Source organism: Aptenodytes patagonicus, chromosome 8 (assembly GCF_965638725.1).
Source record: "Aptenodytes patagonicus chromosome 8, bAptPat1.pri.cur, whole genome shotgun sequence".
In the NCBI taxonomy this organism is placed as follows: Eukaryota; Metazoa; Chordata; class Aves; order Sphenisciformes; family Spheniscidae; genus Aptenodytes; species Aptenodytes patagonicus.
The window spans coordinates 8128998-8238441 of NC_134956.1; the positions used below are offsets into that span (position 1 = coordinate 8128998).

The window sequence follows — 109444 nt, forward strand, 5'->3', positions numbered from 1 at the left end:
AGGGAACAGATCAAACAGCTCTTACCAGACATTGAGCAAGACACGTGGGAGTTTGACTTCTTGGATATGTAAAGCCTGGATTTACTGAGAAATTGTAATTATAGTTTTGCCACAATGACACACAGACGCTGTAGCTAATGTTGTGTCAGCAGTGCCATTAGACTATGCTCTCATTTTGAATAGTTCAATTTAGCGTAGTACAATGTACCTGGTATATCTAGGAAACGTGCTTTTCAGGTGTGAGGGAGCATGACTGAACTGCTGGAAAGATAGGCGTTTCAGCAGTCGTGAAAAGATTTTCAAAGCTTATTATAGCTAAAGCTGGGATGGCTTGATGCCAGGCAGATGTTTGCTGTTGAAGAGCGGGGAGGTGCTCCCAGATGCGCAGGGGCGGCGGGGAGTGAAGGGTTATTGAGGTGGACAGAGGATCTGCTTTCAGGATCTGCTTGTGATGAGCTGAACTCTTTCCCCCCTCCCCCCGCCTTTGAACCTCTCCTTGTTGAAGGGGAGCTCCAGCCCTGAGGAAAGTGCTCCGAGTAGGAAGGGATTGGAAGGCTGAGAACATGGCATGCAGCCGGCCTCCTGCCCACAGCCGCAGCAGCCAGAGTGTGACACTAACAGCGCTCTGGGCAGGTTCGCTGCTTTTCTTCAGGATTCCTCGGGCAACCAAGAAATCCTCGAGCGCGAGCTATTTCACACCGTCAGCAGTTGCTCTAGCAGAGCTGCCTCAAATCTCAGGCTGCCATTGCGTGCTCGCTGCAAGATGGAAGGTGTTCCCTTCCCTGAGCAGCGACAGCCTCGACAATCCAGGCCAAGCTCTGCTGCCCAGGAATGAGGGTCCAGTGTCACTCTTGGATGGGAGGGTGGGGAGGACAGCCCTGGAGTCTGCATGCTGTTTGTCATTTTGGGGGGAGTGGGAGGGTAGATGGTGCCATTGGCAGAGTTGGAGGCTGGGGAAGAGTGAACTGCTCTGCAATAAACCCCTTGGCTCAGCAGCTAGGCTGAATAAAAGAGAGAGGATCTCTCTTCTCGTCTTTTAAACCAACCTGGAGACCATTCCTGAGAGCTGGGTAGGAGCACAAAGCCACCTGCTAGCTGGAGGCTGGCACCGGAGTGAGCTTGCGACCGTGCTCTGGGAAACCTCCTTGCTGGAAACCCTGGCCACATCCCAGCAGCTGGGATGGCAGAAGAGTAGGATTCCCTTTATGCTTAGCAGTTCTCCCATCTCTATATCAGCTTTAGCACGCTCAGACAAGCTGTTTTACTCATCTGTCTGGGGAATTGCCAGGAAAACTGTGGAGGCCTGGTTTTGTTCTTTATGTTGGGTGGCGTGTGTCAGGGTTTTTGCAGTTAGAAACACCAGACCCTCCCTCTGTGCAGCTGCGAGAGCGTGACAGATGGATGGTTTTGATCTGGATACTGAGTAGAGGTTTGTTTTATTTTGGGATAAGTGCTCAGGAAGGACTTTACGGAGGTGTGAGTGAGTACACAGGCAGCAAAGCAGTGAAGAGTTAGGCCTGCTGTGGGCAGGCTTGGTACACACTTCCCCCCCATCACGGGAACTCAGCCGTCATCGGTGGCAGCCACGTTATTTTGGTTCTAGGCAGAGATTGCCAGTCCTGCTAAATTGGGAGTGGGTTCAATTGCTCACCCTACTAAAGGTTCAGATGAACCTTGCGTCCTGGAGTTAGCTTTTTTGAATTGGACGGATTTAGGATTCTGGTCCTAAGAGGTAAAAGTACAGCAAGTCACGTCGCCACCTCTGCCCCTGCGCCCAGGAAGAGGATGCTCAGGTGACATATCAGGAGAGTCATTCCGCCTTGCTGCTCTTCTCTGTGCCAGCGCAGCACGCACGAAAGAGTCCAGCAGTGATTCATCAAGAATCCTTGGATCTTGGCTGATACCAATCAATCCTGCTGAGCTGCTAAAATAGATATGGCCAGAGCATAAAATAGCTAATAAAAACAAAATCCTCCATGGAAAATTCATTCTTCAGGGTATGAGGTTCCAGTTGCCGCGCCAAAGAGAAGCCGAGAGGGGAAAGATTTGAGATTTTCTAGCTTGAAGGAGCGGAGGGGGTATTATTGATCTCGTGTCCCAAGTCTCTCCAATCTGTTCGTTTACTCCATTTCACTGAAAGGATTTGCATCATGGTAACCTTGATTTATTATCTGATTTCTTTTTTGAATCAACCTCTCAAAATTGTGCACTGGCTTGAACCTGCAGTAATAAACAAGCACAGTTATTCCCTCTTGTCCCCGGCATGCATGTAATGCTTTCTCTGCTGTATGTACCTGATTCATTCTTGCAGACAGACAGCAAGGTGAAATTTAGAAAAAATTGCCCTCTCTGATCAAGAGTATAGGACGGGCAGAGTTTTCACCCCATTCAAGAGCAGAGCAGAGAGGGCATGGCAGGAAGGGACGTTGTGTTGTCGTCTCCACGTCAGGATGAGACTCCAGACAGGTACTACACCAGCTGTGGCCTACAAGACCAGCCAAGGTCTTTCTAACGCTTAGCTATGGCAAGCTGGAAGACTCCCGTGTAGCAGCCTGTCGCAGAGGCCTGGCCTCCAGAAGTAAGCAAGGCAGACGTGTGGGTCCTAGCAAGGGTGCGGGACACAAACCGTTAGTCAGGTAGGGCTGGATGAGGAGTCTGGGTCTAGCCCTGAGCAGGAATTGATGAGTAAGCCATATTGCACTCGGAGTAGCCTTGAGAGACACCGTGGAGAGCTTTGACTCATAATTTAAAGGAATAAGCTGTGTGGGTATGTGTACATCATTACATTGGCGCATGTGTGTGCAGGCTGGAGGGGCTTGTGTCGCTTCAGCTGTACTAATTAGTTACAGTAGTCATCTCTGTGTTTAGACAAGCCTAAAATCAAGGGTTGCATTATCATCGTGCCAGAAGTCCAAGGGCTTGCTCTTAATTAGTATCTCTCAGTGCTTGAAGGTTTTTATAAAATAAAGCCATACAGCTGTGATATTTGCCTGGACTTGCGTCTCCCAAGGTAGAAGAGTAGAAATTATTTGTGAGCTGAGATCACCAGCAAAAATATCCCTGCAGGAGGAGAGAGAGGGGAGCTTCTGGCTATATTTTAATATTTGTTAGGCGATGCTTAAACATCTCTCCTGCATTATTTAAATGAAAGAGTCAGACATTACACCTGGGAGTAGCTGTGTTGGTATCTAGGCTGTAGCCTACTCCCACTGGAGTCAAGTGTGACAAGGTTTTTAAGGGATTTGGGTACAGCAAAAGTAGCACTTCTGTTGTAGTCCCAATTTACTCAAATTCTCCTGACAGCCTTTTGAATGCTGCCACAGATCCGGGAAGCCCCTGCTGCTTCAGGAAAGCAGCTTTTCATGCGTATACTGCTGGTTTTCCCCCTCCAAAACCCATTTGGAATATTAAAGCGCACTCTTTCCCCGGGGCTAGTGAGCCATCGAGTCAGCCACATGAGCCCAATGGCCCCCAGGTCACGAAGGCAGCACTTGGTACTGAAGCAGAGGGTCAAACCTACCTTGTTACCCACTCATCTTCTTAGCAAGCCAACGATATCCAGCATGGTGGGAGGATGCGGAGGAGCACCAAAGATAGTGTGTTTAACAGGCTTAATGTCTTTCCACTCTAGCAAGCCCAGGGTTGCATCACAGCATTGTTCTCCTAAGAAGATGGATAAAGCAAAGAAGGATTTGACGAATTCTCTGGGTAGAAGCCCCAGCCCTCCCAATACCAACAATGAGGCTTCATGCTGGGACTGCAGTCCAGGAACGAGTTTGTTGCTTCCCGATAACTGCAACCAGGAGCCAAAAAAATACTCGGTCTTTAGACAAAAGACGTTTTATGCTGATGTCCTCATTCCAGGAGCCTCCAGCATCTCGGGGGTAAGTGCAAAGAGCAGTTCTTTTTCTACCACTGTCCTAAAATGGAAGGACCTATAGTACACCTGGTATGGAGAAATACAGCTTTCCCCCCAGGTCCTAGCCCTTCATTTTGGTCAGAGGCCTTTGTGCAAGACCTTCACCCTTACAAAGTGAAGCCATAAGGCTCTTCCTGATCGTAGTTGTGCTGCCTTCCTCAATGGCCAGTGCTATCACTGTCATCATGATGTTGCCTGGGTTTAGGCCGCCAGCGTGGCAGGGCAGGCACGTGGTTGTGACTGCAGATGATACTTGGAAGTAAAACCTTAATGACTGCCCACCTCATCAGCCCCCAATCTACATTTTGAGCTGACATCACGCTGCACTCTGCTGACAAATCCCATGCCTCTCTGTGCATTGGCCTGAAGTTTCCAGGTATTTGTGCCTCTTTGAGCCTTTTCTGACCATTACTCACAGTCTCAATTGTCTCTAAAGCCCTGGTAAAGTCAGTCTTACAGTCTCACTTTCTCTCTGGACCTCTATAACCCACCCTCCCACTGTGCTACAACTGTGCTTTGTTATCTCTGACACTTTCCTCATATGATGCATTTCAGGATGTTTGTGCTGGCCCCCATATTTACCACGCTTTGCTAAGACAGGCGGACCTCGAGCAGCACACCCCTAAAGGTAAATACACTGAGAGGAAACATGACGTGGCAGGAAATGGGGCCATAACTCTTACGGTTGCTTATAGCGAGCGTGCTGGGAACTAGGCTGATGACTCTAGGTTAGTGCTGTGCTTTCATTCTCCTCTCAGTGCCAGGAATGGTGCTGAGCTGCTTGAATGTCCCATGAAAAGTGAATTTCATTTAGAGGTGGAGCAAAGTAATCTGACTGGGTGGTAAAACCATGCTCCCTTTTCTCCTGGATATATCCCCCTCCAGGGTTCAGGGTAGACTGCATTGCTGCCTATGGGAGTTTGGTCCCGTGGGCCATATGCCAGGAGAGCACTGAATTTGCACGCGTTATCATTGCGTATGGAGCCAGCAATGCCCCTTTCCTGTGAAAATGGGACCTGCCCGTGAGAGCTGTCTTCAGGATCTAGGTACCCATAGCCAATATCATGGTCCTGTCTCATTTATTCATTCTGTATCCAGCTGTGCCCCAGAGCGGCTTGTTCTCCCTAGATGCAAGGGGTCTTTGTGTATACAGAGCTGCTGGTCCCACCTGCTTACAAGAGCTTGTATCATGGATGCTCAAATATAGGAACAGAGCATGGCTGAAAGGTTTGCCAGCACTCTCCTGGCCCCTAGAGCACTCTTGGGGATATGGATCATAGGCTGGCAGCGGGTGGGGAGAAAGTGTGCATGTGAGAGGATTTTAGTCTTAGAGAAAGATGGTAACTATATATACCACCTTTCTGTGCTTAGAAGTGACATTTATTTTCATGAGTGAGGACAAATGACTGCATCCTGAAGTGAATCTTGACAAGCTAGACTCATCCCTAACAAGTGGAGACAGATCTCTGTTTATGATCTGCTGCTTCTTCAAGGGGGAAGAAGCTATCAAGCTGGAAATGTAAATGCAAATGAAACGCTAAGTATTGACATAAATAGTTGATAGTGCACAAAGTGCCATAATGGATGGTGCCATGGATTTTGCAACAATGAAGTGACAAAATTGGAACAGCTGTGCTCCCTGACAAAAAATATAAATCAGGGCCATTCTGTAAAGACCCCAAGCAAGAGGTATGCACGAGGCTAAAAGAGCTGTAGTAAGCCCTCTGCATTTTAGGGATTCCTCGAGATTATTGTAAGCATGCATGTTGGTATGGACAATGGAAATGTTTAGGATCATATTTATTCCAAGCTAGGAGTCCTTCCTGAGAGAGGAGAGTAGAGAGGGAGGGGCCAGTTCAGTGGCTATTTCCTTTAGTCCCTAAGCAGACAATGTATAGCTATTGGGGTTGTGTCAGGGGCCACTTAAGAAGGGCAAGGGAATGACCTCTTAGAGGACCCTTTCTGTACCTGATCATCCTGAAACGTGTCTGGCTTCAGCATTATTGGCTGCTCTGCACAATTGCTTTGAAATCAAGGGGTCACATCCATGACGCAAACAGAAGAACGTGGAGCAAGGTGAAGGATTGGGTCCAAAGCTTGACATCCGAAATACCCACCTATGAGCCAGAACCTTAAGTTTCTCTTTGGTAAAGTGTGAAAGTTCATCAAATGAAAAGCTCTCACTCCACTAAAATCTATTTTTAGCTCAATGCTTAGCTCTGTCTAGGGAATAGTGCTTTTTAAAGCTTGCATGCAATTACTTAATTTAGGTTAAGCTTCAAATTCCCAGTTTGCTGCTGTTCTATTATTTGCAGCTTGTTTAGCAATATAAACAGTTTAGTTTATTTATGGGGTAAATGACATGGTTTAATTTCAGCCAGTTCTTGGAAATGTATACTTTTTGCTTAGTCCAAATTTCCATTGAAAACATTTGGCCAAATCATGAGATTGTTAGCTGTTTAACTCAATTTTTTTCTCACACCACTGCTGATGTGAGTGGGAGGTTCGCTTGAGCAAAAACTGAGGAGAGGTTTATCCCAAGTAAGGTGTGAATAGGGACCTCAGCACATAAAGATGACCTGAGTGGCTTGTTCTCTCCTGCAATATTCATAAGTCCTTTATCACCATCTTGACCGAGTTCCTCCCAGCTACGACTGACTCTTGGCCTCAGGGCACCCCAGGGAGGCAGGGGAGTCCCACCCCTTTCTGAGAGTGAGGGAAGCCATGCACTAGAGACAGTAACTTGCCCACGATCACGTAGAGAGTCTGTAGCAAAGCTGGGAACAGAACAGAGCTCCTTAGAGCCAGGTCAGTGCCCTACCTCCTAATAAGGTGCATGACAGTAATTTCTCAGTGGAGGCTTCTTCTATGCCATCATTTTGATACTGGAAAACCATAATGACATGCTGCAGCAGGAAAAAAGGTCTTCCTTTCTGTTTCCCGTTTGATGTCTGCTTGATTTCTCTCACAAATCTAGTGAAGTGACTTCTGCAGGCAACCCAGGAGACAGCACAGTCCTCCTGTGTGTGTGAATGTAAAGCAGAGTGATGTCTGGTGGTTTCAGACGTGTGTTTCTCTTTGTCTCTTAGTCACAACCTTCAAGATGCCTGAGGAATTTGGAAGTGTCCTGGATAAGCAAGTGATTGGACCAACCACTGAGAACCTCATCAAGTCAGATTTCCCAGTACAATCATTTAAGCCCAAGGTGCAGATTGCCTTCCAAGCACTTCCAGGGCAATGCCCTCAAAAGATTGAGGTAGAGAGGTAAGTAACCAGAAGGTGGCTAGAGACATCATTACGGAATGGACACAGCAGATTAGGGTGTTGATTTTTGCTTTCAAGACATGACATGTCAAAAATCTTTAGCGAAATACTATCCTGTAAGGCAGTGGTCTCCAAAGTGGGGTGTGCGCATCTCAGGGAGTGCACGAGACAATTCACTGGGGTGCGGGAAGAAAATATTTTTTTAAAATAGTATTTATTTCATCTTTTTCTCGTCCTTTTTTAATTTCTATTTTTGTGTATGCTCTATGATGTACATCATGTATTAGTACAGTAGTACATGTATATGATTTATAAATTGGACTAGATGGTCATTGTAGGTCCCTTCCAACTGAACTATTCTATTCTATAGATGAAGAAATATACATGTATGCGGTGTGTGCTCAAAAACTTTTACTGATAGGGGTGCACGATCAAAAAGTGGAGTTACAGGCATGGGAGCCTTTCTAGACGCATTAGGTGGTTATTTCCCTCTCTGATTCAAAACAGGAGAAGACGGCTATATCTCACCTTTGATATTGCTCAGCTCTTAGCCAGCAAAGGGATAGACTCCAATCAGCTGATGCCAAGGCACCACGATCCTGACAATATGCCAACTATTGAGGAGAAGAAAGATCCTGTCTTTCCCATCTACCTCCCATTAAAGGTAAGAGAGCGTGTTTGGCACTTGTGATCTATCTCATTGCTTATACCACAGGATGTTTCTGAGAATTGCAGGACACTTAGCCATCATTGATACAACAAGTGATAAAACAAGGAAATGCTTTAGAGCAGGTTTGGGCCCTGAAGGATCTCTACAAGATGCTGAGCATCTTCTGCAGGGTGCCCACCACTTCCATCAGAACTAATAGTCCTTGAGGGTGCTCCTCACTGTCATTTGTGTGTCCAAAGAAAAGGTGGTGTCTCATGTTTCCTTCCGGATGCAGTAGTCAGCAGTATTACTGCGTGAGACCTCTCCAGCTGGTGTCTCTGCTCCCTGGGAAAGGGCTAGAGGTACAGATATTGCTGTTTGGGAGAAACTGGTTGATCAAAGATTGGCACAGCTTTTGCACTTGGGCTGTTTTCTGGTTTTGTAGCCCATTTAGGAACTGCATGTTAATTTTCCTCCCATGAAATTTTGTATCAGATGTTTTCTTCTCTCTGAAGTAAGACTTCATTTCACTCATGTCCTGGCTTTTTAGATATTTGACAATGACGGGTATGACTGTCGAACTCCAGAAGAGTGGATCTCGCTAGGACTGGAGCCAGGATCTCACGATAGAAAGCCAGTGCCTGGAAAAGCACTTTTACCTACAGATGATGTACTGGGACACGGTAAAGATTGAATGAGTTACTGCTCAAGCGAGGCAATGCTAACAATTACAGGCCCATTCAGCAGAAGGGAGCATGTAGATTCTGACAAATGCAGCTCTGAATAGCAGGAAAGCAATAACTCATTCTGACCAGGCTCAGGCAGACACAGCAAGAGACCAGGGATCTTGTCAACTGTCAGTACTGCCCTGGACTGACTGTTTCCACTTTTTTAGAAGTAGCCTCTACCTTTTGCCCTCCTTTCTGTGCCTGGAAGTCAGTACAGTCAAAATTTCACTTTATTGATACCTAGGTATCATCATGAAGTTAGTTAATTAGCTTGAACACAATATGTTCTGCCTGAATTTCACTGCAAGTGCAGGATCAGAAGTCAAGTTCAGACTGCAGTGAAAATCCAAGTAGTAAATCTGGGGCAAATTAAGTGACATGGACGTTTATTGTTTTCCTGTCACTCAGCCTTCCCAATGAGAAGGCATCACTAGGTACAGCTGTACTGGTGTCCAGTTGTGGCTGCAGCTCATATCAACACATCTGCACTAGCTTTAAAGCGTAGGAACGGCATGCATATTGACTGCAGCTTTGGGGCAACCTCCAGAGGCTTGGCTGTCTGCAAAACCTAAGCATAAAACGTAAGCTGTGTGGATCCTCGGGCAGCCAGCACGTGATGGCTGAGTTCTGCTTGCAGCTGACTTGGGGAATGCTACACCTGATCACTCCCCAAGTTGAATGGACTGTTCTGCACACAAGTAGTCAGACCCTTTAGGCCCTGGGGGCGGTGAGACCACTGGCATCCGTATAATGCCAGCACTGTTGCGAATTCCTATAGCTCAGACCCATGGTTAACAGCATCCGTTCTCAACTTCAGTATAACGCTGTCCTGACCTGTATCTATACTGATAGTGATATAAATATCTATCTGTCTGGATAGCACTTCCCAGCGTTTAAGAGGATCCAAACATTTAAGAGTTAGATGCCCTGGGAATGACCCAGAGAAATAATAGACTCGGGGAGAAGGCACAGGGTTTTACGCCCATTTCCCAATTACAAGAATGAGGACTCATGGAGGGCAACACAGAGCTAGAGCCTCACATGGGAAAGGAGAATGGGATCCTCACAGAGCCCATGTGGGTAATGAAGGGTCCTGGATCAAGGGGTGAAGGAATTGGGAGGCAGAGGGGTCCCCAGGTATGGGCTGAAAGAGAGGATGTAGGGGCATACGGGACCCAAATATGAGACTATGGCTGCAAAGAGTGAGTGGGAGTGCCTGAAGCAGGAGGTGGCAGGATGGTCCACAGGGAACCCACAGAGGTAAGAGGAGGAAAATGGAGAGCTCTGGTGTGTGCAAACAGCTGGAAATGCTAAGCTGTAAGACCTGAGTTCATTATTTAGTTGATCACAGCAGAAATTATGAGAGATCGACCGAGATTCAAACTAGTAAATGGATTTGACTGTAGCGTCACCATTCTGATCAGGAAAGTCCATTTGCTGTAGCCTCCGGGAGAACAGACTAACCCTGTTCTAACCCTTGATTCTCTCAGAGGACCCCAAAAGCCAGAAGTTAATCTACAAGTGGATTGATGTTGGTGTTCTGGATTACGACAAGGAGACAGAGCTCTACTTGGTCCATAAAACAGATAAGAATGGGCTGGTGCGGGATGAAGAAGGGAGACCCATCCTCAACGGAGGAATAACTCCACAAGGTGTGTTTCAAGTAAGGCCTTTTGGGACCTGGCATATACTCTGAGAGCCAGTCCATTACCCACGCTGGTCCTAGGTAGAGATGGGAGGGACATCAAGAAGTAATGTAATTTCTCTCCCTGTTGTCACTCTTGACACATGTCTGTTTTACCTGTCCTGAAAAACCTCCAGGGGAGAGAACTCCACACCTTAATTTGACAACCTATTTGAGGCCTTCCCTTTGGAGATACTTTTTTTTTTCCTCTGTCTCCCATCTTTCCTGCGTTCAAGAAAAGTTAAATGATGGTCTTTCTGGGCCAATGCCATTTTGAGGGGGAATGTGAACAGATTAAGATGAAGTACCCCCCTTTTGAAAGGTTTGGAGATGTTGCTAATTCCATGCTCCTTGTCCCTTGCTGTCCTCAGCTTTGGTCCCTCATTTTGATCTCCAGTAAGTCAGCCCAATTATATTGTCCATGAAAAAGCTGCTGTCAGTATTGCAAGCCATTCTGAGTTTTGTTTTCCCTGTACGCTTTTGTAAGCTTTACTTTCATTTCCCAGGAAGAGCCCCATTGTTGTCATGTCAGTACTGGGTGCCACGAGTTTGCCTACTGTTTCTGGCCGAAGATCCCCAGGTGTTTGCAGAGCGGGTAGTTTCTGCCAACAGCTTGCGTAAGAAGACACAGGCGCTGCTACTGTATCACCTGTATGTGGACTGCATGCCCACAGATGGACTAAATAGCATCAGTGAGAAGAGCCTGCAGAGAATGAAGCTGTTGGCTCTGCATACTCCCAAACTGAAGAGAGAGAAGAGGTAAAGCATCGAGTACATGTCTGGGGTCTCAGCCTTCAGTCCATTAACATTGTAGGATTTCATAGGGCCACAAAACAAGTGGCAGTGGAGGTAGATCTTGAGCATCCAACTCATGGACCGTGGATCTCATCTGCCTTCCAGCCTGTGCACATGCACACCACCCTCTTGGCCAGACTGTCATCAGAAGTAGGTAGCACAAGAGCCCCAGGGACACATGTACAGGATGGGTGATCTGTCAGTGTTCCAAGACGAAGTAGATGTACTTCATATGCCAATCCACTGAGCCATGCTTACACCTGCAGTTAAGTGGCCTTCAACAGCAGGAAGGTTGGACAGAAATGGCATGGTTGACCTTGCTGTTTCCCTGTGCTTTCAGGGAACAGATCAGTCATTGCTGAATTGATCTGCAGACCAGCAGCTGTCTCCAAAGAGTTGGCTGTTGTCTGCTGGTGACTCTTCTACTTATTAACAGCTGCTAAAATCAAAAGAAGGTCTGCACAGCATGAAGCAGACAGAACAGGAGATCTCCACCTGGATATAACTGAGTGTCTTTTTGTGATGCAGTTCATATCAGGAAGGTGTTTTAAGAGTCCCTGGGCTGATGAATCATGAGCCATTGGTGGTGTCGCTGGGAATCAGCCGTGACTGATTGCCCTGCTCAGAGACAGGAGGGTGTGAAGGGCTGCATGGTCTGCCAGCCTAAATGAGAGAGTAGGAGAGTAATTAGTCTCTGTGAGCAGAAATATAGGTATAAAGAAAAGTACTCTGCCTGCTTGAAGTGAAAGATGATGATTTCCTAGGGCAAACAGAGCAGGGTTTCAGCACTTACACACATGTTTTGGCTGAGGAGACTGATTTCAAGAGATGCTCAGCAGGAGGCAGTTGGGAGGACAGCTCGGATAGCCCAACTTTTCCAGAACTGCCAGCTAGCTTCCTCAGTTCTTGGTTTTTTTCCCCTTCCCTCTGTAACGCTTCTCCCCCTGCACACCCCCCAGTGGAGATTTTGCTTTGATCTGAAAAGACACTTGAGAAGGCTGCAGTCCTAGTCCCAGGTCCCCACTTGCCTCTGTCGTTCAATGTCCAGCTGATAGCTTTGCTGGCTGCATCGTCTGCACAGTTCTCCTAATGCATTCGGTAGTAGGTGAGCTTCTGGGTTAGCAAATCCAGGAGGGAGGGAGTGAAGGGTGGGTTTTGCAGTAAAGCTACAGACATACTTCTGCTCAGACACCATGGGTTATCATTGTTTCCATGTCTTGTAACAGGGTGTTAGACCATATGTGCTGTCTGGAGAAAGAAGTGAGATTAGACTATGAACGCACCATGAACAGGATCAGCTTTGACAGAGTCGTCACTTCCAAACCTCAGACGTTTTCTTATGTCACCCTGCCAGACAAAGAGGAGAAGAAAGTACCAGAGAAAGGTATGGGACACAGTGAAGCAGTTTGAACTCGGCATGGTTATAGGACCTCTTGTCTTTGATAGGATTCATGCTTTGTTGTAGAAACTCTCAGGTTCGTGTTAATGATTAGGGCTCATAAGGGGCAGCAGCAGGAGATTATATGAGACTTTTGAGTATGCCTGCTCTTTTTAGGGTATATTTGCATGTTCATGTTACCTCAGTATTACACATTACCATCCATCAGCTAAGCTGCAGTAACTCTGGAAGTGTGCCCTTAATGGCACCAAATGCAAGGCAGTGTAATTAGCTTAACTGCCTTCCACCCTGCACTGTACTGGGGCTGGCCGCCTTCCATTTGCTGTGCTCAGCTGTAGCGTACTTCAGGTGTGAAAGAGGGCTTAGGCTCTTTTCGAGTCCTGAACTGGAGGAAAATGACCACAGTAAAAGATGGGGAGGCGTATTTTGTGCACTTGAATCTTCCAAAGATTGGAACACCTTGAGGTGGTTCACAAGTGGCCTCTCACAGATGAGATGACTCAGCTGTACCTTGAAGCCTCAGTGGGAAGTTTCTTCAAGTCCAATGTTCTTTCTCATGCAAACTTCATGAGCCAAAGCCTCAGGAAGGTCAGGCACCAAGACAGTCCCTCAGCCTCTAATGGGAGGCTGCAGAAAGTCTCTGCTGCAGAGCAGAGACTCTCTTTTCATCCAGGCATTGTTGAACTGCTGAAACTGCTACATGATAAGGCCTGTGCATCAGAGGAGAGTCCCTTTCACAAGCGCTGTCCCAAAGGGAGCTGTACTCTTCCTCTAAAAAAGAAGCTGGGATGGCCATTGCAGGCAATAACATGTTCTTTTTTTCGATGCCAGGGCTCATCTGGATCCCAGACTATCCTTTTGATGAACGACAAGCAGATTTCAACTTTGTCTCACACCTGACCAGGCCAGAAGTCATCATTCTCCTTACACAGGTGCAAGATGAGTGCAACAAGGCAGCCACCATGTCTCTCTTTAATTCAACCTTAGCCAAGCATGTCTGCTTGGAGGAGTTTGAACAGATCCAGACCCAGACCTTCACTCAGGTGAGCGGAGGAAGCGTGGGGGGTGAACACATGAAGCAGCCAGCAGGGCTGTCAGCGTGTTTTAGACAGATGCGGCAGCTGCAGATCGATTCCCTGGAAACGGATGAGCTTTCAAAGGAGACATAGTGTCTGGGGCAGGGAGGAATTTGCATGTGCATGTCAAATTTATTGGGATGTGGGGAGAATGGGCTGAAAGAGCCATAGCCCCCTAGTTAGCATCAGCCAATGCTGACCATGCACTTACGCATGTGTTGAACAAGTGGCCACATAGGGCTATAGCCCCTCTTTCCTCCTCCTGATCTCCATGCAGATAACAGTACTGGTTTGCACTCAAAAGTTTCCAGGTTTTTTGGTTTTATTTCCCCATCCCTCCAGCTGCAAGGCACAAGAGCTTTAATTCCTCCTGAAGCATTCATGGGGGTAACGCTTTTCTACACTCTGTTCTTTATGTACTTAATTAGATTACTCTGCTTGCAATGCCAGTAGACAGACTAGGACAAAAATCTGCAACTCTGTGGTAACTCGCCAGAAGATGTTCGTGCCCTCTAAATAAGGGTGGTACATTGCATGCTGGATGTGGCCACACGGAGTAGCTTGCACAGGGTTACACAGTAAATCAGTGGCAGAGGGCATGTGCTGGTCCTTCCCAGTCCCATGCTGTTTCAGCTAGGCAGTGCTGTCATTCACTCAGTGACTGAGGTTGCTTTATTACACACAAACAGCAGCTGCCTGTGGAGCAAAAGTGACACTTGGTGGTATTTTAATAAATTAAAACACTGCAGACTGCTGCTGCCCTTGGCTTCTTCCTCTCTTTCTCCTCACTTGTCAAGAGAAGACAACATTTTGTCCTTTGCTTGCTCATCATACTGTCTACACAACTTTTTATGAGGGACCCTGACACAGGCAGCTCCAGGGATACTGCTCTATAGAAAAGAGAACAAAAAGGAAACACTGTGTATAAAAAGAAAGAATAGAGCACTCCCACTTTTTAATACCAGGCTTTCTTTTTGTAGGTCTTTTGTCAGTGAAGGAGATGTATGGCCAGGTTCAGATGCCACGTGTGTGTGCATGAATTTGAGAGCTACTGTTTAGCTGCCACAGGTCTGAGCGAACAGTTACCTTTCACAGCAGAGAAAGGTCCAGCAGTCCCTTTAGTCCAGTTAGCCAGCAGCTAACCTTGCCATACTGCTTTCCCATCAGCTCTTGGAGGATTACACAGCTTGCTTTGTTTCTTTGCCCTAGGTTCAGGTGTTTCTCAAGGATACTTGGATCAGTACTCTAAAGACTGCAGTAAAGAGCAACCTGAGAGATGCAGGCAAAGACTGGTACAACCTGGAACTGAGCCACTGGGATGTCTACCAGATGTCCAAACTGTGTAAGCTGATGAAGCGCATCAAATTCATCCTTCAGGACTCTGTGCGCTATCTGGTCCAGAACTCGCTGATCGGCTTCACCCAGCTTTTGCTGGATGCTTGCCATGGTATCCTGAATTGCTCAGAGGACATGGAATGGGGAGATGACCTCATCAATAGTCCCTACAGGTAAGGAAGAGAGAGGAAAAAGAAAGAGTGGAAAGAGCAGAAAAGTGTAGTGCCATTGTCTTTCTAACTACTGTTTTTGCAAGCAAGCTTTGCACTGTATGGGGGCTTTAGGCTGGGCTGTTCCCCCCAGTCCTCCACCTGACACATTTGCTTGAGTCTGGAAGAATGATACAGAGCTGGCTGCTCTGTTAGTACAGATTTCAAGTTCCTGTTAGTGATATGAGGCAGACCATCAGAACCAAGGTCTGCTATTTTGACATACTGTTCTAAACAGTAGCCACTTCCAGCATTCTTGGGGGAACAAATAACTACTACTAGCTTTTTTCTGGAGACCAGGAAGAAGAATACCAGGAGGCATGGCTGCTTAATTCCATTCTTGGATTAAACCTCAGGGGTAGGATCTGGCCTGGGATCTCTAAAGAATAGCAAATTCAGGTTGTCACAGTGCCTAGAATTTTCTTCCGTTGGGTATTGATTTAAGGATTTCTGTCCTTCATGGTATTAAAAAAGGAAGGTTTAGAAATTGAAAACAGGAAGAAAAGAAAAAAAAACCTGCCTCTCTTATGAGGCCTTTTGCCTTGAAATCAGTGAAAGTCTTGACACTGACTTCAGCTGATCCTGAGCCACACCAGTAACATACAAGATTGAGAGATATTGAATATAACTTCCGGAAGGTACATTTTAAGAGTATATTGGGGATGCTGAATGCCTGGTTTGAAGAGCATCTGCAATTTTGCTGTAAAGCAGCTCCAATTCTCAACATAAGGTTATGACTTTTGGGGATCCTGCTATGTCATGATTGACACTTCCTTCGCCTTTGGTAGACAAGAGTTCTCAATGTCTTTGCTGGTAAATTCAGAACGTGGTGTTTCATACCTTCATCTGCATGAGACAGTCCTCCTCTCCTCTGCTTTCCTTTCCTGTCCAGTAGGCATTTTAGTATCAGCACCACAGCAATATATTTGTGTGCCATTGTCTCAAAAAGCATCCCTGTTCTTCCTTATCTCTTCCCACTGCAGGCCTCAAAGGAATCCACTCTTTGTAACAGACCTTGTGCTAGACAGCAGTGGTGTTCACTTCAGCCCCCCAGTGCAGAGCTTTGAGAAGTCCCTCATTTCTCTGTTTGACAAGGGAATCCTGGTGACTCACACTGTCCCACAGCTGGAGAAGGTGAACTCTTCTGCATCAACAGTGATATAGCTGTGCAAGTCTTCTCGGTGCATTGTAGCTTGGCATAGGCACCCCTGAGCTTGTACTGAGGGAGAGAGTTGCAGAAGTAGGTAGTTGGGAATCCGGTTTAATTAATTTGAGCACAGCACTGTACTAATGCAGTCTATTCTGACAGGATTTCTTTAAGCTCCCCAAACCTGTAGCTATTTTATGTGGTTGCTATCTCTGCTTTGATGCTGCAGGTTCTGTGGAGACATGTCCTAAGTAGCCTAGTTGCTCTAAGTGCATGGCAGCTGGTAAAAGCAGACTCATAAAGGAAATAGCACCTTTTCCAGTGCTGTCAGTCTGGTGCAGATCTCTTCTGCATATGCATCCTTCTGCCTGTTACTGTGAAAGACCTATCTCCCTAGATCCTCCTTCTTTGAGCGGGGGGGCAACGTAAAACTGACAAAACAATTCCTGACACAATGTAGAAGGATGGACTGCATGACTTCCCAACGGTGCCACTAGTGATTGTATCACCCCTCTCCTGAGGAGGCATGGTTAGCTCTGCTAGTCCTGAAAGACCTCTCTCCTTCCTCTTCCAGTATGTGTTGGAGAACATACTTATCACGGGCACACCCTTGCTGGACTCGGTGGGCTTGCACGAGCCAGAAGTGGAAGAACTACGTGAGGCTATGCGGTCTGCCATTCAAAAGGCACTGATCCCTCTCCAAGCCTACGCCAAGAGATATGAGAAGTTCTTAGAGCTCAACAACAATGACATCCAGTACTTCCTAAGGTAAGTGGCTTCTGACAGAGGCACCTCTAACCCAAACAGCAAGCCTTTTCAGAAGCTGTTGTGTGGATGTGCGTGAGAATGTGGGACCTGTGAGACCACGAATATGCGTGACGTGCCTCAGATGTGAGATCAGGCATCCATCAGAGGCAGCCTTCAGCCATGGGCAATGGTCCATGCTTTTAGAGGACACTGGTGGTGGCAGTGAGAATTTCTTCCTGCCTCTGACAGCAGTCACATTCCTGTCATGTTTGTAAGTGTAATTGCAGATATTAATGGCCCTAAAAATGACTCATCCTGTTTGAAAATCCAGTTAGCATACTTGACTCTGACCTCCTTCAAATAGCGACTGTTCAGGCTGATAACATTCTGTAGAAAATAATGTTTTCTTTTGTTTCAGCCTCATTGTTTTCACTGCCAAAACTCTTTGCACCTACGCTGTCCGTTAGCCACTGTTACTTTAATGGTCTTCTTTTTAGGCCTCATGTTTTCTCCAAACAGTGGGAATGAAACTCTTTTGTTATTCCAGCTTAATCAATTTACAAATCCCATCTGACAAATTCCTGTCTCTTCCCAGAACACACTAAGTGCCTGCCCTCCCCCAAGGTGCCTCCTGATCTTGGCCTGTTTACACCAGTGCTTTCCTTTTGTCTCTCCCTCTCCTCTTGCCTTATTACCTCTTTCATCTCTTTCTTCACTCCTTTTCTGCAGCTAAAATATTCATGCTCTTATTCCACTCCACACCTATTGTGCTCTAAAACCCATTGTAGATTGGAGTCTGTCCCTTCCCTTGCTCCCCAATAATGTTCTTCAGCTACATACCAGTTCCATGTCTTCTCATATACAGATCTTCTGAAACTGGGGGCCTGTCTACACCGCTACGTGGGTGTAGCTGCAGTGCAGGTAGGCATAGGCAGCCTGGCTTCCTCTGCTTGGCGTTGGTAACCATAGCAGTGAAGATGCTGAAGCAGAGCCTTCAGTGCAGGCTGGTCACCCAAATAGATGAACTTTACATGGGATGCCTTTGCTACTGTAGCTTCCCACGCTCAGTTAAAGCTAGCACTTATGTTCTTGACTGTGATACAAACACTCCTCACTTCTTGTGTAGGCATATCTTTGGTTGTAAGGTCTAGAAGGCATTGGTACCCTCTCAGTCTGTGCTTGCAGAAAGTTGTATACATTCGAATAGATGCATGTTTTAATAAGAGTAAACATACTGATTATTAATTTAATGTCTTGATCCCTTGGGTGGACACATCTGGACATCCTATGAACAGCCTGGATGTTCAACTAAGCTTACGGTCTACGTTACCTTTTTTTTCTTGGTGTTTTTATTTACAGAGACTACGAAGAGCAATGTCCATCTGCCCAGGAGGTGATGAGTATAGTAAACATGCACTTGTCTGAAAAGGAGAACCTGGACAACACTCTACCTAGTTCTATTGTCATTGGTCCCTTCTGTGTCAGCATAGAAGGTGTTAAGCAAAATCTGTCTGAAAAATACAAAGCGCTTGCCACTTCCACGTTGGACATACTGGCTAAAAACCTCCATTTGCAGGTGGAGAATGTAAGTTACTTGATTCAATAGATTATCTGTCAGTGTCTTGTCTTGTCCTTCTGCTTTTGAAGTCGCTGTGTTTGTGAAATGGCCAAAAGACAGCAACTGAGGCCACATTAATGAGGACATTTTAAAGACTGCATCGGAGTGACTATTTAAAAAAACAACTAGAGGGGAGATATGCAGACTCAACCAAATCAAGTATTAAATATACTTAATAAATTATGTGCCTGAAAGCTGTATCTCTTGAGACAAAATTCTTCAAGACCCTGCTATCTTGTAAAAATGTGTTGGTGGATTGAAAAGATCTGCCTAGTAGACAACTGGAAGGTCCTTCTGCTTGCTCTGAGGATAACTGGAATATAGATAATTGCATCTGCCAGAGTGCTGTCTAAATCTGTTATTGTCATCATTTCAACTACATACCTGCAGTTCCTCTTCCTCTTTTTTTGGCAGTCTCATTCCATTTGAGCTCAAATGAGATGGATGGAGAAAGACTGTGGAAAGAAAAAGACAGAACAGGACTGTGTACTCATCACTTTAGACCACCTTCAGAATGGGAAGTGGGTGGATCATGGCAGGTTTTCCAGTTTGCCCTTTAGCAATTAATGACTTTTTGATGGTCTTTTCTCTGCTGTGTCCTCCTGCAGATCTGTGATGCATATAAAGCCGTCAGCTGCAAAATGCATGAGAAACCAAACAGCATCGAGGAGCTGGCTGAGCTGCGGGAGTGGATGAAGGGAGTCCCTGAGCAGCTGGCTGTGCAGGAGGTAGGGCATGCTCTCCTTATGGACAGGGGACACCAAGGGAAGGGAGGAGGAGGTTTGTCAATGCAATGTGTGGTGTCTCAGAAGCAGAACACCATTTTCTTTTTTTTTGCTTGGATGTGTTTGCATGCAATGCCATAAGATTCCTGGCTTTGTATTTTTGTAATTCCTAAGATTTGTATTTTTAAATACACATATCATGAATTTAAATATCTATGCAAAACAAAATAGCAGTTAAAAATCTTGCCTGAAAGACTTACGTATGCTTTTTGCTACATTCATGATCCATTCTGCATTTGTGTACTAAATAGCTGTCTTCTAAAAGTGAATGTTGTTTTCAAGAAAATACTTCTGCTACCAAATGCTCATATTGCTGTTAACATATTTCTTCGAATAGGATGTTCTAGGGCCAAGTTATTTCAAAGTTATTTGAAGTGTAGGTCTCCTCCCAGCTGAACAAATGGGGAACAAAGGAATCATGCTGTAAGCTGACTTGTCCATGCCAAGGAAAGAACCTGGAGGACAACCCAAAATGCTCAATTTCTGTCCAGCACTTTATCCACTAGGTCACACTTCTTTTCATTCATATAGAACAGAGGGTGATGATGGCGTGATCATTCGCAGAACAAGGGGTTGTAAATCCATTCCCGCTGTTCACACAGCAGAGAAGCAGCCTACATCACATTAAGCTTGTGTGACTAACGCCCTTCAAAGGCACCTCATGAAAATGAGGTATACACCAGAGACTTGGAATCAGTATGGTCTAAAGGTGTCTATTTTTTGTCTCTTTCTCTCACCCTGTGCAGGAACTGATTCGTGAAGTCATGGAAGATTACAAGGTCATGGAGGAATTCCTTTACAATCTTACTGAAGAAGATTTCAGTGACAAGTGAGCACAAGGCATTTCTCCCACTGTCAAAGTGGGACACTTTGCAGCAATTACCATTCTCAGTGCTTCAGGGGCTATGTGTCTATCAAGGGCTCCAGCAGAACTTTTAAGTGCCTCTCAGGCTATATGAGCACTGAATTCTTGAAATGAAGTTTATAGAGAAGAAGCGTGGGTTCAGGCTGCCTTCTGGCCTGGGGCAAGGCAAACTGGTAGCTGTTAACCTGTTTAACGTATTAAAGCTCTTTTCTCTTGGTTTTTTTGAGACATTTGCAAGGTCTCAAAGTGCACAGTTTAGTCTGTGTCTGAAACTGAATGAACACTTCCAAGGTAGGAACACTCCCAGGGTTTTCTTAGGACTAGGAAGGAACATGAACCCTATATTATTACTGCATTTCTTTTCCATGCAGTCTCCTCTTAGTTTTATCCTTGGCTATGTTATTCAGATTGGGGCCTGACTATGCCCCAGTAGCAGTCAGCTCACAAACACAGCTACACAGCTTCTAAAGTCAGCTCAGCCCTGGAAGCACTCTCATATGACAGGGACTTGGTCCAGCATGTCTGCAATCTGCGTGAGTCTCTGCAGAGTGCTCCTGAAACTAGAAACATGGGATGCGCAGTGCAAAAACCCCACAGAAGCTGCAGGAAAGCAGCTCAGCTCTAGGACAGCTTAGCACAGATGTAGCTGTATGCCCACTGACCAGACCCGGCACATGCAGAACTAGTAGGAGACTGCTGCATCCCCAGGCGCTGGGAGGGCTGTGACCTCGAGTGCAATGCTGCAAAGCTTGCATCTGGCATTGCACACAGGCTAACAAGTCCAAATGGAGTAATGGGTGGGCTACGGCTGAGCAAGAACCAAGAAACCTGCCTTGGCGTGAGCAGCCACTTTGTGCAGCCTTTCCTGTATCTGCATTGCGCTCCCCAGGGCACTCGGCAGAAGCCTTGCTATCCAGGGCTTCACTGTATCTGGGTTACCCTGGCCCCTCACTGCCCTGCTTAATAGGAGACTGGCTTTTTCAGTAGCCCTGAAAAGCCACAAGCCAAGACTCTGACCCCATTTTTTTCAGTTCCTTGTGAATACGTTCAAAGGCAGACATTCCCTCTAGATGCCAACTGTTATTTTGCTGTCTCCTAGCTTTAGAGCAACATACTGGATTTGTTCCTTTTAAAAAGGCCCTCCACTTCTCCCCAGCCCTCTCCAATTGAATAGCCTAGTCACGAGGACTGCATATCAACAAGACAAGCTGGAAAAAAATGTTTTGTTGAAACCACATGTGTTTCTGTTGTTGTAAAGCTTCCTTGTTTGGTGGGAGTTGGCTTTCTCATTCTGTTATTTTCAGCATTTCAAACATATGCCCAAAAAGCTTCTCCCTCTCTCTCTCAGCTTTTTTTTTTTTTGGGTTGTTTTGTTATATCATGTGAGTGCAGGTGGGCTGCAAGTTACTGGCCGCTGAAAATAACTGTGCAAGCTGAGTCCATTCGGCTCCAGCACCTGGAGGAAGAAGACAAATTTCGCAAAATCCAGGTCATAGATCAGAATGGCTTTCAGGACAAACTGGAAGAGATGCAGGTATTACGCCCCTGACAATAAACTGTCCAGAGAAGGGGACCTTGAAGCTCTTGTGGTCAGCCAGGTGGGAAACTTTCAGATGAGATTTTAGTCAGATGAGTTTTTAGGTCAATGTATTGTTGGACCAAAAATTATCAACACCCCCCCCCCCTGTTTTTTTATTGGAAGTTGGGCTTTTGATTAAGAGTTTCGTTTTTGTGTGAAAGACAATACTCTTTGCAGAAACACTGATTTTTCACTGGGAAGGTGTTCATCGAGGAATATTCCGATTCTTGGTGCTCGGGCAACACATGCACCTCCTTTTTCTTTCTTGTGTACTCAGTTCCCTGCAGAGCATCTCCCATGATGCACTGCCATCAAGGGGGAAAAAATACAGCATTCAGTCAGGGAACTCATCTTGTGTGAAAGACCCTGAAACAATAGCAGAGTTTTGGAGCTGAGATACCTCTGGTTTCTGCTGAAACAGTTTGAATTTTATTTTTCACCAGAAACTTAAATACAGAAAAAAAATGCCGTATTGGAAAGGCTGTAATCAGTGACCTAGATTATCTTGGAAATAACCTCCCAAAATGATCATACCCCAACACTGGATTAAAAAAAACAACACCAACAAACAAAAAACCCAAAACAATCAAACAAAACCAAACCACCAAAACAAAACAGAAAAGTTATTAGAGAAGCTCTGGACATGTGTTGTTAAACAATTCTTGGAAATGAACTGAGTGACCTAGTAGAGCTATCATTTTCACTTCACTGATTCCGTAACTAATGACAGTATAAATTCAGTAGCAAGAAATTTGGGCACAGACTCATTGCTCCTACTCCTCAGGGATTAACTATTGTCACAAAGATGAAAAGCAGGAGTCATCACATTTGCACTTTCAACCACCTGACCAGTGGTTATTGCTTCTCCTCACCACTTTCATTGCGGTCTAAACAGAAGTGGAATTGGAGTAGGGGAGGTGAAACTGTGAGCATAAAAATCTTGCCTTTGAATGTAACAAAGAGCACACCAGGAAGCTGAGATCTCCAGAGGCAGCACTCAGCTTCAGAGCCACACCTCATGCCTGCCTTTTCTCTTCCAGCTGACTGTAGGTGGATTTTCCATCCAGGCAGACGTTAACCAAGCTCATGAGTTGGTTAACAAAGCAAGGGAGGTCAGGAAGCAGCTGAAGGAGCTTCAGAATTTGGCAATTCTCTACAACAACAGGGAAAGAATCTTTGGGATGAAAGTTACTAATGTAAGTGTCAGGTCCTGTACCTACAGGACCCTAACCTTTGTCGGGCCTTCTAGGTAGTAGGTAGAGCAAACAGTGAGACACAGTTCCTCAGGAAGGAATCCTTTACGTTCTTTCGGTTTATCTGATGAACTGCTCCGCGGTCCTGTAGAGTCACCACACTGCTCTGTCACTCCACTGTGCTGCAGAAGAGCTGATCCCAGGCGACTGTGGAAGGCTGTTCATGGGCCCGATATTGCCACTTCTGTGAGAGACTTTGGGTGCCCACACTCAGATCTGAGTGATGTTAATGAGGAGGAATTGGATGGGGAAGGTCTTGAAGCAGCAGTTAAGATGCATCAATTTCTGTAAGGCTGTTACTGCAGTTATATAGGTGTGAATGAGAGTGGTTGCATAGTGGTATGCAGGCAGCTGGCTGGGCTCGGAGCGTAGCATGTTCTCCTAAGGCAACAGTTTATATAGTTGCAAACACTCATTTTGCCTGTAGCTGTTCAGCTGCCAATGAATCATTGTCATCCACGTCCAGCCTAGTCTGGCTGCAGAGTAGAAGTGGAGTTCACGTGATCCTTTCCTACCTCTCAGTCTATGGTTACTTCTCCTTCACTGTAAGGAGCCAAGTTTCGACATGATGTGCAGTGTGTGCTTTCACTGATTGTGTATGGACTGCCCATCAAAATCTCCTCATTCTGCAGCAGAGCATTTGTAGAGGCAAGTGGAGAGAGTGCTTTCCATGCCAGACACATGGTGCAGGCACAGCTCCACTGGATGCATTTTGGCCTGAATGTGTAAAGCCCAGCTCTGCTAGTTGCTCTCCCTTGGAATCTATATTGTGGTCCTAGGAGAAGGTAGTCTGATACATCTCGTGAAGTACACGAGGGATCTCATTGCTTGCTTGAGATTCCAAAAAGAATTGTGCCTTTTTTGGCCTTTTGACATGGAAGCTGTCGTCCAGAGGAGAATACACTTGTTGCTTATGCTTGCTTTTTCTCTCTTTCCAAAGTACAGTAAGCTATCCAGGATGGTTAAGGACTTCCAGCCATACTATGATCTCTGGACTACAGTGTCAGACTGGATGCAGTGGTACGAGAGCTGGATGAATGATCCTCTCATGGAAATTGAGGCTGAGCAGCTAGAAAAGAATGTCAGTGACTCTTTTAAGACGATGCAGAGATGCGTGAAGCAGTTCAAGGATTCACCAGGTAGATAAGCAATCTGGGGAAGGGAAGTTGGTGCATATCAGCATTTTGATGTGAGGAATGTCACAGAGTGCTCTGAACAAGGATTGTCAGGATGTCACATGGATGTGTTGTGTGTATTAGAGCCAGCTGAGAAAATGCTAGCAAAATTATTTTCCACTTTTTTCTGGAACTATGGTGATTCACATCTAGATGCTAGTTTCCTGCTTGAAGTACCAATTCGGCATGGAAACAACCAGGCCGCAAATCCCTTTTATACCTAATTCCCACGACAGTACTGAAATAAAAGCCACCCTCTTACATTGCAGTTAATATTTACTCATTTATATAAAGTAAAATAATCCAGACTAGTCATAGAGAATTACTGTATAGCCCAGTGGCTAGACATGTGGGTTTAAGCCCTTGTGCAAGTCAGACAGCAAAGGAACTTGAATCTGGGTCTTCCAGATGCTGTTTTCTTGGCCAATCTCATTTTCTCTCTTGGCCAGTGAATATAATGGAAAGCCAGAAGAGATCTTGATTTTGTAATGAATAAAATGAAATTGCAAAATCTGGAAATGATCTGTGGAATGTAATAACCGTTTTCCTTCCTGCCTGAATGTGTATGAAGCTTAGATGATCGCATCCAGCCTTTGCAATTCACGTGAAGGTCTTTTAATCATGGCTCCTAGTAAAGCTGGAATTGAGACTTCAGTTGTAGCTTAACTTCCCATTCCATGATTCTCAGAGGTGCATTGGTCATTCTTTAGAGCTAATTCTAAAATCCCCTGCCAGATGGCTTAGATTGAAATATATTTTGTAGTGGGAGATTTTTGATTCATCCTTTTTAACTTGAACTCACTCTTAAACAATGCCATGAATCAGCCCCAATGGAGGAGGTGATGAGTGGATGCGTGAGTAACTATGAATCATTATGGTAAACAGAAATACTAAGAATACCTGCTCATATTCATTGCAATATTCCCTGGCACCTGGTAAAATATATGCTTCGTCCTTGAGTCTGCCTTGTCTCTGCATACCACCCAGCAGGGAGTGTGAGGTGGTCACATCCTTGCTGTGAGTGTGCAGCGCAACCACGCAGGGTGCAATAAAAGGAGGCACATGCTGTAGCCGGATTTTGGAAGGGAAGCAAGTCCTATGTTCTTTGCCTGTCCATTGCTTTACTCGCAACAGCACAAGCTGAAAAAGGGCAGGATGGGAACAGCGCAGAGATGTGGGCTTCCAGGATGCCCCCAGAGAGCAAAGCCCTTTCCTTGCCTTTGTCCTTCCTATGAGGCAGAAGTACCTTTGGCTCTAGTGTGGCCGTAGGCTGGCAGCACCTCTCCTGCATGCTTTCCGTTTCTGTAGTTGGCTGTGGTCCTAGCCTACTTCTAGCTCCTATCTATAGTGTCCATCTTCTATTTAGAATGGCCTGAGCTGGAGTGTGAGATAACTTGCAACCCAATCTTGTTAAGGAAGTGAAGATCTTGGAACGATGACCAGGGCTTCTAAAGTACCTATTGGCAGATGGGGCTTCATCATGCTTGGGCCCTTATTAAGGAATTAAATTTGTTTGCTTCCGTCTTCCGGTGAGCTCTAGGCTAAGGCACACTTCTGCTTAGCATGGACTTGCCTGTAACAGGCTCTTGGCTAGTAGGCAGGTCTGCTTCTGGGAGTGGGCTTGAATCCTTGCTTAGTAGCCATGTAGAGAGAGCTTTTGTCCTCATTACTTCAACCTGCATTTTCCAGTGCGCTCTCCTGCTGCTTACCTACCCCATACCATGTGTCTACAAGCACATCAGGCTTTAGACAACTTCTAGGAAGTTCCTTAAGGCAACTTCCTCACACACTGTTGTTGCTGATGTTCTTCTGTTTTTCTCCCTGAAAGCCTGCCAGGGTGTGGCAATGGAGTTTCGAGACAAGATTGAAGAATTCAGACTATACGTCCCCTTAATTCAAGGGCTGCACAATCCTGGTATGAGAAACCGGCACTGGGAGATGCTGTCGGAAGATATTAACATTGATGTCAAGCTGGAACCCAATCTGACAGTTGGTCGCTGCTTGGACATGAACCTGCTGGACCATATCGAGAGCATTACCAAAGTAGCTGAGATAGCTGGCAAGGAATACGCCATTGAGAATGTGAGGAGAGAGGGACTTGCTGTGTCTTTGGTTGCTTCTCAAATATGTTTCTGTTGAGCAGGCAGTCATTGCCTTGGGTGATGTCGCTGTTGTCCCAGAGCATTAGAGACATTCTGCAGCACAAGTAAAAAGGCTGCTGCTCTTACAGAGGGGAGCAATGGCCACGCAACTCAGTTCACACACCAGAAGTCGTCATTTTGCCTTGTGTAGAATTTCAGTTGTAGCATAACAGCACTGCCTGATGGTTATGCTGATCCGCTGGTTGGGTCTCACACCTCACTGTGGGATTAGTGACTGTTTAAGTTAAAATAAATCGAGTGTCTGCATTCTGCCATTCAAACATTATGTCAGGGAGATGAACTGTGACTGGAAACAGAGGTGGCAAATCCTTTAACGCAGTAAACGCGCAGGGAAGACTTGCTGGCTCTGGAGATTCATAGGTTAGATAGTCTTTCAGGTTCAGTTCACCAGTTCGGATGTGACCTAAGATGGTCTTGATTGAAAGTCATTACCTTCTGGCAGCTTTTGTTCTCTGAAATCTCAGGCAAGTTCCCAATGGATAGCTACCCCTTTCACAAAGCCATCATTAACCATAATCATTAATAGGCACTTTGCTGGCAGCCTCTGTGCATCTAGTAGCATAAATGGGCCTGGAGATGAAATTGCCCTTTTTTCCCCTCAAGGTGTTCCTTTCAGGACAACGTTGAGGTGTTGAGTCCACGGGCAGTGCAGAGGAAACGTGCTGTTGCTGAGTGTGTCATGCATTAAATACACAGCTACAGTTTCCAGTGGAATCCAAGAGCAAAAATCTGTCACTTGCTAGAGAGGGGCATTAAGAGAGTTGTGGAAGCTGGGATAACCATTGCACAGGTTGTATCTGAAAATTAAATTGCTTGTCCCTCTGTTCCAGGCACTCAACAAGATGGAGAGTGAATGGAACTCCATTTTATTTACTGTGATGCTTTACAAAGACACAGATACCTTTATTCTGAAAAACACCGATGAAGCTTCTCAGCTCCTAGATGATCACATTGTCATGATTCAGAGCATGTCCTTCTCACCATTCAAGAAACCTTTTGAGGAAAGGATGAACACATGGGAAAATAAGCTGAAGATGACACAGGTATTGGTTTCTTACCTGCACACATGTAGTGAAGGCGGGCAGCTGGGCTGTGCTGCCATGCTTGAACATGGACACTGTGCAGTTGCTGCTGGGGAACTGGGAGGACAACTATCAAGAGAATATGTCTTTAGGGAGGAAGAGGGCCTGTCAAAGCCTTCTGACTCTAGTAAAAGAGGGGATAAACTCAGAGCCTTATTCTGCAAAGAAGCAGTGGTGAAATTCCAGCTCTTTTGCTGCCTATTGCAGCACTTTTTGGTGGGGCCAGGACTCTCCCATTGCTGAGAATAGTCCTACTGGCATCTCTAATCATATTATACTAAGTGGACCTTACAGATTCTTACAGGCCCTGTGAAATCCATGCTAATCATTCACATCTCAGTGTAGGAAAGCACATGGAAGACTGCTGTTTAGAGCAGGATTTGTTAGACTGTGCCAGCACTTCTTCATCAGACCAGAGCCTGAATGCTCAGCACCCAGCAGGACTTAGCCAGCAGAATAGCATTTTGCTGCAGGAGAAAAATTCCAATACAAGTATCTGGCTGGAGAACTCTCTGTAAATGCTGGTGTTTGATGCACGGCAGCATTGTTATCTGTTATTCATAACTACCTTATTCTGTTTATTGGTGCTTACCATCTGGGTGTGCTTAGGCCATGGGCTGCCAAAGTGCTAGCCTTGTCTCATGAGGATACAGAAATGCTACTCAAAGCCCTAAGGCAGTAGGTGACATGGGGAAATTCAGTTATTTACTGTGTGGTTTTGGCTGTGATGTTGTCCATGTTTTCACCCTGCCCTTCCTACCCCTTCTTTTGATTGCATTCATTCCTGTCACTAAAGGCCCGTGAATCCGCTTCTGGGAAGTGGCTTATCAGGGTTAGCTGATGGAGTATGGCAAACACTGTCTGTATTACTGGAAAACCTAACCTCTTGCTAGGTCAAGTGGCTGCCTGTGCTCAGGGAACGGTAGATAGCGCTGTGTGGGTAAGGCAGTCTGAAAAGGAGTCAAACACTTGAGCTGCTTTGCAATGTTGGGCAGGTTCCCCATACCTTCCAATCTCCCATGCCTGAAAATGGAGGAGGAGGATGTTCTTCCAACCTAATTCTCTTACTTTTTTGAATGCCTGACAAACAGGTTTTCCTGTCTGGTGTCTAACTTAAATGTTTAGCTTTTCATTCATTCTCTTAATTCAGAGAGTTGTTCGAAGATCATAGATTTCATGGATTATTCTGTAAGCAAGGCTAGGGCTGAGGTTCATCAGGCAGGAGAGAGGATATGACAGAATTGCAGAGTCTGGCATATTTTATTTGTCGTTCTTCTTCCCCAAAAAAGCTCTTTTCACAAAATAAAATCCCCGTCTTACTGTGTGCTCACATTGTGCCATCTTCTGTAAAATACAGAAACACTAGCCACAGAAATTTGACCTAGCACCACAAAGTCCCTTTGAGCTTTAGTATTGGCTTACACATATTTCTAAACTACCCCCATTAAACTAGTGGGTGTTGATTCTGATGCCTGCTGACAACAGTTAGCAAAGGGGATTGCTAGGAAATTGTTAATTATTTGAGAAGGAAATTCCAACCCCTGACACTGCAGGTAGATATTAGAATTGTGAAAGGTCTAAGTGCAGCATCACCTCTTTTTTCTTTTTCTTTTCCTTTTTCTTTTTTTTCTTTTTTTTTCTTTTTCTTTTGTTTTTAAACCCATTCTGGTGCACAGTTTGAATGGTTTTGTCAAACAGGTTCATAGCATGGTGTCCTGATATGCTCTTCTTGCTTCCCACTAGGATGTCCTAGAGGAGTGGCTGAACTGCCAGCGCTCTTGGCTCTACTTGGAGCCCATCTTTAGGTCAGGGGACATCAAAAGACAGCTCCCATTGGAAAGCCAGCGCTACCAGACCATGGATAGGGACTGGAGGAACATCATGAAGAATGCCAACGAAAACCCTGAGGTGCGTGCCTTGATGAAAGCCAGTGCAGGTATCCCAAACTCCTTGGAGCTGTGCTCACACAAGGACTGCCTTTGAGTCGTAGTTTTTGTAATGGTGTGGGCATGAGCAGCACTGTATAAACCATGCAGCCTTGCCCAGGGCGATGTGCTAGGTTTCTTCTCTTGGAACTTGGCCTTTTGTTCTGGTGTCCAAACAGACAGAGTCATACCCTGTGATGCCTTGCACCACGCTGTCCACTCCACCAGACACCTTCTCCTCAACACACAGACTCCCTACCTCCTACGACTCTTAACCAGCCCTGCCATAATCCTAATCCGTAAGATAACTCCTTTGATTCCTCCTCAAGACTGACTCTTTAAATTGTTTAGAGCCATTGTTTTTGCCTGTTTCTGTGTCCTGGTAGCACTGCTCTGCGCTCTTCTGTTCTCCAGTCTCCACTTCCCAGGACTCCATCACCACTTGTATTCCATATTACAAATGTTGGTATTTACGGGAACCCAGAAATGGGCTTGTCACATCCGTAAGCGCTGTTTCCCCTCCTTGCCCACAAAGCTCACACCTCTCCAGATCCCTGTGAAAGTACTCCTGTGAATGAGTCATTTAAATCCTATCAGTAACATCACTGGGCAACCCAATTATCTCCACTGCCTTATCTCCCACATGCTCAGAATACTGATGCTTCCTCTGTTCTCCATTCTGTTTATAGGTGATTTCTTTGTGCCCTGATCCTATGCTACTAGAGAACCTGCGAAAATGTAACAAACTACTCGAACTTGTGCAGAAAGGGCTGAGTGAATATCTGGAGACGAAGCGAGGCACTTTTCCCAGGTAACCCCAAATTTCAGTGGGCTGGATCACACTCCCTGGTTCAGAAAATATGAAAGGAGAGGCTCGCTCCAGTTCATTCTGCCAAGAAAGAGCAAAACAATCTAAGCTTAGGATATTGTCGTGAGACTGCAAACATAAGAAAGGCTGCGCCTTTCAATGCTGCCATCTGATGGGGAGAAAACAAGCAGACACAAATGTGAGTTACGGGCAGTCTGGTAGCATTGTTGCATATCTGTGCCTCATGATTTGTCTAGAAAGGATGGTGTGAAACGAAAACCTCCATGTAACTCCGTCCCTTATTCCTGAAGGAATACTTCTATTCTTTGATACTCGTTTAAACCCACTTTGCGTAGGAATAACTGACTTCTGCAGATGGAGATGTCTGTCTCTACAGGAAGGTAGATGGCTGGATCGTGGCTGCTACTCTCCTACACAAACACAAAGAGATCAGTGAGCAGTCAGAAACAGTGTCTCTAGCAATAGGCTTGTTCTTCATCTTGCCGGGACTTAGCCCATGATGCTACAGTAAAAGAGAGCCTCCCCTCATCCCTCGCTCTGTGTTTCTAGGTTCTACTTCCTTTCAGACGATGAGCTGCTGGAAATACTGTCTCAGACAAAAGACCCCGCTGCTGTACAACCTCACCTCCGCAAATGCTTTGAGAACATTGCACAGGTAGGTGCAAGCACCCTAGTGGCTTGGCCCACCTTTGAGAAGCTGGTGTCAATGGAGGCATTCTGAGATCTGGAGGAGCGTTCACATTCTGCTGTGTGGAAATGTATCTCCTGGGAACCTGTAACTGTACGTAGGCATTACAAGGTGCTGCCTTGACCTGGAGTGGGATTCAAGCAGCCTCACGTTAGACGTTTCAAAGCCAGATGTCTGCCTATGAACTGGGCACCCTCAATTGCCTTTTAGACAATGAGGGGAAGATAGGCATCTGCAAAGGGCAACTTACAGAAAGTCACTTAGATACCCATCTTAGGAGGAGAGGACACTCCCTCTGGAGATTTCTGTCCATCCCACCGAGGAGGCCAAGAGAAATAGCTCAGACTTAGCTGTCTACTCGCAGGCATCTTGTTAGGATGGAATCCCACTCAGGAGGGACAAGGAGTGAACAAGCCTGAACTGAATTAAGTTTCTGCCTTCATCCCTACTTAGGAGCTGGGGTTAGCCTGGCTATTTTTCCTCTTTATTTTTCCTAATAGACTTCAGACTCCATGGCTAGTCACACCTCGTACCACCACAATACTCAGACACTAAAACCAATCTCTTAGTCATTAGCTTGGGAAAATAGAAAGGAAATTGAACTGGAAACCTGGTGCAAAGCCATTGGAATAAATAAGGGGGCTTTCAGTGATATGCTGGGGCACTGGAGAAGCTGTTAAAATTTTACTGTTAAAACTGGGCACTGTGACCTCAAGGGAAATTATTTGAATCTACAGAATTGAACAGGAATCGAAGGTTTGAATCCTAGACAGGCAATGAGAAACGTTCATCCTACCTATAACTTGATTTGCTTCACTCAAGTTAAACCAGTGATGTGAATCTTTTGTTTTCATACAGCCATCCTCCATTTTTTGGGGAGGTCATTTTGCACATCTGTCACACACTTTATTATCACTATTGACAACCAAGTTTGGCACCAGATTTGTAATGAGCATAGACCACTGCAGCCTGGCTGTCCCCCAGTGGCAGGAAGGCAGGAATAGAAAGGAAATCCCCCATTCACATCTCCTGTTGTGCTTCCTCCATTAGCTACTGTTCCAGGAGGACCTACAGATCACACACATGTACTCTGCTGAAGGAGAAGAGGTGAAGCTGTTTGTTCCCATCTATCCCACTGACAATGTGGAGGACTGGCTGCTGGAAGTTGAGAAATCCATGAAGGCCAGTGTACGGGACAACATAGAAAGATCAATTGATGTTTATCCAGAGGTAAGGGTTTTATCACAGACTGGCAGGTCTGATGTCTTGGTTCCAGGCTTTCCATAGAGGTCACCAGTGATGGGACTGATAAATTTGTGGTATTCCGCTAGTTTTAAAATACAACTTTTAATCCAGCTGTGTGTGGATCAAGTGCAGAATGCGCACCTGAGCAAGCAGCTAATGGTCCAGAAGAATGCAAACCCTGCATACTCACTTAACAGCCACAGAACATTTCCCAATATCATAGAACAACCCTGTATGAATCTATTTCTATCCCACTTTCCAGGCAACTACCTCTTTATAAGGATCTATCCTCTTTTGTCGTCTTCAGCTCTCATGTCTCACACAGTATGCTAGGGGCTGGTAAAGGCAACCAAGGCACTGTGAAGTGTTGGTTTCAGTCAATGCATCAGGGGATGCATCTTGGCTCTGGTTTCTGTGTAAAAGCTATGCTGGTAGAAAATGTAAATTTTGATTTGCTTGGGTCTCGGGAGGGAGAAAGGCTGAAAAAAGAAAAGGCCTCAGATATTTCTGTTACTGTTTTCTACTCAGTCTGCAAATTTGCAAGGAGGAGAGTTAGAACAAGCTAGAGGAGGGGAAACATTCTTTTGGGTCTCACAGATTCATCTCAGAGCAGGGAGATGTAGAAATAAAAAAAAAAAAATCATTGTCTTACCACCTTCCCCCCCCCCTTCTTTTTTTAAGACTCCACGTACTACATGGGTCTTGCAATGGCCTGGACAAGTGGTCATTGCTGGCTGCCAGATTTTCTGGACAAAGGAAGTGTCTGAAGCTCTGGAAGCTGGAGATTTGTCCAGCAGGCTTTTCCCACAGCTGAGTACTCAGGTACAAAAATGAATGTAAGGGTGAGATTTTGCCAGATGGAGACTTTTCAATCATCAGGCCTTACATAACTTATAAGTACAGCCAGGACAATACTGTAGGAGAAACAGAGACGCAGTCCTGCATAGCACAGCTCAAAAACAGGTAAAAAAGCAGGTTCTTATCATCTTAATCATTAGGATATTTGTCATCATAAACCTCAAATAATGTACAGGACTGATAATATGATCATTACCTGAAGACAGAAAGAAGGTGAAAGATAACTTCTCCAGGGTCACCCAAGAAGTCAAAGGTGGGGGAGGACTGAAGTGATGGACAGTAGAAATCAAAGTGAAACTGCATCCTTTGTATCTGTTCCATGCATCTAATCACACCTAATACCTGGGAGATATGGTGTCCTCAGCTCTGGCCCTCATGGTGGCTCTAACTCTTTCTTTTCACCTGAACATGGTAATGGTGTAGGCAAAAGTCAGCTCTGAGCCAGCCCTGAGCACTATTTGCTTTCTGAGCGGTCATTTGTATCTCTGACAAGAGAAGAGGCAGAAGTTGCCTGGACACAGCCTATGATCTGGACTTAGGATGCCATAAGTTTGACTGCATTGTGTTAGTACAGCCTGGGGTTTTGGGATATGGATTGCTTCAGAGTACTTTCTTTTCCTTACCCAGCTGGGCAATTTGGTTGCCCTGGTCCGTGGAAAATTGTCTAAGATGCAGCGAGCAGTGTTGTCAGCTCTTATTGTGATTGAGGTCCATGCCAAGGATGTTGCAGCAAAGCTGATTGAGGAGAATGTGACAAGCATGAATGATTTCGAGTGGATCTCCCAGCTCAGGTAGAGACCACAGCTGTTGAACTTCACCCGGCCTCCCTGGCCAATCTTCATTCTCCCTACCCATCAGCCATGTCCATGACAAATGGAAATAAGAGTTTGCATAGTCTGTAAGCAGTATTCCTTAGTCACCTCTAACATCCCTACGAGGAGTGGGATTGAAGTCTGCTAAGGATGCCAGTTCTAAGGCATCTGAGACAGACCTAGTTTTGATGGTATCCTATTTGGCAATATAGACTAAGCCATACCACGGTGTTTCACAGCCTCACTGTGAAAGGGCATGCTCCTGCCTAACAAGGAGTGCGACGCTTGATACAACACCTAATTCCAGGTCCTGTGAGAACTCCTGTCCACCCTGTTGTGTTACCTTATCCTTTCTTCTCTTGAAAGAGAAATCCCATGACATGTATGTCTCCAAACCTGCAGGCTGCAGTCTTATGAGCTGCTGTATTGTCTGCCAGCCAGTGTTTATCTTTCTGATGTCATGTTCACTCATCATTAGATACTACTGGATGAGGGGGGACCTGTACATCAGAGCTGTCAATGCTGAATTTGTCTATGGCTATGAATATCTGGGGAACAGTGGCCGTCTGGTTATCACGCCCCTCACTGACAGGTAAGGAAATTGTTTTCTGGGTAATAAGTGTATTTTATTTTTTTTCTGGATGAACAAGCCTCATTGGGGATTAAACGAAGGATCTGACCACGATGGTCTTACTGCTTAATGTATGTAAATAGAAACCATTTGTAGAGTAAAGAACTACCTGAGACGAGGGCATAGGAACACCCTGGCATTGGTTCTACTGTATTCCTAGTGATCAGTGCTCAGACTGATTGCTTTCACTCTCCTAATTCTTAATGTAGTGTTCTGACTCATATAAAATGCCCACCTGATAGCTAAGGAGCTCTTCTACAAACCAGTAGAGAGGGGCATCTAATACTCTGGAATATACAGCAGCAATAAAAGTTTTACCCTTTTGTAACTGTCCTTTTTCTGGAGAGTGAATTTGTAGCCAGTGGCAGAAGGATTTATCCATGCAGGGCCCCATGAATACTAATAAAGGCCACGTAGCTAACTCCCTTGCAGAGTGCTGCATATCTAAGCAGTTCTGTAGAATAATAAAGGATGGATTCCTACCTGTCTCCAGCTGGATAGATCGTATGTCTCCCTTACTGAAATCAGTAGTAGAAATGCTTTTCATCATCTGGTCTCTCCTTGGTTGTAGGTGTTATCTGACGCTTACAGGAGCTCTGCACCTGAAATTTGGAGGAGCACCTGCAGGACCAGCAGGAACAGGCAAAACAGAAACAACAAAAGACCTGGGCAAAGTACTAGCAATCCAAACTGTAGTGTTCAACTGCTCCGACCAGCTTGACTTTATGGCAATGGGAAAGTTTTTCAAGGGACTAGCCAGGTACAATGAAATGCTGCATGTCATTAGCAAAGAGTGGGTAGGATGCTGGCTGTTGGGAATTGGTGGGTATTTTTCATAGCAGCCCAGAAGAACAAGCAAAGCCTTAGTAAGGGGGTTACTGTGTTCCAGAATGAGCAAAATTACAAAATTCCTGTCAGAAGGGAGGGACAGTTAAGCCAATTAAAAAAAAAAAAAAAGATAAAAAGAGAACCTGTTCATTTAAGGCAAAATTAAAATGCTTTGCACCAATCCACTGTTAGACACCTGTGCAAGTGTTTCCAGCTCTGGCCTTTGTTTTAATATCATACACGTTGGACTGAGATTCAGCCCACAAGATGCTTAATCTTAAGAAGGAGAGAATTTGCTGAGTGTATCCAAAATTGAGCAGCCAAGAGAGACTGCTCTAAGCCCTGAGGGATCCTCTCAAAGAAGCTTCTCTCTTCTCTACATTTCAAACAGAGCTGGTCCAATTAGTCTGTTGCACACTGGTGAATCTGAATTAGTTACTCCAACAAAAGCTGATACTCTTTTCTCAGATGTTTTCTTTGTAAGTAATTTAACTTCCTTCTTAAATCATGCCTTGTGGGAAGATCACCTTCCTCATATACATGCTTCCAGCTTTATACATAGTCTTCCAAGCTCTGAAAAATGGACTCAAGAGACGTCTAAATTGTATCTGCTACTCTTATAGCTCAGGTACAAAACAGGAATTCAATGTGACACCTCTTTCAAGCCCAAATCTGTAACATGCAGAATTTGTCCCAGGCTGTAGGATCAGACATTGCTATGGTCTTGCAGGGACCATGCACCTTCTCACTCATCACATGGCCTGAGATGCATAGTCGGGGTGAGGGGCTACAGCCCCTTCCACTGTACCAGTACACTGTGGCTGTGTCACTACCTGCTGTGGGACGTTAAGGGCCTTTTAGGTTCACTTCTTGTCTCTGTGCTGCCTCCCCAGTATGTGGATTTATAATTTCTAGATCTAGTTGAACTTTTGACTGCAAGTTTGCTCCTGACTTCTCTTATCTTTCCTTCCTTGCCCAGCTCTGGCGCGTGGGCTTGCTTTGATGAGTTCAACCGCATTGATATCGAGGTGCTGTCTGTGGTGGCCCAGCAGATCACAACTATTCAGAAAGCACAGCAGCAGAGGGTACGTAATGAACATGTGGATGCAAAGGCAGACAAAAAAATCTCCACTTGAGCTACTCTAGGCAAGTCCTTGTCTTTGCATGCATCTTCATAGAGGACCAGCTTCACTGCTCAGGGGCAACTCAGACAGACATACTTGAGCTAGAGGCATGCGCCCTAGCTGTGGCGCATCATATCAGGCCATTACATAGTCAGCATCCTGGGTGGGTTTTGTAATTTCACCCTAGTCTGTGCTGCCACAGTTGCCCACACGCTCACAGGCTGAAGTATGTCTCAGCTTGAGCTGCAGTGCCAGCAGACTTTGGTGTGGGAGACACTCCGATACAGATCCACTGAGCTGATACAAATTGGAGCTGTGATAAAGGCAGCCAGTGTTCTGCCATGAGTTGCTCAGCACCACATTTGTCTAAATGTGTTATCCAAGCTTTAGTGGATTCACAAAAAGCAATATGTGCAGAAAAATGCATACTCATGCACACACAGAGTTGCAATGTAAAATGAATCGTTGGCTTTACATGGAGGCTCAGCTGTCAGCCAGTCTAGCAGCCCGCCTCTGCTTTGTTCTCTGGAGACTCAGAGGGGTTAAGACCTGAATCTCCTTGACTTTGGCTTGGAATTAGAAACTTGCTCTCCGTGAATTCTTCTGCATTACTTTATCCCCCATCTGAAATTACTACCTACACAGCTTTACAAAGGATTTAGGTTTCTCTTTGCCCTCTCTGCCACGAATTAATTCAGGTCCAAACTCTACTGCAGAATAAATGGAAAGATGTTTGTTTACAGCTGGAGGGATAGAAGTCTGTTCAAGAGCAAAAAAAAAAAAATTGTATCCTATCAGTAAATCTTCCATGAGCCCAGTTTCTTAAACAGGGAAAAATATTGCTGGTAATACTGGATTCCTGCGGTGGGACCAGATTGAGTCACTACAGTTGTGGGCAGCTGTGTGTGTCCGTGCTTGATAATTTAACTACTGAAAGCCATTGTTTTCCTCTTGGAAGATTTTGCTACATTATTTAATTTCCAGGTCAGGTTTTGTTCTTTGAGGATGATCGTATTTTTAATTTTCTAGGTGGATCACTTCATGTTTGAAGGCACGGAGATCCCACTGGTCCCATCCTGTGCAGTCTTCATCACAATGAACCCAGGGTATGCTGGGCGTACTGAACTGCCCGATAACCTGAAGGTAAGGAGGGCAGACTACATAGACAGAAAGAAGAGCGGCCACCAATGTGTTCATGACAAGGATTAGGATGTGATGCTTTTGGAAAGTTTCTGGGATTATTTTGAGATTTGAATCACATCTGTAAGCAAATGGCCCTCCTCAGATTGCAGTCTGCAGGGATGCTACCATGACAAGGTGCCAGGCACACTCACTCTGTGTCCTCTAAACAGTCTGGGATAGATAGTCAGCCTTTTCAGTTTGCTGGAAAAAGCAAGAAACAACAGTGATTTGATCTTGTGTTGGAACTGTATGTTTCAGGCTCTCTTTCGTCCTGTGGCTATGATGGTCCCAGATTACTCCATGATTGCTGAGATCTCACTCTACTCCTTTGGGTTTAATGAAGCCAAAGTCCTTGCAAAGAAGATCACCACAACATTCAAACTATTGTCAGAGCAGCTCAGCACCCAGGTAGATGCCTTAATGTCCATGAATGTTTTTTAAATATGAGGCTTTCTCAGCCTAGGCACAAAGTACCTGGATGGTTCTATTGTTGCCTTGTGATAGCATATCACAAAAAGGTCACAATACCCATTCCTCATCTACCTCCCTCCTTTCTAACTCTCATTTCTCCTCCTGTGGCTGGACTTGCATTCACCTTCAGTCCTAGTTAGGATTACAATGGCAGGACAGTTGAGCCAAGCAGCCCTGCCTACTTCATCTAGGATTTTTCATCATCCAGTTATTCTCGTCTTCCTCACCCGTAGTCTGTACAGCTGAGGACTAGTTAGTTGTTTGAAGGATCCTGAGAGCGGACTTGGATGAAGGAGCAGTTGTTCTGAAGGCGTAACTCTCGTTTTTCTTTTCTTGCTTGCTAATTGAGTACATGCATAGGTTCTCTCTTTTTAGGTGATGCTCCTGTATCTGATGACATCGTTTCCTCTCTGTCTTTTCCAGGACCACTATGACTTTGGGATGAGAGCTGTGAAGACTGTCATCTCAACAGCTGGCAATCTCAAAAGAGAGAATCCTACTATGAATGAGGTAAATGTGCTTACACTTCACGCTGTCATAGACTTACGTGGCCTTTTCTGCAGCCACATAAGGATGCAGGCAGGATCTTTGAAGTTCTGAGTTCTTAAATCTTTGCAGGAGCTGATCTGCCTGCGGGCTATCAGGGATGCCAACGTACCCAAATTCCTGCAGGATGACCTCAAGCTCTTCAATGGCATTGTCTCAGATTTATTTCCCAAGATCAGAGAAAAGCCTGTCGATTATGGCATCCTGGAAGAAGCCATTCGCAAATCCTGTATCAAAGAGAATCTGAAGGATGTTGATGGTGAGGGGAAGGGCTCTCCACCAGCTCCCTCTGGGCCTGGGCTTTTAGTCCAGTGCTCTGCCCTAGGAAAGAGACAGCTGGTCCCAGACCCACTCCACATCATCTTCCTCTACAGGTTTTGTGACTAAGTGCATCCAGCTCTATGAAACCACTGTGGTTCGTCATGGCCTTATGCTAGTGGGGCCAACAGGCTCTGGGAAGACAAAGGTATGATTGAGACACTGCGTTGGCCCCAGCAAACCATCGCCTACCTAGTGATGCAGAGGGTTAAGCTTCACAGAATACTCGCGCTCCAGCATTTCCAGCTTCTCTCAGATAGAAGTCAGGGGACCAAGATGTTGCCTTTTGGTATTGATTTATAGCCATGGGAAAGTATATTAGTAGCTCGCTCTTTCAAGTTGGGAGATTAGGCTGAAGACTATTAGCTCTGCTGCACATTTCTAAGGCTGAGACATACTTTGACATCTCGAGATGCTTCAGGCCTCTTGCACGGGAGATCTAGCTTCCTCCCCCTGCATCTGGAATGCTTTATTTCTGTGAATACAGCCAGGCATCTCCTTACTGTGATATTATCCTTCACTATGTCTCCTTTCTCACTGCCTTTTGAATGCAGTTGCTGTGAGAGCAAGTGGCTTTGTCATTATGGAGCCATGGCAGTTAACTCTCTTGCTCTCCTGCTTTGCAGAGTTATGAAGTCCTGGCAGCTGCAATGACATCACTGAAAGGTCAGCCTGCAGCCAGTGGTGGGAATTACGAAGCAGTCAGCTACTTTGTACTTAATCCCAAATCCATCACAATGGGCCAGCTTTATGGAGAGTTCAACTTGCTAACACATGAGTGGTAAAGTACAAAACCTGCTTTCCTTCCTTCCAGATGGGAAGCGTTTTTCTTCTGTTCTTGAGCGTCTTCTCTTTAAGGCTGAGAACTATTTAGGGTAGTGGCATAAAACCAGAAGCGATCAAGTCCTTATCCTCACCAAGCTACAATAGCCAGTCACGGCAATTTAAGCTGACATCTCTTATTGTGTGCTTGGCCTGGCTGCCAGCACATGCCCAGACAGTTACTGCAGCTCAGCTGGCAGCATTAACTGCGTAACAAGGAATAATTCAATTGCTTTGGAGCACATGCCCCTGATCTAAGATACAGCAGCTTAAAAACACTCGCTTTGCTTCTGAAGAAAAGTGACCTCTGTGCTGTGCACTTGAATTGTTCTCTGTAAATACACTGGTGGCCTTGAATGATGAGGGGTGACTTTCAGGCATAAAGCGGCATTTCATTCCCGTTACCAGGGCTCCTGCTTGCTTACATGGTTTGGAAGCAAGAACTAATAGCCCTTTTGCCTTCTTGACAGCCGGGTCCTACTGCTTATGTTGCCATATGTGACCTGAGGTTGACTTTGCAGCTCACTTTATCCAGAAGCTAAGGTGTGAGAAGCAGTGTGAATCTCCCTTTGGCCCTGTCAACCACCACTTGCTTAGGGGCAAAGCTAAAGACTGTGTTCTGTAAAACCAGGGAAACTAAATAAATATGAAACTAACTGCCTCTAGGAAAAGTGCAAGCAAGTAAACATTACTGATGCTGAGACCCAGAGCTTCCCAACCTGGGCTCTGGTGCATCTTTACTGAAGGACATTTTATAGGATAGTCCAGTTAGGCTCGACAGTTTATTTATGATGTGACTCTACCCAAGGGCAGCACACAGGCACGTCAACATGACAAAAAGAAAAATACAGCAGCCATGTAAAATGTATTTACAGACAAATCCATCTATTTTAATCAGCTGAGCTTTAGAGCAGACTGTTTTCCCTTGATCTCGGTAACAACACCGTGGAATTCACTAGCACTATAAAAATAACAAATAATTATTTAATAATGAGAGTAGAGTCCAGGGCCTGAACGGAAACTGCACTTCAGGTTTCCATGTACAAATTAAGTTCTTGCTGTCAACAGCCAGCATTCCTTGTATGTCTGCTCTCCTGTTCACCAGCTCCAGCACCACAGGCATCTGAGGATGGGAAACTTCAGTTATAAAGAGGGTAGAGTTGTGCTCTTTAGCCTGGATTCATCCTTCTAACCTATAGTTACCCCACTGAAGCATCTGAGTTAGCAGAATAGCTGTCCTGAGTCTCCCTTTACACTTGGCGGAGAAAAAGAGGCATCTCCAGAGAGCAGATAACCTGCCTATGACCTGAACTGGATGCTAGCAAGGTTTCTTTGCTTTTCACTGAGGATAGAGATGTTAAAGGGAAGCTTGGCATTTTATAGTTAGATGACATGAAGTCCAGATCCTAATGCTCAAAGAAATTGTTTCATGGTGCCACTCAGGCTGAGATGTATGTCTCAGTAAAAGAAAGAATGAGATGGACCTTCATGCAGCTCATCAACAGGTGAGGCACAGGTATCCTTGGGCACGTGAACGAGGGTAAGATTCTGGCTCTGTTGGTTTATATTGTGGAAGCTTTGCCATTGATTTCAGCAAAACCAGACTGGGCCAAGCCCTGCCTTTCTCCTACCTTTCAGGACAGATGGGATCCTTTCCTCACTCATCCGGTGGGGAGCTGCGGCCACTGACACTGGCAAGAAGTGGTATGTGTTTGATGGGCCAGTTGATGCTTTGTGGATTGAGAACATGAACACGGTGCTAGATGACAATAAGAAGCTGTGTCTCAGCTCAGGGGAAATCATCAAGCTGACAGAGGTAACTCATCCCTCCTGCTTTTGCTGCCTGTTGTCTTTCCTCCCTCTTGGAACAGACTTGCCTTTTACCTCCCACTTGATATCTGTGATGGACTTGTATGGAAATTGGTGTCTCAGTAGCAGCCCTGTGCTGGCCAGACCTCTGCTGTGCTGCACAAATGCAACAAAACGGGGCTTATGCAACAAAAGGAAAGATTTCAGCTTCACCAAATTATGCTGAAAGATCCTTGCTTTCTCTCCTTTTGCAATTTCCAGAGCATGACCATGATGTTTGAAGTCCAAGATCTGGCTGTTGCTTCCCCTGCCACAGTCTCCCGCTGTGGCATGGTTTACCTGGAACCCAGCATCTTGGGGCTGGAGCCCTTCATCGAGTGCTGGCTGAAAAAAATCCCAGGGATCATGCAGCCCTTCTCACAGCAGCTAGCATCTCTCTTCAGAAGATTCCTCAAGGTGAGCTACCGTGCTGTTCCAGCCCTTCCATGGCTTGGAGCTTGTCAGCTCAGATATCAACTAGCCCAGACTTGCCAAGGCCTGGATTTAAATGCCATTATGGGAACACTTCAGACTACTAGTATACAAACTGCTCTCTGAATTTCCTGGGTTTAATAGAAGTTATTCACTGATCCCTACAGATGCTACTTAGTGTTATTGGTCATTATAGTTTGGTTTATTTAATTTTAAAATTATCTTCTGGACAAAATCATCCCTGGTGCAGCTCCATTGCTTACAGTGGAGCTACTCCAGGGAGAAAGTTGTAAGAACAAGTCTTGTCATTTCTACTCTGCTCTTAAGCCACTATTTTAATGAGTAACCCAGAGCTGCAAAGGAAAGCTCTGAAGGGAGCAAACCGTTTCAGAGCAGTGATGGCACAAGATGCATGTCACTGTGGCACAGAACCAAAAGGCAGGCCCAGAGGTTTCTTGTGGTTAAGACTAAACCAAAGGGTTTGACTTGCTTCTCTCCTGTCAAAATGGTGGTACTCGGGACGCAGTGGGAGATGGCAGCTTTCTCAGTCATACCCTCCCTGCTAAACATAGCCTGCAGGGAGGCGAGGAGAAACCAGAACGCTAGAAGGTAAAAGCAAAGTCAAATGTGTTGGGTAGTGACACTGAGCTGTTCCTGCCTCTCCTTACAGGAGGCCATCGGCTTTGTCCGGAGGTTTGTGAAGGAGATAATTGCCTCAACAGACAGTAACCTCACAAGGAGCTTCCTCATGCTCTTGGAATGTTTGTTTCAACCTTTCATTCCCATCGAGGTAGGATTTTGCTACCTCTATCACAATCACTTGTATGTGCCTGTAACTCTTAATGGCACTAAGTCATACAGAGGGTTAGTCACCAGAGAACAAGGTGTTGGTGCAGAAAGGTCATGCTGTAGCTCATCTACGTGGCAGAAGGTAATACAACATCCTGCAAAGCACAGGTAAACCTGGAAGGATTATGCTTTGCCCACTGAAAGAGCAAAAGATAAGCTCCACGCCTACCAGGCTGGAGGGAAGAGGTTCACTTTTATTTATAGCAGAGGGAATTGGAGAATGAGTGAAAGCAGAGGTCAGAGCTAAGCAGCAATGCACTTCAGATTGCAGGTCCTTTGAGAATTAGTATTGAATAAGGCTGGACAACTTTCAAATTAAAAACCAAAGACTAAATTCTTCTCCCAGCTCCTGTTGAGTGACATTAGTTCAGCGAGGGGAGTCTCTCAAGTACACCAATGAAACAGCAAGTTTTAATCCACAGAATACATTAACAAGGCCTGTGAAAAACTGGCTAGAAGAAGCTATATAGAAGCTGAATAGAATTACAAGCACATTAAGAAGAGTCTGTTTTTTGTGTATCTTAACCATGCCTGAGAATTTTACTTCTGCTCTTCTCTGGTTCTCAGGGAATTAGGATGATTCCCCAGGAGAAGGCAGCTCGTATCGGAGAGCTGATTGAACCCTGGTTTATATTTGCCTTGATCTGGAGTGTGGGTGCTACTGGAGATTCCCAAGGCCGCATGGCCTTCAGCTTGTGGCTGAGAGAGAAGATGGCAAAGGAAAAGGTGAGTAAAGGCAAAGCAGATCCTCTCTCATTACAGAGGAACTGGTAGTGAGGAATGGGGGTCAGAGCTTCTTGAATGCCTGGAGGCTTTGGGTGGGCTTCCTCTTGGGATCTGATATACCAGATCTGCTTCAAACTTCAAGGGACCCCTAGAGCTGGAAGATCTGGGAGACACCTGACCTCCCTGGCCTGGGGAGCATGCCATTACTAAAGTCTTTCTTGCAGTAGCGCAGATCCTCGTGTGAATTCAGCTGAGTGGCAGCCAGGTTCACCACAGCTTTATTCCCACAGATCCAGTTGCTTTTTCCAGAAGAAGGACTGGTTTATGACTATAAACTGTATGATGCTGGGCTTAGCAGTGCTGAAGATGATCTGGATGAGGAGGTCATTAGGGAGGTAAAACACTTCCAATTCCAAGCTGGGAAATCTGGGGGGATGGACCAGGAAGCAACACAGTCCTGCAGGATTTGGTAGGATCTTCTCATCAAGGGCAAATAAGAAAAGCCTATAGGAACCAAGTGAGAATGTTTAAAGTGAAATCAAGCTTTTCGTTAAAGAAAGAAGGCAGTTTCTTGTCCTCAGGGTTGTGAAGCAGATCGTTCAAATCTGAGCCAAGGGCTGATCAATTCAGACCTGAGTGCCTCTGCCAGTGCTCAGGAAAGTGAGAGGGCTCTACAAGTGTGGCTGCTGCAGGAGGACAGGGAGAAGCTCAGATGGAAAGGTCTGTCTGTGTTAGAAAGCAGTGCACAACAGCAGAAGAGCTGTGTGCAGCAGAGTCTGGAGGAGGAGCAAGGCAGATAAATATGCCATCTTTTTCACAGGAGACAGCAGAGCAGTAGGGCATGCAAGGTCCATCTGACTGACAGTCACCAGCCCCTGGGCTGAAAGAAAAAAAAAAAAAAAAAAGAGGAAAAACGCTTCCCCTTCTTACAGAGCAAAGTAAGGAGCCCTACATGAGCATCAGATGCTTAGCAGAAGCTGCTAGCATCATCTCTGTGGGAAGGCCACATGGGGTGGTTAGAAATGCACATTTTCTCAGTGTTCTCCAGCACATCCCTGACAAAACCTCTGCTCACTTGTGTAGTAGCTTCTGGGAGGTTAGCCTGTGACTTGATTGTAGCACAAGTCGTCCATGTCTTGTACAAGTACAAAACCTCCATGTGCCTCTGAGTGCAACACAGATGATGGCGCCAAACATGAAGACAGGATCCCAGCTAAGCCCTCTTTGGCCCTCTACCATGGGGGCATTTACAGGGTAGGTCAGCTTAGGACAGAATTCCCGTTCTTGCAAATATCACAAGTGCTCCATCGCCCTTTGATCCCAGTTTTCAGAACGGAGGGCAAGTCTGTTGCTGCTGGGGCAATGATCTCTAACTCTTGGGCTACCTCCCTCCCGAAGGAAACGAGTCAGGCACTCGCAGCGTTGCCATACAGAAAGGTATAGGTGGCAAGACTAGACTGAGGGGCTGGAAACCTGAATTCCTCGTCAGAATCTGAGCTACTACAGAAGGAGCTGTGATGGGGAAAACACAGCAGAAATACTGTTTTCCTATTCCTGTAGGGGATAGATGCAACCCCCCCCCTAAACACACCCATACCTTTCAGGTGTGCTGGGAGAAGTGGCTGGACTCTACGGCAAAGTTCACCATGGTTCCTGATACCAACTTCTGTGACATTATTGTGCCCACAGTGAACACAGTCCAAATGGCCCATCTGCTGGAGCTGTTGCTCACCAACCGTAAGCCAGTACGTGCCCAGCCTTGTCTTTGATTTCTTTGATTCAACCTTGCTCTCTTCAACAGGGGCACCTTTTCCTCTCCCAGTGCAATCAGAACCTAACAGCTACCTGATACCTTTAGATTATTTCTCACTCTCGTGGATTTGTATTTCTCAGCTCAAAAGCTGTGCCTAAGGAACAAGAGTTCTCCATTCAGTCCCCAGGCACCATGCTGGTGCCCAAAAGGAATATCAACTCTCAGTTGTTCAATCAAAATGCAGCAATTGCTAGATCCCCTCCACACCACAATGATAGCCCATCACCATCCCTCTTTACCCATTTCCTGTGGTTCCATTTCATACTTCTTTGGTTAGATTCCTTCCACGTGAAGAGATCTGTTACCTTGAACAGCTGTCCTTATTGCAGAAGCAAGCCTTCTGTCCTCTCCCAGCCTTAGAATGCCTACGTGAGTGGTAACCTGCATTTCCTCCAGCAAATGTCAGAGAGCTGGGAAACACAGACTGTCTGCTTGTGGTTATGCTGCATTGCTGATTGTAATTCTAGGTTCTCTGCATCGGTCCCACTGGCACAGGGAAGACTCTCACAATTACAGACAAGCTTTTGAAGAACTTGCCTCTCAGATACATCACCCACTTCCTGATGTTTTCGGCACGCACCTCTGCCAACCAAACCCAGGATCTCATTGACAGCAAACTGGATAAGAGGCAGGTTTCCTTTCTGTGTTTGCAAAGGCAGTATCCCTGAGCTCAGTGTTTCTATCAGTCAGCTTCACCATTTAGTTTCATCCCAAGACCTGAAGGGGCCCCAAGCACATACAGCAGTGGATAACAAATAGGGCAAACAGTAAATCTCAGCTGGGATGGAGAGAGCCAGTAATAACTTGATACAATGGCAAGAAAGTGAGAAGGATTAGTGAGGGTCTGTAAAAGTTGCGCCAATTCTAGTTATTCCAGAAATACTACATTTCACAGCACAGGTGTTTGCAAACCCTGGTGTGGGGTCGTTATAGAAACTGATGAGGGGAGAAAACATGGCTGCTGACTCCCAATCCAACTCCCCACAGTTAACAGCTTCTCTTTTTCCTCCCTGGTCAGCCACTGGTTTGAAGTTTCCAACAGATTCACAGGCTCAAGCTTTACTTTTATTTGCGTCCATTTATTCATTGACATTGTGCATAAGTAGACAAAATTTCACTCGTGTTTGGAAAGAAGCCAATACCTCAAACATTGCTCCGGATCTTTTCCGTGCAAAGGTCCGTAAAAAGGGGTGTACGGAGTGTAAGTGTAAGCATAGCTGAAACTACTGGGCCAGGAAGCCTCTAGAGAAAAAACTGCTTTTGGATCAAGTTAGGAGTACCTTTGCAATAGGAGTTGTCCTGTGTCCTTACGCGGCTTCTGTCCTTACAGGCGGAAGGGTGTGTTCGGGCCTCCGGTTGGGAGGTACTTCATATTTTTTATTGATGACTTGAACATGCCCATGCTGGAGAAATATGGTGCTCAGCCACCCATCGAGCTGCTGCGGCAGTGGATGGACCACCAGGGCTGGTACGACAGGAAACAGATCGGTATGACCCAGATCCTTTGCCCAGTACTCTTGGCAAAAGTTGGCGTGTTGATAGATATGCATACCTGCTGTGGAGATTTGTGGTGAGGGTTTTTAGCTACGCCTTAGCATTCATTCCTGATTTTGCACTCTTCAAGGTACTTTTAAGAAGCTGGTAGATATTAATTTTGTCTGTGCCATGGGACCTCCTGGAGGGGGAAGGAATGCTGTCACTCCACGTTTCACCCGCCACTTCAACTACCTCTCCTTCACAGAGATGGAGGAGAGCAGCAAGAAGACTATCTTCTCCACCATCCTTGGCAGCTGGATGGGTAAGTTCTGCAGACAACTGCCACCTTCTCCTCATGTTGCAAGTCAGCCCAATGATAATGGAGGTTGAAAGGGGAGGAATTAATATCGATGATCTGATCAAAGTGTTGGAAGCTGGAACTTGTGTTAGTTTCTTGGAGATGCTTTTGGGAAAGTGTTGTTTGAATCTTAGCAAACAGAGAGCTCATACACTGTTTAGTCTCAGGGCCAAACTGCTGGTGCAAGTCAGCAAACTTCAACTTTGGCTCTCACAGTTTCATAAGGTATACCATAGCCTAGGCCTTTCAAAGAGAATTTTGTTTGTGATGGATGATGCAGATATCCTTCACCTCAGCAAGTAAAGCAGTAACTGAGGGTTTTTTGTCTTTTTTCTAGCTGGACTCCTAGGAGAAAGAAGTTACAGAGATCCAGTGCGTACGTAAGAGCAGAAAGATGAGAGAGAGAGAGAGGGAGACTGTGAACAGAACAAGCTAATGGGCACAGCATGGCGTAGCTTACCTGTGCTTTCAGCAGACAGACACTTGCCCAGACAACAGCCGTCTGTGGAAGCAGAGCCTTCTGTTACTCTCCATCTGCTGCAGCCTGTGGACAGCTGAGCAGGGAGGATCTAAGCATGGTGCTACAGCCACCCAGAAAAAACGGTTCATTTGGAGCGAAATGAGTCCTCTTATATTTGACAGGGTGGGAATTCAGGATCATCTTTGTAAATGTGCCCTCCTCTGTAAATCTACCAGTAGGAAGGAGTGAGAATAGTGGGCTACGAGAGAAGCAAAGCAGAGCTTTCTGAGTGCTTGCAGTACTCACAAGCGTCAGTACCTGACTATGAGCTCAGGGGCACACTGAAGCATCTAGCTGTGATTTGAAAAGAAACTAAAGAATTTTGGAAATAATGCAAAAAAGTGCAAAATGCTAGGGTGTCACAGGGCTCTGCTTCCCTAGCAGTGTTTGTAATGAACTTGATTGGGAGTTTAAAAAAAAAAGTATTTTATGCTCTGAAACTGGCAGCTGTGTTTAAATCTTGCCAGACTATTGCATAAGAAATTATTCCTCAGTAGCTTTGCATTTGCTGAGCTCAATGAATTGCAAGGCGGTTTAGCTAAGAGGGCACTCACACCTTCTAGCTTAAAAGTAGCTGAGACTCCACTAAGGGAGTACAAGAAGGGATGAGGAAAACCTGCCTGCAAGTATTTCAGGTAGGCACCAGTTACCTGTCTGGCAGTGTCTCCTCTCTCCCTGGGGTCTTAACACCACAGAATTGTTGTGATGCATTCTTCCCTCCCTAGATCTGATTCCCTTTGGTTGGGAAACTCATTGGCAAACTGTCCACTGCGGTGAGCAGGTGCTTGGTCAGGTCCCCACACAGTCTCTGCATAAGAAATCAGAAGACAAGTGTGTTCCTGGCCAAGTCCTAGCAACACCTCTGCCACTCAGTGCCACCTGTCTGCATTGCTAGGACCTTCTCATCCCAGAGTCACCACCGTGGCATCCTCTCCACCTTCCTCTGTCTCTGCAGCAGGAGCACTTGCAGTCAAAGACTTGAACGAGCCCTTGGTTGATGCCACTGTCTGCATGTATTTGACCATCACATCCCAGCTGCTGCCCACACCAGCAAAGTCACATTACACCTTCAACCTGAGAGACCTCTCCAAGGTGTTCCAGGGCATGCTCATGGCTGAGCCCAGCAAGATCAAGGTGAGTCCTCCCATCAGCATAACCATGCCACCCAGGGGAAGACCAGAAATGTTCCAGTTCAAGCTTCATTGATAGGCTTGCAAACAGGCCTCAATTTCTTGTTGAAGATGCATTTTGGTACTGTTCAATGAATGTGGTGACCTTCCCTTTGATTATATTGCCTAGTACCAGTAGTAAACAGCCTCCCCCGGCCACCCCAGCCCTTCCTTGGCACGGAAGCAGGCGAGTAGCCACAGGGAGTTAGTGCGACACAGCCCGGCCATTTAGGGCTGGATGGGGCCATAGGGGACCAGACAGGGGACCGCACAGAGGCAGAGGTGTTGTCCTGTTACCAGCTTGTAGCAGTAGAGGCTTCTGTCCCTTCATCTCTCCTGAGGATCTTGCTTTGGCTCCAGCCTAGCCAGTAGAGATTGACTTATCACAGGAAGTACTTGGGACCCTGGTTCTGTGCTACACCCGAATAAAAGGATCTTTCAAAAAAACATAAGAACTTCTGAAAACAGTAAAAATTATATCAAACTGGGAGAAAGATAAGGACAAACAACATGAATTTTAAATCTCTCAAAGAAAGCCTGACATATGGACAAATAAAGGGGGGATTAGCTGAAGCTGTAATGAGCACTCTGCAAAGCAGCTGTTTTGACAAGAGTTGTTTTTGAGAGGAGAAGGGAATGCAGCTTCCTCCGCCCAGTTCTTTCTCCACTCCAGCTGCCTTCTAGCAGGAGTGGAGCTGGCCACATGCCGGGCAGGAACCAGCTTTCCTGACAGTGAGGCTCTTAATACTTCTCTGCTTCTCTCATGGTGGTGTTTTGCTGGGATTTCCTACCAGGACAAACTGCACCTGCTGAGACTGTGGTACCACGAGAGCTGCCGGGTCTTCTGTGATCGCCTGGTCAGCAAGGAGGACCGGACCTGGTTTGACAACCTGATGAAGAGTATGATGGAGGAGTTAGGCACCACTTTTGAGGAGGTTGTCCCCTCCCAGCCAGTTCTGTTTGGAGACTTCATGGAGCCAAGTGCCAATATCAAACTGTACAAAGCAATCGACAGCCAGGAAAAGGTAAGGACCCTGGGAATCAGGATGATGTGAGCTATGTTCACGTCTTCCAAGTCTTCTGCAAACAAAAGAAAACAGTTAATAGTAACCATGGGGCTGCTTGAATTGAAGGTGTCTGGAATCACAAACCCTCCCAGGGCTCACCTGTGAAATCCTACCCCAGATATGGATCGTGGCTGCATTCGGTGCGATGGGAAGTTGAGGTGGAACAAGCTGTCTCTGCGTTGCCATCCTGGGGGCAGCCTGCTATGCCAAATCTCCCAAGTGAGCTGCACTTGGGACTGAAAAGTGAAATTTGCTGGAAAGAAATGGCACATTACCCCCAAACAATACAACTTTTGCCATTAAAGACTTCACAATTGACCTTTACAAGTAATTAACGTTACTGCCAGATTCCCTGTTGGAGAAGATACTGCGAGTACTTTGGCAGTGATAATTAAGCAAAGGCAATGAGCAGTACGTTTTGCACTCATTATCAGAAACAGATTATTATCCTGTCGTCTCTCCTCTTGTGATAGCTGTGTGACAAGGACTGGTAATTAACTGAGCTTTCCAATCTCTTTCATAAAGTAGGTAGGCCAGTCCCCCACTGAGGTGGGCGCAGCTGAGACAGCCAGACTTACCAAGCTGCTGTACAGTCTGTTGATGCTCATGGGACTTTGGCACCTAGACAGGGATCTCAGCACTGTATGAATTCCAGCTGATGTTGCTTGTCCAGGTTCAGAGTGAAATTGCTGAGGGGGTAGGACCAAATCCCACGTCCTCATGCTTCATCTCCTGCTCTGGCCTGAGGGTGCTGTTGAAGAGAGCCCTAGAAAGGGCAGGAGACTGCTCCTGCAGCTGTTCTGTGCGATGGCTAGACCAGGAGAGGAGTGTGCTTCTCTACTCATCTACAGCCAGCGGGGTTCTCTTCCAGCACCTGCCCTTTCCAGCCAGGATCCTGACCACAGGATGCAGCAACAGGCAGTGGTCAGCTGTAGAGCGAGGAAGTTCTCTCAGAGGGAGGCCCTGGGAACAGCATGGGTGAGGCAGCCATAAGCTATTTTATTTTGAACTATGCCTTGCTGTTTCTCCAGGCAAACAGCACCATTGAGAACAGCAGACCTTGGTCACTTGCCTGGGTTAGTTTAAGGTCACCATTCAGCAGCTGCTGCCACTACCACTAGCTAAATTCAGCCCAGTCCAATGGTAGTTCCTATAGGAACATGGAGCAAAGAGAGCCATTACCACCCCACAGGCAGCTCCTAGGGAGCAACTGAGAGAGGCAGCTGCTCCCAGTCCCCACTAAGCACCAGATTCTGCCCTCCCAGAGGCCTGGCTGTTGCTTACACACAGCTACCCACCCACAATTGCTTTTATCTGGTAGCCACAATTAACTGTTTTTGCCCACAGCTGAAGGTTGTGATTGAGGATTACTTGGAGGAGTACAATCAAATCAACACCCCAGAGCTGAAGCTTGTGCTTTTCATGGATGCGATACAGCACGTCTGCCGAATCAGCCGGATCCTGCGGCAGGCTCCAGGGAATGCGCTTCTCCTGGGTGTTGGGGGAAGTGGGAGACAGTCTCTCACCAGACTGGCATCTCACATGTAAGTAATGCACTCCTATGCACATAATGTGGAGCAGCTCCATTGGGGCTGCCTCTAGAGAATCTCTTTTCCTGCCCTTCCTGCTACTGGTTACACGTTTTTCTGGTTGCTGACTCTTCAGATTTAACACTCACCAGCTATAGCTCAGTTAACATGCACGTCTACACTAGAAAAATCCTTCCTGGGAGCTGGGCAGCAGGAAGACAAAGGCAGGAGTTACTAGTGACAAGTCATCAAGTGACACTGGCAGCCTGGCAAGTAGGACTTGTGAGTCTTGGGAGCCAAGGGCCCTCAAGGGGGAAACATGGAGAGCCAGGGAACTAGGCTGGGGAAGCAAATTCTTCCAGCTCTGAATACAAGGTGTGATCCTAGAGAAACACAATTGCGGTTCCCAGGTGCACCAGCCTCCGAGGGCAGCGTCACAAAAAAAATCCGTGTTGAATTGCTCCCTCAGCACTCTGAGGCACTGGGCCCAAGAAGCAGTGTGACTCAGCTTATGGAGTTGTACTTCTCCTGGTTTCTAGCTAGCTCAGGTATCTCTGCTTTGAGTAAAACATGCTCTTGGCTTGGTGGCTGAACATGCACAAAGACAGGTGTGTGCCTAGGACTCATTGCAGGAAAACAACTTGCTTGAGTCCTCTCCCCCTGAGTCCATGACACATACTCAGGATTGACAAAAGAGGAGATTTTAGTTGGATGTAACTCCACGGGCTTCTCTTTCCTTTAGGGCAGATTATGAGTGTTTCCAGATCGAACTGTCCAAAAATTATGGCATGACCGAATGGCGAGATGACGTGAGGAAGATCATGATGAAGGCAGGCCTTCAAAGTCTACCCAAGACATTCCTGTTCGTAGACACACAGGTACGGGAATATTAACATGGTGGACTCCATCTCAAAAGGAGTCAGAAACACATCTCTAAGCTCAATAAATCCCCCTAAAGAGGATTGAGGAGGTTGATACAAACCAGGCACAACTTGTATTTCTTAAGTAACCCATCTTCATCATCTTATAAAAAAGCCCCAGGGATACAAGAGGTGGTGCATTTGTTGCTAGAGAGGCTGCAGAGCTGTGTGTGAGTGGGCTGATTCTTGTTGCTCAAGAAAGCCTCTTTCAACTCCATCCAAGGGTTTGGTGGGATCAAAGATTTTAGACACAGCTGCCTGAAGCTAAGCACTACGCTGACTGCTGATATTAGAAGTCCTAAGCAACATCATTGTCTTTCTTTTCAAAGAAAGATACCAGTAGATTTAGGGCCTTATGCCTGGTGGTTCCACAGGATAATGTTGGCTTGTTACTGTAAACTGTAGCTTGCTAATGGCTAGGCCAACTTCTGGAATTCATGGTTATGTTCCCCATAGGGTTTTTTACTGCCTTCATTATCATAGGAACCAAGTCCTTTCTGGCAGTGCCCTAAGCAGTGAGATGAGCATCTGTCAAATGCTGCTTGTTCCTGCATCCTTTTCCCTGCAGTGAGACGCATAAGTGAGAGAAGGGGGGCATGGGAGGGTGCATTTAGTCAAGTAGGTGGATGCTGTGTATTTCTGATTTAGCAAAGGTGGAGAGGTGAGTGTAGCTCTGGAGGGAGATCGTCCCACAGACTGTGACACATCCCTACAATTACTCTGTCTCCCACATCGATGAGCTTTATCTTAATAGTGAAGTGTTCTGTGCTGGAAGAACGAAGACCTAGGGCAACCTGGGGTCTGGGGTCTGGTTACAGAGTCACTGTGAGGCACGGAGCAAGGCCCTGAGCACAATTTGTCTGTAAGGAGACAGTGAATGGGCAGAAGGAGGCTTGTTTTCAGACACATACCCCCACCCCTGAAATAGCTGAACGTGGCTGTTCAATTGGAAATGCTGGACAAGGGTCAGAGCATGCTTTACTAGAGCCGAGCGATGATAGAAATGATTTCTTATAACAGAGGCTGAGGGCTATATTTATCCAGAAGTGATCTACATGGCATGTGGAGACATGACTGTCTTATGACTTAGGAAACTGGGTTTTTTTTTTTCCCCCTTATCATCTACTTAGATTAAAAATGAATCCTTCCTTGAGGATATCAACAACCTGCTCAACTCAGGTGACGTTCCCAACATTTACAGCCCCGATGATCTAGAGCAGATCATGATGGCTATGAAGCCTGTTGTTCGAGATCTAGGGCAGCAGCCCACCAAGGCCAATTTGATGGCTGCATACACAGGACGGATTCGCAGCAATATCCACATGGTCCTGTGCATGAGGTACAGTTCAGACGTAGAACTCCATGCTGTCAATGTTAATTATTCCCTCCTTTGCCTTGCATCACTTTGTCATGGGACCTTTGTTTCCAAGCCCCTGACCTTGGAGGAGGAATAAGGTTTGCATACCACCTTCCCATAGGACCAGATACTTTTTTTTTTTTTTTTTACACTTTGCTGGTTTCAAGATGAAGTTTGTGAAAGTTTAAGAATATGCTTATATGTGATCCAGATTAAACACAAGCTTCCTCCTCCTTCATGCACCATTGAGCTGTTTGTTACAAAAATGTTTTGTTTGAATTTGGGGCTCAGTTGCACCATGTTGCCTCATGAATCTAGTGCATAGTCCATGAGCAGCTTGCTTGCTTGCAGGAAGGCTGCCAGAAGGCACAGGGCATTCTCAGTGTAAGTACAAGTGGAAGAATTGAGGCCGTGATTTTGGTCTGGTGATGCGATCTGTGCACTCACCTGCTTGAAATAGACTTCGGGTCACATTTATTTCTTACCCCTTAAGTGTTCTCCCTAGGGAGGGACCCAGAAAACATCACCCCACTACCATCTTAATACTTCCAGAACATACATACCCAGGATTTCCAAGGAGTGAGCTGTGACATGCACCTTAGGACATGCGGCTCACTGCCTGAACTTTCATTCCCTATTTCCCTCCTTCCTTGGGTATATTCCCTTCCTTCTTACTCTGTAAGAGTTCAGGATGGTTCTAGGGAAGTAGGAAAGCTACTTTATCCTTGTATCTATAGCTAGTTGTAACATCTCTTTTCTGCATGTCTTTCCCTCAGCCCTATCGGAGAAGTCTTCCGTGCACGCTTAAGACAGTTTCCCTCTCTTGTGAACTGCTGTACCATCAACTGGTTTAATGAGTGGCCTGCTGAAGCCCTGCAGTGTGTTGCCTCCTCCTTCTTGCATGAGATCCCACATCTTGGTGCCAGTACTGAAGATGTTGATGGGATGGTAGGTGCCACACAACACACAGCTCCTGTATGCTTAATGTGCCATGTTTCTAGATACACATAGACAATGGATGCAGGACACACCTGCAGAGAGGTCCTACACTGTAGCAGAAATGTTTTATGGCAGGGTCATTCAAATACAGAACTGGCTAGCTTCTGTGTGCCTTGAAATGGGCGTGTCCATTTCTCACCCTCCATATGGCGTTGAAGCCCACACGCATATATAAGCTCTGCTGTGACTGTATACTTAGGTTCTTTGTAAGCCCCTTGTGCTCTCTGTGGGCGTCGCATAGACTTGCCTACCACATGTTCAGTACTGAATAAGATTGTTTCTTTCCTTTCTCCTTGTAGATTCAAGTATGTGTAGAAATCCATCAGAGCGTGGCAAAGAAGTGCCAAGTGTACCTGGCAGAGCTGGCCAGACACAATTATGTCACTCCCAAGAGCTACCTCGAGTTCCTTAGCATCTTCAGTTCCCTGATTGGAAAGAAGAAACAGGAGCTGAAGACAGCCAAGAACAGGATGAAAAGTGGCCTGGACAAGGTTCATACCTCACACCCAGGAGAGCTTTGCCCCCCCCCCCCCTTACCTGCTGAGCAGCATAGTTGTAGCTGCAGAGATGCAGTGAGATGCCCTACACATCTCCTGTGTAATAGGAGAAAACTCATGCTGAAGCAAATGAGAACTATGCCTTCTGCCAGGGCCAGTCTTTCTGAAGGTCTGAGTCTGTAACAGCTCTAAAAGAATGATGGTCCCCAATCAGGGGACTACTGGCACTACTGTTTATAAGCACACCACAGTGCCAGACTGTTGCTTAAGCAGGGACCAGGGCAAGACCTGCTTTGTACAGCCTGACACTGGACAGGGAGCACCCACCAGGGCAGCACAGCCCTTTCCTGGGGTTTTCTGTGGCTGCTGCCTGTGCTCTCACTCTGCTTTGCTCCCACAGCTCCTGCAAACAGCAGAGGATGTAGCAAGGATGCAGGAGGAGCTGGAGTCCACCCGCCCTCTCCTGGCACAGGCAGCCAAGGACACACTGGCAACCATGGAGCAACTGCAGGTACTGCTGCTGGACAGCCCTGCATTTTCCAAGTCTGGCTGCTCAGACTGGACACAGCGCTTGGGGAGGCCTTGCGGGGGTTGTACAAATCCTACTTGATCTGACAGTAAAAAGACCTCAGATTAGCACAGCAGGCATTTATGCAGAGCAGCACTGCTAGCGAGAATGGCCTTCTGCTGGGGTCCCTGCTGTGATGTTGGTGGGGGCCAGTCACAACCCACCAGTGAGTTGCTAGCAGAAGCGATGGCTCACATGCCCCTGTCTGAAACCACAACCCAGGTGTCGGTCAGCCAAGCTACCAGCTCCCTTTCCTCACTGGTTTAGATCCTTGCAAGCACAGACCAGCAACACTACTAACACAATCCTCAGGTGGCCTGAACAGTTCTAAGCCCAGACTGTTGTTGCTGAAAGGGATCATTACCCCACATCCCATCCCCAGGGAGCTGATCCAGCTGCAGCCTGCCCCTGCTAGCCCAGACCTCAGGGATCGTCACTCATGCCACTGCAGAAGAGGGAACTGTCCTGTGTTGGCTGTCACTACCTTCCCTCCTCCTTGTGTTCCTCCCTGCCCATCTCCTACTGTGGGATGGTCAGACTGAGACAGAGGGAACAGAGACATTAACATCATACAGCTCTGCATGCAAAGGGGAAAGAGTCTGCAATCTCTCATGTTCCCACATAGCAGATAAAGATTTGGCTATATTCGACATTGCCTTTACACCTCCTGGTAGTGTTTTAATGCTGGGGGTAGGCAGAAGTGACAGTTTTAGAAACAAAACCCTCAGCATATCTTCTTATTCCTCCATCTCCCTACGCATTTGCATCCCTATGCAACCCTCTCCCTGTGCCAATAGGAAAAATGGGTAGAGCAGCTAATTCCTGCAGGACTAACACAATTCCAGGCACAGCCAGAGCTGGAGCTTGTGGATGATCTCTACAGGCTGACAGAAACCTCCTGCCACTCTGATGCAGGAAGGGGATCCCCTCCAGCAGCTAGGCCCCAGCATGTCTCTGCTGGAAGAAAACACATGACCTGCCAGGACAGCTGTGATCCTTACCTGGAGTGCTGAGCCAAGCCAAAGGGGTGCTCTGGCTCCAGCATGCTTCTGAAGCTGCCTCTGGTGTCGCAGGTGGACACAGCTGTGGCTGAAGAAACAAGAAGTGCTGTGCAGGCTGAGGAGATGAAGGCCAAAGTGAAAGCTCAGACAGCCCAAGCCATTGCAGATGATGCTCAGAAGGACTTGGCTGAAGCCCTTCCAGCCCTGGACGCTGCTCTTGCCAGCCTGAGGAACCTCAACAAAAGTGATGTTACAGAGGTAACTGGGTTGAGGGGGAGGGTGGCAGAGCTGGGTCTGGTCCTGGACAGCCTCTCACTTTGCAGCAATTCCCCTTCTATAGGCTTGCAGTATCCCCGGCCTTTTCCAGCATCTCCATCCATCCCCCTGGGCTCACAGTCTGGGCAGCTGCCCATGCAGCTTCTCAGCTTCACTCCTTCAGAAGCAAAGAGTTTTGAAGGGCAGAGAGGCAGCAACCGGCTCCTGGGTGTTCCTACATGTTGTTTCCAACTTGTGCCAGAGAGGGTGTTGAGGAGGGCTCACCCCATGGTGCCTGTCCATGGGGGTAGACAGCAGGCCGTACCACAATGTAACCCTGAGTATTGACTGCACAGCACAGGGACAGATCTAGCAGTACGCTGAACCAGCAGGCTCTTTTGAAAGGGTATCCACCACAGGCAGAGAAGAAGAGTCAGTGGCTGGTGAGCTGACTTCAAGGAATACTGGCTTGAAATAGGACAGTCAGAGAAAGGAGGGTGATTCTGAGCCTGGCGAGTGTCACAGCCCATAGCCAAGAGAGCAAACTCAGCAAGTACAAGATTTCACCGCACAGGGTGTAACAGCTGTGGAGGGGAGGGACAGGCTTATTGCTCTGCAATTGTGAATAACAGACCTTTTTATTCCCCACAAAACATACAAACTCCTTTCCCCAGAAGGTGGAGAAAGACACAGACAGTGTCAGTCCACTTGCCCCCAGCACCCATCCTCTTGTAGAGTTGGCATGGGAAGTCTCCTGTCTATACAAGGCTTCCAATGCCAACTCACAAGATGCATCAGTTTCTTACACATCGTCTAACCCACCCACCAGCTTAGGAAAACTTCATTTAAGGAATAACCTCCCCGCTTCTTTTAAGCCCAGCTGCTGGGCCATGACCCAAGTAACCCATCACTGGAGCCAGGACCACCAGAGTTCTCTCCCAGTCCAGGATTAATGACCCAGTCCAACCAAAAGAGGACACCACTTCTATGACAGGGAGCAAGCGAGCATCCCTTTGACCTACTCCTTTGCATAGGGCAGTTCCATCAGTGGTCTCTTGGAGGAAGCTGACACCTGCTTCTCCAGCTCCTCCACCACCTCTCTCAGCCGATCCTCATTGCAGTAAAAATGCACATAAAGGTTGCGCTCTGTCTGCAGGATAGGGCTCTCCAGAGATCTGCGCTTGGCATTCAAGTCACTCAGGAGGTCTGTCAGCATTTCATAGAGGTTGTCCTGCTTGGTGATCAGTTCCTGCATCACCTCGGTGATCTCCTGAGGGGCAGAGTCCAAACACATGTGAACATGCTGAAAGAGGGGGGATTTCCTCTCACCTATGGAACAGCTCAGCCCACCATAAACAAACTACCCACCTGGCTCTGGCCTCCAAATACATCCAGTCCAAGGAACAGAGGTAGCTTACTGGGCCACCTTGGCTAAGGTACCCTAATCTCTATCCTTAACAGCACATGTGAAACAGTGAGAATCACCTTCATCCCTCAGCCAGCCACTGCCTCACTGGATAGCTTTTGGGATAAGACAAAGCTCAGGCTGACCTCCTCTCCCTCTGTGTGCTGAGAGGCAGTAAGTTCTCGCCCCTGCACCCAGGGAGGATAGCACAGAGGACTCTGACTCACAGCCCTGTGCCACCCAGCAAGGCCTAGTGGAGCAGCAGTGCTTGCTTACCGGAGAGGAGAGCTGCAGCTGGTTGGAGCTGTTGTACAGCAGCCGGTAGAGCACCTCTGTGGAAGACTCCAGGGCAGGGAGCTGGGACATAGGAGCTGCCAGCTGTGCTTCCAGCACCCTCTGGTCCTGAACCAACTGGGAGCACTGGGCTGCTATGGCCTTATAGCTGTGGAAGAGCTGCTCCTCCCGATCATGCCCCATCAGCATGTCCCAGAGCCTGCAAGAGGGGACAGCCAGAGGCGTGAGCAGTGTGCCAGCGCTGAGGAAGAACAGGACTCAGGGGATGTTGCGCGCTGTGGGACTGGGATGCAAGCAGCTGTGGGGCAACAATGAGAGGACAGCCGCTCCTGGTGAGCAGCCCATGTCCTGGAGGTCTGGGAAGAACACCATAAAGGACCAGGCTGGCTCAAGAGCCAGTCAGGGACTCCTTGCTGGCAGACACCAGCACCAGCTACTCCAGAGCTGTGCAGGGAGGACTGAGAAGCCCCTGTCGGTGCAGGACACCCAACCAGAGAAAACTCTCTCTCCAAGCAGCTTGTGCTTCCTTCTGGCCCAGCTCTCCTTCTCTGTGGCTGAAGACTTGCCTCTACACTCTCCACCTTCATATCCTAGGAAAACCTCTGTTCTCCGTACTCATTCCCTTCTCCAAGCCCATGCTTTGCTGCATCAGCCCTAGCCAGCCAGGAAGAAACAGATGCCATCCTCTAGGGAATTTCACACCACTGTGGAGTCAGGGCGGCTCTGCACTGGCAGCAGAGCACTGCTAGACTCCCTGGTAGCTTGGGTCTACTGCATGCCTCTCCCATTCCCATGCCACCTCCTCCACACCTAGTTTGTTCCTCATGCACACACACCCCCAGGCCCTTACCGTACAGCAGAGAGGTCTTTGGGGTCTATCCATGTGCGTGGACAACCCTTCTGTGAGCAGTTGGCATCTTTGAAGTAGTCCTGCTGCTCCCGCAGCCTGGTCTGGGCTTCCCTCATGGCACTTTCCATCTCCCCTAGCCGAGCAGCCTTCTGGTCCAGCTCCTTTCTCTCCCGTTTCAGCTGGAGCTCCAGCAGATTCAGGCGGCTGTGCTGGTTTGCCAGCCACGCAGCCGCCTCCTCCTGCCTCCTGGCAATGCACTGCAGATGGGCACCTTCCAGGCTGAGCTGCCTCTGCAGGATGGGCAGGCAAGAGAGGCAGGCCTCTGCCTTCAGCAGGGGTGGCAGCTGGTGGGTCAGGGTCTGCGCAATGTCACAGCGCAGGGCATGAAGCTGCTTCTGAAGCATGGCAGCCTGACTCCGGAGCTCTGCCTCAACTACACGCTGTGCAGGGGGAAGACAAGACAGGCTGGTGTCAGGGCACACCGCTAGCGCTGCCTGGCTCTGCCACCCCCTCCTGACATGTCAGCTGCACTCCAGCGTTCAACAGGAGAGACTGCCTGCAGCACAGGCAGACCCTGCCACAAAGGATGGTGGAGGAATGGGAGCACTGGCCCTACCTGGTTCTCCTCAAGAGCTTCCAGAGTCCTCTGGGCCCACTCCAGCGCAGCACAATTGCCTTCCACTTTTGCTGACATGACTATAACCTCCCTCTGGGCACAGATACGTGCTTTCTCCATTCGGCTCAGCTCCTTCCAGTAGCTCTCTGTATCCCCCAGTAACTCACCTCCATCAGTCCCAAGGCTTTTCGGCATTGTTGTTTGCTTGGTGTCAATTCTCTCTGTGGCTTCCTGGCTGCCATCTCTCTCCTCCACATCCTCCATGCTCAACACCTCTCTCCCATTCCTCCCCTGTGCTAGCATCTCTGCCCTCGAGCCTTGGACCAGTATTCCCTGACTTGCTGGTGCCACCCCCCATGGTGTCTTTGCACACTCTCGATAAGGAGCTCCTCTTCTTCCTTCCAGTATTTCCCAGTCTGAGTCCACCTGTGTCCCAGCCTCCAACTTTTCCTTCAAACTGCTCTCCCCCTGTGCACTTGCTCCCTGAGCATCTGGAGCCTGGACACTCCCCGGTAGGACCTGCTGGATGAACCTCTCAATCACATCAGTGGCCTGTTGTTCTAGCTCCATGTAAGGAGCGAGATCCATCTCACACAGCAGTGCTGGTGGCCGGCCTTTCCCCATGTCCCCATGCCACTCTGCCAGCTCCTTTGCAGCCTTGCTGATCTGGCTCAGGACAGCACTGGTTCGCGATATCTCCACTTTCAGGTCCATCTGAGCCTTCCTCAAGTCCTGCTTCACCACTTTCTCCTCCTCCTCCAAATACTTCAGGTCCCGCTGCAGGTTGGCTGCCCAAACTTGCAGCTTGCTGTGCCGCCAGAGCTGACGGTCACGGTAGTCCTTCAACTCCTGAAGCTCCTGCTGCAGGGCCTCCAGCGAGGGACCTTCATCATCCGGTATCATGCGTGGGAGCTGCAGGACCTGGCAGCATGTCTGCAATGCCTGCTCAAGGGCATCGCCTTCCAGGATGGGCTTGCCTGCAGCCAGCAGGGCATCGTAGGCCTCCACCTCAGCTGGGCTCAACACGTTCTCCTCACCCACGGTGCTGCAGAACCACTCGAGGAACTGCTTTGTCTGAGGGCAGTCAAAGAGCCAGTCAAAGTCCTTCTCACAGAGGGTGTCTGCATGGGGGTAGACCAGTCTCAGTGTCTCCACAAACTCTGCCCCTCTGTTGACTGTGTTCAGTGGGAAGGCCTGGGAGTATCTCTGGCTGAACATGGCAAGGATGGTCAGCACTAGAAGGGAAAAAAGCAGGAGTCATCTTTAAGGGTCCTGACACTCACAGCCAGCTCAAGGATGCCACAGCAGCACTCCTAGCTGCCTGCTTGAGGAGAGAATCAAGCAGTCCCTCCACAAGTGCTGCAGACCATCTCATGGGATGCAGCATTGCTATAGTGGGGTACAAGACAAATGAGAGCCTACAGAGCAAGGGAGAAAGCCTGCCCATGCCCCATTTCCATACAGCCTCCTCCCCAGGGCCATACAGATCTAGCTCCTTTGCTAAGACATCTTCAGCCTATAAGGTATACCTATCAGAGCATCAGGGCAGGCTTTTTCAGCCTACCTATAGTTTGCTCCATGCCCTTTCTGATAATCAGCTTTCCCTTCAAATACCTCCCTTCTTCCTGCCTGTGCATTGCATCCTCTAAATGTCCTGCCTCTGGTCCCAGGCTCCCCTGGGCCAGCTAAGGGATAAGCACCCTATCTCACCAAGAACCAGGCCAACCTACTGTCTCCATTTGGGTTTTGAAGGTACGAGCAATGCAGCGGCCTCCCCTCGGTGTGAAGATGGTGATTGAAGCAGTCTGCATTATGAAAGGAATCAAGCCCAAAAGGGTGGCAGGAGAAAAGCTAGGCTCCAAGGTGGATGACTACTGGGAACCAGGCAGGGGCCTTCTCCAGGACCCAGGGAAGTTCCTGGACAGCCTGTTTAAGTATGATAAGGTAAGTAAGTGGTGGCAGAGGGAGGCTGTGACCAGGGATCAGGTATTGCCTCACAGAGATCCTTCTCACAGCAATGCAGCTTAAAGTTCTTTGTGGGCAACACCCTTCAGCAGCACAGAGGATTAGGATGTATTTGGCCTGGACGTCCTCATGTCAGCTGGCTGCACTTCATTGCCTTGGGCAGTGGGACCCAGACACACAGGTCCTCCCCTTCTGTCCCTCTGCTCTTTCCACGTGTAGGAGCTGGATGGAAGTGGTGTGGGAAGGGATTTACCCAATTCCACTGCCGTGCCTCCTAGGCCTCAACACACAGCAATTTGATTCCCCTTGCTCCAGTGTGATGCCTTAACCACCCTGCCAGGTCCTGAGGCAGGCTGCAGCCACTGGGGAAAGCCCTTTAAGACCCTCCTCAGTCAGACCTCTGTCACCTTCATCATCAATCTCCTTTCTCTCCCACCATTCCTTGCAGGACAATATTGCGGACACTGTGATCAGGGCCATCCAGCCCTACATTGACAGTGAAGAGTTTCAGCCAGCTGCCATCTCCAAGGTCTCCAAAGCTTGCACCTCCATCTGCCAGTGGGTGCGTGCCATGCACAAGTACCACTTTGTGGCCAAGGTCGTGGAGCCCAAGCGGGTAAGAGACAGCGTGACCCAGTTGCTCTAGGCGTTAGGGAACACAGGACTAGCATCCCTCTTCTGCAGGAGATGCTGAGAATCGCCATGTTCTGCAGGTCAGGACTTAATGTTCAGACCAAGCCTTGGCAGAGCCAAAGCCCCAAAACCTGTTAATGTTATAAAGTAGAAGAAATCAGCCTAGAATATGCTGGGACAGAAGTGATACCTTGTTCTTAGTGCTGAGTTCCTGGCTCAGCAGAAATTGTACTTACAGAAGCATTCCCACATCTTACTAGTGTTTCAGCCTTAATACTCTCCAAGCCTAGCTATTTCTTTATTATTGTTTTGGGGCAAGCAGAGAAACCTTTCCTTCTGTTCACCACTGGGCCACATCCTGAGCTTGTGTAAGCTGGCATAGGCTCCTGGCTTTTTGGAGCTATGCAGAAATGCCTTCCTCACTCCTACTTTTATTCCTGGGCTTGCAGAAGATCCCCCTGGAGTTAGGCAGGTCAACGTCCATCACACAGGGAAGGATCTCAGTATCAGCTAGTGCTTTTATGGAAAATCAACTCTTGCTTTTGAGTCTCTGGCTTTTTGGAGAAGAGCCTGGCCACATGCCCAACATATCCACTGTTCCCTTGTGCATCTCCCCAGCAAGCCTGGCGGGAGGCAGAAGAGGACCTGCGTGCCACTCAGCAGGTCCTTGAGGAAGCTAAGGAACGCCTGAGGGAGGTTGAAGGTGGCATTGCCATGCTGCAAGCCAAGTACAAGAGCTGCGTAGCCAAGAAGAAGGAGTTGGAGATGAAGTGTGAGCAGTGTCAGCAGAGACTGGGCCGCGCTGATATGGTAAGGAACAGAGCTGGGTTCTGCCTGCTTGCTTGAGACAACCTGATGTCAGGTGAAGGAGCACAGTGGTGAAAACCTCTATGTGCCTGCAACTCACGACAATCCTGGGTTGAAGCTGCCTGGCCAGATCTCAGCAGTGCAACAGGACTGGGGAAGCTAAGCTAGCTGGGCACTGGCATGAAAAAAAGCTGCTGTCCTCCTGTGCACAGCTTCCTTCAGCAAGCAATGGGTCTCCAGGACAGCTGAGAGCAGCCCAGTAATCCCAGGATTAAGTGCTCAAAGCTGGGGACAGAATTCAGGATATGGCAGGGGCCACACTGCAACCTCTGGTCACCAAGACCACCTGCAGCATTACCCAGAGAACAGCAGGTCCAGGACACAGGGTTAGACCACACAGCAGCTCTCACATGTGCAACTTACCCAACAGCTCATAAACAGCCTGGCTGATGAGAAGGTGCGCTGGCAGGACACTGTAGAGAACCTGGATTACAAGATCAACAACATCACTGGGGACATGCTGGTTGCAGCTGGCTTTGTGGCCTACCTGGGCCCTTTTACAGTAAGTGTGCAATGCTCCCTGCGAGGGGCTCGGTTAGCTGCTCTGCTCTCCTGGCCTCTTGCTGTTGCTGGCCAGATCCGCTGGGAGAAAGGAATAGGGCAAAAGGGTGCAAGATCCCTCCTGGATCTCTCTCTGTTTGTGCCAGAGGCTACACAGGGTCCCATTTGAATGGAAACAGGAGAGTTTAGATGCTCACAGCAGACTAGCTGCAACTAAAAGAAAGGCTATGATGGTGCTTCTCATGGCAGGGACACTACCGCGTAGCACTGTGCAAGGAGTGGCTGAGGCAGCTGTCAGAAAACAACATACCTCACACCAAGGAGCCGAACCTGATCAGCACCCTTGGAGACCCAATGGAAATCCGCTCCTGGCAGGCAAGTTGAAGAAAAACCCAACACTTTAGCCTGAAGGTGCCTCAGGCAAGGGCTAAAACACTCAGCTCACCACTCAGTAGGATCACCTGTACCAAAGGACAGACCCCAAACCAAACAGCTCAATAACAACCAAGCTCCTCCACACTGCAGAGCTGGAATTGCTGCCGGGGCTCCTTGCGCAATGAGCAAGGGAGGACCTGGCAGCATCCAGGGCAGCAGCAGCAGCTCTGAAGGCATCAGCCTTAACCCATAAGGCTTCCCTTTTACAAACCACAGGCTTAGAGCACATAGCCCACCCGGCTGTAGCCCACCCAAGCCTAACTCTGCCAGCTCAGCTGCTTCAGGCAGAGCTGCAGCTCTGGGCTCAGCTGCTGTTAGAGGTACCCTCACCACCATTCCCTATCCACCACACTGGGACCATGCAGGGGCCAGGGCAGGAAGGGCTTCTCTCTGGCCAGCTGTGTTGTGCTACCAGGTGTTCCAACAGCTTTTTCTCCCCCATTAGATTGCCGGCTTACCCAACGACACCCTGTCTGTGGAGAATGGGGTAATAACACAATTCTCTCAGCGTTGGACTCACTACATAGATCCCCAAGGACAAGCAAACAAATGGATCAAGAATCTGGTAAGAGCTGTGAGGAGGAAAGCGAGGTCTGCCAGGATAGGGGAAGCAGCTTTCTGTTAGGAGTTGCACAGAGCAGCCTCAGGCTTTGGGCTCCAGAGCTGCAAGACCCTCCACTGTCCCAGTCCAGCCTCCCCAGCACCAGACAGGCTCCACATCCATATTCATCCGAGGTGGACTTCTCTGCTTGGGGAAATCAGCACAGGGCAGGAGGGGGGCATCAAGTGAGGCATCAGATTCTGTCCTAGTTTATGAGTTATTCCCTCGGTGCCGGGGAAGATTATGGAACAGTTCATCTTGAGGGCGCTCACAAGGCATGTGCAGGACAACCAGGGGATCAGGCCCAGCCAGCACAGATTCATGAGAGGCAGGTCCTGCTTGACCAACCTGATGTCCTTCTATGACCAGGTGACCCGCCTAGTGGATGAGGGAAAGGCTGTGGAGGTGGTCTACCTGGACTTCAGTAAGGCCTCTGACACTGTCTCCCACAGCATTCTCCTAGAGAAGCTGGCGGCTCACGGCTTAGACAGGTGGACTCTGTGCTGGGTCAAAAACTGGCTGGACGGCCGGGCCCAGAGAGTTGTGGTGAATGGAGTTACATCCAGTTGGCAGCCGGTCACGAGCGGTGTTCCCCAGGGCTCAGTTTTGGGGCCAGTCTTGTTTAATATCTTTATCGATGATCTGGATGAGGGGATCAAGTGCACCCTCAGTCATTTTGCAGACGACACCAAGTTGGGCGGGAGTGTTGATCTGCTCGAGGGTAGGAAGGCTCTGCAGAGGGACCTGGACAGGCTGGATCAATGGGCTGAGGCCAACTGTAGGAGGTTCAACAAGGCCAAGTGCCAGGTCCTGCACTTCAGCCACAACAACCCCATGCAGCACTACAGGCTTGGGGAAGAGGGGCTGGAAAGCTGCCCGGTGGAAAAGGACCTGGGGGTGCTGGTCGACAGCCGGCTGAACATGAGCCGGCAGTGTGCCCAGGTGGCCAAGAAGGCCAATGGCATCCTGGCCTGTACCAGAAATAGTGTGGCCAGCAGGAGTAGGGAAGTGATCGTGCCCCTGTACTCGGCCCTGGTGAGGCCGCACCTCGAATACTGTGTTCAGTTTTGGGCCCCTCACTACAAGAAGGACATTGAGGTGCTGGAGCGTGTCCAGAGAAGGGCAACGAGGCTGGTGAGGGGTCTGGAGAACAAGTCTGATGAGGAGCGGCTGAGGGAACTGGGGTTGTTTAGCCTGGAGAAGAGGAGGCTGAGGGGAGACCTTATCGCTCTCTACAACTACCTGCAAGGAGGTTGTAGCGAGGTGGGTGTCGGTCTCTTCTCCCAAGTAACAAGCGATAGGACAAGAGGAAATGGCCTCAAGTTGTGCCAGGGCAGGTTTAGATTGGACATGAGGAAAAGTTTCTTTACTGAAAGAGTGGTTAAACATTGGAACAGGCTGCCCAGGGAAGTGGTTGAGTCCCCATCCCTGGAGGTATTTAAAAGATGTGTAGATGCGGCGCTTAGGGACATGGTTTAGTGGGCATGGTGGTGTTGGGTTGACGGTTGGACTCGATCTTAGAGGTCTTTTCCAACCTTAATGATTCTATGATTCTTCCTCCCTGAGCAGCAGCCGGCTCTCCTCCTCCTGTTCTCATGATAGCCCTACTCCAGGGTAGTCTGCCTCATCCACTTCTTCCTCCTGCTCCCTCTTAGGAGAAGCTGCTTCCTCCCTTACTAAACGAGACAACTTCCACTTCCAATATTTCTTCTTGTGTATAGGGGCAACTGATACTGGCACAGGTTGGCTTTTTGGTTCAGCCACAGTGCCTGTCGCCAGGGTTGGAGTGGCCGCAGTGCCTGTCATTTTGTCGTCAGATCCAGAGACCTTCTCTTCCCCTTGAGGGTACTGAATAGCATTGAACAGGGTTCAGTAGACATGGGCCAGGCCCCAGCACGTTGCAGTGATCTGTGTCTCTCTGGAGTTGCCAGGGTGACAGCATGCTTTTTCCATATACTTTACTAGATTTTCAGGATTCTGCACTGATTCAGGGGTGAAGTTCCAAAACACTGGGGGTGCCCGCTGTCCTAGGTACTTGCCCATGCTATCCTCACACCCTGCCACTCATAACTATCCAGCCTTGGGGCAGGTCTCTGGATGGTGTTCTTAAATTGCTTATTAACCTTAGACAAAACTGAAACAATATTCCCAAGAGATACCAATAGAAGTATCTTAACTACCTAAGGATGTTCAAGATACTGAAAAGTTACTGTAATGAAGGAGGAAACATCATAGAAGAAGGTAGCGACACTGCCATTCTGTATTTCCTCCATAAAAAACCTCTCAGAGGAAGAACTATAATTGCTAATTGTCTCCACGAAGTGGTACCCAAAGTACAGTAATGGCTTCAGTACAAAGCTCAAATACCAGATTAAGCTCAAGGCCAGTGTTTTAATAACAAACCTCTCAGGCAAAACATCACTAATCACTGCAGAGCACAGCAAACTGCAAAAACCAGCACTAATCTCTAACATGTACAGCAAAAAAGAGCATGGTGCAGATCAGATAAACTAATATCAGGAACAGATGAATCAGTATCATGACCCGCAACTGTTAACAGGTGTAACTTCTTTAATACACTCTGGTTAATCTATTATCTCAAACCGTTCAAGCCCCACGTTGGGCGCCAAAAAGGATTGTCATGGTTTAGCCTCAGCCAGCAACTGAGCACCACACAGCCGCTCGCTCACTCTCCTCCCCACCAATGGGATGGGGGAGAGAATTAGAAGAGTAAAAGTGAAAAAACTCACAGGTTGAGATAAGAACAGTTTAATAATTGAAATAAAATATAAATATAATAATAATAAAAGAATATGCAAAGCAAGTGATGCACAGTGCAATTGCTCACCACCCACCAACCAATGCCCAGCCAGTCCCCGAGCAGCGGCCCCCCCGGCCAGCTTTCCCCCAGTTTATGCACTGAACATGACGTCCCATGGTATGGAATGTCCCTTTGGCCAGTTTGGGTCAGCTGTCCTGGCTGTGCCCCCCCCAGCTTCTTGTGCACCTCCAGCCTGCTCAGTCGGTAGAGCATGGGAAGCTGAAAAGTCCTTGACTAGTGTAAGCATTACCTAGCGACAACTAAAACATCGGTGTGTTATCAACTTTGTTCTCACCCTAAATCCAAAACACAGCACTGTACCAGCTACTAGGAAGAAAACTAACTGTATCCCAGCTGAAACCAGGACAGCATCTCATTATGGCTCCCCACTAGCATTCTGGGGCCTTTACAGCCTTCACCACACCCTAAAACACACAGAACAACACCAGCATCTCCCGTAACAGCCTTTAGGATCCCTAGGATAGAAGGAATCAGGGTAGCATTACCTGGCTAGTGAGCACAGTCCCTGCTGCTAGAGCACTAGAGACACAGACCCCCACCTCTTCTCTCCCAAAAGTGAGCCGCATACTGCCCTTTTGAAGGGTTAGGCGGGAGGCTCGGGCAGCTGCTCCTGTTTTGCTCCCGGAAGGCTTTTCCCACCCACCTGCTCTTACTTTGCAGGCAAACAAGCTCTGAGTTACCAGTGTGGGGCTCTGTAGGGGCATGGCTCTTTGAAGGAGGTTCTCCCCATTCCCTCTCTTCCTGATGCCTTGTTGGGCTGTCTCTAGTGCCTGGTGATATGGGCTAAGCTTGCCAAAATAGCCAAAAACTAGCTGAGCAAGAAAAGATATTACTTCTGCTGCTCTGGGGAGCTAAATCAGCCCAGTGAGAGGTGTACCATGCACCAGAGCTAGAGATGGGCAGGACACCGCAGGGACCCTGCCCTCCCCTGCTGCCTTTCAGGAGAAGGTGAACAGCCTGGAGGTGGCCAAACTGAGCGACCGGGACTTCCTCTGCAGTCTGGAAAATGCCGTTACCTTCGGGAAGCCCTTCCTGCTGGAGAATGTTGGCGAGGAGCTGGATCCGGCCCTCGAGCCTGTCCTGCTGAAACAGGTTCTGTGTCTTGCCTTGACAAGGAGGGCAGTGGGTACCTGGCCGGGCTGGAAGGGGGATATCTGGCTGGGGTGCAGTGGGACTTCGTGGGTTTGCAGGTCTCTCTGGGCAGGCAGCACTCACGTGGATGCTGCCTGTTCTGTGCTCGTCTGTCTTAGCCAGGGCTCCAACATGTCAGCAGCCTCCCGCACACCCCGGTCTCCTGCCAACAGGCATTTTTGTCTTGGCCTGGCAGGCAGGGCCATGGAATACAGCTGCTGCATTCAGGTTCAGGCTTTTAGGTCTGCCAGGCAGCTTTGAGCTCCTCTGTTCAGTCTTCAGATTCTCTCCTCACTGCAGAGCGCAGGGCACTGCGGGATGCCTTCCCTCAAAAGAGGCAGCCGTCCCAACCTTCCTGAGTTTGTCCCTCTCCGGTACAGACCTACAAACAGCAAGGCAACACAGTGCTGAAGCTGGGGGATACAGTGGTCCCCTACCATGAGGGTTTCAAGATGTACATCACCACCAATCTGCCCAACCCTCACTACAGCCCTGAGGTTTCCACGAAGCTCACCCTCATCAACTTCACCCTCTCTCCCAGGTACTTGCTTACCCCATTAGCTGCCCACGCTGCTCAGCCTCCTTCCTCACAGTCCTCAAACTTCCGGGCCTGTTGCCCCCACCCTCACCTCCATGGCTTTTGTTGTAGTGGCTTGGAAGACCAACTGCTGGGACAAGTGGTGGCTGCGGAGCGGCCTGACTTAGAAGAAGCTAGAAACCAGCTAATTGTTAGCAATGCTGAGATGCATCAGGAGCTGAAGAAGATAGAAGACCAGATCCTGTATCGGCTCAGCACTTCTAAAGGAAATCCTGTAGATGACTTGGAGCTCATCAAAGTGCTGGAGGCGTCCAAGCTCAAGGCAGGGGAGATCCAGGTCAGAGGTGGAGATGCTCTCCCCCTGCAGCTGTCCATCCCCCACCAGCACTGCACTAACCATGATGTCTGTTCTGTCCCCCAGGCCAAGGTAATGGTGGTGGAGCAGACAGAGAAGGACATCAACATCACTCGCCTGCAGTATGTGCCCGTTGCCGTCCGCTCGCAGATCCTCTACTTCTGTGTCTCAGACCTGTCCAACGTGGACCCCATGTACCAGTACTCACTTGAGTGGTTCCTCAACATCTTCCTAATGGGGATCAGTAACTCTGAGAAAGCAGGTGCCTGCCTGGAACAGCCCCCTCCCATCCCCTTCCTCACCCCACGTTCCTGGCTTAGTGGCAGCAGAAGCTAGGACGCCTGCAGAGTCAAGGCAAACATGTCTGCTTGCATCGGCTCTCAGCATGGTCCAGAGCTGCCCCTAGTTGTGCCCACACAAGGGAAGGGAAGATGTGGTCGTACCCTGCCCTCCGTTCTCTTCCCCACTACTTCTCTGCTGCCCTCTCTGACCAGGCGGGAGGGATGTTAGTGTCAGAGCACAGGCAAGGCACGTGCCATCCTGGTAATGGTGTGGCTCTGCTTGGCATGGAGCCACCTCCACGCACAGGTCCTGGCTGCTGCTGTCAGGCTGGCAGCAGCTTCCCTGCCCAGCAGCACATGTTAGCCAGGATGGTGGCGTCTGGGCCCGCGTAGGCTGCCGTGGTGCAGCGTGGACTCCCTCCCAGTGCTGGGGCAGTGTTTTCTGTGTGCTGAGTCTCACAGCCTTGTGCTTTCACGGGGGTTTCTGTGCCAAGTCTATATTTGAGAGCAGCGTCTGGGCAGGGTGCAGGTGTGCCCCTGTGACCAGGCACCGACAGCTGACGTGGAGAGCACCCTCCATGTCACCCGCAGCACCCACCACCCACCACCCTTGTCTGGTTGGTGCTTTTTTGTCAGACACGCTGAAGGACCGGATCATGAACATCAACAACTACATCACCTTCAGTCTCTACAGCAATGTGTGCCGTAGCCTCTTTGAGAAGCACAAGTTCATGTTTGCCTTCCTGGTTTGCGTCCGGATTCTGATGAATGATGGGCAGATTGATATGGTGAGCAAGTCACCTTGGTCCTTTGATGGGATTCCATCAGGGCAGCTCAAGTCCAGCCTGTTCAGTCCCCTTGAATAGCATGCTGGGGTGGAGGAGGAGCCTTGTTCCCTGGGGCTGGGGGCAGGCTTGGTAGGCTGGTGGGCAAACCCTCTCTTCACTCAGATCTCAAACCTTTCCCTGTGTCTATATGCAGAGCTGCCTAGCCTGAATCACCTGCAGCTTTTGCCAGTTTGCTGCCAGACTGCTGCAAAGGTTAGCAAGTTCAGAGGGAGCAGGCAGGGATTAGAAGACAGAGAAAAGCTAGTGGCAGCTCAACAGTGATGTTGATCTCGCCAGACCCTCCAGTTCACTTACTCCTCAACACACACACACACCTGACAGAAGAGGCAGCCAGAAAGTTACTACAGGATTTTACTTGGATACGGCACAAACCCACGTGCTTCAGGCCCAGGCAGGTAGGCTATAATCCATGACCACGTCCTATCCTGTTCTCAGGACGAGTGGCGGTACCTGCTGTCAGGAGGGACCATAAAGGAGATGCGGGAGAACCCAGCTCCGGCCTGGCTGTACGAGAGAACGTGGGGAGACATCCTGGCCTTGAGCAACCTGAAGAACTTCTCTGGCTTCGCCAATGATTTTGCAGCCAACCTTGCAGCATTCAGGGCCATTTTTGACAGCCCCAACCCTCACAGGCAAGTGTCCCCTGCTTTGTGGGCTTAGCTGTACTGCACCCGGCAGGTAATGGCGTCCCTGGGAGAACACAAGGAGCCAATACAGCCACAGTGCTGGCTCTGCTCACAGTCAGTGTCATGCCACACAAGGCATTGCCTTGTCTCCTCAAGGGTGGCCCTTGCCTGTGCATGTTGCTTGCCCAAGGCAGAGCCACGCGACACCTTAGCCCAGCAGTACTTGGCGCTTCCCCAGTGGAAGCAGCTCTGGCTTGCCTGCTGATGGTTTCAAGGCTATGGACAACAACCTCAGCCAAGTGACTGGAAGGTCCTTGTCCCTTCTGAAACCCAAGGGGCTGCCTGCAGGCAACTTGGGTGCTTCTTGGGGAGCTGCAGGATCTGGCACACCCCCCCAGAACGCACCAAACTGCTTTGCAGAGAGCTCCTACCCGGGAAGTGGGAAGCTGAGCTTGATGCATTCCAGAAGCTGCTGGTTATACGGTGTCTGCGGGGAGATAAGATGACCAATGCCATGCAGGACTTTGTGGCGCTGAACCTGGATCGACACTTCATTGAGCCGCAGGTAACCTGCCAAAAGGAAGCACTGGTGGGGCCAGGAGTGGATCAGGAGGCCTCGAGCTTGCTGTAAATGGGCCGTCAGCATTTTCTAATTGCAGTGAGGGTGCTCATGCCTCCCTGCAGCCGCAGTGTTCCCACAGCTGGGGAAACACATCTTAGACGCGGGATATCCTACCTAATGTCCACCAGTTAAACCGCACTGGGAGGGAGCAGATAGTGCAGGCATACGAGGGCAGAGTTTGAACGACAACTGGGAAAGTGGTTACTGACTTGATCCTAATGCTGCTGGAGGAGAGCTGTAGTAGGCCTTTATTGGACACGTTTCTGGCCTCAGCACCCAGGAGTATGCTGGTGCCTTGGAGAGGAGCTGGAGGCCAGGCAGGGTGAGGAGGTGCTGCACGTGGTGCCACTATGGCCCCTCCTCTCTGACCAACTTTCTGTGTTGCAGACCACTGACCTCTCAGTCGTCTTCAGGGAGTCCACTGCCACCACCCCCCTGGTGTTCGTGCTGTCCCCGGGCACTGACCCAGCTGCCGACCTCTACAAGTTTGCTGAAGAAATGAAGTTCTCCCAAAAGCTCTCTGCCATTTCTCTGGGCCAAGGCCAGGTAAGCTGCCCATGCCTACCTGGGGCAGCACTGTCCTGTTGGCACTCCCAGTGATCTTACCTAGCTCCAAGTAGGTCAAACATCCTTGCAGCACAGTGAAAACACCCTCCTGCCCCTCCTCACCAACCTTCTGCTAGCTGGAGGAGCCAGTTCGGTGGGGGGGCTGCAGCGGTTCCCCCCGTAGTGCCCTCTAACTTCCCGAGTCCATCCCCAGTTCTTCCATTCCCTCCACCCTCCCACACAGGCTTGCAAAAGCTGCAGAAGGGCCCTTGCTGTGCCATCAGACAGCGGAGATCCAGCTGAGCCATGGGGACAAAGCCAGGCTGTAGCTCTGGAAAGTGGTCCTTCCACCCAGCAGCTGTCTCCCTGTCCAGCTCAGCAGGGCACAACCCGGGATGGACCAGGGTCCCTGAGCTCTTCCTATCTGCCTCCTCAGGGCCCCCGTGCTGAAGCTATGATGCACAGTGCCATGGAGCAGGGCAACTGGGTCTTCTTCCAGAACTGCCACCTGGCCCCCAGCTGGATGCCTTCACTGGAGAGACTCGTTGAGGGCATTGACCCCAGCAAGGTGAGCTGTTTTACTGCGCAGCCTGCCCACTCTGAGGATAACAGGCAGGAGGCTGGAGCCCTGGGAGGAGCCCAGATCTAGTTCAATGCCATCCCCAGGTTCCCTGTAAAACCAGAGGGTCAGTGCAGGAGCAGCTGCAGTGGCTGTGCCTGCACCCTCTGAGCACTTGCTGCCTTCTGGATTTCCAGGTGCATCAGGACTTTCGCCTCTGGCTCACCAGTCTACCGAGCAACCGCTTCCCTGTATCCATCCTCCAGAATGGCTCTAAGATGACCATCGAGCCCCCCCGCGGGGTCAAGGCCAACCTGCTCAAGTCCTACATTAGTTTCAGCGATGACTTCTTGAATTCTTGCCCCAAGGTAAGACCCAGGTCGTGCTTTGGTTTGCTGTCCCCAGCCCGTGCCTGCTCCAGCGTATGCTCTCCACCTGGATGTTGCTCCTCTCCAGGCACAGATCTTCCTCTCTGCTAGAGCTCTCACGTGCTAGAGAAGGGCTGGTGGTATTTCTCGTAAGCCCACATCTACTCTGTGATGAGCCAATTAGAAGTTTCACTTTGAGAAACAGAAGCAACAGGATTGCGGAGGCCTGTTGCCTCCGTAAGACACTTGCAGGTCTCTTTAAGCAAGGGAGTGGGCCACAGCCTTCCCCAGCACAGCAGCCTGACTGAGGTTTCCACCTCTCCAGGCTCCAGTTGGCACTGCTGAATTGGCACATCTCCTCTGCCAGGTCCCAGCAGGAACTGACCCCATCCAAGGATGCCTCCTCCCAAGCTGAGCACCTCTTCTCCCTGCTCCCCTGCCTACAGGTCGCAGAGTTTAAATCCTTGTTGCTGTCACTTTGCTTCTTCCATGGGAACATGCTGGAGAGGAGAAAGTTTGGGCCTCTGGGGTTCAACATCCCCTATGAGTTCACAGATGGAGACCTCCGCATCTGCGTCAGCCAGCTACAGATGTTCTTGAGCGAATACACAGACATCCCCTACAAGGTAAGTGCGTGAGCTGGCCCCTCCTATGGAGGGAACAGGCTCGTGATGCATGTGCGGGTCAGAAAGCCGTGGCGGGGTCCCTCACAGGTTCTGAAGTACACAGCTGGGGAAATCAACTACGGCGGCCGTGTGACTGACGACTGGGACAGGCGCTGCATCATGAGTATTTTGGAAGATTTCTACAAGCCTGAGGTTTTAATTCCTGAGTTTGCCTATTCCGAATCGGGGATCTACAAGCAGATCAGTACGTCTTCTGACCTCCACGTAAGTACTCAAGTAACAACTTGCAGCTCATAGATCCAGGGGGATCGTCATACTGCAAAGGGGATCTACTCCTCCCTGAAACCCACTGCATTTCCAGTTCCCTGGGGGAATATAAGTTTGTAAGAACCTGGGGATCTTCAGCTGCTTTCAGGAAGCTGCATCTGTTTCAAGCAACAGGAGGAAAATCTTGTCCCTGTGCACAGGAGGTGGTAGCAGCTATCACCAGAGTTCCCCATCTGAATGCTTTTGTACGCTGAATCATTTTGATATCACATACCTCAAGTACCTGAGGAGCTCTGCAGGAGACACAGCAGGAAGCTCACTGCCAAGCTGCCTGTTCTCATAGCACGTGTTTGCTTCTACACAAGTGCAATTTAACTCCCCAGCCAGACCACAAACCATGGCCATGGCCTCCATTCAGCCACCAAACCTGGCTCAGAGGAGCTGCCACCCTGTCAGCCTCCCCAGCAGCCTGTGCCCTTGCTCTTGGGCACACATAAGCTGTCCGTAAGTCAAAGCTGTGAGTTGCGTTTCCTGGCTGTGATGGGACAGAGAGCTGTGTAAAAGTCGGATGAATGAATCTCAAACACCGAGACAAGAAATATCTCCCAACTGAGTCTGTGACCTGCTGGGTTTAGCTTATCCAGCAACCCTGGCTTAGTCATTTCTTTTGGGCCAGGCCCATAGCAGCCCGAAGGGGCACCACAGCTTTATCCCTGTGCTCTTGGCCTCACAGCCTGTGCGGATTCCTCTCCAGGGCTACCTCCAGTACATCAAGAGCCTGCCGCTGAATGATAGCCCAGAGCTCTTTGGTTTACACGACAATGCCAACATCACCTTCGCTCAGAACGAGACCTTTGCTCTGCTGGGGACCATTACGCAGCTGCAACCCAAGACCTTCACACTGGGAGGCCGCAGCAGGGAAGAGGTGGGTGCCCCGATCCCATCAGTGTTTTGGCAGCCAGTGCCCGGTACAGGCAGCGAGCACAAACACCAGCTCTCAGGGGGTGCCACCCTGCCTGCTGGGTGCCAGCAATGGCACTGCCATCCAGGCGTTGGCTCTCCACCTTCTCGGCAGCCATGGCCAGGAGGATGCTCACCCACTTGCTGCCTTCCTTCCAGCTTGTGGAGGAGACCTCCAAGGACATCCTGGCAAAGCTGCCTGCCCCCATGAAACTGCAGGAGGTGATCCACAAATACCCGCTGCTCTACGAAGAGTCCATGAACACAGTGCTGGTACAGGAGGTGATCAGGTAAAACCCCTGCGGGATCACGTCCTGGGCCAGCAACCGACTGGTCCCTTGGGGAACAGCAGAGATGTGCAGGCCCCTGCTGCCACCCACCTTTGAGGAACATCATTGCTGAGCATGGCAGTGGGGTTGGCAGCCACGCTAACTGTGTTGTCCCAACCAGGACCTTCAGCTGATCCCTGTCCTGTGGGGACTGATCAGTGTCTCCATCTGCTACCGTCAGCAATTCAGGGCTGGGGGAGCAGCTATGAGATCCTGTTAGAGGAACGGGGCTGGGGGTTACATGGAGGAGCTTCACTCGTTTTAGAGATCCATACCCTCTCTGGGCAGACATGGGCAATAAACCACTGCACTGAGTCGCCCTGCTCCCTCTGCGCTCTCTCTGTAGGTACAACAGGCTCCTGGAGGTGATAGCTCAGACACTGAAGGATTTGCTGAAAGCTCTCAAGGGCCTGGTCGTGATGTCTTCTCAGCTGGAGCTGATGGCCAGCAGCTTGTACAACAACACTGTCCCCGAGACGTGGAATGCCAAGGTATGTGCCCCAGCCAGCCCAGCTGCCCACAGGAGCTCACCCAAACCAGGGGAGTGGGTCATCAACCACCACAGCTGGACTGGACTGTCTCACATGGAGCTGGCTCTTGCTCCCCTGGCATGGAGATGTCTCCTGCCTAGTGCAGCTCGCAGTTGTTCCCAGCCCCAGGCTGGATGAATCCCCGGGCTCTGGGCAGCTGTCAGCAACTGGGGCAAAAGTTCTAGGGTGTCTTTGTGTTCAACACCTTCCTCTGTGGGTGCCCCGCAGGCCTACCCATCGCTGAAGCCCTTGGCATCCTGGGTGAACGACTTGGTGCAGCGGATTGAATTCCTGCAGAAATGGATCAGCCACGGAATCCCCTCCGTGTTCTGGATCAGCGGGTTCTTCTTCCCCCAGGCTTTCCTCACCGGGACACTGCAGAACTTCGCCAGGAAGTCTGTCATCTCCATCGACACCATCTCGTTTAGCTTCAAGGTCAGTAAGTCAGCCAGAGGCTCTGGATTTTTTCTGGAATTTTTTGGAATCCGCTGCTAGAAGGCCACAAAGGCAGCCCTGACCTGCCCAAGAGGTGAAGCCACTAGCTGCACAGCTGCCCATGGACCTCATCATCCCCTTTGTGCTAGATACGTCCACCCACACTGCCAGACACCTCCACAAGGCAAGCAGAGGCTTCTCTGCCTCTCCGGACCTGCTCACATCCCCCTCCACAGGCTTTGCCACAGGCATGCCCCGCAGCCTGATGTGAGATGCCAGATGAGCCCAGCCCATCCGAGAGCTGGGGCAGGCTCTCCTTTGGCAGCACTGACTTAACTAAGAGCAGCTTAAGGGGGTCCTTGGGGCTGAGCCTCCAGGGACACGCCTTGATCGGGGCCCTGGGCCTGCTCTCCTCTGCAGGTAATGAAGGAGTCAGCGAGTGAGCTCACTCGCCATCCCGACGAAGGCTGCTACATCCACGGCTTGTTTCTCGAAGGCGCCCGCTGGGACCCTGCTGCGTTTCAGCTAGCAGAGTCACGCCCCAAGGAGCTTTACACGGAGATGGCCGTCATCTGGCTGCTTCCTGTCCCCAACCGCAAGCCTCCAGCCACTGGCACCTACCTGTGCCCAATCTATAAGACTCTCACTCGCGCAGGTAGGTGCCCTAAAGACAGATCTCCAGAAGCAAGGGAGACTCTAGAAGCAGCTAGGAAGGGCAGCCCAGGAGAGGCTGCAGGAGTTCCTCTTGCCACACACTGGCACAGAGCAAGGCACTGTCAGCTGAGACCATCCAGGGAGAAGATTTCTCCTGCCGTGGTCGTGGAGACAGAGCAGGCAGGCACCCTGGCTATGCAGCAGTGCCTCTGGCCAGGCTCTCCTCAAGCCCACACCCAAAAATACACAAGCCTGCTTCCCACAGCCCTGCTCAGCCTGCCACCTAGCACAGGGATGGGACAGGGGATCTCACGTGGGGTCACTTGTACAGCACTCCCTGGTCAGCGTGCAGCAGCCAGGGCTGTAGTACCACCCTCTTGCCCTTGCTTCCCCCATTACAGGCACACTGTCAACAACGGGCCACTCCACCAACTATGTGATTGCTGTCGAGATCCCTACGGACAAGCCACAGAAGCACTGGATCAAACGGGGCACAGCGTTGATCTGTGCCCTGGACTTCTAGCCGGAAAACCCACCCAGCCCAGGAAACCATCCCAGCCAAGGGCCTGAGCTGGGGCCTCCGCCGTCCTGCACAGAGGTAGGCAGCACGGGCAGGCAGCAGGAGCCAAGCGCTGACTGCCAGCAGCCGCTCCCCCTCTCCTCCTGCCCTCTGAGCTGTGTCAATAAATTGAGCTCGACTCCACCAGCATCACATGCACCTGGTGTTGTTGCAATCCCCACAATTACCTCAAGTTTTTAGCACCACAGAAGAGCTGCCAGCAGGGACAATGTGGCCCGGAGCAGGCACTCAGTGCTCCCAGCCGCGCACATGCCCCTCTCCCTTCCCTCACACACCTCTCCCTTGGCTGGCTGTTACAGGATAGCTTTATTCCTTCAGACAGATCCATTATTTACAGAACTTGATATTAGACACAGCAAGAAACAGAAGGATTTTCTTCCCTTCAACAAATACCAAAAGAACAGTTTCATTCCATAGTCAAGATCTGTACAAATTTGCACATTTGCAAAACTCAGTCCTCTCCTGTGGCAGCTCCCCTTGGCCCAGCTGTGCCTCAGGACACCCCTGGAGAGAGGTGCTGACCTCTGGCTTCTGAGATTTCAGCTGGGCTGCTGGGGACAGGCAGAAGGCCATGCGCAGGAGCGCTGGCGGGGCTGGCAGGAGGCGGCAGGCAAGAGGCAGGCCAGGCCCGTGTGCTGCGGTAGGAAACAGGCTGCTGCCCCCACCAGCAAGCTCTGGGTGAGCAGCCAGCGAGCGGCTTGGGCAGGAGCCGCTTTGGGCTCCCTCCACTGCTTCCGCCTGCCACTGCAGTCCCCATCCCACCTTGAGCATTACAGTAACCAGTCGCCTCTCCCCACGCTGAAAGGCTTCACCAAGGGCACCAAGTGACTCCACATCCAGCGTCCACCCCGGCGCTGTGCCCAGCAGCACCGAGGCCACCCTATGAACTTGGTCTGTTCATAATTCACGGGGTTTCTCTGGGGACTGGGCCTGGAGCAACCCCACGTGACCCACAGGCACTGCCAGGGCCACAGAGCTGGTCCCCAGGAAAGCAGCCGTGGCAGCAGAGCCACGCGCTGCCCCCCAGCACCACCACGGAGGGCTGGGCACAGGGCCCAGCTCCAGGGACGAGCCCACCCATCCTCATGCAGCAACAGAGCTGCCGAGGCCCACGGGGGAGCCTCGGCATCCCCTGCTGCCATCCCCAGAGCAGTGAGGGCAGGGCAAGGCAGGACTGCCTGGCCACGCGTCGGCCAGCTCTGGGAGCTGGGCGGTGCAGCGGGGGGTGGATGCAGGAGAACGGACTCTGTCCAGGCGCCGCCTCACTCGGCAACGGCCGAAGCGAGGGTCAGAACCAAAAATAAATTTGGGGAAGGGAGGGAGAGGGATAGAAAACACAGACGTGAGTGTCCTGGGGAAGTGCAGAGCTGAAGGCCTAGACGCAGGACACAAGCTACAGCCAGCTGCGGCCAGCACAGCCTTGCATCGGCATCACTGGCGTTCCCACACCACCAGACCCGTCACCAGCCGGGTGGGCTCTTCCCCTCCTGCCGCAGTCCTCAGCCACAGCGCCGAGACACAGGCCCGTGGCCTCTGGGCGCTGCCGTGGCACAGTCAGGCAGCTGGGCACTCCGGCTTGCCTTCTGCTGCAGCTGCAGGGACTCCCCTCAAGACAACATATTCCCGCCTTTCACAACTCAGGCTCAGAGGAAAACCCGATTTCCCTTTGTCCCCAGGCTCCACCTTGGCTGAGAGCTTGTCGCTGTGGTCCCTCTTCCTTGGGCAAAGGGTAACATAGATCCAAGTGCCACTGCCCAAAGCCACAAAGCCCAGCTGCTGCTTCTCACAGTCTTGACTCCCAGGCTACTGACGCTTGGCTTTATACGGGCGGGAGCGTTTCCGGCGGTCCGGCTTCCTCTGCTTGTGCAGACGGCCGATGCTGACCCCCTGCCGCCTGCGGACGGAGATGTTCTGCTCCACGAGGCTTGCCAGCATGCCTGCAGGGGGAGAGGCACACAGACATGTCCCACGCTGGAGTGGTGGTGTTGCCCACGCCAGAGTACAGCCCTCCCTCTCTCGCCCAAAACCCATCATTGGGCTCCTCCTGGGACTATAAAATGAGAAGGACACAGAGCGGAGACATGTGGCTCCCCAGACTGAGCGCTACCTCCTGCCCCGGGTCTGGCAGAAGCAGAGATCGGGGCAGGGTGAGCTTCCCAGGCTCACAGCTGCTGCTCTGCCACGCTCAGTGCGGCTCCTCCAGCTGAACCTGAACCCCACGCTCCGTCCCCTCGGCCGCACAGCACGCACCTTCCTGGGCCAGCATGGAGATGAAGGTACAGATGAACTCGTCATAGTTGTGGGTTCTCCTCTGGTCATCGATCTATAAAGAGATGACATCCACAAATAATCCAAACAGGTGGCAGGGAGAAAGGAGAGCTCAAGGGGAACAAGGGGCAAAGAACCAGCATGCCTGGCCCATCCCACAGGCCAAGGAGACAGAGCGAGGAGGGACCCAGCTCCCAGCCCAGCTCAGGCCAGTGCACAACTGGGACACAGTCTCTATCCCAGTTCAGATGCCAGCATTTTCCACAAAGGGCAGCTGGGAAGAGGCGAGGGTGGGCAGGGGAGGAATCCTGCCAGGCCTCGGGGCAGAGACTCCCCCCTTCTTCCTGTCAGGGCTGATGTTCAGCTGTGGCCCAGCTGCAGTGCTCCACCATCCTCCTCAAGCTAGTCAGTGCTGCCCAGGGGATTCGGTCTGTCCTGGGGGGTGGGGCTCTGCCCCGTAGGGCTGTTTGGTAACAGGAAAGGGACCCCAAATGCTCCCCATGGCCGTTCTCAGCTGAAACACCCTCCCTCTACTTTGACATAAAGACACCCCAGACAGAAGCCTTCAGGGAGCTAAATCAGCAACGCGAACAAGCCATCAACAAACGTACCTTGAATTTCTTCCTCTTCTCCACCTCTTCCTTCAGGCAGGCCTCATAGTTCGCAATCTCTGCCTCCACGCACTTCAGTAGTGCCAGCAGCTCCTGCCAGGATGAAGCAGAGCAAATGTGAGCAGACGGACCCCTGCTGCAGCCCAGGAGCCAGCGGGGCGAGCTGGTGGGTGTTCCTCTCTGCTGGGAAAGGGAGGAGTCATCAAAGCAAAAAACACTTGGGGGGGGGGGGGGAGAAGAGCAGTTCATTGTAGGGAATTTCTGAGCCAGAGGGTGATCAATCAGCCAGCACTACAGCCAGCCCCAGGCGAGCTGGGTTCTGCCCGAGCCTGGCCCAGCCCCATGTACCTGGTTCTCTGGGACAGGGGGAGGGTTGCGTGCATGCCTGAGAAACACCCCAGGGCCTGGTTCTTCTCAGTAACAAAACTTGAAGACTTCCCTTTTGAGTAAAACGGTTTCTAGCCAGCTCTCCTCCAGGGAGCCCCGATACGCTTGTGCCGCCCGACCCTGCTCCTGTCTCTGGCTGGAGGGCAGAGACAGGCAGTAAAGTTATCAGCAGGCTGGGATTTGGGGGTGCAGGGTCCCACCAGCCCCCGGCCCAAAGGAGAGCCCAGCACACCGAATGTCTCAGCTGCGGGAGGCAGCGGCTCTGCCCACTGCCAAGGCAAATGTCCCCGAGATGACGCAAGGCACAAAACCTGCACTGCCCTGTGCCTCGAGGGACGGCTGCGGCGACACGCGAGTGGGACAGCGTGCACATGCGGTTCGGTCACTGCCAGCGCTGCTGCGTCTCTGGGTGAGCGCAGGGAGCTCCACGTTCCCAGGGCTGCCGCAGCACAAAACTCACCTTGGGAGAATACTTTTCCCCCCCAGGGTGATCACTGGTCCTGCCAAGTCCCACCTTCTCTTTGCTGTCACTGGCCTCACTGCCCTCCTTCTCGTCCAGTTTGATTGCGACCGGGGCCTCTTCACCGGGTTTGATGGAAGGGGGGGAGCTTTTCCCCCCATCTGCGCACAGGGGAAGGAAGCGTTAGGAGCCATGGCAAAGGACTGGCATCCACTCCCGAAGTCAAAGGACACCGTCCCGTCACCGCAGGGGAGATGCCACCCCCCCAAAAGCTGGCAGGCACCTACCTGCAACAGCCAGCGGGCAGAACACACCGTCCTCTGTGAGGTGCAGCAGCCCGGTGCTGATAACGGGCCCCAGGTCCCTGACGGCCCGGTTGTAGCGCATGCAGTCGACGCGCAGCAGGCCGTCCTCCTCGCCGAAGAGCACCTTGGAGATGTGGGAGGTAACGGGGCTGGAGGGGCGGGTGGGGTTGGCCGAGCGGATGGGAGAGCGCAGCGGGGAGTTGAAGGCGCTGCCGATCTCGGAGGCAGTGTCCGTGCTCTCATTGCTGGGGGTGGGAGAGGGCTGGGAGTGGGTGACCACTGCCACGGCGGCGCCCCCGCCACTCGTCTTGATGGACAGGGGAATGGAAAGATCCTTTTGAGATTCCTTCAGCTTCTCAGCCAGGACGTTGATGGTGTTGGGCTGGAGGACGGAGAGCTGGCCATCCGCAGCCCCCGTCGCGTGCTCTTGCTTTACCTGCCCTTTCCTTTTGTACCTGCCCAGGAACACAGCAGGGAAGGTGAGTAGTGGTGGAAGGAGGTGGGGGCCCAGCGCAGGCACTGCCAGCTCCGCACTCGGCACTCCAGGCTGTCTGCTGGGATGAAGCAAGGCCTGAAACATTTCTAGGTCACCCCCACTGCCACCAGCTTCTCTGACAGCACCCCACCCCACTGAACCGCTCAGCTACAGGTACTCCTACGCAGCCGGGGGGCAGAGGGGGCTTCCCAAAGGATGCTGTGTACCCCTGCGCTTCTTCCACAAGCCCCAAGAGCAGCCCCGCTGTGACCCCACCTTCCTGACCTTCACAGCAGCTTGAGCACGCCAACATTGTCACCAGGACTCGATTTGGCAATCAGCACCGGGGAACTGAGGTTCATTTTGGAAAAATGAAGCCCCCCCAGGCAGGGCACACCACGTTTCCTTGGCCACCAGGCACACTTCAATGCAGCACAGCCAGCCTCCGCCCTCCAACCACAAAATACAGCAATTTGTCAGCTACCAGGTGACCTCCTGCAGGTCAAGCTCCACCACCCACACAGCCACCAGTGGCACGAGAAAAGCCCTAGCAGGAGGGAGCTATGGAGGAGCCCCCCAGAGCTGGGCTATTCCATTTATTCAGGAACATTTGGAAAAGGGGGGAAAGCAGAGAAGCCCCAAAGTTTGCTGCCAATACACAGTTACTCAGGGCAGCCAAAATTCAGAGTTGATTATGAAGAGCTACAGAAAGGCTTCACAAAATCCAGCGAGTGAACAGCAAAATAGCAGGCCAAGAGAACAGCCCTAACTGCACGCACAGGTGCAGGCTCCAACACAGCTAACGGTGCTCAGGAAAGAGATCAGGAAGCCACCCCTGGTGGTTCTGCAAATGTCTGCTCCCTGCCCCTTGCCCTCGGCTCAAGTCGTCACCTGATGGCCGAGTTGGTGTTACGAACTTCTTCCTCCTCATCATCATCGTAGTCATCCTCATCGTCGGAGTACTGCTGGTGCTGTCGGACTGGGACCCGGCTGCGACCCACTCCTGCCGCAAGGTCTTCCTCCTCCTGCAAAACACCGTCGCTGATGGCCTGCCGGCAGTGGGGCAAGGAGGAAGAGCCACGTCCTCGGTCCAGCCGAGCACAGGGGACTTGCCCCTTTCAAGAGGAGACAGGGGACTGTTCTCTATGCTTGCTCAGTTTACCCACATTAATGCTAACCTCTTTTACCCTCTCACATTCCAGTCGGGGTTAGTGCAAGGGCAGGCAGGCTGCAAGGCTTAGAAGGGCTTAGACTGGCTGACAGCCACCATCCCATGGAGGTGAGGGACTGGAATTGAAAAGCTCAGCTCAAGAAAGGCATGCTGCCGGCCTGGAGCTCCAGCCTACCTGCATGGGGGATTTGGCGTAGTTGTGGTTATCCAGGAAGGCTGGCAACCTCTGCACGATGGGGTTGGGGTTTGCTGGAGGCGCCCCGTTGATACTGCTCGCTGACGTCTTTGCCACCGGTTTGGATTTGCTGGGCGGGCTCTGCGTGGCCGCAGGGTGGCCCTGGCTGGCGGGCTCATCGGTGCCGTCTGCCATACAAGCACAGCACAGCCTTTCATGACCAGCACCATCACGTTTTACTCAATGTCCTCTGCCACCCCTTGCCCACCCCACGTAGCAGGAGAGCTCTTACGCTCCACCAGACCATCACACCCACTTCCCTTTCCACCTCCAGTTGTCACAAGTGTCCCCAAACTTAAGCCCTCCCATTTTCAAGCTCCGCGTCCCTCCAACGCTTCTCCCAGGCACAGAGGCATCTACCACACCCCAGCACAGTGTGCACAGAGCTGGGCTTGGAGAAAAGAAAGCGAAGCTGACCATAAAACTCCCTCAAGCTCCAGGTCAGCCAGCCATCGTCACCAGCCTGTGTTCGCTCCACGACAGGCCAGGCTGGCTGGCTGGCAACACCACTGGTACGGGGGTCTACCTGGATGGGTGCTCTCTGGAGTCACAGTCTTGCTGCTGGCTGGCTTTGCCTCTTCCGGAGGCTGAGACTCCTGAGACTTCTGGGTCTGGATCAGCTCAGGCTGAGTTACTCGGATAAGCTTGAAGGCAAATGACAGATAGAAACTGAGTGCTGGACCAGGGTGACCCAAACCATATCCCTCCTGTTCAAGCACTGCAGAAGGAGAACTTGCGAGGGTGAGCCAACAGCCGAGCACCCACACACACGATCAACCGACGCCATGGACAACCTCCCAGGTGAGCAGCAAAAGGCCAAGCAGCGAGGCTGGTTATCTCCTCTTCCCAGGAGATATTTCCCAAGGCCAAAAAACCCCATAAAATCCAGGGCCTCTACAGCACAGGGTGATGCCCTGACAGCAGAGCCTATTCCCACCCCAGGCTTGCACTCTCTCAGGGCTTGGGCTGTCCTACCTGCTGCAAGGCCTCCAGCACAGTCTGGCGGTTCATCTTCAGGATGTGCAGTTTGGACTCATACTTCATCCTCCGATCAGGCACCACCGCCATCAGGTTGAAGCGGATGTCGTGGTACGGCTCCCTGCAGGAAGGGACAGCAGACATCAGCTGCGAGCTGGCAGTGGAGAGCCCATCCCCCAGCAAGGGGGGTCAGCAAGCTGCCAGCCATACCCCGCACACCTCCTGCGGGCTCTTTCCAGGCAGCGCCTCCCCTGCCCTGGCGTTTAACACCAACGCACAGGAGGCTCTTCCCCCAAAACCAAGTCAACCTCACACTGGCTGAAGAAGCAGAGCAAGGTTACTTCAGCCCACAACGCAAAACACCCTTCACAGAGTCACAGGTTGGCTGAAGTGGGAAGGGACCTGTGGAGGTCATCTGCTCCAACCCCCTGCTCCAGCAGGGTCACCCATGGCTGGTTGCCCAAGACCACATCCAGACGGCTTTTGAGTATCTCCAAGGATGGAGACTCCACAACCTCTCCGGGCAACCTGTGCCAGTGCTCGGTCACCCTCATGCCCAAGCATCCAAGAGGCCCAGCTCAGGACCAGAAGCACCATTCCTTCTCCTATGGACACGAGCTAACAGGGACCTAATCTGGCCACTCTTACCCACGTGGCCATTTGCAGGGACTCTGCATCGCACAGAGTGCGGCTTCTCTGCATGCTCTGAAGGCAGGCAAATTGCAGGCAAGAGAAGGCAAGGAGGCAGCGCACCTGCACCCTTCCCAAGCAACATTCTCCACCCCCATTTCCACAACTTGCCACACATAGACCACAGTAGAAATAATCCAGGGAAAAATGGCGAGGGGGCAGTGCCTGCACCACGGCCTGGGACATTACCCTGCAGTGGCCAGGCCGATGCGCTCCATGATTACTCTCCTGGCTTTGTCCGTCCATTCCTCGTCATCAGCCCATGGCCCTGTGATAAGGAGACAGAGCTGGACTTAGCAAAGCAGGCCAAGGCTCCTGCTTCAGACTCACAGAGCGGATCCTGCCATCCCCACGAGAGGCAATCTCATGGCTCCCTTACATACCAGGGAGCAAGTCAAGAAGGGGCCCAGGAGGCAGAAGGACCACACTGTCAGCCCATACGTGGAACCCCCTGCCTCTGCCTTCCGAATGGAAAACGTGAGTTATCTGCAGGGCAGAAAGGTGAGATTTGAACCCTACAGACCACAAGCAATTCACAGGCTCTGGGCTCACAACGTCCAAGGAAATCCCAGCTCCTGCTGGAATCCACCTGCCACTGGATCTGGTGCCATGCTTAAGAAACCCAAGTACATGAAGGGGTACCTTACCAAAGGGCCTGACAGAAGCAAAGTCCTAGAGGGGATAAATAAGTGTCTGAAAGACAGAACTAGTGGTCAAGTTGTAAGAGGAGTAACCTGAGCAGCCTGCTGGGATCTGCACTGGGACCTTGTGCCTCAACACACAGTGGTTATTTGGCACAAGGAGAGAGTAAGGAGGACACAAATACTGCTTGCGATACCGAGTTATTTCAGAGCTGCAGAAGGACCTCATGACCCTGAGCAACTGGGGAGGAAAATGGCAAGGCTGGAAAAAGCAATGCAATGCATTTAGAAAGAATTGCCTTCTAGACACAGTCCCCAGCGCATAGGCTCCAAAACCAGCTATCAAAACTCAGGACAAATCTGGGAGCCACTGGAGTGATTCTCCACAAACATTAGCTAACGCCTTAGTGGCAATGAAAAATAGTACATACATTTGGACATACCAGGGTGTCTATTCGACTGTATCAACGAGTAGGGACAGGCGGGCTCTTACCGTGGTCAATGGGATAGACCTTCAGCCCGTCCAGCTCAAAGAGCCGTCCCTTGATGGGGACGTAACTGACAAAATGAAAAGCCTCCATGGTTCGCACAGCGCTGATACCATTCTGCTTTTCCGGCAAGTGCCGTGGCTCCGGCCTGCGAGGGCAAGAGAGGCAAGAGGTCAGTGGAGAGTCGGCCACCTCCAGCAAAAGTGAGCTGTGAGACGCCCCCTCGCTCACCTGGCATGGCTGTTATGGGCCTTGGCCAGCTCTGGGGCATTGCCGATGGCATAGCCTTTACTCTGCAGCGAAGAGCAAGAGAGGAAAACAATTGAGAAGTGACAGGAAACAAACAAAATGCTTCACCCACCAGCTCCCCGCTCCCTCCCTCCATCCACACACAGGACTGGGAGAGCAACTTTCAGGCACATCCTCTGCTCTGCTGAGTTACAGGTAAAACCCAAGATGAAAAGAACACACAATTTCTGCTAAAGAAATTACAGTTAGAGAGAAACACAGGCTTCAAGATAGGTCTGAAGGTAGGAGAGAGGACTTTTGATCATAGACTTAGAGAACGCACCTGGGCTAGGGAATAACACGACAGAAGGCTCAGAGCTATGCCCAGTGTAAGGGGACCAAGGCTCTGAGCAAGGCAAGGTAGGAAGACGAGAGAGAAGAGGCAATACTGACATATCGTGCAGCCACAAAGGGCTGGGAAGGAGCCAGCTCGTCAGAGCATCACCCTGAGAGGATAATGAGAGGCAGCTTCACATGCACCACCCATGCACAGCCCTGCACACCTCCGCCCCTACCTCAGGGCTGAATCCTTTGGTGAAATCCTTCATGCGGCTCAGCGTGGGGCCCAGGTCGACATTGTTGCAATTCAGGAGGACGCTCAGCAGGGCGTGGGTGGCACAGGAATTGGGGATCAGCTGGAGGGTGACACAGGGACCATCTTAACCAGCAGGAACAAGGCAACCCTTTAACAACCCCTCAGAGTCAACAATAATCAACTGAAAAGTACTGAGGCAAGAACCACTTGTGAGAGCAGAGACTTGACCTCAGCTCTCAAAGGAAGGGAGGAGGTCGGTCTCATTTAGTGAGCCACACCATGCCCCCACGGGCATCTGCTCACAGTGCAGGCCACGGACAGGCTCGCAGCCCTCACTAAATTCCCTCCAACCTGGAGCTCAGGGCAGAGACTCTCAGGACAGAGGAGCTGCCCTCAGGACCAGCAAGAGCAGTGCAGCCTCTCAGTACCACATTGCTTCCCTGAGGTGTCACACGAGACACCGCCCCCCCTCTTTCCCGTCGCCTCCAGGCTACCTGGTGAGCAAAGAACATGTTATTAACGATGTCATCGTCGATCACCGACGTCTCATCCACCAGGGTAGAGACCTTCCGGCGTGATCTGCGCTCCTCAATCCACTTGAACAGGAAGATGAACCCATACACAGGGCTGCGGAGAGAAGGCAGCAGCTGCACCATTTTGGACGGACCACACCAGTGGGGCTGCTCTGCCCAGCGCCAGAAACCTTCTGTTTCAAACCACGGGCAGAGCAAAGACAGGGAGGGAAAGCAAAACCACCAGTCCCATCTTTCTGGAAGTGAACATCCCTGTTACCCAGGACACTCTCCTGCGCCGATGCTCCAGGCTCAGACAACAATTGAGCTTGAAAACTTCGGGGTTTGACAGGTCTTAAAAGGCTCAAGACAGAGAAATGGGAGGTGAAATCCACCTCTGGACACTGACTGACCTGCAGAAAAGTGCCTGACCACCAAATGACCCCTCCTTTTATACATCAGGCTTTTAAGAAAGCAACAGTCTCAAAGCCATTTTAAAGCACTGAGACAGGGAGAAAGCCCACGCTGCAAGCACACCAGCTTGGCACCGCACCTCTCCATGAGGAAAGGGAGATGAATCCCCTGAAGTATGTCCCCCACCCGCCCCACGAGGTCTTTCTTAAGGCATGAGATCACCTGTCTGCCCCAGACCTGACAAAGCACTCCTGGCTCATCGCTTACAATACTGACCAATGAGTTCACACGGGCCCTTCTGACCACCTGGCAATGAGTTCCCAGGCCCACAGACACATTCTGCTTAACAAAACTCAGATTTCCATGCCTATGACTTACCCTTGGCATTTGCTCTGCAGATCATAAATCTCTTCAACCTGCACTCCCTTGACCCCTGCAAACAAAGGGCAGAAGCTGGTGTAAAGCCCACCAGAAAGGACTAGGGGTAATGTCAAGCATGAAACCAACTTTGCAGGAAGGCTTCTTGTACTCACCAAAATCTTCGACCAGGAGTGTGAAGAGACCTGAAAAGGAACAAAGCCAACCGGTTACTTCTGGCTGAAGAGAGCAGAGAGGAAACCTGCTGCCACTGGCCCCCGAAGGTCCCACGTGATCCCAGGCCAAGGCGCAGCCAGAAAAACTGCAGCACAGGGACACCGGGATCACGCTGACTCCCCAGCAGCAGAGCTGTTGAGCCCTGGCTCGCTACAGAGGTGCTCTGGCTCCCTTCATCCCTCCATCCCCATTCATCATCCTCTTCCTCAAGAGGACCTGAACCAACGCTCTTCTGTTGGAGCCAGATGAAGCTGGACCCACCTTCAGCATCCTGACCATTGCAGATGACCTGCCAAGCAAATCCCCACCACGAACAGCAGCAGGGAGCACCTAAACGACACACGCTCTTCTAACTGGAGGGAAACGTGGCTGAATAGATCACAGGATATTTTTAAAAAAGATCATTTATGTTCTTGTTAGCAAAAGGCACCAGTGAAGGGAAAGCCACCTCAGAACAGCAGGGCTGCAGGGGAGCCTGAGGGCCAAAAGGCTCGTCTTCATCTCCCTCTCTCCTGGGGGACCAAATCCAAGAGCCTGTCTCCAGTGACTACGAAATTCCCACTACGGGACATAACCAGGGATACAGAGACAACGGCAAAGAGACCGAAGGATTATGAGACATCAGCGACTAAGCAGCAGCTTCCACTACGATGCTGTAGCAAAGGCAGTCAGCCCCATTTTCAGGCGGTCCCCCCGCACGCAGAGTTAGCGAGCTCGAGACTGGAATAATAAATCTGCTTCTTTCGCTCCCATATAAAGACTGCTGAAAGCCTGGGAGGAAGCCCAGGGAATATCAATAAGAAGGATTCAATCCTGAGAAACATCCCTGTAAGCAAAGGATTTAAGGAACCTGATGTAAGTGGCTCAATCGAGAAGGGAAGAGCCACCCAAGGGGCTTCCACACCAAAGTTAAAATAACTAAAACAGAGAGGAAACTTCTGGGGAGCAAAAAGTCTCCATTAATTTAGCAGAAAATGTCGTATTTCTTACAAAATTGTCAGTGAGAAGAAACATGCTATGGAAATAACGCTTCAGACCAGTGACAGCCTCCTCGCCGTGCAACACCATTACACCAAACCCCAGCACCTTTCTGACAGAGACGTTTTTGCTCAAAATACTTGACGCCATGGAGGGCTGTGTCGTACAGGTGACATCTACAGAGACCTCAGGCAGCGCCGCAGCCTCGCTGCCTTCCTTGCAGCAACCCCCTTAGGGCAAGCGGTCCTTGCAGACCATAAGGGTCTTCAGATGCTCATTACAGCCATGGTTCTTGTTCCCTCTTTAGATGGCGTCTGTTACGGAAGCGGGAGTCGCAGCTGTTTACAGTTACAGTCTCTCAACTGTAAAAGCTTCTGCAAAAGTCGAAAGCCTTGCTCACTTTCCAATTTCAACAGTTACAGTCTACTGATCACAGCAAAACATGTGCGACGCGAGATGTGAACCGTACCACAAGCTCTGCCTCGCAGTCAGCGAAGAATTGCATCAGAGCGCGGCCTTGCAAATACAAACAACCGTAAATGCCGAAAGCAGCGCTGCTCCTGCAGGTGCCACCAGAAGGAGAAGACCAAGCAGGACTTCCAAGCTCGCTGTGGCTCAGCCCGGAGCACTCCCACATCGCAGCAGCAGCTCTCCAGGACCGTGCGTCAGACTGGCAGGGCTGCACCGGAGGAGATGGGAAGTCAGCCATCGCGTGTTTTCCTCCCGTCTGATCAACATCACCGGGGAGTCAGAGAGAGGATGAAGCCAAACTCCTCTGAGTGCACCGTGAAAGGACAAGAAGTGACGGGAACAAGCTGCAGCAAGAGAAATTCTGACTACGCACCCGGAAAAAAACAATTCTTCGCTACCAGTGTGGTCAGCCCTGGGACCGGGGCGCAGAGATCTCCTTCTCGGGCATATTCAAACTCAACCAAACATGGCCATGAGCAACCTGAACTACCTTTGAGGTTAGCTCTGCTTTGGGCCAAAGACTTCCAGGGTCCCTTCCAACCACGGTTTTTCTCTGATTCACTTCAACATTTTGTATTACCTCAGCATCCACGAAAGGCATAGTCCTGCTGCTGCTATCGCTCCTGGAACACCCAAAACCCCCATCCCAAATTACTTGGGTCAGCTGGAGGAAACATTCTGGTGTCCACAAGCACACGCAACACTATGCCAGCAGCCTGGAAGTTCCCAAGGCTCCCCTCTCTGCCCAAACAGACACGGCCAAATCTGGATCTGCCGACCCTTCGTGACAGGTAAAGCACGGAGAGCTTTCAATCCCAAGCCCCGTGGCGAGGGCTGGGCAGCCTATGGGATGTGCTGAAGGCCGAGAGCAGCGCGCGGTCATTCCTAACCGCTGTCCCAGCTGCCGCCTCTGTGTCTGAACCTCCGCACATCCGAAGGAGCGCAGCTGCGGCGTGCGGAGAGCCCGCCTCTGCCCAGGCAGATTATCTTCCAAGCAAATAACCTTCCCTCCCAGGTGTGAGAATCCAAACCATGTCCTGCCTTCGGCATCGTCATGAAGAAGAAGGAGGAGGATGGGAATGATTTGGGCAAGTCCCGAGTACCGGTAAAAAGAGGATAAAGAGCAGCAAAACCTTGGTCTCCTGACTGGGAGACCAACAGCAGACAGAATCCTTCTCTGAGTGCAGGAAGACGAGTATAATGGCAGGGGTCCAATTTCCTCACCCACAGACTCAAAAATACACCACCACATCCCAAAGACCAGCTCTCAGCCTCCCAGAGGACCACCCCATGTCACACTATGGCAACTCAGACGCATTAAAACAATGCTCAGCCAATACCCCAGCCGACACCGGCTTTGGCCCTCTAATCCTAACCCGCAACCACCACAGAAACCACCTTCCCCGACACAGCAGGAAGGGGACGCCTGTGACCATCCTGCTCCCGGCTGCTCAGGCTCCATACTGGGTTGTTCAGCAGCTTTCCTGAGCTACCTGTGGGTGAGAGTTTGATCCACCTGCTCAGCAATCCACCTGCGATGACAGGATCTGTCACACGTGGGACAGAGACACCACCCTCACGTGCTCCCGAGTGACAGGCACACGGGTTCTCCTCAATCGCCCACAAAGCTCTGGGGTGTCAGAGCTATTTTCTGCAGCAAGGGGTATCCCATACGCACGCTTCTCCCTGGATTTCAGCAATATTTCAGGGTGTATTTGCAAACGACAGGAATGCTTCATGCTACACCCTCGCAGCATTTCAGGTGTTTTCCACAGAGACCCCTGAGTTTATCAGATCGCACACACATACAGGTGTCCGGGACACCTCGGACCCCATGTACAAGTGCTACCAGAGCCCAGGCCCACTCTGAGCCCTCACAGTGCCCCTGCAGCCCTATTCACCCCATCCCTGCCCTCATTCCACACCTGCACCCCTACACGCAGCCTCCTGACATCCCCTTTTCTGTCTGCCCTACACCTCATAACCTTTCCCTAAGTCCTCCATAACCCCCCCGAGCTATGTCCCACACACCGTGACCCCGCACAGCCCCCCTTCCCCCCAGGACCCACACTGATCCTGCCCCACACACCCCTACACCCTCGCCTGCCCTCCCGACCCTCCGCCCGCGCCCCCAGGCACCCCCTTGGCCCCCTCAGCAGGTCTCCCTCCCCAAGCCCTCCTCTCCCCGCGCCCCCTCCCCAGCCCTCGCTCCCGCCCCACACACTCCCACAACCCCTGTCCCCCTGCACCCCCACTCTAGGCCTGCACCCCGTAACCCTGCCTACGCCCCCCCCCGCCCCCCCAAACTCCACCTATACACCCCCACCGCCGGCCTACCCCCCTGAGGCCCCCAGCACAGCCCCCACCCCCGGCCTGTCCCTCAGAGCCCCCCCCCCCCCGCCGCCTCCCCCAGGCCCGCCCGCCCCGGTGCCGTCCCCGCTGCTCACCGGGGTCGCTCTCCAGCTCCAGCCAGCCCTTATTCATCTTCCCGCGGGCCGGGCCGCGCCGCCATGTCCGGCCCCGCCACCCGCCCCAACTCCGGGCCCCGCCGCCGCCGGCGCCGTCGTCGCCCGCCCCTGCGCGTCATCGCTGCGCGACGCCGCGTGACGTCAGCGCGCGCCGCGCCACATCGGTCCCGAGGGGGGGGGTGGCGGTGGCGGTGGCGGCGCCACAAAGGTCCCGCGGTGGCGGGGGAGGCCTGGGAGGGCCCTGGGGGCCGGGGCCTCTCCCTGCCCCGCCCCGGGGCTTCGTCTCCCGGAAGCGGAGCGCAGCGGGTGCTCGAGACCGGGCCTGCGACTCGACAGCCCACAGCACCCCCTGCCGCCCGTGGTGAGGGGCCGGGGCCGGGGCCGGGGCCTGGGCCTGGGCCTTTCGTGAGGGGGCTGGGCCTGGGCCTGGGCCTGGGCCTGGGCCTGGGCCTGTCGTGAGGGGCCTGGGCCTGGGCCTGGGCCTTTCGTGAGGGGGCTGGGCCTGGGCCTGGGCCTGGGCCTGGGCCTGTCGTGAGGGGGCTGGGCCGCCCCGTGGTGAGGTCTGAGGGCTCCCAGCGAGGCCGGGGCCAGCCGTACCGGCCTTGACCCTGCCAGCAGCTCCACTTAAGCTGCCTCAGAGGCTGGAAGGCTCCCAGGGCGAGCGGGTGCCCCTGCGCTGCTCTTCCGTAGGAAGTGGGCTAAAAATAGGAGCCGGATCTGTGGCTGCGCCCGTCCCGTCCCCCCCCCCCCGCAGCTTTGTTCTGCGGCTGTTCCCACGCACGCCCCATCCCCCAGCGCTCCCCACACCCTGCTCCTGCCCCGGGGATGGGGCTCGGCCGGCAGCACCAAGACGCAGGTGGGGCTCGTTCCCCTCATGCAGAGGAGATGGGGGGCAACAGCGCTGTACCTGCCCACCGAAGTTGTCTCCTTCCACCCCCCCCCGGGGTGGGTGAGGACATGTTCATGTTCGTTCAGCCCCTGGAAATCTCTAGGGACCCAGGTTGCCTCTGTTGGCTGGTTATCATGAGAGGCAAGGCCGGAACGTGAGCTGTGCCGAGCCCCTGGCAAAAGCCCTTCCACTCCAGCCTTACAGACATAAACCTGCCCAGGAGGGCCAGGCTCAGCCGCCGCAGAGATTTACGGAGATTTACCAGGAGGGGGAGGCCCTTTCGGGGACCGGTTTCTTCTGGTCTTTGTTCCTGCTCAGTTTGAAACATCGCTGGCCCCAGTGTCGCCTCCAGCCTCTGCCGCAGCTCACCTCAGGGCCAGGTCCCACACGTAGCAGAGGTGCTGGGATCCCCTCTCGCTGCCTCCCCCGCGGTGGGCAGCCCGGCCCTGCTCTGCCGAGTACAGAGGATCGCTCGGAGGCAACAAGGTGCAGGCATTTCAGCGGCGTGGCTCATTGCAAGCGCTTCAGAGACATTAAATCCAGGCCCTGAGGAATCAGACTTCTGTCTCTTATTTCTGGCTTTACACCCATGTCCCTCCTTGTCTCTACTTGTTGGTTATTGTTCTCCTGTGCCCCCCAGGCCTGCAATTAAGCAAATCCATGTGCTTGGCTCCAGTCTGGCCCGTAAATCAGTGCTACCGGCTCCACTCCCCCCACTGCAGGACGTGTCCCGGCCCGCCAGCCCCACCACAGCTCTTCCATCCCAGGAGACACCCCATGCAGGCACCCTGAGTTTGCAGGAGAGGTAGGACGGGGAGCTGGAGAAGAGATCATCTCCACGGGCGCACCGTGGGACAGGGCAGCGATGCCGAGGGACTTTGCTCCCACCAAAGGCACCGCAGCAAGCCGTGGTGCTCTGCTGCTGCAGCACACACACACAGGAGGAGTGATGATATCATGACCTGGCTTTGTGCGAGCTATTTAGGGGGTTTAATTATTATTATTATTATTATTATTTTTCTTTCCCGTTCCTCTGCCTGTGAACAATGCCCATCCCAGCAGGGCCGCGGTTCACACCATTGTGTGGGGCTGCCCTGCCTCAGGAAAGGGGAGATCCTTATCACCCCAGGCTGACCGGGTGAGTGAGCTCATGGCGGGCGAGGAAAGCAAGCAAGCACCTTGCCGGCAGCCTGGGACGGTGCCGGCAGCCTGCGGGTGCTCTCCACGCACTTACCCCCCAACCCCTGCATTTGGGGGAGGCCCTGGGGGCTGGCTTAGCTCCACCAGCCAGCATCAAGCCCCCCCAAACCAGCCTTGTCCCACCCAGCCCCGCAGGGCCGCCAACCACCAGAAACACACCCAGGGTGGGGTTCAGCCCCCCCCAAACTGTGCTGGGGCCACCTTCTTCCGCATGTCCCCGCTCCCACCCGGGCACAGTGATGGCGGTGGCATCAGTGCCTCTCCCATGTTTACCCAGGAACGGGTCTAACCTGCCCGCAGCCACTTGCTTTCCTCCCCGACTCTACCCAGCCCTAAAACAGTCTGTGGCTGGCGGGGGAACAGAGGGGAAGGGGGAGCTGCACCCAGACACAGGCTGGCACTGCTGAGCATGTCCTGCTGCCACAGGGAAGGTTGGAAGGAGCCCTGTCCCCCAGCGTACACCCTGGGCAGCACGGCACAGCTCCGGCTCCCCAGGCACAGCAGACGACAGGGCTCATCCTGGGCACGGAGGCTTTTTGAGGTGATGCTCAGTTTTCCCCCCCGCGAGAGCAGGCATCATCTTTTCCAGGCCCCGTGCTGGCGTGGAAAGAGCCTGGAGCCATCAGCCGCTCCCTGCGGCGCCGCGCTCAGCCCCTTTATTTGCAGAGAAAGCCATCCAGCAAGCTCCCTGGGGTGATGGCACAGCAGCGGCACCGCGCGTGCCGAGCCCCAGCCCACCCCAGTGACCGTGGCCCCGCACCTGCCACAGCACCCACCAAGAGCAAGGGGGGGGGCAATGCGGCCCACCACACCGCCCAGTGTGTGGGGCCACCACCTCAGAGGTGGCCCTGCAGCCACAGAGGGTGATGGGGACCTGCCCGGGAGCTGGCCCTGGCATCCCATCCACCGCAGCCGGGGGGACCGGGCTGGCGCCACTGCAAGCCACCCGCCAGGGCAGGAGGCCCCCGGGGCCGCCAGCAGCACGGGGCGCTTGTCCTTGCCCACGGCCACCCCACGTCCATTACCCTGCCCTCTCTAGGTGGCCACCGCTTGCCGGGGCACACGGTTCCTCTCGCCGTGGGGTTTGGCCATCCGTCCCTTCTTGCCCACATCCACGTGGGCCAGGGCGTGCTTGGCCTGGGCCAGCTTGCTCTTGTGGTGGGGGCGGCTGCCGCACCAGAGGCGGGTGCAGTACTCCTCCACCCTTCGCAGATTTTGGGAGCTGATGAGGTGCATGATGTCCTTGAACCAGGTTTTGGGAGCCTGTGGTGCCAGCCGGAGCTCAGGGCAAGGCAGGCGTGGGGGCTCGTCCCCCCGCTCCCGGGGGAAGGTGTGTGCCAGCTGCTCGCTGGCAATCACCTCCAAGGCCGTCTTGGCCACCGTCTGGGTGAAACCGTGCTCCAGTGTTTTGCAGTAGTAGACGCCGGCGTCATGGCGGTGCAGCTTGCGGAAGAGCAGCCCTTGCTCCGTCTGCAGGATCCGCTCATCCATCTTCACCTGTCGGCCACCGCAAGGTTCGGGGGGGTCCGGGCCCAGCCCCACATCCCTCTCGTGTCCTCACAAGGGGAGCAAGGCAGGTGCAGGGGGAGCCTCACCTCGTCTCGCTGCTCGTCAGGGGGCCTCTGGACAAACCACTGCACGCTGGCCTGCGGGGACCGGGGCACGCACTCCAGGAAGGTGCTGTTGTCCTCTGCCCCATAAAGCACCTTCTCCTCAACGCTCTCAAAATCATCCACTGGGGCGAAGATAGACACGGGCTCACGGGGAGGGCAGAGCCAGGCTTCCATGTGCCCGGGTGTCAGCTCCCCTGTGCCACCGTGTGGCTTCAGTCCCCTTCTCCCCCTCTCCCTGGGGACAGACCCCAGCCCCAGCAGCACCCACCTTCTCTTGGGGCACCCCTTAGTCTACGGGACGGGGAGATGAGGGTGCCCCAGCCCAACTGGGATGGCCGCAAGCCCCTCTGCGTGCCGAGGGCTGTGGATGCCAGGACATCTCGGGGCACCTGGACGAGCCCCTCAGCCCTGTGGGCCCCCCCAGTCTCTCACCGGTCAGGTTCTGGTCCAGACACTGGTGCACAGGGTTGCCGTGGCGGACATCCTGGCGGCGATAGCGGCGCTTGCCAGAGGGCTGGTAGCGGGTGCAGGCAGTGCCGTCCCAGGCACAGTAGGGATCCCTGGCCAGGCAGCATTCGGCACAAGACGTGCCGTAGGTCTCGCACCGGTGCAGCCGTACCTGGGCCACCCCCAGGCTGGAGCCCACGTAGAGCGTTTGCTGGGGAAACAGCACTGAGAAGGTGATGCTGGCAGCCACTGCAGGCACGGCACCCAGGGTCCCCAGCCGGGACTCCCCCAGGGCAAGCACCATGAGGGCTTTGAGAGGCTGGTGACAACAGCTCAGTCTCTCCTGGTCACCCGCCCTGTCCCCAGACCCATGGCGGAGCCGTGTCCGTACTCACACGCTTGACGGAGATCTCCATCTGGGTGATGGGCACAGGCGCCTGCAGGGGAGGAGAGTGGACGTGAGGCTGGCGAAAACCTCACCACGGAGAGCCCAGCTCGTTCAGAGCCACCAGGGCGTTGGGGAGGGGGGGGCACAGGGAATGTTTTTGAGGAGGGTGAAAACACCCCCAGCCGCCCTCTGCCCTCACAGCCCTGAGACCTCCCAGTGCCCAACAGTGATGTCCCCAACCTGAGCCCATCCCGCTGCCCCCCTCCCTTGCAAGCGGGGCAGCAAACGGCACCTTAAAAACCTGCAGCTCCTCCAGGACGATGTCCTCAGTTGTGGCCGAGCTTGTCTTCTGCAGGACCACCACCTTCAGCACTGAGCCAGCGTCTGCGGGGAGGAGGAATAGGATGGAGGTGTGAGCGCCCTGCCATCGCGCACCCCAGTAGCACGCCCACCGGTAGCTCCAGCGACGGGGCTCCTTCCTGCATGCCACTCCTGCCACTCACCCGTCCCGAGGAAGAGGACATCGTGCTGCCCATCCTCGGCCTCCACCCGGTCCACCACGAGCTGGCGCAGGCGGTGGGGCAGGTCGGTCTTCACTAGGAGGGGCCGGCGGTGCCGGGGGTACACGGGCTTGTACATGAGGGGGTGAGCACGGGCGAAGTGCAGCACCTCATCGGGGAAGTCCTTGGTGGTGCCATACTGCCGCCGGGGCTGGTTGGTGGTCTTGCTGGGACACTGTGGGGACGAGCGGGGACCAGCTCAGCCCAGCCATCCCAGCACCTATCCCTCCTTCCCCCTCCATTGCCCGACAGAGCTGGTTTGGGTCCCTCCCCACCTTCCAATTTGGGATCCATCTTCTCCGCCCCTTTCCAGACCTTGGTCCCCAGCTATCCAGGGGTGGATCCCATAGGGAGCCCATCCCAGCAGGTGAGAAGATGGGGAATTTCCCCCCTCCCCTCCTCCCCCCCCCGAAGAGCAATTGGAGGAGCTGAAGGGACCCGGAGCTCCAGGGAGTCGCTCACCACGCCCGGCCGTGGGTAGGGCACCCTGCCCTCATAGGCACCCCACTGGTGGTGGGGGCTCTCCCGGTGGGCGAAGGGCCCGTTGAAGACCTCCCGGATGTCGGCCATGCGGTATGCACAGATGGCGGAGCCCTGGAAGACATGGCTGAAAGGGGACGGTGAATGGGATGAGCAGAGCCATGCTCGGTGCCGGCGGCATCGGTGGGGGTCATGGGAGCACCGACATCTCCGTACGGACCAGGGAAGAGCTGGCGGAGGTTGGGGAGCAGCCAGCAGCCACTTGGTGATGGGGCAGGTCATGGGCGGCTGCAGCTGGATGTTGCCAGAGGCTGGAGCTGGACCACCCACCTGATGGTGCTGAAGAGGGCATAGATCTCCGGGCTCTTCCCATCCTTTGTCCTCAGCAAGAAGACATCCTCTGGGGATGAAACCATGGGGTTTCTCCTGGAAGCCCAGGGGCTTCCCAAAGCCACCGACTAAGGGACCAGCCCTGGTGAGGTCCCCGGCTCCATGCACCCCTTACCCAGCTCATCGAAGTGGGTGTCTATGCCACCGGGGCCGGGGACGGAGCACACCAGCCGGGCTTTGTTGAAGGTACTCCACTTGTTAACCAGCACCCTTTGGCCACCAGCATCGTTCTGCAGGGACAGGGAGCATCAGGGCCACCACTGTGACTTGGCGTATCCCTGTCCCCCACGGTCCCCACCAGCATCTTACCACGCAGACCCGTGCCACCCGGCTGACGATGGTGTGCTCCTTGCTGTCTGCCTCCACCACCTTCTCCGTGAAGAAGAAATAGGCTTTGTCGTTGTCCCGGTCATCATTGTCTGGGATCAAGTGGGCTGCCACAAATTTGGGGTCTACAAGCAAGAGCCAGCCACGTCAGGTGAGGCGAGAGGGCACGGCCACTGCCTCCGGACCCCCACACCATGCTGGGGCTGGATGCCGGCCGGGAGGACCCCCAGACCCTGCTGCCCCGGTGCCTTTCCCTGCTCGTACCTGGCATGGGGGATGCCCCAGCCACCACAAGGCTCGTGGTCCCCGGCATTAGCCCAGCCGGGGGGAATGGAGGGGCAGAGGGGAACCGTTACCGTTGAGTAAGCGCTGGTCCACCTCGGTGCGCAAGGCGGAACGGGTCCCCGTGCTGCGGAAGATGCCGGGATCGCGGCCAAAGAAATCTGCGGTGAGGCCAGCGTACAGCTCCCCACCTAGCAAAAACACCCCACCGCGGGGCTGAGAGCCCGCCCGGGCTGACACGGGGAACACCCCTGGCCCTGGCACCCCACAGGCTCTCAGTTCCCGAGGAAGACAACCCACCGATGACGGTGCTGGTGAAAGCGCGGCTGGGCTCGTGCGGGCACCTGCCCCGGCCGGTCTCCACGCTGGCAGGGTCCAGGCTGAAGGTGTGCTGGGTGAGGGGGAGCAGGTAGGTGAGCCCCCAGCCGTGCCCCGGGCAGCGGGGCCGTGCCTGGGCATGCAGGGGCTGGCGCTGGTCCCTGCCCAGCTCACAGGCACCTCACTGCAAGCATCCGCAGCCCCAGCGCTCCCAAAGAGACCGTCTGGAAGCAGGATCCATGCTTTTTGAGGCAAGTCTGATGCTATGAGGATCTGCAGCAACCAGAGGGACCTGCCAGCCCCACCGCTCGCCCATCAGCCTGGCTGGAGGCATCGTGGTACGGGCAGGGCTCCCGCTGCCCGCACGGTGCCAGGCTGCAAGGAGGGAACAGGGGGCTCTGCCTCTCCACCCTGGCCAACGTGATTTCTGAGCAGCGAGCTGGGAGAGGAGGAAACGCCACCCACGCTGCAGCTCTTGGCAGGACACCAGCCCCAAGGGACATGTCTGGAAAGGCAATGCCGGGCCAGAAAGGTGGGGAAACTAGGGAGGGGGTAGCACAAGGGCAAAGGGAGCTGGTTCCTGACACCCCACCCCAGTATTCAGCATGGGGCAAACACCGCATCCAGCATCCCCACGCAGTCCCGAAGCCCCCCAGGAAGGAGGTGGAAGATGGGGATCTACCTCCCAGGGGTGTCCCTCCGGGGATGCTCAGGATGGGCACCCCACCATGGTGCTGCCCTACCTCTCCGCGGTGCCCCACGTAGACGAAGGCACAGACGGGGTGGAAGGCGCCCGTCCCGCAGGCCAGCAAGTGCGTCCGGTTGTAGGGGTGCAGCACGCGGACATAGTTGGCGCAGTCGGTCTGGGGGGACAGCAGGGGAGGGGAAAGCTTGTGGGGGGCTCGGTGCTTCGCCCACCCCCAGCTCCCTGCCTGGGGCCCCATGACGATGGGCGAGCCCCAGCCCTGGCTCCCTGAGCTGCACCCAGGCTCTCTGCCCAGTGCCAGGGGTGCGAGATGGCAGCTTGCACCCACCGGCAGGGCTTGCACGGACTTGATCAGGGTGGACCCCAGCCCATTGCAAAAGGACAGGGCTTTTTACTGGTCCTCCTGCCACTGAGAGCATCCCCAGGGGAACCACACGTGATCCAGCCGGCACCTGGCCATCTCCTGCCTATGGGCACCCGCACGCTCACCCCATCACACAGCCCACGCCGGCCGGGGGAGCAAGGTCACCTGCCCAGCAAGCTCCTGGCGGCAGCTCCCACACCCATCCCCAAGCACCCGGGGACTCTCCTCTTCCCGGCACCCAGGACATGACCAGATGCAGGGATGTCCTTCCCCATCTTGTTCCTGCTTGCACCAGGGATGAAACAAGAGGAGGAAACGTGGGAAACAGAGACGGATACCCATGGGCATCTTTGGCTGCCTCCAGGACAGCCCTGATTGCTACTGTCTGGGATTGTCCCCTTCTACCAGGGACCAGTAGTGATGACACCCCCGGGGCCGGAGACCTGCCACCTCTGACCCTGTGTGGTCTCTCCTGGCAGTTCCCGCTGGAAAAGGGCTCCCATCCTTCTCCTGCTTGGGCGTCACCACCATTAGCTTGGCAGCTCGCCCCAGCCAGCGCCAGCCCTGCCTGCCCCCCATCTTCCCCCCCGGCAGGACGCAAAGCCACTCATCTGCTGGGAACACCGCCACTGAGCTGCCCGGGGGTTCCCAGCCTCCCCGCTGTTTATTTTCCCTTTCCAAAGAGCCTCTAAAATAGCAAGTTAAAAAAAAATATATATGTTCAAGGAAAATAAAAAATTGAGCCTGCCCCGGCTTGGATCTGTCGGTGAGAGCTTGTAAAATAAACACACAGAGCAGGACAGGGACTCCCGGGAGCAATTTGTCTGGGCTGGGGGAGCCTCAGGGACTTTCTCCCCGCCATAGTCCTGTTTCATATCAGGGCAGGAGGATGCAAAGAGGGGTAAGGTTTGGGGAGTGAGGTCACTGAACCTGAGCGAGTCACAGATTTCCCACTGTCAGGGGAAATGGGCCAGACCACGTCGCTGGGGTCCGGAGCACAGCACGGGGCTTTTGGTCCCTCCGAGCTCAGGTCTCGGAGCCCAGCCATCCCTGCCTGCTCGGTGCAGCCGCGTTTGGGGCATGCTGGGCACCGCTCTGCAGCCGCGGGGCTGAGCAGAGCCCCAGGGACGAGATTTCCAGAGCTCAGCGCAAGCGTCTCACATGGCCAGGCTTGGTCGCCAACTCCCTGCCTCAGTTTCCCTCGTGCACCAGGATGGTCCCTTGCTCTGCCCCGGCATTAACTGGCCTGAGAGCCCCCACGGGGCCATCCCCAGTGGGATGACACAGCACAGCTCTGGTGCAGGGGGAGCCAGCTGGCATCGGGGCACAAGGGGACCCCCCCCCAGCTCAGGGCAGAGCACGCATGGGGCGAGACTCACCCCTGGGTCCTTCCCCTTCCGAAAACACTCCTCCGTCTGCCCAGGGAGGGGCGGCCAGTAGATCTGGAACACAAAGAACCTGTTGGAGCAGGGAGGGGGGACAGTCCCCAGGCTGCCAGTGGCATGGTGATGGAGAGAGGGACCAAAAGAGGGACCAACAGCTCCCCAGAGCCCACGCAGCCCAGGGATCCCACCCTGTGACTCAGGGCAGGACCATTCCTCCTGGGGAGATGCACTGTGGCGGTCACAGCCCGCAGCCGGGCTGGATTTGGGTGGTCATGCTGCGGATGGCCGGAGCTGGCCTGGAAGGGGGTGGACTTGTGGGTGGCGTGGGGAAAGGGTGCTGGGGGACAGCAGGGAGCGATGGAGCCCGAGTCCCCCACAGCCTTCGGCGGCTCTCGGACCAAGGGCAGCTTCGGTACACAAGCCCTTGACCCCGTCGCGGTGACCCAGCACGTTGAGGGGCACTTCATTTCCTCCTCCGCTTTCTTCAGCTAGAAACGGCCCAGAGCCACGTTTAAAAAACAAGAAGTCAAAGTGGAAAAAGTGAAGGAGGAGGCAAACCACCGCTCAGCATCCTCGCTCTGCTCCGTCACCTCTTCCACCAAGGAGCCAGGAGAGGTCTGGGGGCTTTGCCAGCTGAGCCCTGGCACAGCTCATTGCAGTGACGGGTGCTTTTAGCTCCTTGTCTCTGCAGGCATTCAGCTGTATATTTGGCCCGTGAAGGGGATGCCCGGAAGGGAATGGGGAGCACTCGCTCTCCCGACGGCAGCTTTTTAGGAGAGTGGGGTCCGAGACCCCAGTCAGCACCCAGAACTCAGGGGTGGGCTGTGCCACCGGCTGCCAACCACGACTAATTGCTGGCTAATTGCCCTGCAGCCACCATGGCCAGCCCTCCCTTGTCAGGCAGCACAAGTTTTCAGGTGACTTTCAGGGCACTTGGGACAGGGACATCCCCAGGGCAGGTCTTGCTTCATGGTGGCTTCACCTGGCTCGGCCGGACATCCCCCCGGAGGGGCAAGGGGTGCATGGGGGGCCAGGGAGGGGATGGAGACCCCAGGGTGCACAGGGGCCAGAGTGGGGACGAAGACCTCAGGGTGCTCAGCAGGACCCGGCTCACCTCCTTGGCGTCCGTGCTGGCCCCGTCCAGGAGCAGGGAGTAGAGCGTATCCTTCCCCCCGATGAAGAGCCGGTCACGGTACTCGTCCAGGTAGAGGGAGCGGAAGCCCAGGAAGCCTCGGTGGCCAAAGAAGAGGACAGAGCGGTTGGTGCCCAAAAGTTCTGCCGGGGAGGGAGGGAAGTGTCAGGAGGAGCCAACCCAGCACCAAAGACCCGCAGGGCGTTGTAAGCGCTGCTGGCCCCAAATGTCACCTCCCGGCCGCGGGCACAAGTGCTCGCCTCGAGCCTGGGGGACATCCCGCTCCCTGGCAGCCCCCGCCACGTCTCTCCATTTGCTGCGCACGCCGGGGTCGCCCAGATGCCAGCCCAACCCGCTGGGACAGCACAGCCCCGCGGCACCGAGCTGTCACCCAACGCGAGGACAGGAGGGAAAAGCAATGGATAACGTCCCACAGCTAAGTGCCCTCTCATACCCCTGGGAGCCCCCTCACCTGGGGCCAGCTGTCGGAGGATGCTGCCCTGTGAAGGGGCATTGCGGCAAGGAAAAACAGAGAGGGGTGCCATGCGGGCTCCCAGCCTCCGAACGCCCTTCACACCTGCTTGGGAAATGTGAAAGGATGCTTGAACCCTCACTCTGGTGGTGTCACCAAGGGGTGCTGGCTTTTTCAGGGGGCGACCGGAGGGCTGCGATGGGCGCAGAGGCGGGAGGGTCCCTCCAAGCTGCTGCTTCTGAGTATCATGGAGCTGTCTCAGGGCCAGCAGAAGAGCTGCTCCCAGCCGCTGTGGGCAGCAGCATCCATCTCCATCCCTTCCTGGAGGCATGGGCATCCCGGCCTCACCCTGCCCGGGGTGCTGCTCTCCCTCCCAGCCAAGGGCAAAGACACAGAGCCAGCAGGCAGCAAGGTCCCGAGCAAGTTTGCCCACAGCAAGCTTCGGCTGAGGCACCCTGGGCTCCTACCCCGGCCGTTCAACAGCGAGTCAGGGTGCACGAGAGCCTGGCAAAGCCCGCGCCTGCTGTCAGCCCCAGGCTGGGCTCACGCAGAGCCCGGGAGGGTGGCGAGAGCAGACACGGGGTGGGCAGAAAGTGGGTCCTGTGCCCCCCGGGTGCCAGCCAGGGACACAATGGCAGGCACCCAGCCAGTGCCAGGGGGAAACCGGCACACAAAGCCTGCCACCACTGCCATCAGACCTCACTGTTGGGGAGGCTTCCTCCCCACCATGGCACAGGGATGGCACAGGGACGTTGCATCCCTGGGATGGACATCACCTCCTGGCACCCCTGAGAGCCCGAAACAACAGGGTCTGATGGTCAAGGCTCCCAAAGCAGGTCCAAGCCCAAATCCCTCGGGATGCCGAGGGGTCCCTCGTGGTGATGATGCCGCAGGGGCAGTGGCACAACTGGCTCCTGGTGGGAAATTACTTTCAGGGTCAGCAAGCCGAAAACCCTGGCATGGTGGCACCCACCCAGCTGCCGTAGTGGGAGAGGGCAAGAGGGAGCGGCTCAGCTTCACCGGGCTCTGAAACCCCATCCTAGCGACCGCCCTGACCCTGGGCCAGGCGACTGCAACCCCCAGGCAGAGGAGGAGGAAGACAAAGTGCCATTGATAAGCGCAGCCGTGTCCCCAGACACCCTTCGCCAGGGAAGGCTGCCAGCCGCTGCTGCTGACCCCAGAGAAACCCCCAGCCTGAGCATCCCTCATGCATGTCCCCATGGGAGAGGAGGTGGCGCTGGGACAAGCCCAGCTGCCAGCAGCCCAGGACACTGGGGTACCAAGCCCTGCTCTTGCTGGGGGGACATTTGTCACCTCCATCGAGGAGGTGGCCAGTGACACAATGCCCCCGTCCTGGTGGGAAATGCCTCTTCGAGGACCTGCAAGGGAGACAGGGCCATCCCCGGGGGAACACGGCCACCTCCACCCCATCACACACAGCTCCCATCCCCGCCAAGTCGCTCAAGGGTAATCCCAGTGCCCTAACTGGTGATGCTGGTGGCATGGAGGGATACAGCCCCAGCCTATCTTCACCAGGAAGACCCCTGTGCCTGCAAGCAGAGCTGGCACCAGGCACTGGGGGCCCCTCCAGCCCCGTCTCCCTGGGGGGTACCTTCCTCCCCGTGCCCTCCCAACATCTCAGGTCCTCCCATATCGCCGGGCCCAGCCCAGGAAAACACTGTCGTCTCCTTCTATTCTTGCCCTGCAATAATATTTTCCCAGCTCAGAATAACATTGGCAAAGTCATCAGGCTTCTTTTATTGTTTCAGGCGAGGCTTCCCCCTCTCCCCCAGCCCCGACAAATTCCTCCTGTGCCTCGGGTTACACCGGCTCAGGGCACTTTCCCCTTCCCTGGCTTCAATTCCCCAGGGAGCAGCACCCTGCCACGCTCCATCCATCCCCAGTGCCCTTTACCCCCAGGGTGGGGGTCCCATAGGAGCCAACCCCAAGCACCGCTGCAGCAGGATGGGGGTCCCTTGGGAGAGACAGCGGAAAGCTCGGAGGGCACCAGGCTGTGCTGCAATGCTCCTAGTGAATGCAGCAGCAAAATGCTCTTTCCCCTCTTACACGAGCCACTGCTGGAAGTCAAAGCGGAAGGAAAAGAGCAGCTTGAAGTGAGAGGGAGAGCTGGGGACACGGCCACCCCTGCACCCACAGCACGACGCCTTCCCCTATGGCCCTCCCAAACATCGCCCCGCAGCCAGAGCCACCAGCCACGCACAGCCCAAGCCGACGAGCTAAGCGCAAGCAGCTTCAGTTCGCCCCAGTTTTCATTTCAGAGGCTTCTAATGGTTTTAATTGAAATTTCATTTTCTTTTTTTTTCCCTGCAGGGAGAAGGCGGTGGCAGAATTTGTTTCATGGGAAATTTCAGTTTCTGTTTCCAATTTGGAAGAGGAATAGAATAATCAGCTTAAGAAGAAAAAAAAGCTTCAAAAGGTTGCTCGCTCCCTGCGGGAGGCCGAGGAGCCCGCCAGGCCCCGGGGAGCCCCTCACACCTAGGGAACGGCACAGCCGGACTTCGGGCTGGAGTGAATCAGATGCCGAGCCAGACCTGAGCCCCACAACAAAGCTCTGCCGGGACCCCAAACCTCCTAGCCCTGCTGCCAAGCCCAACCTGAGGACACCAATCCCACCACGGGGCAGAGCCAGGTGTCATCCTGGGCGCCTGCTGCCTCCCAGGGTAAGCGGGGGTCACTGCGTGCCTCAGTTTCCCTCTTTCAACAGGGAGGGAGCCCCTGGGGCCGCCCGCTCTGCCCCAGGACAGAGCCAGGGACACAGCCAGCCTGTGCCCCAGGGCCGAGGGACCCCCAACCCGGGCAGCACAAGGGCAGACGGCAGCTTTCCTTCGGCACAAGGACGTGCTCCGCAGCTCCCGGGGCTCCCCAAGAGCTGGGCTGCCCCAGGCCTTTCCCCTCTTTGGGAAGGGGAAGATATGCACTATGGAATTCATTTTATTTTAATTTTTTTAGAGCAAGTTCATGACTTTTAGGCAAGAAGGAGGAGATTGGGGCGCTCTGGACTCCTCTGTCAAGTTTGGCTGGAAGCAGCCCGTGGATTAAGCTGGCAGAGTGGGGGATGCAGCGAGCCAGAGCAGGATCACAGGGAGAGTTTTAATTAAATCCAAGCACTCCCAGTGCAGCACCCCGAGGGCCCCCCTGGCACCCCAGCACCCACACCCCAGTGCGGCGGGGCTCGAAGGGTGCCCAGGCTGAGCAGCACCCAGGGGACCTGCCGGGACCTGGGGCACCGCCTGGCTCCCACCCAGCAGCGGGCGGGATGCTGAGCAGCCAGGGGGACGCCCACGCCCGGGGAGCGCCCACGCAACCCACAGGCCGGAGCATGCCGGTGCCAGAGCAGCGCCGTGCCTCAGTTTCCCCCCACTCCACGTGGGAGACGATCCCTCATGGGAAGCGGCGGGCCTGGCGCGGAGCCCGGTGGCGCATCCCCCCACCCCATCACCCGGCTCCCCCCGTTCCTCCTCCTCGGCCCCCCCCCCGTCCCGCGTGGGGAACGGGAGAGTGCCGAGCAGCCACCCACCGAAACCCCAGCCCAAACCGAACCTCCAGCGCAAGGTGTGTGTCCCCCCAAAAAAAAAAACCCATAAACCCGCACTTTGGGCGCAGCGTCCACAGCTCCCCAAGCCCTCACTCGGCCCCCGTGGGGGGTGGGGGGAACTGAGGACACCCCTATGTGGGCAGACCCCCCCCCGCAGCAGGTGCCCCCGGCCCGGCTCACCGCGGTAGGGAAGGCGGAGCCGGGGCAGGCTGCGCCCCGCCGCCAGCAGCGCAGCCCCCAGCCAGCACATCGCCACGGCCGCCCGCATCCCGCCGCCGCTCCCGGGGCTGCCGGTGGCACCGTGCTTTTATGGGGCCGCCATCCGACCGCCCCCGGCCCGCCCCGCCCCGGCACGCCCCGGCCCGGCCCCGCCACCCCCCACCATCCCCCGGGGAGGCGAGGAAGCACGGGGGGTGTCGTGCGAGGCGGGACGGCCCCGTCTCCTGGGGGGGGGGGGGGCGAGAGCTCCGCACACCCCCAAATCGTCACCTGCCACCAGCGGTTTAGGCTTTGCTGCAACCCCCCCCAAAGAAGCAACCCCAGCCCTCCCACAGCCCCTGAGTCCAGCCAGCCCCTCTGGCTCATCCCTGGGGATGGCTCATCCCTTGGGACGGGGAGCAAGGGAGGGGAAGCTGGGCTCCCCCCAGCCTTGCCCTCTTGGAGGGGTGGGAGAGGGCACGCAAGCCTGTCCCCCAAGAAGGACGCTCAGCGTGGGGTGATCTCCAAGCACTAGCAAGCACCCAGCGCTCGGGTCCCATCTCAGCGGCCAGGCAAGCTGGGGACACCAGGCCGGCTGGGGAAGGGGGCTGAGCAGGATCAAGGGGGGCACGGGGTGCTGTGCCCAGCCTTGGTGCACGCACAGGGCAGGGGACAGGGCAGCGGGGATGCACCGCTGTCTGCCTGCAAAGGTGCCTGCTCGCCTGCACCCTGAGCGGGGACCCTGGCCAGCAAGCAGGACCCCACGGTACCCCATGGCACCCCACGGCACCCACACCATCCTCCCCCAAGGCTGCAGGGTCAGGGGACGTGGCCATATGAGACATCAGAGAATCCACACAGGCTTCCCTGGAGAGCCTCGGTGCACACGCAGGTGTCCCCCCCTCCCAAAAGCCTTGGATTTGCCCTCAGCGCTGGATGGAGGGGAAGGAGCCGAGGAGCTGGTGGCTTCTTCTGCAGTGCTCCATCGCTACCGGCCTCATCCCTTCTCCCACGGGGCACAGGGGCAGCCTCGTTAGCCCCAGCCCTCCCACAGCCCCCCGAGGGTTGCAGCAGCTTCAACTGAAAGGGAGGGCAGAAGGATGGGGGTGTTCCAGCTTACCCCCAACCTTTTGTAATGGAGCAGCTCCACGACCCCCTCGACTGGGACAAAACCACCTCAATTCAGCTCAGCGAGCCCTTGGCTGGCCCATGGCCTTAGTTTCCCCAGAGAAGACTGTAGGGATGGGCGGCACAGCGTGGCTCTGGGACAGATCCAGCACCCCTGGGTGCTGAAGAGCAGCCCAGAGTGGCGTAAGAGCAAGGAGGAGATGCAGCCTGCAGGCAGCTCTGGCAGATAAGCAGAGGCTGCC

At 52.1% G+C, this 109444-nt stretch overlaps 4 protein-coding genes across 6 annotated transcripts; 1 reads left to right on the plus strand and 3 right to left on the minus strand.

Moving 5' to 3' along the window:
• Positions 1-3671: 3671 nt before the first annotated feature.
• On the plus strand, positions 3672-78525 carry DNAH1 (dynein axonemal heavy chain 1). The gene is made up of 78 exons (XM_076346790.1): positions 3672-3884; positions 4475-4547; positions 7009-7183; positions 7691-7847; positions 8383-8515; positions 10051-10212; positions 10751-11003; positions 12266-12423; positions 13270-13481; positions 14724-15022; positions 16042-16192; positions 16780-16973; positions 18312-18537; positions 19179-19298; positions 20102-20184; positions 21613-21754; positions 22840-22995; positions 23993-24191; positions 26056-26309; positions 27220-27432; positions 29215-29379; positions 30086-30207; positions 30775-30880; positions 31964-32143; positions 32840-32980; positions 33644-33807; positions 34307-34420; positions 35031-35219; positions 36267-36372; positions 37441-37554; positions 37852-38001; positions 38488-38574; positions 38683-38869; positions 38985-39076; positions 39555-39709; positions 41389-41566; positions 41821-42015; positions 42701-42820; positions 43447-43605; positions 43896-44000; positions 45210-45350; positions 45886-46046; positions 46749-46906; positions 47043-47216; positions 47590-47628; positions 48728-48906; positions 49736-49966; positions 51356-51552; positions 52280-52415; positions 53588-53796; positions 54591-54762; positions 55113-55304; positions 55711-55821; positions 56952-57137; positions 62052-62243; positions 62713-62880; positions 63516-63707; positions 64135-64266; positions 64515-64640; positions 65146-65265; positions 69086-69235; positions 69655-69815; positions 69924-70149; positions 70234-70429; positions 71085-71236; positions 71732-71932; positions 72347-72487; positions 72932-73090; positions 73527-73658; positions 73847-74017; positions 74464-74643; positions 74731-74907; positions 75665-75835; positions 76030-76160; positions 76546-76690; positions 76958-77164; positions 77585-77819; positions 78220-78525. The coding sequence occupies exons 1-78, from the start codon at positions 3672-3674 to the stop codon at positions 78339-78341; spliced, it is 12675 nt and encodes a 4224-aa protein (XP_076202905.1). The 3' UTR covers positions 78342-78525.
• On the minus strand, positions 58153-61541 carry LOC143164085 (HAUS augmin-like complex subunit 3). Its single transcript, XM_076346205.1, has 4 exons — positions 60300-61541; positions 59684-60123; positions 58816-59032; positions 58153-58404 (listed from the first exon to the last, which is right to left on the minus strand). The coding sequence occupies exons 1-4, from the start codon at positions 61515-61517 to the stop codon at positions 58153-58155; spliced, it is 2127 nt and encodes a 708-aa protein (XP_076202320.1). The 5' UTR covers positions 61518-61541.
• Positions 78526-78685: 160 nt separating the features above from the next.
• On the minus strand, positions 78686-93439 carry BAP1 (BRCA1 associated deubiquitinase 1). Of its 2 annotated transcripts, none has more exons than XM_076346208.1 (17): positions 93347-93439; positions 89390-89419; positions 89235-89289; positions 88425-88557; positions 87911-88030; positions 87339-87400; positions 87113-87255; positions 86168-86246; positions 85286-85409; positions 84837-84954; positions 84251-84438; positions 83796-83929; positions 82412-82884; positions 82179-82285; positions 81278-81370; positions 80649-80721; positions 78686-80335 (listed from the first exon to the last, which is right to left on the minus strand). In XM_076346208.1, the coding sequence occupies exons 1-17, from the start codon at positions 93381-93383 to the stop codon at positions 80202-80204; spliced, it is 2103 nt and encodes a 700-aa protein (XP_076202323.1). In that variant the 5' UTR covers positions 93384-93439; the 3' UTR covers positions 78686-80201. The 2 variants fall into 2 exon arrangements, with proteins under 2 accessions (XP_076202323.1, XP_076202322.1); XM_076346207.1 differs by having other exon boundaries at positions 82125-82285.
• A 2642-nt stretch (positions 93440-96081) lies between these two features.
• On the minus strand, positions 96082-108144 carry SEMA3G (semaphorin 3G). Of its 2 annotated transcripts, none has more exons than XM_076346209.1 (16): positions 108057-108144; positions 103831-103991; positions 102711-102773; positions 101005-101124; positions 100244-100334; positions 100018-100134; positions 99644-99786; positions 99450-99564; positions 99275-99344; positions 98927-99071; positions 98408-98639; positions 98197-98288; positions 97912-97953; positions 97502-97727; positions 97052-97191; positions 96082-96953 (listed from the first exon to the last, which is right to left on the minus strand). In XM_076346209.1, the coding sequence occupies exons 1-16, from the start codon at positions 108142-108144 to the stop codon at positions 96492-96494; spliced, it is 2307 nt and encodes a 768-aa protein (XP_076202324.1). In that variant the 3' UTR covers positions 96082-96491. The 2 variants fall into 2 exon arrangements, with proteins under 2 accessions (XP_076202324.1, XP_076202325.1); XM_076346210.1 differs by having other exon boundaries at positions 96884-96953; positions 97052-97102.
• Positions 108145-109444: the final 1300 nt, after the last annotated feature.

Bases quoted from the DNA above. Each gene is read 5' to 3' on its own strand.
- DNAH1 (XM_076346790.1), top strand. From the start codon at position 3,672: ATGGATAAAGCAAAGAAGGATTTGACGAATTCTCTGGGTAGAAGCCCC. The intron at 53,797-54,590 runs GTACAGTTCAGA...TCTTTCCCTCAG, and splicing joins CACATGGTCCTGTGCATGAG to CCCTATCGGAGAAGTCTTCC. The intron at 76,161-76,545 runs GTAAAACCCCTG...CTCTCTCTGTAG, and splicing joins CTGGTACAGGAGGTGATCAG to GTACAACAGGCTCCTGGAGG.
- LOC143164085 (XM_076346205.1), bottom strand. From the start codon at position 61,517: ATGTTCAGCCAGAGATACTCCCAGGCCTTCCCACTGAACACAGTCAAC. The intron at 59,033-59,683 runs GTAAGGGCCTGG...CCCCTCTTGCAG, and splicing joins AAAGACCTCTCTGCTGTACG to GCTCTGGGACATGCTGATGG. The intron at 58,405-58,815 runs GTAAGCAAGCAC...TCTGCCCCTCAG, and splicing joins AGCTGCAGCTCTCCTCTCCG to GAGATCACCGAGGTGATGCA.
- BAP1 (XM_076346207.1), bottom strand. From the start codon at position 93,383: ATGAATAAGGGCTGGCTGGAGCTGGAGAGCGACCCCG. The intron at 88,558-89,234 runs GTAAGTCATAGG...TTCTCTCCGCAG, and splicing joins CTGCAGAGCAAATGCCAAGG to CCCTGTGTATGGGTTCATCT. The intron at 82,885-83,795 runs GTGACGACTTGA...GTTCCTGGGCAG, and splicing joins AACACCAACTCGGCCATCAG to GTACAAAAGGAAAGGGCAGG.
- SEMA3G (XM_076346209.1), bottom strand. From the start codon at position 108,144: ATGCGGGCGGCCGTGGCGATGTGCTGGCTGGGGGCTGCGCTGCTGGCG. The intron at 100,335-101,004 runs GTAGGGCAGCAC...CCCCTCACCCAG, and splicing joins ACGTGGGGCACCGCGGAGAG to CACACCTTCAGCCTGGACCC. The intron at 97,728-97,911 runs GTGAGTACGGAC...CTGTTTCCCCAG, and splicing joins TGGAGATCTCCGTCAAGCGT to CAAACGCTCTACGTGGGCTC.